The 124,638-nt window shown below is 44.4% G+C and overlaps 1 protein-coding gene across 2 annotated transcripts; it reads left to right on the forward strand.

Moving 5' to 3' along the window:
- Positions 1-13,449: 13,449 nt before the first annotated feature.
- LOC311104340 (transient receptor potential cation channel subfamily M member 4-like) lies at positions 13,450-116,036 on the forward strand. 2 transcript variants are annotated; one of them, XM_084146153.1, is made up of 28 exons: positions 13,450-13,667; positions 24,211-24,272; positions 24,409-24,586; positions 25,316-25,390; positions 36,926-37,109; positions 49,221-49,390; positions 49,821-49,998; positions 50,824-50,888; positions 51,030-51,269; positions 52,062-52,164; positions 52,285-52,403; positions 52,724-53,041; positions 55,560-55,661; positions 59,513-59,641; positions 64,466-64,595; positions 64,908-65,053; positions 65,404-65,516; positions 72,519-72,626; positions 72,700-72,979; positions 100,808-100,923; positions 101,728-101,860; positions 102,811-102,985; positions 104,941-105,109; positions 112,693-112,874; positions 113,722-113,854; positions 114,169-114,241; positions 114,543-114,636; positions 114,832-116,036. In XM_084146153.1, exons 1-28 carry the CDS (start codon positions 13,596-13,598, stop codon positions 114,858-114,860), a joined length of 3,876 nt encoding a protein of 1,291 aa, XP_084002279.1. In that variant the 5' UTR covers positions 13,450-13,595; the 3' UTR covers positions 114,861-116,036. The 2 variants fall into 2 exon arrangements, with proteins under 2 accessions (XP_084002279.1, XP_084002280.1); XM_084146154.1 differs by lacking the exon at positions 25,316-25,390.
- Positions 116,037-124,638: the final 8,602 nt, after the last annotated feature.

Genomic DNA, 124,638 nt, shown 5'->3' on the forward strand with positions numbered 1-124,638 from the left:
AGCCAGTCTCCAGATCTCAACCCCATAGAAAATCTTTGGAGGGAGTTGAAAGTCCGTGTTACCCAGCAACAGCCCCAAAACATCACAGCTCTACAGGAGATCTGCATGGAGGAATGGGCCAAAATACCAGCAACAGTGTGTGAAAACCTTGTGAAGACTTACAGAAAACGTTTGACCTGTGTCATTGCCAACAAAGGGTATATAACAAAACTTTTGTTATTGACCAAATACTTATTTTCCACCATAATTTGCAAATAAATTCATTAAAAATCCTACAATGTGATTTTCTGGAATTTTTTTCCTCATTTTGTCTGTCATAGTTGACATGTACCTATGATGAAAATTACAGGCCTCTCTCATCTTTTTAAGTGGGAGAACTTGCACAATTGGTGGCTGACTAAATACTTTTTTTCCCCACTGTATATTCAACAGGTAGTTGTAATTTATAACACACCTCGTTCAACCTTCTCAGGACTTTAAATGGCCCTACAAACCGCCGACCCAGTTTCCGACAGGGCAGGCGGAGGGGCAGGTTTCTGGTAGAGAGCCAGACTCGATCACCAGGTGCGTACACCGGTCCCTCACTGCGGTGGAGATCGGCGCTCGCCTTATGACGACGGAGGGCCCGCTGCAGGTGGACATGTGCCGCGTTCTATGTCTCCTCCGAGTGCCGCGCCCACTCATCCACTGCAGGAGCCTCGATCTGGCTCTGCTGCCAAGGTGCCAGAACCGGCTGGTAACCTAACACACATTGGAAAGGGGTTAGGTTAGTGGAGGAATGGCGTAGGGAATTCTGGGCCATCTCGGCCCAGGGAACGTACCTTGCCCACTCCTCCGGCCGGTCCTGGCAGTATGTTCTAAGAAACCTACCCACATCCTGGTTCACGCGTTCCACCTGCCCATTACTCTCCGGGTGGTAACCCGAGGTGAGGCTCACCGAGACCCCCAACCGCTCCATAAAGGCTCTCCAGACCCTGGAGGTAAATTGGGGACCTCGATCAGACACAATATCCTCGGGTACCCCGTAGTGCCGGAACACATGGGTGAATAGTGCTTCGGCAGTTTGCAGGGCAGTAGGAAGGCCCGGCATGGGGAGCAAACGACAGGCCTTAGAAAACCGGTCCACAACGACCAGTATAGTGGTATTCCCCTGTGAAGGAGGAAGGTCAGTAAGGAAATCCACCGAGAGGTGAGACCATGGTCGTTGTGGAACGGGCAGGGGTAGTAACTTACCCCTAGGCAGATGTCTAGGCGCCTTACACTGGGCGCACACCGAGCAGGAGGAAACATAAACCCTCACATCCCTTGCCAACGTGGGCCACCAGTACTTGGCACTAAGACAGTGCACTGTCCGGCCGATACCAGGGTGTCCAGAGGAGGGTGACGTGTGAGCCCAATAGATCAATCGATCCCGAACCTCGAGCGGAACGTACTTCCGACCCTCCGGGCATTGCGGTGGACTAGGGTCGGTGCGTAACGCCCGCTCGAGCTCAGCATCGACCTCCCACACTACCGGTGCCACCAGACACGACTCCGGCAGTATGGGAGTGGGCTCCACGGACCTCTCCTCCGTGTCATACCACCGAGACAGCGCATCTGCCTTACCGTTCTGTGACCCAGGGATGTACGTGATCTTAAATGTAAACCGGGTCAAAAACATATTCCATCTTGCCTGGCGAGGGTTCAGCCTCCTCGCTGCCCGGATGTACTCCAGGTTACGGTGGTCCGTCAAAATGAGGAAAGGGTGTTGAGCCCCCTCAAGCCAGTGCCTCCACACCTTTAGGGCCTGTACCACGGCTAACAGCTCCCTGTCCCCTACGTCATAGTTTCGCTCCGCCGGACTGAGCTTCTTGGAATAAAAAGCACAGGGGCGGAGTTTAGGTGGCGCGCCTGAGCGTTGTGAAAGCACGGCTCCTATACCGGCCTCTGACGCGTCCACCTCTACCTGAAATGGCAAAGAGGGATCCGGATGCGCCAGCACCGGGGCCGAGGTAAACAGGTCCTTCAGCCTCCCAAACGCCCTGTCCGCCTCAGCAGACCACTGCAGACGCACCGGACCCCCCTTCAAAAGAGACGTGATGGGAGCTGCCACCTGTCCAAAACCCCGGATAAACCTCCGGTAGTAATTCGCAAACCCCAAAAACTGCTGCACCTCCTTCACAGTGGTTGGTGTTTGCCAATTACGCACGGCTGACACCCGGTCTACCTCCATCTTCACCCCTGACGCAGACAACTGATACCCCAAAAAGGAGACCGACTCCTGGAAAAACAGACACTTCTCTGCCTTAACATACAGGTCGTGCTCCACCAGCCTCCACAACACTCTGCGCACCAGGGCCACATGCTCGACTCGGGTAGGCGAGTACACGAGAATGTCATCTATGTACACAACCACCCCCTGCCCCTGCATGTCCCTGAAGATCTCATCCACGAATGATTGGAAAACTGACGGAGCGTTCATCAACCCGTATGGCATGACAAGATACTCGTAATGGCCCGAGGTGGTACTAAAGGCTGTCTTCCATTCATCGCCCTCCCTGATGCGCACCAAGTTGTACGCGCTCCTGAGATCTAATTTAGTGAAGAAACGCGCCCCATGCAATGACTCAGTCATGGTCGCAATCAGCGGGAGTGGATAACTGTACTTCACCGTGATCTGATTGAGACCACGGTAATCGATGCACGGGCGTAAACCACCATCCTTTTTCTTCACAAAAAAGAAACTCGAGGACGCAGGGGAAGTGGAAGGCCGTATGTATCCTTGTCTCAGAGATTCGTCTATGTAAGTCTCCATAGCTTTCTTCTCCTCCTGAGACAGAGGATACACATGGCTCCGTGGGAGCGCAGCTCCTGCCTGGAGGTCTATCGCACAATCTCCCTGCCTATGGGGCGGCAACTGCGTTGCCCTCGACTTACTAAACGCAATAGCCAAATCCCCATACTCAGGGGGAACGTGCAATGCGGGCACCTGGTTTGGACTCTCCACCGAGGTAGCCCCTACGGAAACGCCCAAACATCGACCCACACACTGGGCAGACCACTCCATCAGAGCCCTCTCCTGCCACGAAATAGATGGGTTATGGGTACTCAACCAGGGCATGCCCAGAACCACCGGATACGCAGGCGAGTCGATCAGAAATAACTGAATAATCTCCTGATGACCCCCCTGCGCACACATCCTAAGTGGCGCAGTGACCTCCCTGATCAAGCCCGCACCCAACGGACGGCTATCTAGGGCATGAACGGGGAAAGGGACATCAACAGGGAGAAGGGGAATCCCTAAGGCTAAACAAAACTTCTTATCAACAAAATTCCCAGCCGCGCCTGAATCTACCAGCGCCTTATGCTGGGAATGAGGTGCTACCTGTGGAAAACGCACAGGTATACAGAAATGTGCAACAGAGAGCTCTGGGTGAGTGGGGCGCCTACTCACCTGGAAGGACTCCCCAGTGCGGGACCTGTCGTCCTCTCCCCTAGGAGGCCATCCCCAGCACCTAGCCGCGGTGTGTCCTCCCCGACCACAGTTGGTGCAGGAGATGGACCCCCTCGTAAGCCGACCCCTCCTCTCTCTAGCGCCAGCGCCCCCGAGCTCCATGGGGCACGGCTCGGAGGCGCTGGAGGGTGAAATGGACGGACCCCCCTCGGAACGTCCGCGGGTAGCTAGCAGGTTATCCAGCCTGATGGACATGTCGACCAACTGGTCGAACGTGAGGCTGGTGTCCCTACAGGCCAGCTCCCGACGGACGTCCTCGCGTAGACTACATCTGTAGTGATCGATGAGAGCCCGCTCATTCCACCCTGCATCCGCCGCTAGAGTACGGAATTCTAAGGCGAACTCCTGGGCACTCCTCTTCCCCTGCCGGAGGAAGACCAGACGCTCCCCCGCCGCTTTCCCCTCCGGGGGATGGTCAAACACCGCCCTGAAGCGGCGGGAGAACTCGTCGTAGGTGATGGTGTCCGCGTCGATCCTCCTCCACTCTGCGTTGGCCCATTCCAACGCCTTCCCGGAAAGGCAGGAGATCAGGGCGGACACGCTCTCATGTCCCGAGGGCGCCGGGTGCACGGTGGCCAGGTAAAGCTCCACCTGGAGAAGGAATCCCTGACACCCGGCCGCGGTCCCATCGTAGGCCCTCGGGAGCGAGAGTCGAACTCCTCTGGGTTCCGGAGCGGGAATGGGCTGACTTGCCGATGGTGCTGGCAGAGAGGATGGCGGTGGAGGAGTCCCCCAGCCTCGGATGGTGGTGATCACCTCCTGCAGTGCGGACCCCATCTGCAGGATCTGGTCACTCTGTTCACGGACCCTGTCCTCCAGCGTCGCCTGGGCTGCTGCGGCTCCTGCTGATTCCATTCTTGATGGTGTGTGATTTTGTCAGTAATGCTGTAGGTGGGTGTAGTGGTGGAATCAAGCGCAGGACACCGAAGTATAGTCCAAAAGACTTTAGTGCAATTTCCAACAAGGAAAAATCGAACAAACTCGCCCGAAGGCGAAACTACGCACGAAGACGACAAAACAAAAGGCGCACTACACAGGTGCGTAAAACGCTCCAACACAGTGGAGTAAAGGTCAACCGAGCGAATAAGTAAATCTACAAGCACAACACACGACAGAAATAAATCAATCACACACAACACTAGACAAACACAACGAGAAACTTATAGGACACTAATTACACTAAACGAGAACAGGTGTCACAACAAACAGACAAAAGCAAACGAACATAGAAACATGCAACGGTGGCAGCTAGTATTCCGGAGACAACGAACGCCGAAGCCTGCCCGAACAAGGAAGAGAAGCAGCCTCGGCCGAAACCGTGACCAATGATATAAAACTGAAGGACACACATTGAACTATTAAAAAATTATTTTAATAACCTTTGTTTTTATTGATCTATACAATATATTAAATAATTTTGTTCACTGTCTAGCATTCAAAATAATAGATAGACATCTCTAAATACCTAAAACATGTCACTAGAGCGCTACACATCACCAGTGGGACAAGCCAATTTCCCCAGTAGTTTCTACAATGTATACAAATAGATGTTTTGCAGTATAAAGGACATACATACACCATATATATACACAAAGGTATGTGGACACCCCTTCAAATGAGTGGATTTGGCTATTTCAACCACACCCGTTGCGGACAGGTGTATAAAATCGAGCACACAACCATGCAATCTCCATAACCAAATATTGGCAGTGGAATGGCCTTACTGAAGAGCTCAGTGACTTTCAACGTGGCACCGTCATAGGGTGCCACCTTTCCAACAAGTCAGTTCGTTAAATTTCTGCCCTGCTAGAGCTTCCCCGGTCAACTGTAAGTGCTGTTATTGTGAAGTGGAAACATCTAGGAGCAACAACAACTCAGCCACGAAGTGGTAGGCCACACAAGCTCACAGAACGGGACCACCGAGTGCTAAAGAGCATAAAAAATTGTCTGTCCTCGGTTGCAACACTCACCACCTCTGGAAGGAACGTCAGCACAAGAACGGTTTGTTGGGAGCTTCATGAAATAGGTTTCCATGGCCGAGCAGCCGCACACAAGCCTAAGATCACCATGCGCAATGCCAAGCGTCGGCTGGAGTGGTGTAAAGCTTGCCACAATTGGACTCTGGAAACGCGTTCTCTGGAGTGATGAATCATGCTCTGGGTTTGGCGGATGCCAGGAGAACGCTACCTGCCCCAATGCATAGTGCCAACTGTAAAGATTGGTGGAGGAGGAATAATGGTCTGGGGCTGTTTTTCATGGTTCGTGCTAGGCCCATTAGTTCCAGTGAAGGGAAATCTTAACGCTCAGCATACAATTACATTCTAGACGATTCTGTGCTTCCAACTTTGTGGCAACAGTTTGGGGAAGCCCCTTTCCTGTTTCAGCATGACAATGCACAAAGCGAGATCCATACAGAAATGGTTTGTTGAGATCAGTGTGGTAGAACATGACTGACCTACACAGAGCCCTGACCTCAACTCCATTGAACACCTTTGGGATGAATTGGCACACCGACTGTGAGCCAGGCCTAATCGCCCAGCATCAGTGCCCAACCTCACAAATGCTTGTGGCTGAATGGAAGTAAGTCCTCGCAGCAATGTTCCAACATCTAGTGGAAAGCCTTCCCAGGAGAGTGGAGGCTGTTATAGCAGCAAAGGGGGGACCAACTCCATATTAATGCCCATGAGGAGCAGGTGTCCACATACTTTTGGTTTTGTATTGTATGTTTACCTATTAAATAACAAAAATAAAATGTATGTCATTTTAAAGTGTTTTTCTTTGGTGCCAAAGTCAAGGGAGAGCATTTACTACCGCAATTCAAGAATTATCCTTCTGCTGAAGAACGTACTGTACATCTGTAGTGTATTAATCCAGCCTCCTGGAATAAAATGTATGCACTGTGTGCGGGTTTCTTGACACAATGGGTAGCCTAATTTCATTCAAAACTACTTGGCCAGTAGAACTATAAGAAAATGCAATCAAACGTCGAAAATGTCCTAAATGGTTGCTTTTATGCTGGGTGACGTTGGTGACACACTCTGTGACACTTTCGACACCAATTACCTTATAGATTACTTAGGGTTAGGGAGTAAAGTATTTATGGAAAAAAAGAGCCTTTACGCACGAAATACAGAATATTGGTGAATCAAAAATATAGTGGTTTGATTCATCCTGAAAGTTTTCATATTCAATTACTCAATCCATTAAATATTGGAAGGTGAGAATAGTGTACAATAAGTGTTGAACAGTAGTCATAACTCTACCCTTACTAATCATGGAACTGTGATGACAACGGTTAGTCATCGTGAACTGTGCACAGTGCTCCAGGTTAAACTGTTACATATGGTCTGTGTTCCATAATGATTCAAATAGGCTACGTCTCACATTATTACACAACTTTTAATACATTAGCATAATATGATCCACTATTGCTAGCAACCCTCGGGAACAACCACACGAAAGTGACAGGAAAGAAAGGTAAATTAACAATGTAATGGAATTATGCAAAATGTAAGGAAACACTCTAAAGTGACAGTTCTCAATGTATGTGGGTATTAATTAATGACGGTGGCTACCGATACACAAAATTGTTTTTCTACAAATAAATCACGTCCAGGCATATAATGAAAACATTCTATAGCGTATAAATGAACTCGTTAAGTTCAGCACTATACCGTCATTTCCACATGGCTACAGAAGCCAAGTGTGCGCACTTGAATAGGTTTCTATGATGGGTAACCTAATTTCATTCAAAACTACTTGTCCAGCAGAACTATGAGAAAATGCAATCAAACTTCAAAAAATGTCCTGGGCCTCATTTCCAAGAGTTAAGATCACCATTAGAACCTTCTTACAATGTATCTTTAGTAGCCAAGGTGTTTCTCAGAGCCTTCATTACACTGTTAAAATGAAGTGTTTTGTAACAAAAACTAGTGGCAACAGAGTCCACCAACATTAAGGAGACAAAACCTTAACTTTGCTGGAGTTTTGAAACACATGTATTGGTTATGAGACAGATTTCAGGTGTACTGAAACATGACAGGTTGTGTTATAACACCAGTTAAAGATGCACTATACAGAAATCGCTCTGCCATTTCCTGGTTGCTAAAATTCTAACAGTTCGCCTAATTTCAGTTTATGTGACAAAACAAGCAAGTATAGTGTAAGGAATCATTGAACCATCTAAACCGCAGTGAAATATATTTTCCATAATCCAAAATATTGTATTTTCAGCTGTTTGAACCTGGTGTACAAAAACAAAAAGTAAAAGACGAAAAACTAAACTTAAGCATGGGAAGCATAGAAATAGCACACATAGAACAGATCTACCGCTTCTTAGACTTGCTTTCAATGAGAATGACAGCTCTATAACTAACATTTCTATGTGAATTTGGTCAGGATGCCCAAAAAGTGACATATTGCTGCTTTAATCAAGAGTTGTGCAACACCTTGCAAGAGACTGGGAGCACTAAGCCCAAAAACACTTATGGTGTTTGGAGTCCTGTTTAATGCAGAATTTGATCACTTCGCTTTTGGTATTGTTTCCCCTCTCTAAAGCTCCTATACACTATTATGGTGTTTCGAATCCTGTCTAGAGCAGAATTAGATCGTCATTGTAATCCTTGGGTGGGCCCTCTAAGAGTTTTTTCAGGTCGCCTAAGTCCAAACAGTGTAAAAAATCCTAAACATTTTCGGGATAGAAAAAGAGTAAATCTTGTAAGATGTAAAGTCCACTGTTTAGAGGACCTGCGTGTTTCTGGTACATGTTCCGCCCAACATTTTCGCTTATAAATCGATCTGTGGACACCGTACAGTAGATCGAAATGGCTTGCACTGAGCGATAGACCTGGTTCTCAGGGACACAGCAGTAGATCTTTTCCGTCTGTTACCATTTGAAGCTGGAATGTCCCTCCTACCATTTCATTCGCTCTTCCGACTATCCATCAACTCCTGGCTGAACCCTACGTCACAGCCACAGACAAACCATACGCCTGCAATCCTTACATTTTAGAGCAGCAGGAGGAAGTAATTTCGTCCATCTATTCAGAGATCAATTCATAGCCAGTAATCTAAAATAATTCATAGATTTTAAACAGAAAACACTCAGACGGACAAGATTAGTATGAGATGAAAGGAGAGTTCCTACCGAGTTCAGGGAGTCAAGCTCACAAAGTGAAGTTCACAGCGGTGGAGGCAGATGTTTTGATCAAGAGACCTTTAGAAAATATGTACATTTTCTAACACTAAACATACAAATATGTATTTTACAGTTCTAAAGGTGAAATTGTATACACTGAATAAAAATATAAAAGCAACATGTAAAGTTGGTCCCATGTTTCATGAGCTGAACTAAAAGATCCCAGACATTTTCCATTCACACTAAAAGCTTCTCTCAAATTTTGTGCACAAATGTGTTTCCATCCCTGTTAGTGAGCATTTCTCCTTTGCCAAGATAATCCATCCACCTGACAGGTGTGGCATATCAAGAAGCTGATTAAACAGCATGATCATTACACAGGTGCACCTTGTGCTGGGGACAATAAAAGGCCACTAAAATTTGCAGTTTAGTCACAACACAATACCACAGATGTATCAGGTTTTGAGGGAGCATGCAGTTGGCATGCTGACTGCAGGAACGTCCACCAGAGCTGTTGCCAGATAATTGAAAGTGAAAGCTAAATGACTATCGCCCTCACCTCTGTCATCATGAAGTGCTTTGAGACCTGTCACCCTAGACCCACTTCAATTTGCTTACCGCCCCAATAGATCCACAGACGATGCAATCACCATCACACTGCACACTGCCCTATCCCATCTGGACATGAGGAATACCTATGTAAGAATGCTGTTCATTGACTATAGCTCAGCATTCAACACCGTAGTACCATCCAAGCTCATCATTAAGCTCAAGGCCCTGGGTCTGAACCCCGCCCTGTGCAACTGGGTCCTGGACTTCCTGACGGGCCGCCCCCAGGTGGTGAAGTTAGGAAACAACATCTCCACTTCGCTGATCCTTAACACTGGGGCCCCATAAGGGTGCATGCTCAGCCCCTTCCTGTACTCCCTGTTCACACATGACTGCGTGGCCAAGCACGCCTCCATCTCAATCATCAAGTTTGCAGACGACACATTAGTAGTAGGCTTGATTACCAACAATGACGAGACCGCCTACAGGGAGGAGGTGAGGGCTCTGGGAGTGTGGTGCCAGGAAAATAACCTCTCACTCAACGTCAACAAAACAAAGGAGATGATCGTGGACTTCAAGAAACAGCAGAGGGTGCACCCCCCTATCCACATCGACAGGACCGCAGTGGAGAAGGTGGAAAGCTTCAAGTTCCTTGGTGTACACATCACTGACAAACTGAAATGGTCCACCCACACAGACAGTGTGGTGAAGAAGACGCAACAGAGCCTCTTAAACCTCAGGAGGCTGAAGAAATTTGTCTTGGCACCTAAAACCCTCACAAACTTTTACAGATGCACAATTGAGAGCATCCTGTTGGGCTGTATCTCCGCCTGGTACGGCAACTGCACCGCCCGAAACCGCAGGGCTCTCCAGAGGGTGATGCGGTCTGCCGAACACATTACTACAGCACCCGATGTCACAGGAAGGCCAAAAAGATCATCAAGGACATCAACCACCCAAGCCACTGCCTGTTCACCCCGCTATCATCCAGAAGGCGAGGTCAGTACAGGTGCATCAAAGCTGGGACTGAGAGAATGAAAATCAGCTTCTATCTCAAGGCCATCAGACTGTTAAATATCTAAATTAAATATATTGCATAACTCATCTCATATGTATATACTGTATTCTCTTCTATAATATTCCACTGTATCTTAGTCCATGCCGTTCTGTCATTGCTTGTCCATATATGTATATATTCTTCAATTCCATTCCTTACTAGATTTGTGTGTATTGGGTACAGTTGAAGTCGGAAGTTTACATACACTTAGGTTGGAGTCATTAAAACTTGTTTTTCAACCACTCCACAAATTTCCTGTTAACAAACTATAGTTTTGGCAAGTCGGTTAGGACATCTACTTTGTGCATGACACAAGTAATTTATCCAACAATTGTTTACAGACAGATTATTTCACTTATAATTCACTGTATCACAATTCCTGTGGGTCAGAAGTTGACTGTGCCTTTAAACAGCTTGGAAAATTCCAGAAAATGATATCATGGCTTTAGAAGCTTCTGATAGGCTAATTGACATCATTTGAGTCAATTGGAGGTGTACCTGTGGATGTATTTCAAGGCCTACCTTCAAACTCAGTGCCTCTTTGCTTGACATAATGGGAAAATCAAAAGGAATCAGCCAAGACCTCAGAAAAAATATTGTAGACCTCCACAAGTCTGGTTCATCCTTGGGAGCAATTTCCAAACGCCTGAAGGTACCACGTTCATCTGTACAAACAATAGTATGCAAGTATAAACACCATGGGATCACGCAGCCGTCATACCGCTCAGGGAGGAGACTCGTTCTGTCTACTAGAGATGAATGTACTTTGGTGCGAAAAGTGCAAATCAATCCCAGAACAACAGCAAAGGACCTTGTGAAGATGCTGGAGGAAACAGGTACAAAAGTATCTATATCCACAGTAAAACTAGTCCTATATCGACTTAACCTAAAAGGCCGCTCAGCAAGGAAGAAGCCACTGCTCCAAAACCGCCACAAAAAAGCCAGACTACGGTTTGCACATGGGGACAAATATCGTACTTTTTGGAAAAATGTCCTCTGGTCTGATGAAACAAAAATAGAACTGTTTGGGCATAATGACCATTGTTATGTTTGGAGGAAAATTGGTGGATGCTTGCAAGCCAAAGAACACCATCCCAACCATGAAGCACGGGGGTGGCAGCATCATGCTGTGGGGGTGCTTTGCTGCAGGAGGGACTGGTGCACTTCACAAAATAGATGGCATCATGAGGAAGGAAAATTATGTGGATATATTGAAGCAACATCTCAAGACATCAGTCAGGAAGTTAAAGCTTGGTCGCAAATGGGTCTTCCAAATGGACAATGACCCCAAGCATACTTCCAAAGTTGTGGTAAAATGGCTTAAGGACAACAAAGTCAAGGTATTGGAGTGGCCATCACAAAGCCCTGACCTCAATCCTATAGAAAATGTGTGGGCAGAATTGAAAAAGCGTGTGCGATCAAGGGGGCCTACAAACCTGACTCAGTTACACCAGCTCTGTCAGGAGGAATGAGCCCAAATTCACCCAACTTATTGTGGGAAGCTTGTGGAAGGCTACCTAAAACGTTTGACCCAAGTTAAACAATTTAAAGGCAATGCTACCAAATACCAATTGAGTGTATGTAAACTTCTGACCCACTGGGAATGTGATGAAATAAATAAAAGCTGAAATAAATCATTCTCTCTACTATTATTCTGACATTTCACATTCTTAAAATAAAGTGGTGATCCTAACTGACCTAAGACAGGGAAGTTTTACTAGGATTAAATGTGAGCAGCTTTAATATTGCAGATAGATTGTGGCTTCTATCAATGTAGTTGTCTGCATAATTTCCAATCCCCCCAATTATATATTTTTGGTAAATATATATGTTTTTTAATAAATATATTTTCCTTCTTTATTATTTTCCCCTAACCCTACCACCCCTCCCCTAATTGTAGTAAACTAATGGACAACAATACTTTGAATTCTACTTCCAGCTTATACACACTATATACATTTTACGGCCACAGTATGTTTTACATTAGTTATATATTCTTTTTTTTTCAGCTACCCTCAACCCCTCCTATCTATCTCTGAAAAACATCCAGTTTTGATTTGTAATTGCCATACACATTGCATTTTTTTAACTGTGCTTTGATGTTTCACAAAAGTTCTGAACCTTTCTATTCTCATAAATTGTAAATTAAAGATAAACATTTTTGTTTGCTAAGAGTATTATTATATTATTGTTCAATTGACTATGACTTTTCAAATCACCCAGCAGTGCTATTTGCACAGTTAGCTATAAAGAACGGAAATACCTTATTTACATAAGTATTCAGCCTCTGCTATGAGACTTCGAAATTGAGCTCAGGTGCATCCTGTTTCCATTGATCATCCTTAAGATGTTTCTACAACTTGATTGGAGTCCACCTGTGGTAAATTCAATTGATTGGACATGATATGGAAAGGCACACACCTGTCTATATAAGGTCCCACAGTTGACAGTGCATGTCAGAGCAAAAACCAAGTCATGAGGTCAAAGGAATTGTCTGTAGAGCGCCGAGACAGGGTTGTGTCGAGGCACAGATCTGGGGAAGGGTACCAAAACATTTCTGCAGCGTTGAAGGTCCCCCAAGAACACAGTGGCCTCAATCATTCTTAAATGGAAGATGTTTGGAACCACCAAGTCTCTTCCTACAGCTGTCCGCCCGGCCAAACTGAGCAATCAGGGGAGAAGGGCCTTGGTCAGGGAGGTGACCAAGAACCCGATGGTCACTCTGACAGAGCTCTAGAGATCTTCTGTGGAGATGGGAGAACCTTCCAGAAGGACAACCATCTTTGCAGCACTCCACCAATTAGGCCTTTATGGTAGTGGCCAGACGGAAGCCACTCCTCAGTAAAAGGAACATGACAGCCCGCTTGGAGTTTGCCAAAAGGCACCTAAAGACTCTCAGACCATGAGAAACAAGATTCTCTGGTCTGATGAAACCAAGATTGAACTCTTTGACTTGAATGCCAAGCGTCAAGTCCGGAGGAAACCTGGCACCATCCCTAAGGTGAAGCATGGTGGTGGTGGCAGCATCATGCTGTGGGGATGTTTTTGAGTAGTAATCGCTGCCAAAGGTACTTAAACAAAGTGCTAAGTAAAGGGTCTGAATACTTATGTAAATGTAGATTTCAGTTTTTATTTTTAATAAATTTTTGTTGTGGGCGGAGTGACTGTGTGTTGGCGGAGCACAGCGCAGCGCAGCGCAGCGCAGGTCGAGGTGGCCATTCCGAATAATTTTACGTCGCGGTGTTTGCCTGCGTGCACTTCCAGCGGTGAACTTCAAACTATTTGTTTTTGGACCTATTCGATTTTTTTTGTAACCCCTTGCCGGAGAAGAGGCGATAGGGAGGGGTATAGAGTGCGTAATGAAGGATACAGATAAAGAGCATAAAGGAGGCGGAAGGAAAACGGGAACAGGAAAATCCGAGAAAGATCAGGTTTGGTTTACTATTATAAACTGAGCAATTTCGCACATTAAATAGCCCGTGTCTTTTTGGGTATACGCATGGCAAAATCGTGTCTTTTTGGGTATACGCATGGCAAAATCGTGCGCAAATTACGCTATAGTATGCTGAATGCAACAAGTTTAGCGTTAACAGATTTATCATAGAATAAATAAAAAGTTTATGCCAAACGAAACATTTTACTTGGATGGAATTTAGGGGTAGAATTGTAGTAGCCTATTCCAGGAGTTTGACCCAAGCAGCTTTATGTAAAAAGTTGACGCCCGTCAAATGTCAAAACAGACATGCAAAACATCATAGACTAACTGGGAGAGTGATATCATATCCTGTACTGCCCTACCAAGCAAAAGAGAAGTAGATGCACATTTGATCAAAATTGAGTTATTTACATTTTGTTATACATTAAATACATGCTTTATCATGTGGACAAATAGCCTGCCTCCATTGTGTTGTGTTATGGAGAAAATGGGGGTCATGTTTGCAGTAACTTCAAAAAGTTAGTGAACCCAAGAAAATCACGTAAGTTACTGCCTTTTACCTTGGTTTCACTGAGCTTTGGGCTACAGTGTCTACTGTTTTCCTTGGTATTATTTATTGTTCTTTGCGGATACAAGTATCAAACTATATGACACTGACAGCCACATACAAATAAATATATGAAAATAAGTTTGCAAAAAAAAAAAAATCGTAATGGAAACGTTTTCCAGTGGGTGTACGAAGCAAGAAGGCAGTAACTGCAGTCTAGGGTCAAAGGTCATGTCAGGGTCAATATGAATAAAAAATAACCTCATAGTAAGGCAACAGATAACCACATCTCCAGTGATAGGCCTACAATTCATTTGGCTGGACAGTTTCACTCTATGAGCAGGTACTGCTCTTTTGCTTGGTAGGGTAGTATAGTGTGCCTTAACTCTCCAACCAGAGGTAAATTGCGGTAAATAGTCTGTGACCACGTCACCTTAATGCGAGTTTAAACTTGTGGTTGTCATTTAAATATAATTCCCTCGACCCCTTTAACCAATTACTCTGTTTTTTAAGAGCTGAAATTCAGTAGGCTAGAAGTGCTTACATCACCACTAAACCTGTTGTAACCTAATCTTGATTTAGGCTACATTCAACTATGCCAGTATTCATTGTCAAAAATCTACCGACTCAGTGTTATAGCATAAGGCCATTGCGTTTGGCAATTTCTTTTTGTAAATCTGCACAACTGTAAATTGATCATAAATGGCACAGAATTCCTGTGGTGACATAGAGACAAGAATAACTGAATTATCAATCCTTGTGACAATTACTTATTGACAATGACTGTTCAGCAGGACTGTGGGGTGCTAAGAGGTATCTCAAAAATGAACATGTCTATAACAGAGAAGTACGTTATTTTTTACACTGAACAAAAATATAAATGCAACATGTAAAGTGTTGTTCCCATGTTTCATGAGCTTAAATAAAAGCTCCCAGAAATGTTCCATACGCACAAAAAGCTGATTTTTCTCAAATTTTGTGCACAAATGTTTACATCCCTGTCAGTGAGTATTTCCCTTTGCCAAGACAATCCATCCACCTGACAGGTGTGGCATATCAAGAAGCTGATTAAACAGCATGATCATTACACAGGTGCATCTTGTGCTAGGGACAATAAAAGGCCACTGAAACGTGCATTTTTGTCACACAACACAATGCCACAGATTTCTCAAGTTTTGAGTGTGCAATTGGCATGCTGACTGCAGGAATGTCCACCAGAGCTGTTGCCAGAGAATTTATTGTTTATGTCTCTACCATAAGCCGCCTCCAACGTCGTTTTGGAGCATTTGGCAGTACGTCCAACCAGCCTCACAACCGCAGACCACGTGTAACCACGCCAGCCCAGGACCTCCACATCCGGCTTCCTCACCTGCAGGATCGTCTGAGACCAGCCACCCAGACAGCTGATGAATTTCTGCACAAACTGTCAGAAACTGTCTCAGGGATGCTCATCTGCGTGCTTGTTGACTTGACTGCAGTTTGGCGTGGTAACTGACGGGCAAATGCTCACCTTTGAGGGCCACTGGCATGCTGGAGAAGTGTGCTCTACACTGATTAATCCCGGTTTCAACTGTACCGGGCAGATGGCAGACAGCGTGTATGGCGCCGTATGGGTGAGCGGTTTGCTGATGTCAACGTTGTGGCGGTGGGGTTATGGTATGGGCAGGCATAAGCTATGGACAACAAACACAGTTGCATTATCTCGATGGCAATTTGAATGCACAGAGATCTTGAGGCCCGTTGTCGTGCCATTCATCCGCCGCCATCACTTCATGTTTCAGCATGATAATGCAGGCCCCATGTCGCAAGGATCTGTACACAATTCCTGGATGCTGAAAATGTCCCAGTTTATATATATATATATATTATTTATTTTATATATTTATTTATATTCTTCCATGGCCTGCATACTCACCAGACATGTCACCCATTGAGCATGTTTGGGATGCTTGACGTGTACAACAGCATGTTCCAGTTTCCGCCAATATCCAGCAACTTCGCACAGTCATTGAAGAGGAGTGGAACAACATTCCACAGGCCACAATTAACAGCCTGATGTGAAGGAGAAGTGTTGCGTTGCATGAAGCAAATGGTGGTCAAACCAGATACTGACTGGTTTTCTGATCCACGCCTCTACTTTTTATTTTAAAGGTATCAGCAACCAACAGCATACAGTGGGGAAAGCGTTGCAAGCGCCATGCTCTACCAACTGAGCTACAGGAGGGCATCTATGGATTTCACATGACTGGGAATACAGATACAGTGGGGAAAAAAAGTATTTAGTCAGCCACCAATTGTGCAAGTTCTCCCACTTAAAAAGATGAGAGAGGCCTGTAATTTTCATCATAGGTACACATCAACTATGACAGACAAAATGAGAAGTTTTTTTCCTGAAAATCACATTGTAGGATTTTTAATTTTTTTACATTTACATTTTAGTCAGTTAGCAGACACTCTTATCCAGAGTGACTTACAGTTAGTGAGTGCATACATTATTTTTTAATACTGGCCCCTCGTGGGAATCAAACCCACAACCCTGGTGTTGCAAACGCCATGCTCTACCAACTGAGCTACACCCCTGCCGGCCATTCCCTCCCCTACCCTGGACGACACTGGGCCAATTGTGCGCCGCCTCATGGGTCTCCCGGTCGCGGCCGGTTACGACAGAGCCTGGATTCGAACCAGGATCTCTAGTGGCACAGCTAGCACTGCGCTGCCGTGCCTTAGACCACTGCAGCGCAAATTATGGTGGAAAATAAGTATTTGGTCAATAACAAAAGTTTCTCAATACTTTGTTATATACCCTTTGTTGGCAATGACACAGGTCAAACGTTTTCTGTAAGTCTTCACAAGGTTTTCACACACTGTTGCTGGTATTTTGGCCCATTCCTCCATGCAGATCTCCTCTAGAGCAGTGATGTTTTGGGGCTGTCGCTGGGCAACACAGACTTTCAACTCCCTCCAAAGATTTTCTATGGGGTTGAGATCTGGAGACTGGCTAGGCCACTCCAGGACCTTGAAATGCTTCTTACGAAGCCACTCCTTCGTTGCCCGGGCGGTGTGTTTGGGATCATTGTCATGCTGAAAGACCCAGCCACGTTTCATCTTCAATGCCCTTGCTGATGGAAGGAGGTTTTCACTCAAAATCTCACGATACATGGCCCCATTCATTCTTTCCTTTACACGGATCAGTCGTCCTGGTCCCTTTGCAGAAAAACAGCCCCAAAGCATGATGTTTCCACCCCCATGCTTCACAGTAGGTATGGTGTTCTTTGGATGCAACTCAGCATTCTTTGTCCTCCAAACACGACGAGTTGAGTTTTTACCAAAAAGTTATATTTTGGTTTCATCTGACCATATGACATTCTCCCAATCCTCTTCTGGATCATCCAAATGCACTCTAGCAAACTTCAGACGGGCCTGGACATGTACTGGCTTAAGCAGGGGGACACGTCTGGCACTGCAGGATTTGAGTCCCTGGCGGCGTAGTGTGTTACTGAGGGTAGGCTTTGTTACTTTGGTCCCAGCTCTCTGCAGGTCATTCACTAGGTCCCCCCGTGTGGTCTGGGATTTTTGCTCACAGTTCTTGTGATCATTTTGACCCCACGGGGTGAGATCTTGCGTGGAGCCCCAGATCGAGGGAGTTTATCAGTGGTCTTGTATGTCTTCCATTTCCAAATAATTGCTCCCACAGTTGATTTCTTCAAACCAAGCTGCTTACCTATAGCAGATTCAGTCTTCCCAGCCTGGTGCAGGTCTACAATTTTGTTTCTGGTGTCCTTTGACAGCTCTTTGGTCTTGGCCATAGTGGAGTTTGGAGTGTGACTGTTTGAGGTTGTGGACAGGTGTCTTTTATACTGATAACAAGTTCAAACAGGTGCCATTAATACAGGTAACGAGTGGAGGACAGAGGAGCCTCTTCAAGAAGAAGTTACAGGTCTGTGAGAGCCAGAAATCTTGCTTGTTTGTAGGTGACCAAATACTTATTTTCCACCATAATTTGCAAATAAATTCATTAAAAATCCTACAATGTGATTTTCTGGAAAAAAAATTCTCAATTTGTCTGTCATAGTTGACGTGTACCTATGATGAAAATTACAGGCCTCTCTCATCTTTTTAAGTGGGAGAACTTGCACAATTGGTGGCTGACTAAATACTTTTTTCCCCCCACTGTATCTGTATTCCCAGTCATGTAAAATCCATAGATGCCCTCCTGTAGCTCAGTTGGTAGAGCATGGCGCTTGCAACGGCAGGGTTGTGGGTTCGATTCCCACGGGGGGCCAGTATGAAAAATGTATGCACTAACTGTAAGTCGCTCTGGATAAGAGCGTCTGCTAAATGACTAAAAATGTAAAAAATTTAAATGTAAAATTAGGGCCTAATGAATTTATTTCAATTGACTGATTTCCTCAGTAAAATCTTAGAAATTGTTGCATGTTGCACATTTTTGTTCAGTGAAAGTATCCACAAGTTTGCACCTATACTGGCAATAACTGGGGACATGGGCTGGGAACCCTGTGAGGTGAGATGGAAGGCGTGTATGGTGAGACTTTGAAATAGACTGTTGGATATGCCAATTGCCAGAATAGCCAGCAAAGTTTTTCAATGGGATCTCTCCGTAGGGGGAGCCTGGGCAACTGAAATGTCAGACCTTTTCCAACAGTCGGACTATGAACAGTTGTATGAAAACCAAATTAAGAGAGACACAGATGCTATTTAAAAAAACAACTGATGATGCAATATGAAAATAAATGGGTGGATTAATCATAAACCCAAATTGAGAAGCTTTTGTTTGATTAAGTGTGAATTTGTGTGTGAGAGATATTATGTACAACCACCTAAAAGCAAGAGATTGCTATGTGCACAGGTAAGATCAGGGATATTGCCCCTACGTATTGAAACAGGTCGGTATAATGGTGAAATGGAATAGGAAAGACTGTAACTTTTGTGACCTCGAAGAAATAGAGAATTGACATTTATTTTATAATCTATTGCCCTTTCTACCACGATATCCTTATTCCAGAAAGCCCACCAGGTATACTCTGGCATTATGTGGCTGAGTGATGAGTAGAAACAGAAACGTTTCTTTGTCCTTTGTCTATTTCCGTTTGCGGAATTTTTAGATAAAGCCTGGAATAAATAAAAAAAGGGCAACCTATAATTAAATTATAAAAATAATTAGCTCCTATATAGCAAATGGCAGGTACGTATATAGATTGTGTGTAGGCCTGTCTCACACTTAAAGCTTCCCTTTGTGCTAGACTGGGTTTAAATGCCTTTTAAATGCCATTTTTGCTGTATTTATTTATCTGTATTTATCTTTGTAATTTTTTTACTGCCCTAGGGTTATAATTATTGCTCGGATAACCTTATTTACTATTATGTATTGATTTATTTTTCACTCTTTATGCGGTGCACACTGCACAGAACACCGGAAGAATTATCACTGAATTATCACTGTGAATCATTGAAATGTTTGTTTGTGTCAATTAATCCCGGAAGTGATGGGTTGCTAACTGGCGATTTGACACGAAAATAAAAAGTCCATTCATTCATTCATTCATTCATTCATTCACTTACAGACCATAAATGTAGGTTAGTCTTCTGCTGAAGTGCTAGCCCTAGGCATATGGTTTTGTTAATTTAAACAAGGTTCTGTATGACTTTATTGTATTTTCTTATCAATGTTCAACTAAACTCAGCAAAAAAAGAAACGTCCCTTTTTCAGAACCCTGACTTTCAAAGATAATTAGTAAAAATGCAAATAACTTCACATACCTTCATTGTAACGGGTTTAAACACTGTTTCCCATGCTTGTTCAATGAACCGTAAACAATTCATGAACATGCACCTGTGGAATGGTCATTAAGACACTAACAGCTTACAGACGGTAGGCAATTAAGGTCACAGTTATGAAAACTTAGGACACTAAAGAGGCCTTTCTACTCTACTTTCGACTCTGAAAAACACCAAAAGAAAGATGCCCAGGGTCCCTGCTCATCTGCGTGAACGTGCCTTAGGCATGCTGCAAGGAGGCATGAGGACTGCAGCTGTGGCCAGGGCAATAAATTGCAATGTCCGTACTGTGAGACGCCTAAGACAGCGCTACAGGGAGACAGGACGGACAGCTGATCGTCCTCGCAGTGGCAGACCACGTGTAACAACACCTGCACAGGATAGGTACATCCGAACATCACACCTGCGGGACAGGTACAGGATGGCAACAACAACTGCCCGAGTTACACCAGGAACGCACAATCCCTCCATTAGTGCTCAGACTGTCCGCAATAGGCTGAGAGAGGCTGAACTGAGGGCTTGTAGGCCTGTTGTAAGGCAGGTCCTCACCAGACATCACTGGCAACAACGTCGCCTATGGGCACAAACCCACCGTCGCTGGACCAGACAGGACTGGCAAAAAGTGCTCTTCACTGACGAGTCACGGTTTTGTCTCACCAGGGGTGATGGTCGGATTCGCATTTATCGCCGAAGGAATGAGCGTTACTCCGAGGCCTGTACTCTGGAGCGGGATCGATTTGGAGGTGGAGGGTCTGTCATGGTCTGGGGCGGTGTGTCACAGCATCATCGGACTGAGCTTGTCTGTTGAAGAAGAGAAAATGTTGCAGTTTTAAAGCACATTTCCTGCAATTCTACACTTTTGCTGTTCTATAGCGCCCCACTGGGCACAGACTTTAGTTCAACGTCTATTCCATGTTGGTTCAACGTAATTTCATTAAAATGACGGGGAAACAATGTTGATTCAACCAGTGTGTGCCCAGTGGACCATATCATGCTTTTGTTCACATTTTGCATTGAGGCTGAGAGAAAATGTTGCAGTTTTACAGCTAATTTCCTGCAATTCTACAAATGTTGCTATCATATGCCCCCGACCTGGGGGCCTCCATAATTATTAAATGGAAGAAGTTTGGAACCACCAAGACTCTTCCTTAAGCTGGCCGCCCGGCCAAACTGAGCAATCGGGGGAGAAGGGCCTTGGTCAGGGAGCTGACCAAGAACCCGATGGTTACTCTGACAGAGCTCCAGAGTTCCTCTGTTGAGATGGGAGAACCTTCCAGAAGGACAACCATCTCTGCAGCATTCCACCAATCAGGCCTTTATGGTAGAGTGGCCAGACGGAAGCAACTCCTCAGTAAAAGGCCCACATGGAGTTTGCTAAACGGCACCTAAAGGACTGTCAGACCATGGGAAACTAGATTCTCTAATCTGATGAAACCAAGATTGAACTCTTTGGCCTGAATGCCAAGCGTCACGTCTAGTGGAAACCTGCAGCATCATGCTGTGGGGATGTTTTTCAGCGGCAGGGACTGGGAGACTAGTCAGGATCAAAGGAAAGATGAACGGCGCAAAGTACAGAGAGATCCTTGATGAAAACCTGCTCCAGAGCGTTCAGGACCTCAGACTGGGGCGAAGGTTCACCTTCCAACAGGACAACGACCCCTAAGCACAAAGCTAAGACAACACAGGAGTGGCTTCGGGACAAGTCTCTGAATGTCCTTGAGTGGCCCAGCCAGAGCCTGGACTCGAACCCGATCGAACATCTCTGGAGAGACCTGAAAATAGCTTTGCAGCCACGCTCCCCATCCAACCTGCGAGAGCTTGAGAGGATCTGCAGAGAAGAATGGGAGAAACTCCCCAAATACAGGTGTGCCAAGCTTGTAGCGTCATACCCAAGAACGCTCAAGGCTGTAATCGTTGCCGATGGTACTGAGTAAAGGGTCTGAATACTTATGTAAATGTGATATCAGTTTGTTATTTTTGATACATTTGCCAAAATGTAAAAAAAAAACGGTTTTTGCTTTGTCATTATGGGGTATTGTATGTAGATTGATGAGGGGAAAAAAACAATTGGGGAAAAAGTCAAGGAGTCTGATTCCTTCCAAATGCACTGTAAATAGCGAATGGAGGATGCTTTTCCCGTGGTTAATTTTCATGCCAGCCAGGTAGGCTATACTCCTGTTGTAAAGGGAGACAATGTGCTTAATATGATGAAAGTTGAGAAATAAATATAATAGGCCTAGTGTATAGAAAACGTATGGGATTCTCCTCTTTTTAATAGAGGCCATCACTCTTTTTTCTGACACAGTTGCATAGCCTATAGAAATGTTGCACAACATGAGCTCTCGTGAAGTGTTTGATTTGATTTTTTTATCATATTTGCATTGGTTACAGAGTGATTAGAGGGTCAATAGAGTAGTGTGCTGAGTACCAGGCATTTAGCAAGTTTGGTAGGCTACTAATGACCATCAGCAGCATCAGAGCTTGGAGAAGCCTAATTACCGTGACTAAACGGTCACATGGAATTTGACTGCCTTCATGACTCGTGACCGGTGGTAATACGGTCACCATAACAGCCCTAGCTGTGATAGGAGAAAACTGAGGAAGGCCAACAGCATTGTAGTTACTCCACAATACCAACCTAATTAACAGTGTGAAAAGAAGGAATCCTGTACCAAATATTCCAAAACATCCTGTTTGCAACAAGGCACTAAAATAATATTGCAAAGCAATTCATTTTTGTCCTGAATACAAAGTGTTATGTTTGGGGCCAATCCAATACAACACATTACTGTTTTTCAGGATTAAAAATAAATGGAATGAAGCTAAGTACAGGCAAAATCCTAGAGGAAAACCTGGTTCAGTGTGCTTTCCACCTGACACTGGGAGATGAATTCACCTTTCAGCAGGACAATAACCTAAAATACAAGGCCAAATCTACACTGGAGTTGCTTACCAAGAAGACGGTAAATGTTCCTGAGTGGCTGAGTTACAGTTTTGACTTAAATCTGCACTTTGAAAAGAATAATGGTTAAATGTTGCACAATTCAGGTGTGGAACGCTCAGGGGGTTGAATACTTATCTAATGAAGATATATTTGTGTTGTATTTATTGTTATTTTTATGTACAAATGTTAGAATCTTTCTTACACTTTGACATTACAGAGTATTTTTGTTGACAAAAAAATAAATAATAAAGTACATTTTACATTTACCAGACGCTCTTATCCAGAGCGACTTACAGTTAGTGAGTACATACATATTTGTATTTATTTTTCATACTGGCCCCCCGCGTGAATCGAACCCACAACCCTGGCGTTGCAAACACCATGCTCTACCAACATCCCTGCCGGCCATTCCCTCCCCTACCCTGGACGAATTGTGCGCCGCTCCATGGGTCTCCCGGTCACGGCCGGCTACAACAGAGCCTGGATTCGAACCAGGATCTCTAGTGGCACAGCTAGCACTGCGATGCAGTGCCTTAGACCACTGCGCCACTCGGGAGACAGTCAAAAGTTTGGACACACCTACTCATTCAAGGGTTTTTCTTTATTTTTTACTATTTTCTACATTGCCACCCTTTGCCTTGGTGACAACTTTGCACATTCTTGGCATTCTCTCAATCAGCTTAATGAGGAATGCTTTTCCAACAGTCTTGAAGGAGTTCCCACAAATGCTGAGCACTTGTTGGCTGCTTTTCCTTCACTCTGCCGTCCGACTCATCCCAAACCAACTCAATTTGGTTGAGGTCGGGGGATTGTGGCCAGTATATTTTGATTTGTTTAACACTTTTTTGGTTACTACATGATTCCATATGTGTTATTTCATAGTTTTGATGTCTTCTCTATTATTGTACAATGTAGAAAATAGTAAAAAAGAAAGAAAGAAAAACCCTTGATTGAGTAGGTGTTCTAAAACTTTTGACTGGTAGTGTATATGACACCCTTTTTTCTGAGTCCACAGTACATTGCCCATAACAACAATCTTCATGCAAGTCCTAGTTGTAGCAAGCTAGAACAACAGTGCTTGTGCATACTGACACACACACACACACACACACACACACAGTGAATGTTGACTTGGCTATTTACTAATTGCTACCATACACCCTGTTTCATTTACAATTCAACATCTGTAGGCTGTTGCCTGTTATATAGAGTAAGATAATCTAATAGTGACTCAATCTCTTTCCCTCACAGAGCTGGATCCCCAAGGTCATCAAAAAGAGAGTTTGCACCACGTTCATAGAGGACTCCTTTAGGTACAATACAGTTAACCAATGCAAAATGTCCATGCAAAGCAAATGTTGTCAGTGTGTCTGTGTTGTCTGTTACGGCTGGTTGTGTGTGTGTCTGTGTGTATTCATGTGTATGTCTTTCTCTCGCTCTCCCTGTCAGCAATGGTGTGTTGTGTCAGTGTGGGGGTGTGCGGGAGACACACTGCTCCATAGCTACAGGAGACTATTTCGGGGTGGCCATCGCCAGCCAGTGGGACAGCTCTCAGCACTCCTCAGAGTACCCCACCAACGCCTTCGGAGAGTTGGAGTTCGCAGGGGCCGGGAGTAGGCACAGCCACGTGGGTAACACACACTCACACACGTATGCGCAAACAAACACAGGCGCTTACACACACACACACATCTCTGTCAATATGATGGCTGGGTGATGAATTAATTTGGTAGCTGGCTTAGTGCCTGGTGTCATGTTAAAAAGCTCACAGTGGGAAATTATTATGATCAACTATTATTGTGAGCATGTTTACGGTTATGATTGGCTCTGATTGTTACGTCAAAGTGTGAAAAAGCTCCCCCCTGGCAGGTATTAGACCAAAAGCAAAAATGTGCATAAACAATTCCCATGTCTCATAGCAGTTATGGATGACACTAGAGAGAGTCAGAGAGATACATTCTCATAAAATAATAACCTGATAAGGGGCTTGCCAAAAGACATGAATAATAATAATACAGTTCACAAGTTTTTCATTGACATCTGCTTTCCTTTTATGTCTTCAGACAAATGATTCAATCCCTTTGCTCATACTAAGACATATTAATCAGACTTAAAGCCATACAAGCCATGATTTCAAACAAATGTATTCAACTCCAACTTAGTTTTGCCTGATATATTCTTCACAAGCAATACAAACAGAATCAGTCCTTCAACCCATATATTGCTAATACAAGCAAGAGGTAGAATGTGGTTAGAGACATATGCTGAAAAAAGTATATACAACTGAAAAAGGGGGCAAAAGTATGATGAAAGTAATGGCAGTGAGGATGAATGAAGTGTAAGAACATGTTTGCAGAAGAAGGAGATGCCCGAGAAGAATACAGGACGCTGCCAGTGCTTGTGCTCGCTAGGGGAAACAACGCTACAAACTGTGAGTGGGATTCTATCACAATCACGTTTAAACACAACAAATACAAGTAAATTGCAGGGATGACATCAGGGCGACGTTGGAAATGATGGAAAAGAAGATCCCCTTTTGGGGAAAAGTCCATTTCAGCAACATAGTTACCCTACCATGGGCAACTGCCTGTGGAGGCTGGTGGGAGGAGCTATAGGAGGATGGGGTCATTGTGTGGTCCTCTGTAGCTCAGCTGGTAGAGCACGGCGCTTGTAATGCCAAGGTAGTGGGTTCGATCCCCGGGACCACCCATACACAAAAAATGTATGCACGCATGATTGTAAGTCGCTTTGGATAAAAGCGTCTGCTAAATGGCATATTATTATATTATTGTAATGGCTGGAATCGAATAAATGGAACAGTATCAAACCACGTTTGACTGTTCCATTCATTCCAATCCAGTCATTACAATGAGCCCATCCTCCTATAGCTCCTCTCACCAGCCTCCACTGGCCCCTGCCCATGATGGGCTACCACTTTATCTAAAGATACAACTGGAACGAAAAGGGCTATTATCATGAACTATTAAAGCCTATGTCAGTGGATGTCAGCTGTATTGAAAGTCCTTAACTGGTCTGCCACACCTGATTGAAAAGAGCGGAGCAAATGCCAGCTCGCCACACGTTTGCCGGTGGCCCTGGCTTCTACACTATTTTGCTAGCTACAGTAGCACTGCCTGGGCAACAACCCCTCTACAAAAATGATGAGGTGTCTCCAGGTGTGTTTTATATTTTACCATTGTGAAGCGCACCCATGCATATCCAATACATATTGAAATACACCCTATGTGCGCATCTACTCACAACCACTCATGCTGTAAACACAGTCCAGTTCAAAGTAAATGGCACAGATCCATATATGGCAATGGTCTATTTGCATATAGGCCTACTGCAGCTCTGATTGTTTATGCCGCACTGGTCTGTGTAGAGTACAGGCTGATTAGTGCATGTCAATGCAATAGAATCCTACTCCGATGCGTTATGGCTACAACAAAATCTCTTGCATAGTTAGTTTTGTTTCGGTATGTTGCATTGAAAGTGGCTAATATTGCGTTGATTCGATCACAATTGCCACAGTTGATAGTGTTAACAGGGAAAACTCTAGAACAGTGGTCACCAACCTTTTCTGAGTCAAGATCACTTTGAGTCAAAATGCAAGCCGAGATCTACCACTCAGATTTTTTTACATTACTTAAAAAATGTAAGCCTACGCAACATTAACCAATTAAAAACAGTACTGTAGCAATGAGGTTTGTGCAGTAAGCTATAGGCCCAATACATTATCACCGCATATTTGCTTTGCTTGAATTGCCCTGCCAATGCATTGTTGTTCGGGCAATTTTTAAAAATTATATTTCAACATTTGAGGTAGGCTATATGATCACACCGGTAATAGATCCGTTGTTGTATTACTTGTGAAGCACAGCTGAGTGAGCATACATTTCAATAATTCACTTTTTATTTTATTGGGCTGATGGTGCCTGCATCTGATGGTCAGTCTCAGCGGAGGGAGAGAGCAGCAGATTGAGGGTCCGCCTCTCAACATCCCTCCACTCTCCCTTTCCTCCACTGACACTGACCAAAAAGGGACACCGTCTTCCAGCTGATGGCGAAACTCCAATCGCACCGCATTATTTCTGCCTCATGCACAAATTTATGTTGTTACTCCTATGAACAGAGAAAGTGAAATATTCCTTGATATTAAAAAAGACCCAAGCCGCTAATAATACCAACGCAAAAGTAAATCATAATAATCGATTGTGAGATTTGTATTTGTATTTATTATGGATCCCCATTAGCTGCTGCCAAGGCAGCAGCTACTCTTCTTGGGGTCCGGCACAATTAAGGTAGTTATACAATTTTAAAAACATTACAATACATTAATAACAGATTTCACAGCACACTAAGTGTGTGCCCTCAGGCCCCTACTCCACTACCACATATCTATAACACAGAATCCAGGTGTGCGTATGTTATCATGTGTGTGTATGCATGTGTCTGCGCCTATGTTTGTGTTGCTTCACAGTCCCCGCTGTTCCATAAGGTATATTTTTATCAGTTTTTAAAAAATCTGATTCAACTGCTTGCATCAGTTACCTGATGTGGAATAGAGTTCCATGTAGTCATGGCTCTATGTAGTACTGTGTGCCTCCCATAGTCTGTTCTGGACTTGGGGACTGTGAAGAGACCGCTGGTGGAATGTCTTGTGGGGTATACATGGGTGTCTGAGCTGTGTGCTAGTTGTTTAAACAGACAGCTCAGTGCTTTCAACATGTCAATACCCCTCACATACACATAGTGATGAAGTCAATCTCTCCTCCACTTTGAGCCAGGAGAGATTGACATGCATATTATTAATGTTTGCTCTCTGTGTACATCCAAGGGCCAGCCGTGCTGCCCTGTTCTGAGCAAATTGCAATTTTCCTGTCCCTCTTTGTGGCACCTGACAACATGACTGAACAGTAATCCAGGTGCAACAAAACTAGAGCCTGTAGGACCTGCCTTGTTGATAGTGCTGTTAAGAAGGTAGAGCAGCGCTTTATTATGGACAGACTTCTCCCCATCTTAGCTACTGTTGTATCAAAATGTTTTGACCATGACAGTTTATAATCCAGGGTTACTCCAAGCAGTTTAGTCTCCTCAACTTGTTCAATTTCCACATTTATTACAAGATTTAGTTTAGGTTTAGGGTTTAGTGAATGATTTTTCCCAAATACAATGCTTTTAGTTTTTGAAATATTTAGGACTAACTTATTCCTTGCCACCCATTCTGAAACTAACTGCAGCTCTTTAAGTGTAGCTGTCATTTCAGTCACTGAAGTAGCTGACGTGTCTTGTGTTGAGTCATCCGCATACATAGACACACTGGCTTTACTCAAAGCCAGAGGCATGTTGTTAGTAAAGATTGAGAAAAGTAAGGGGCCTAGACAGCTGCCCTGGGGAATTCCTGATTCTACCTAGATTATGTTGGAGAGGCTTCCATTAAAGAACACCCTCTGTGTTCTTTTAGACAGGTAACTACAGTTAAAGTCGGAAGTTTACATACACCTTAGCCAAATACATTTAAACTCATTTTTTTCACAATTCCTGACATTAATCCTAGTAAAAAGTCCCTGTCTTAGGTCAGTTAGGATCACCACTTTATTTTAAGAATGTGAAATATCAGAATAATAGTAGAGAGAATAATTTATTTCAGATGTTATTTCTTTCATCACATTCCCAGTGGGTCAGAAGTTTACATACACTCAATTAGTATTTGGTAGCATTGCCTTTAAATTGTTTAACTTGGGTCAAACATTTCGGGTAGCCTTCCACAAGCTTCCCACAATAAATTGGGTGAATTTTGGCCCATTCCTCCTGACAGAGCTGGTGTAACTGAGTCAGGTTTGTAGGCCTCCTTGCTCGCACGCGCTTTTTCAGTTCTGCCCACACATTTTCTATAGGATTGAGGTCAGGGCTTTGTGATGGTCACTCCAATACCTTGACTTTGTTGTCCTTAAGCCATTTTGCCACAACTTTGGAAGTATGCTTGGGGTCATTGTCCATTTGGAAGACCCATTTGTGACCAAGCTTTAACTTCCTGACTGATGTCTTGAGATGTTGAGCAGTGCTAACTGTGCCACTAGAGATCCTGGTTCGAATCCAGGCTCTGTCGCAGCCGGCCGCGACCGGGAGACTCATGGGCGGCGCACAATTGGCCCAGCGTCGTCCAGGGTAGGGGAGGGAATGGCCGGCAGGGATGTAGCTCAGTTGATAGAGCATGGCGTTTGCAACGCCAGGGTTGTGGGTTCGATTCCCATGGGGGGCCAGTATAGAAAAAATAAAAAATAAAAAATGTATTCACTAACTGTAAGTCGCTCTGGATAAGAGCGTCTGCTAAATGACTAAAATGTAAATGTAAAATGTAATGTTGCTTCAATATATCCACATAATTTTCCTTCCTCAGGAGGCCATCTATTTTGTGAAGTGCACCAGTCCCTCCTGCAGCAAAGCACCCCCACAGCATGACGCTGCCACCCCCGTGCTTAACGGTTGGGATGGTGTTCTTCGGCTTGCAAGCCACCCCCCTTTTCTTCCAAACATAACAATGGTCATTATGGCCAAACAGTTCTATTTTTGTTTCATCAGACCAGAGGACATTTCTCCAAAAAGTACGATCTTTGTCCCCATGTGCAGTTGCAAACCGTAGTGGCGGTTTTGGAGCAGTGGCTTCTTCCTTGCTGAGCGGCCTTTCAGGTTATGTCGAAATAGGACTCGTTTTACTGTAGATACTTTTGTACCTGTTTCCCCCAGCATCTTCACAAGGTCCTTTGCTGTTGTTCTGGGATTGATTTGCACTTTTCGCACCACAGTACGTTCATCTCTAGGAGACAGAACGCGTCTCCTTCCTGAGCGGTATGACGGCTGCGTGGTCCCATGGTGTTTATACTTGCGTACTATTGTTTGTACAGATGAACTTGTTACCTTCAGGCATTTGCAAATTGCTCCCAAGGATGAACCAGACTTGTGGAGGTCTACCATTTTTTTCTGAGGTCTTGGCTGATTTCTTTTGATATTCCCATGATGTCAAGCAAAGAGGCACTGAGTTTGAAGGTAGGCCTTGAAATACATCCACAGGTACACCTCCAATTGACTCATATGATGTCAATTAGCCTATCAGAAGCTTCTAAAGCCATTACATCATTTTCTGGAATTTTCCAAGCTGTGTAAAGGCACAGTCAACTTAGTGTATGTAAACTTCTGACCCACTGGAATTGTGATACAGTGAATTATAAGTGAAATAATCTGTCTGTAAACAATTGTTGGAAAAATTACTTGTGTCATTCACAAAGTAGATGTCTTAACCGACTTGCCAAAACTATAGTTTGTTAACAAGAAATGTGTGGAGTGGTTGAAAAAAAAGTTTTAATGACTCCAACCTAAGTGTATGTAAACTTCCAACTTCAACTGTATTTATCCACAATATAGCAGGGGGTGTAAAACCATAACACATACGTTTTTCCATTAGCAGACTATGATCGATAGTGTCAAAAGCCGCACTGAAGTCTAGCAAAACAGCTCCCACAAAATAGGGGTAAACATAAAATTGTATCTGGTCAAATACAATTTTTTCCCAAACCTTACAAAGTGTTGGTAACAGGCTGATTTGTCGGCTATTTGAGCCAGTAAAGGGGGCTTTACTATTCTTAGGTAGCGGAATGACTTTTGCTTCCCTCCAAGTCTGAGGGCACACACTTTCTAGTGGGCTTAAATTGAAGATATGGCAAATAGGAGTGGCAATATCGTCCGCTATTATCCTCAGTAATTTTCCATCCATGTTGTCAGACCCCGGTGGCTTGTCATTGTTGATAGAAAACAATAATATTTTCACCTCTTCCACACTCACTTTATGGAATTCAAAATTAGATTTGTAGTGTCAGCGTTTGTTGCTGGCATGTCATGACTAAGTTTGCTAATCTTGCCAATGAAAAAATCCTTAAAGTAGTTGGCAATATCAATGGGTTTTGAGATGAATGAGCCATCTGATTCAATGAATGATTTAGCTGAGTTTGCCTTTTTTCCCAAAATGTAATTGAAGGTACAGTGGGGGAAAAAGGTATTTAGTCAGCCACCGATTGTGCAAGTTCTCCCACTTAAAAAGATGAGAGAGGCCTGTAATTTTCATCATAGGTACACGTCAACTATGACAGACAAATTGAGAAAATAAAATCCAGAAAATCACATTGTAGGATTCTTAATGAATTTATTTGCAAATTATGGTGGAAAATAAGTATTTGGTCACCTACAAACAAGCAAGATTTCTGGCTCTCACAGACCTGTAACTTCTTCTTTAAGAGGCTCCTCTGTCCTCCACTCGTTACCTGTATTAATGGCACCTGTTTGAACTTGTTATCAGTATAAAAGACACCTGTCCACAACCTCAAACAGTCACACTCCAAACTCCACAATGGCCAAGACCAAAGAGCTGTCAAAGGACACCAGAAACAAAATTGTAGACCTGCACCAGGCTGGGAAGACTGAATCTGCAATAGGTAAGCAGCTTGGTTTGAAGAAATCAACTGTGGGAGCAATTATTTGGAAATGGAAGACATACAAGACCACTGATAATCTCCCTCGATCTGGGGCTCCACGCAAGATCTCACCCCGTGGGGTCAAAATGATCACAAGAACGGTGAGCCCAGAACCACACGGGGGGACCTAGTGAATGACCTGCAGAGAGCTGGGACCAAAGTTACAAAGCCTACCATCAGTAACACACTACGCCGCCAGGGACTCAAATCCTGCAGTGCCAGACGTGTCCCCCTGCTTAAGCCAGTACATGTCCAGGCCCGTCTGAAGTTTGCTAGAGTGCATTTGGATGATCCAGAAGAGGATTGGGAGAATGTCATATGGTCAGATGAAACCAAAATATAACTTTTTGGTAAAAACTCAACTCGTCGTGTTTGGAGGACAATGTATGCTGAGTTGCATCCAAAGAACACCATACCTACTGTGAAGCATGGGGGTGGAAACATCATGCTTTGGAGCTGTTTTTCTGCAAAGGGACCAGGACGACTGATCCGTGTAAAGGAAAGAATGAATGGGGCCATGTATCGTGAGATTTTGAGTGAAAACCTCCTTCCATCAGCAAGGGCATTGAAGATGAAACGTGGCTGGGTCTTTCAGCATGACAATGATCCCAAACACACCGCCCGGGCAATGAAGGAGTGGCTTCGTAAGAAGCATTTCAAGGTCCTGGAGTGGCCTAGCCAGTCTCCAGACCTCAACCCCATAGGAAATCTTTGGAGGGAGTTGAAAGTCTGTGTTGCCCAGCGACAGCCCCAAAACATCACTGCTCTAGAGGAGATCTGCATAGAGGAATGGGCCAAAATACCAGCAACAATGTGTGAAAACCTTGTGAAGACTTACAGAAAACGTTTGACCTGTGTCATTGCCAACAAAGGGTATATAACAAAGTATTGAGAAACTTTTGTTATTGACCAAATACTTATTTTCCACCATAATTTGCAAATAAATTAATAAAAAATGCTACAATGTGATTTTCATGATTTTTTTTTTCTCATTTTGTCTGTCATAGTTGACGTGTACCTATGATGAAAATTACAGGCCTCTCTCATCTTTTTAAGTGGGAGAACTTGCACAATTGGTGGCTGACTAAATACTTTTTTCCCTCACTGTACTCCAAAGCTTTTTACTATCATTATTTTTGTCATTTATCATTTATCTTTGTTTCATGGTGTAGTTTGGAGATATAGTGTAGAGATATTTCACACTGTGAGCTTTTTTACATGACACCCGTCACGTCATAATCATAACCATCAACTAACCATCAGCTATGTTACCACATGACCCAACTGAGAGATTGAGTTAATGCTAATCACATGATGATATACGTTATGTAATGAATACGTCACACAACCATTCATTGACTCTTGTCGTGTATTAGGATTATGCCTTTGTTAAATGTTTTTATGAAGAAATGGAATGTTGTTTATCTTAGTTCAAATGTAGCCGTTTGGAGGGTGACGCCCCAGGGGAGACTGGTGATTGGCCAGAAGAGGGAGCAACCCATCTGGTTGCATTGTTTATAAGTATATGCAGGACGAAGTAGAAGTCAGAGCGGCCATTGCAATCTGAGGCGTCGCTCTCCGGGTGGGCATGTCACCTGTAACTTATGCTGAAAGCTTGTGATACGAATAAACCTTATGATCAAAGTTCAGTATGAGCCTACTCCTTTGTTTATCAGCAATAATTGCCAGCACTTACGCGATACGACACTCTAAATGACAAAAATGTGGATGTCATTTCAATCCTTTGCGTGTCTACATCAGGCCTGGTTGCTCCGTACATTACTAGTAGGGGTGTGAACGTTTAAACAAAACTGGGACGTTAACGTTAAGAAAAAATCCCTAACGGAAAAACTACACTGAACAAAAATATAAACGCAACATGCAACAATTTCAACAATGTTACTGAGTTACAGTTCATATAAGGAAATCAGTCAATTTAAATAAATAAATTAGTCCATAATCTATGGATTTCACATGACTGGGCAGGGCCGCAGCCATGGGTGGGCCTCGGAGGGCATAGGCCCACCCACTTGGGAGCCAGGCCCACCCACTGGGGGGCCCAGCCAATCAGAATGAGTTTTTCCCCATAAAAGGGCATTTTTACAGACAGAAATACTCCTCAGTTTCATCAGCTGTCTGGGTGGCTGGTCTCAGGTGAATTTGCAGGTGACGAAGCTGGAAGTGGAGGTCCTGGGCTGGCTTGGTTACATGTGGTCTGCAGTTGTGAGGCCTGTTGGACGTACTGCCAAATTCTCTAAAACGGCTTATGGTAGAGAAATGAACATTAAATTCTCTGATAACAGCTCTGGTGGATATTTCTGCAGTCAGCATGCCAATTGCACGCTCCCTCAAAACTTGAGATATCTGTGGCATTATGTTGTGACAAAACTGCACATTTTAGAGTGGCCTTTTATTGTCCCCAGCACAAGGTGGGGTGGCAGGTAGCTTAGTGGTTAAGAGCGTTGTACCAGTAACCGAAAGGTCGCTGGTTCTAATCCCCAAGCCGACTAGGTGAAAAATCTGTCGATGTGCCCTTGAGCAAGGCACTTAACCCTAATTGCTCCTGTAAGTCGCTCTGGATAAGAGCGTCTGCTAAATGACCAATTTATTTTTATTTTATTTATAAGGTGCACCTGTGTAATGGTCATGCTGTTTAATCAGTTTCTTGATATGCTACACCTGTCAGGTGGATGGATTATCTTGGCAAACGAGAAATGCTCACTAACAGGGAAGTATCCAAATTTGTGCCCAACTTTTTAGAGAAATAAGCTTTATGTAACATTTCTGGGATATATTTTTTTTCAGTTCATGGAACATGTGACCAACACTTTATATGTTGCATTTATATTTTGGTTCAGTATATGTTTAGTTTTTTTCATCACAAAATAAAAAACACTACGTATTTGTCACAAAACTGACACTAACAGGTCCCAATTATCATCATAAAGGAAAAAATACAAATTAAACAAATACCTAACGCAACAATGCTGTGACGTCAGTAGGAGATATGCATCTTTCTAAATATTTGCCTGTCACGAACGTTGAGAGACCAAGGAGCAGCATGAAAAGCGTACATGTTTATTAACTCAATAAACATACAAGAAACAACGTAACGTGAAGTCCTCCGGCTATACACATACAAGCCTAAACGGAACAAGATCCCACAACTAAGGTAGGCAACCAGGCTACAGAAGTATGAGCCCCAATCAGAGACAACGAGCGACAGCTGTCTCTGATTGGGAATCACACCCGGCCAAACATAGAAATACAACCTAGATCTACCACATAGAAATACACTAACATAGATCTCAACAGAAAACTCACACCCTGACCCAACCAACGAGAGTTCTCTCGATCAGGGCGTGACATTGCCACGGATATACACTAGCAGTCAAAAGTTTGGACACACCTACTCATTCAAGGATTTATTTTTTTTTAACTATTTTTTTTTACAAAACTATGAAATAACACATATGGATCATGTAGTAACCAAAAAAAAGGGGGGGGGGGGGTAAAAGACCAAGTCCATATTATGGCAAGAACAGCTCAAATAAGCAAAGAGAAACGACAGTCCATCATTACTTTAAGACATGAAGGTCAGTCAATATGGAAAATGTCAATAACTTTTAAAGTTTCTTCAAGTGCAGTCGCAAAAACCATCAAGCGCTATGATGAAACTGGCTCTCATGAGGACCGCCACAGGAATGGAAGACCCAGTGTTACCTCTGCTGCAGAGGATAAGTTCATTAGTGTTACCAGCCTCATAAATTGCAGCCCAAAGAAATACTTCACAGAGTTCAAGTAACAGACACATCTCAACATCAACTGTTCAGAGGAGCCTATGTGAATCAGGCCTTCATGATCGAATTGCTGCAAAGAAACCACTACTAAAGGACACCAATAAGAAGAAGAGACTTGCTTGGGCCAAGAAACACGAGCAATGGACATTAGACCAGTGGAAATTTGTCCTTTGGTCTGGAGTCCAAATTTGAGATTTTTCTGCCAACCGCCGTGTCTTTGTGAGACGCGGTGTGGGTGAACGGATGATCTCCCCATGTGTATTTCCCACCGTAAAGCATGGAGGAGGACGTGTTATGGTGTGGGGGTGCTTTGCTGGTGACACTCTGGGATTTATTTAGAATTCAAGGCACACTTAACCAGCATGGCTACCACAACATTCTGCAGTGATACGCCATCCCATCTGGTTTGGGCATAGTGGGACTATATGGCTATTTGACCAAGAAGGAGATGGAGTGCTGCATCAGATGACCTGGCCTACACAATCCCCCGACCTCAACCCAATTGAGAGGGTTTGGGATGAGTCGGACCACAGAGTGAAGGAAAAAAAGCCAACAAGTGCTCAGCATATGTGGGAACACCTTCAAGACTGTTGGAAAAGCATTCCAGGTGAAACTGGTTGAGAGAATGCCAAGAGTGTGTAAAGCTGTCATCAAGGCAAAGGGTGGCTACTTTGAAGAATCTCAAATACAAAATATATTTAGATTTGTTTAACACTTTTTTGGTTACTACATGATTCCATTTGTGATATTTAATAGTTTTGATATCTTCACTATTATTCTACAATGTAGAAAATAGTAAAAATAAAGAAAAACCCTTGAATGAGTAGGTGTGTCCAAACTTTTGACTGGTACTGTAAATCGCTTATCACGTCATTGTTGTTAACAGTTGTAAAAATGGCAGGGAAAGGCAGGCGACAGTGGCGAAGTCCTGTATGGCAGTACTTTGAGATGTTAAATGAGAAGGTGGTGAAATGCAAACTTTTCGAGGTGGAATTGAAATACAGTAATGGTTGTACAGGTGCAATGCTTAACCATCTGAAATAGATTCACCATGAGACCCAAACTGTTGCTGGCAGCAGCGCAGGCCCCCAACAACGGACATAATACAGCTTCACGTGGAATTAAATAAATGGTCACGGATCGGCTCTCCGAACAATGCGGGTGGATCGGGTTGTGGAGAAAAATCTGTCCTGATGTCGGATATCGGGGGGGGGAGCTCGTAGTTGATATTCTGCATGGGAAATTCATGCATTTTTCTTATAGTTTTAACGGTAAAAAAAAAGCAGTATAAATGTTAAGATTTTTTTTCCTGTGTCATCCCTTTCATTTAGCAGTGGTGAGATACTGTATGAGGCTGTCACAGCAGAACGTCTGTCTGGCATTCTATGGAACCATAGCAGAGAAGTCCGTGTTCTAGCAGTGCTGCCAGGCCTCACAACATTGTCAGATGGAATGTTCTCACCTGTAGCGATATCTCTTCGCCTTTGAAAAGCTACACCATAGGCAATACAAGCAACTAGCAAGGAGCACTTAATATAGCACCAGTATTCACGAACCACCACAGCCTCTTGATCATCATAACTTTGTGTGGCGATACTAATTGTCCCTTTCTTCCCCTCTTCTCTTCCTATTGGTCAGTTCCTGCGTCTGTCATGCGACACCCCACCTCATATCATGTACAGCCTGATGACGGCCCATTGGGGGGTGCCCTCCCCCAACCTGGTGGTTTCTGTGGTGGGGGGGGGGAGGGGTCACGAGAAGGTCAAGACCTGGGTCAGGGAGGTGCTGAGACAGGGGCTGGTCAGGGCAGCACAGAGCACAGGTGAGACACACACACACACACACACACACACACACACACACACTGGTGTCCTGGGTAAGAGGCTGGTGAGGACAGCGCCCACTGTTTCATCTATTTGTTTAAAATATCAATAATTCATATTGAGATGAATGGGTCCAGTCTCTTTCAACATACAGGAATAATGCATCATGATGTGATTTATAATGCATTATACGCATTGTCATAAGTATCTAAGAACCCCTTTTGATGTCTTGAGTTGTTTAGTATCTATTTGTGATGGGATTAAGGAAGCTGGGCCTTTGGCGCTAGTTCCTACTTCACAGTAGGGCCGTTTATTTTTATTATATATATATAACACTTTACTTGACACCCAGCGTCATAACACGTTATGACACGATCATAACCATGTCATAATATGTCATAACAGCTGACATAACCTGTCATAATATGGTCATAACACTGTCATAATTAGACCTGTCGTGACATATATTGCGTTAATTTATGGCTGGTTATGACACCTACGTAAGTGTCAAAACCTACCACACAAGGCAAAACATTCCATTACACCATAGCCTACTTATCAACAGTATTCTAAAATTAACTATAATACATTTTAATTGTAATTGCTGATGACTGGAATGAATGTAGGAGCAGGTTTCAGAAGAAGACACCCTCTTTTTCACTGATGACTATCATAAGGGCATGTACAGTTGAAGTCGGAAGTTTACAGACACTTAGGTTGGAGTCATTAAAACTCGTTTTTCAACCACTCCACACATTTCTTTTTAACAAACTATAGTTTTGGAAAGTCGGTTAGGACATCTACTTTGTGCATGACATAAGTAATTTTTCCAACAATTGTTTACAGACAGATTATTTCACTTATAATTCACTGTATCACAATTCCTGTGGGTCAGAAGTTGACTGTGCCTTTAAACAGCTTGGAAAATTCCAGAAAATGATATCATGGCTTTAGAAGCTTCTGATAGGCTAATTGACATCATTTGAGTCAATTGGAGGTGTACCTGTGGATGTATTTCAAGGCCTACCTTCAAACTCAGTGCCTCTTTGCTTGACATCATGGGAATATCAAAAGAAATCAGCCAAGACCTCAGAAAAAAATGGTAGACCTCCACAAGTCTGGTTCATCCTTGGGAGCAATTTGCAAATGCCTGAAGGTAACAAGTTCATCTGTACAAACAATAGTATGCAAGTATAAACACCATGGGACCACGCAGCCGTCATACCGCTCAGGAAGGAGACGCGTTCTGTCTCCTAGAGATGAACGTACTTTGGTGCGAAAAGTGCAAATCAATCCCAGAACAACAGCAAAGGACCTTGTGAAGATGCTGGGGGAAACAGGTACAAAGTATCTATATCCACAGTAAAACGTGTCCTATTTCGACATAACCTGAAAGGCCGCTCAGCAAGGAAGAAGCCACTGCTCCAAAACCGCCACAAAAATGCCAGGCTACGGTTTGCAACTGCACATGGGGACAAAGATGGTACTTTTTGGAGAAATGTCCTCTGGTCTGATGAAACAAAAATAGAACTGTTTGGCCATAATGACCATCGTTATGTTTGGAGGAAAAAGGGGGTAGCTTGCAAGCCGAAGAACACCATCCCAACCGTTAAGCACGGGGGTGGCAGCGTCATGCTGTGGGGGTGCTTTGCTGCAGGAGGGACTGGTGCACTTCACAAAATAGATGGCATCATGAGGAAGGAAAATTATGTGGATATATTGAAGCAACATCTCAAGACATCAGTCAGGAAGTTTGTCAGTCAGTCAAAAGCTTGGTCGCAAATTGGTCTTCCAAATGGACAATGATCCCAAGCATACTTCCAAAGTTGTGGCAAAATGGCTTAAGGACAACAAAGTCAAGGTATTGGAGTGGCCATCACAAAGCCCTGACCTCAATCCTATAGAACTGAAAAAGTGTGTGCGAGCAAGGAGGCCTACAAACCTGACTCAGTTACACCAGCTCTGTCAGGAGGAATGGGCCAAAATTCACCCAACTTATTGTGGGAAGCTTGTAGAAGGCTACCCGAAACGTTTGACCCAAGTTCAACAATTTAAAGGCAATGCTACCAAATACTAATTGAGTGTATGTAAACTTCTGACCCACTGGGAATGTTATGAAATAAATAAAAGCTTAAATAAATCATTCTCTCTACTATTATTCTGACATTTCACATTCTTAAAATAAAGTGGTGATCCTAACTGACCTCAGACAGCGAATTGTTACTAGGATTAAATGTCAGGAATTGTGAAAAACTGAGTTTAAATGTATTTGGCTAAGGTGTATGTAAACTTCCGACTTCAACTGTACGTGGTAGGCCTATCTGGCTTATGATTATGATATAAATATATATATCATAATGCCTCTTGACAGCGTTATGTATTTTCTTAGTCCAAGTAAAGTGACACAGGATGGTCATGAAGCTTCATGACAGTGTCATAAAGTGCATGTTCTACAAGTTATTTAAAATATGATGAAGGAAAAAAAAAACATGACTTTAAAGAATTCATTACAACAACAACAACAAAGGATTTAAGATACAAACTTTAAAACGAAAGGAAACTTCTTGGCAGGGAAAAAACACATTTGAATAAATGTGGGTTTTGACACTCTTATGTAGATAAAATAGCGAAATATATGTTACAACAGGTGTAAATATATGAGACATGACAGTATTATGACCATATTATGACAGGTTATGACAAGTTATGTCAGCTGTTATGACATATTATGACATGGTTATGAACGTGTCATAACTTGTTATGACGCTGGGTGTCAAGTAAAGTTTTACCGTCAATGGAAATAAATTCATTAGCAAGCAAGCTTATTTATATAGCACAATTCATACATCGAAGCAATTCAATGTGCTTTACAAAGATGTTTATCAAAAGTAATGAAAACATCATAATAATACAAATACAATAAAAAAATATTAAAATATTAAAAATAAAAAATGGGATAAAAACATAGGAAGCTATAAGTGTCACGCACGTTGACTGATGACTCGTGGAACCAAGGCGCAGCGTGATAAGCGTACATCTTTATTTAGTACACAACACACGAACAAAACAAAACAAAACGATACGTGAAGTCCTGAGGTTACACACACCAAACCTTTACGGATCAAGATCCCACAAACTAACTGGTGCCAACAGGCTGCCTAAGTATGGTCCCCAATCAGAGACAACGAGCTACAGCTGTCTCTGATTGGGAACCACCCTGGCCAACATAGATCAACACGATCTAGAACAAAAACATAGAAAACTAAACAATGAAAATCCACACCCTGGCTCAACATTTAAGAGTCCCCAGAGCCAGGGCGTGACAATAAGGCTAAACGGTGTGGTTAAGTTTAAGTGCTCAGTCGTAGGCACGTGAAAAGAGAAGTGTTTTTAACCTGAATTTAAAAATGGATACGTTTGTGGCACATCTAAGTTCTTCTGGTAGTTTATTGCAGTTGTGTACAGCATAAGTGCTAAACGCAGCTTCTCCATGTTTAGTTTGGGCTCTGTGCTCTACTAGCTGACATGTGTTCATGGATCTAAGAGCCCTGCTCGGTTTATATTCTTCAAACATATCAGACATGTACTCGGGTCCTAAACCATTCAAAGATTTATAAACTAAAAGCACCACTTTGAAATCAATTCTGTAACTGACTGGAAGCCAATGTAAAGATTTAAGAACCGGAGTGATGTGCTCCGTTCTCTTGGTCCTGGTTAACATTCTAGCAGCTGCATTGTAAAACAGCTGCAGCTCATTCAGAGTCTTTTTCGGGAGTCCTGTTAAGAGGCCATTACAGTAGTCAACCCTACTAGAGATACAAGCATGGATGAGCTTCTCTTGATCTTTTTGGGACACCAAGCCTTTGATTCTGGCTATATTTTTTAGATGATAGAATGCTGTTTTAGTGACCGCTTTGATATGACTGTTAAATGTGAGGTCTGAGTCTATCAGAACACCAAGATTATGCACTTGATCGCTGGTTTTAAGGACCCGAGAATCCAGCTCTTTACTAATAATTGTTCTTTTATTTTTGTTGCCAAACACAATAATCTCAGTTTTATCTTGGTTTAATTGTAGACAATTTTGGTTCATCCAGGTAGGCACTAATCTATGGAGTTCACATGACTGGGAATACAGATATGAATCTGTTGATCACAGTAGGGGCGTGGATCAGAAAACCAGTCAGTATCTGGTGTGACCACAATTTGCCTCATGCATCGCGACACATCTCCTTTGCATAGAGTTGATCAGGCTGTTGATTGTAGCCTGTAGAATGTTGTCCCACTCCTCTTCAATGGCTGTATGAAGTTGCTGGATATCGGCGGGAACTGGAACACGCTGTCATACATGTCGATCCAGAACATCCCAAATATGCTCAATGGGTGACATGTCTGGTGAGTGTACAGGCCATGGAAGAACTGGGACATGTTTAGCTTCCAGGAATTGTGTACAGATCCTTGTGACATGGGGCCGTGCATTGTCATGCTGAAACATGAGGTGATGGCGGCGGATGAATGGCACGACAATGAGCCTCAGGATCTCGTCACTGTAGCTCTGTGCATTGAAATTGCCATCGAGAAAATGCAATTGTTCGTTGTCCGTAGCTTATGCCTGCCCATAGCATAACCCCACCACCACCATTGGGTACTCTGTTCACAACATTGACATCAGCAAACCGCTCGCCAACATGACACCATACATGTGGTTTGCGGTTGTGAGGCCGGTTGGACGTACTGCCAAATTCTCTAAAACTACGTTGGAGGTGGCTTAATGGTAGGGAAATTAACATTAAATTATTTTGCAACTGCTCTGGTGGACATTCCTGCAGTCAGCATGACAATTACATTCTCCCTCAAAACTTTAGACATCTGTGGCATTGTGTTGTGTGACAAAACTGCACATTTTAGAGTGGCCATTTTTTGTCCCCAACACAAGGTGCACCTGTGTAATGATCATGCTGTTTAACCAGCGTCTTGATATGCCACTGTCACGCCCTGGCTCTGGGGACTCTTAAATGTTGAGCCAGGGTGTGGATTTTCATTGTTTAGTTTTCTATGTTTTTCGTTCTAGATCGTTTATATCTATGTTGGCCAGGGTGGTTCCCAATCAGAGACAGCTGTAGCTCGTTGTCTCTGATTGGGGACCATACTTAGGCAGCCTGTTTTCACTAGTTGATTGTGGGATCTTGTTCCGTAGGGTTTTGTGTATAACCTAGGACTTCACGTATCGTTTGGTTTATTGTTTTGATTCGTGTTGTGTACGCAATAAAGAATGTACGCTTATCACGCTGCGCCTTAGTCCGCTTCATCTGTCAGCGATCGTGACAGAAGATCCCACCACCAGAGGACCAAGCAGCGTGCCCAGGAGGAGAAGTTGGCGATGTCCAAGGTGGTCGACTGGTGGTCATGGGAGGACATATTCGCGGGCAGAGGGCCATGGGCAAAAGTAAATGCCCAGGCAGGAGAGGAGAAACGGCGCCAACCGTGCCGACGACGGACACGCGAGAGGCAACCCCAAGTAATTGTTTTGGGGGGGACACACGGCGTGGACGACGGGGCTGCTGGAGGCAGCTACAGGGCGAATCGGCGGACTAGGAGAGGAGGCCACCAGGTTTGGGGGGCTGGAAGGGTGGTTGGCGGAGCCTAGAGGTAGAGCAGAGCCAACTCTCCATACTCAGGCTAGGCAGCGTGAGACTGGGCAGGTTCCGTGTTATGCGGAGCCACGTACTGTGCCGCGAGTGTTCCGGCACAGTCCTGCACGTCCTGTGCTAGCACCACGCACGTGTCGTGCTAAGGTGGGCATGCAGCCAGGACGGAGTGTGCCGGCTCAACGCTCGTGGCCTCCAGTACCCCTCCTCGGTCCCGGATATCCTGCGCCAGTGCCACGTGATGTAGTGCCAGTACGAGTGCACTGCCCTGTACGTCCTGTGCTGATGCCTCACACAGATTGTGTGGAAATAGGCATTTAGCCAGGACGGGTTGTGTCAGCTCTCCGCTCCAGACCTCCAGTCCGTCTCCACAGTCCAGCCCGGCCTGTTCCTGTCCGGCCTTATCACGCTGCGCCTTGGTCCGCTTCATCTGTCAGCGATCGTGACAGCCACACCTGTCAAGTGGATGGATTATCTTGGCAAAGGAGAAATGCTCACTTAAAGGGATGTAAATAAATTTGTGCACAAAATTTGAGAGAAATACGCTTTTTGTGCATTTTCCCAGTCTGATGTTCCCACATGCTTCAAGATGGCCACCATTGTTCCTGTACCCATGAAAGCAAAGGTAACTGAACCAAATGACTATCGCCCCGTAGCACTCACCTCTGTCATCATGAAGTGCTTTGAGAGACTAGTCAAGGATCATATCACCTCTACCTTACCTGTCATCCTAGACCCACTTCAATTTGCTTACAGCCCCAATAGATCCACAGATGCTGCAATCGCCATCACACTGCACACTGCCCTATCCCATCTGGACAAGAGGAATACCTACAGTGAGGGAAAAAAGTATTTGATCCCCTGCTGATTTTGTACGTTTGCCCACTGACAAAGAAATGATCAGTCTATAATTTTTATGGTAGGTGTCACGTTCGCTGACTGAAGCGGACCAAGGCGCAGCGTGATAAGCGTACATTCTTTATTTGTGTACACACACGAACCAAAACAATAAACCAAACGATACGTGAAGTCCTAGGTTATACACAAAACCTTACGGAACAAGATCCCACAAAATACTAGTGCCAAACAGGCTGCCTAAGTATGGTCCCCAATCAGAGACAACGAGCTACAGCTGCCTCTGATTGGGAACCACCCTGGCCAACATAGATCAAAACGAACTAGAACCAAAAGCATAGAAAACAAAACATAGAAAATCCACACCCTGGCTCAACATATAAGAGTCCCCAGAGCCAGGGCGTGACAGTAGGTTTATTTTAACAGTGAGAGACAGAATAACAACAAAAAACTCCAGAAATACGCATGTCAAAAATGTTATGAATTGATTTGCATTTTAATGAGGTAAATAAGTATTTGACCCCCTCTCAATCAGAAAGATTTCTGGTTCCCAGGTGTCTTTTATACAGGTAACGAGCTGAGATTAGGAGCACACTCTTAAAGGGAGTGCTCCTAATCTCAGTTTGTTACCTGTTTAAAAGACACCTGTCCACAGAAGCAATCAATCAATCAGATTCCAAACTCTCCAACATGGCCAAGACCAAAGACCTCTCCAAGGATGTCAGGGACAAGATTGTAGACCTACACAAGGCTGGAATGGGCTACAAGACCATCACCAAGCAGCTTGGTGAGAAGGTGACAACAGTTGGTGCGATTATTCGCAAATGGAAGAAACACAACAGAACTGTCAATCTCCCTCGGCCTGGGGCTCCATGCAAGATCTCACCTCATGGAGTTGCAATGATCATGAGAACGGTGAAGAATCAGCCCAGAACTACATGCGAGGATCTTGTCAATGATCTCAAGGCAGCTGGGACCATAGTCACCAAGAAAACAATTGGTAACACACTACACCGTGAAGGACTGAAATCCTGCAGCGCCCACAAGGTCCCCCTGCTCAAGAAAGCACATATACAGTGGGGGAAAAAAGTATTTAGTCAGCCACCAATTGTGCAAGTTCTCCCACTTAAAAAGATGAGAGAGGCCTGTAATTTTCATCATAGGTACACGTCAACTATGACAGACAAATTGAGAAAAGAAAATCCAGAAAATCACATTGTAGGATTTTTTATGAATTTATTTGCAAATTATAGTGGAAAATAAGAATTTGGTCAATAACAAAAGTTTCTCAATACTTTGTTATATACCCTTTGTTGGCAATGACACAGGTCAAACGTTTTCTGTAAGTCTTCACAAGGTTTTCACACACTGTTGCTGGTATTTTGGCCCATTCCTCCATGCAGATCTCCTCTAGAGCAGTGATGTTTTGGGGCTGTCGCTGGGCAACACAGACTTTCAACTCCCTCCAAAGATTTTCTATGGGGTTGAGATCTGGAAACTGGCTAGGCCACTCCAGGACCTTGAAATGATTCTTACGAAGCCACTCCTTTGTTGCCCGGGCGGTGTGTTTGGGATCATTGTCATGCTGAAAGACCCAGCCACGTTTCATCTTCAATGCCCTTGCTGATGGAAGGAGGTTTTCACTCAAAATCTCACGATACATGGCCCCATTCATTCTTTCCTTTACACGGATCAGTCGTCCTGGTCCCTTTACAGCCCCAAAGCATGATGTTTCCACCTCCATGCTTCACAGTAGGTATGGTGTTCTTTGGATGCAACTCAGCATTCTTTGTCCTCCAAACACGACGAGTTGAGTTTTTACCAAAAAGTTATATTTTGGTTTCATCTGACCATATGACATTCTCCCAATCCTCTTCTGGATCATCCAAATGCACTCTAGTAAACTTCAGACGGGCCTGGACATGTACTGGCTTAAGCAGGGGGACACGTCTGGCACTGCAGGATTTGAGTCCCTGGCGTAGTGTGTTACTGATGGTAGGCTTTGTTACTTTGGTCCCAGCTCTCTGCAGGTCATTCACTAGGTCCCCCCGTGTGGTTCTGGGATTTTTGCTCACCGTTCTTGTGATCATTTTGACCCCACGGGGTGAGATCTTGCGTGGAGCCCCAGATCGAGGGAGATTATCAGTGGTCTTGTATGTCTTCCATTTCCTAATAATTGCTCCCACAGTTGATTTCTTCAAACCAAGCTGCTTACCTATTGCAGATTCAGTCTTCCCAGCCTGGTGCAGGTCTACAATTTTGTTTCTGGTGTCCTTTGACAGCTCTTTGGTCTTGGCCATAGTGGAGTTTGGAGTGTGACTGTTTGAGGTTGTGGACAGGTGTCTTTTATACTGATAACAAGTTCAAACAGGTGCCATTAATACAGGTAACGAGTGGAGGACAGAGGAGCCTCTTAAAGAAGAAGTTACAGGTCTGTGAGAGCCAGAGATCTTGCTTGTTTGTAGATGACCAAATACTTATTTTCCACCATAATTTGCAAATAAATTCATTAAAAATCCTACAATGTGATTTTCAGGATTTTTTTTTCTCAATTTTTCTCTCTCATCTTTTTAAGTGGGAGAACTTGCACAATTTGTGGCTGACTAAATACTTTTTTCCCCCACTGTATATGGGGCTTTGGTGACAAAACGGATGGCACTGTGATAGACTACATCCAATTTGCTGAGTAGAGTGTTGGAGGATATTTTGTAAATGACATCGCCGAAGTCAAGGATTGGTAGGATAGTCAGTTTTACGAGTGCATGTTTGGCAGCATGAGTGAAGGAGGCTTTGTTGCGAAATAGGAAGCCGATTCTAGATTTAACTTTGGATTGGAGATGCTTAATGTGAGTCTGGAAGGAGAGTTTACAGTCTAACCAGACACCTAGGTATTTGTAGTTGTCCACATACTCTAGGTCAGACCCGTCGAGAGTAGTGATTCTAGTCGGGTGGGCGGGTGCCAGCAGCGTTCGATTGAAGAGCATGCATTTAGTTTTACAAGTGTTTTAAGAGCAGTTGGAGGCAACGGAAGGAGTGTTGTATGGCATTGAAGCTCATTTGGAGGTTTGTTAACACAGTGTCCAATGAAGGGCCAGATGTATACAAAATGGTGTTGTCTGCGTAGAGGTAGATCTGAGAGTCACCAGCAGCAAGAGCGACATCATTGATATACACAGAGAAAAGAGTCGGCCCAAGAATTGAACCCTGTGGCACCCCCATAGAGACTGTCATAGGTCCAGACAACAGGCCCTCCGATTTGACACATTGAACTCTATCTGAGAAGTAGTTGGTGAACCAGGCGAGCTAGTCATTTGAGAAACCAAGGCTATTTAGTCTGGCAATAAGAATGCGGTGGTTGACAGATTCGAAAGCCTTGGCCAGGTCGATGAAGACGGCTGCACAGTACTGTCTGTTATTGATCGCGGTTATAATATCGTTTAGGACCTTGAGCGTGGTTGAGGTGCACCCATGACCAGCTCGGAAACCGGATTGCATTGCGGAGAAGGTACGGTGGGATTCGAAATGGTCGGTGATCTGTTTGTTAACTTGGCTTTCAAAAACTTTTGAAGGGCAGGATGGATATAGGTCTGTAACAGTTTGGATCTAGAGTGTCACCACCTTTGAAGAGGGGGATGACCGCGGCAGCTTTCCAATCTCTGGGGAACTCAGATGTTACGAAAGAGAGGTTAAACAGGCTAGTAATAGGGGTTGCGACAATTTCGGCAGCTAGTTTTAGAAAGAAATGGTCCAGATTGTCTAGCCCAGATGATTTGTAGGGGTCCAGATTTTGCAGCTCTTTCAGATCTGAATTTGTGTGAAGGAGAAGCGGGGGGGGGCATGGGCAAATTGCAGCGGAGGGTGCAGAGCTGGTGGCCGGGGTAGTGGTAGCCAGGTGGAAAGCATGGCCAGCCGTAGCAAAATGCTTGTTGAAATTCTCGATTATTGTAGATTTATCGGTGGTGATAGTGTTTCCTAGCCTCAGTGCAGTGGGCAGCTGGGAGGAGGTGCTCTTATTCTCCATGGACTTTACAGTGTCCCAAAACGTTTTGGAGTTAGTGCTACAGAATGCACTTTTCTGTTTGAAAAAGCTACCCTTTGCTTTCCTAACTGCTTGTGTATATTGGTTCCTTAACTTCCCTGAAAAGTTGCATATCGCGGGGGCTATTTGATGCTAATGCAGTACGCCACAGGATGTTTTTGTGCTGGTCAAGGGCAGTGAAGTCTGAGGAGAACCAGGGGCTATATCTGTTCTTAGTTCTGTATTTTTTGAATGGGGCATGTTTATTTAAGATTGAGAGGAAATTACTTTTAAAGAACAACCAGGCATCCTCTACTGACGGAATGAGATCGATATCCATCTTGCTTTTGAGATGTGCCTTTTGTTAAGTAAATCAGGTGATAAATGAGCTGAAAATGAGACTGGAGTAGGAACTGGAGAGGTTCGTTTCTGGAGGACATGATGACTTACATGCTGACTCTGGGTGGGGCTAAGGTGCGTGGGTGGGGTGGGGCTAAAGTGAACAATGCTGAATAGGCGTAAACAAAGAAGAGGCTTTCAAAGGCTTTTCTGCTACTTGTCTCCTAGTGGGTTTACAATTTTATCAACTTTCAAAGCAGCATAACTTTCCCATGTTTCCTACAACCACAGTGTATATACCATTTTGAAGCTCTGACAAAGATGGTGGATAAATGAAGATAGTTCACTCAGGCTGATTACCATTGAAAAAATTATCAATTCTGGTCTACTTAACTGGGTGTGTCACCCATATGTACCAGTGTAATAGCAGCTGAGTCTGGTCTACTTAGTTAATAAATTTTCATTGAACTAGAAAAAAAAGATAAATCCAGCGAGTGGGAAATCTTGTTTCCTCTTCCATCTCTGTCTCTGAGTCTCCTCCTTCTCCTCCTCTGGCAGTACTGGTTCGAAGTGCACAAAACAGTTGTTAATTAAAGCAAGGAAATAAGAAATTTCAGCCATAAAGCATAATAAAGTTTGCAGACACAGCAGTCATAAGAGCCAAACCAGTAGGTCAGATGAGCGCTGATTCAGAGAAGGAATAGAGTGAGTAAGCAATCAAATTGAGCATTTGAAAGAAAACCCTTTCTTGGCCTGATTCCAATACATAATGGCATCTTTCACTGCCATTAAATGGACAAAATTACTTTTGAAGGAAAGAGGGAGGGAGGAAAGTAATGTGGAGCACCTGTAAGTCGCTTTGGGTAAAAGTGTTAGCTAAATGGCATATTATATTTATATATTAGGAAAGGAAGGATGCGTAGAGTATGTATTTTCACAGTTCCTTTGACTCATAACCAACAAGCTCCTTATCTGTCTATTGTTTACTGGCCATTGTCTATGATCATGTGTTGCGCTGTTGGTAAGAAAGTGGTGCTTGCTATTCCAAGGTTTTGGGTTCAATTCCCGCAGGTGTCACATACACATAAAAACATGTATGCACTCACTGTACTGCAATTCGCTTGAAATAAAGGCGTCTGCTGGCATATTATTGTGTCAAACATTTCTCGCTTGCTTTCTCTCCCTTTCTCTCACTCTCCCCCTTCCCTCCCCACATCTCTCCCTCCTCTTCTCTTTCTCCTCTCTCCCAGGGGCGTGGATTGTGACAGGGGGGCTGAGGGAGGGGGTGGGCCGTTGTGTTGGGGAGGCAGTGAGGGATCATGTGGCGGCGGCCTCCTCCCTGTCCCAGAAGAAAGTGATCGCTGTGGGTGTGGCCCCCTGGGGCCTCGTGCACAACAGACAGTGTCTCGTCAACGCTGAGGTACACACCCACATAGGGTGCACGCGCTGACACACAAACACACACACAAATGCACGAATGCACGCACACAAGGTGTGACCACACACACATACACACACACGCACACACACACACACTGTTCAATATAATTAAACATGCACAGACACATACACACATATAGTAGCTCCCCTCTGCTTCTCACCCTCTCTCACTCAGCAAAGCAAAACCACAGGAATTCAAATTAATAATAATAATAAGGTAATTGTATTACACAAGGGATGGTAATCATAATGCTCTCTCTCTCTCTCTCTCTCTCGGTCTCTCTCTCTCGGTCTCTCTCTCTCGGTCTCTCTCTACCCTCCTTTCACTTCCCCGATCTCACTCTCCCCCTCTGCCTTTACCCTTCTCTACCCCTGCTCTCTCGCTCTCTCGCTCTCTCTTCCTCCCTCAGGGTAGTTTTCCAGCACGGTATTATGTCCAGAACACGTCCCATGATTCGTGCTCCCTGGATAGTAACTACCAGGCCTTCCTGCTGGTGGATGATGGGAGTGTAGGCCGGCGGGGAGGGGAGATGGCCTTCAGGGCCAAGATGGAGGACTACATCTCCCACCAACGCACAGGCATCTGGGGTGAGACTCAGTAGACACATAGGTTACATACGCGCATGCACGCATACATGTGCATAGACACACACACACACACACACACACACACACACTTGTAAGACAAGCCCCCAGGTGTACAGGTGATGTGCAGTATGTTTAAGCCACCCATTTAAGGTGTACTATGTTCAGATCAACAATATTACTTTTCTTATCAGCAATCATGTTTCCAGTTCACACATTTCAGCATGAAAGTGTGAAGTTAAGCCGTAATGAGTATTACAGGGGACCACTGAACGGTAACTCCTTGCTTGCGGTTGGAAAATGCGACTAGATGTAATTCAATCAGTAGAACCACAATAATGTTGATAGCTAGATGCTATAAAGCCCATATCCTATTGCCACGTATTTACAAAACTTGTATTGCTTATATTTGGTGGGTTATTTATATATTTCAGGAAGAAAGACTAACAAGTTCATCCAAAGTTGAACTCATCTGGCAAACAACCCATTGGAGTTTCTATTGGAGTTTCTATAGTTTCTATTGACATCATGACTACACAAGGCAATCTCCTCCTCTCTTTTGTGTAGTGTTCCATTTTTGTATTTGTATTTTATAAGGAAATACATTTAACTCACCGTTCCAAACCCATGATGCTTGTGGAAAAATACATATTCTTATAAATATTTGTATGAGTAGTAAATCATGAAACATTCACACATTGACATAAATATGATGGACATTCACTATGACATCTGATCAATGATTCATGACAAAAAACTTAACAATAATTTGATACATTCTCATTCTCCCCACACCCACACCCCTTCCCTGTACCTTTTGTTTTCCAGGTAGTGGCAGTATAGATGTCCCTGTATTGTGTATGCTCATCTCAGGGGAAGCTGCCATGCTGGAGGTAAGCTATGGCAACATCACTATCATCACTTTGACTTACTTTAATTTTCATGACCTCTCTACTGTCTCTCTCTCTCTTCTCTTTCTTTCTTTCGCTCTCTCTCTCTCTTTTCTGGTTCTCTCTCATACCTCTCTCCCTCAGAGGGTGGATCTCTCACTGAAGAAGGCTACTCCCTGGCTGGTGTTGAATGGTTCTGGTCCAGCGGCGGACCTTATCTGTGAGCTGCTGGATGCCCTGTCAGCCATGCCCATGAGCCCCACCTCTCCCCTGCAGGAGGGTGAGGGGAGCGAGAAGCCCAGTGCGGAGCTGCGTGACAGGGCCCGTGAGAGGGTCCGGAGATACTTCCCTGCCAAGGCAGACCTGGAGAAGCTTGTGGACAGGGTGAGTGAGTGTGGGTGTTTTTATTTTATTTGTCACGTGCACAGTTTACAGCAGGTATAAAAGGTACAGTGAAATGCTTGTTCGCTAGCTCCCACAACATTGCAGTACAATAATCAATAATAAGAAGTAAAAAAAAAAAAAAGTAATAGAAGAGGTAGTATGCATAGTAATGTTTGTGTGTGTGTATATTTAAGCAATAAAGCCCAAGGGGGTGTGGTATATGGCCAATAAACCACAGCTAAGGGATGTTCTTATGCACGACGCAACGCAGAGTGCCTGGAAACAGCCCTTAGCCGTGGTATATTGGCCATATACCACAAACCCCGAGGTGCCTTATTGCTATTATAAACTGGTTACCAACATAATTAGAGCAGTACAAATAAATGTTTTGTCATACCCATGGTATACGGTCTGATATACCACGGCTTTCAGCCAATCAGCATTCAGGGCTCGAACCGCCCAGTTTATAAAAAGTGTGTACGTGTACAAGCATCCACGCGTCTGTATATGGGTGTTGGTGTGTGAAAGTGAGTTCGAGTGAGTAAGCGAGTAAGTGTCCCGTGTGGCTCAGTTGGTAGAGCATGGCACTTGCAACGCCAGGGTTGTGGGTTCGATTCCCACGGGGGACCAGTACGAATGAAAATGTATGCACTCACTACTCTAAGTCGCTCTGGATAAGAGCGTCTGGTAAATGTAATATAAATGTAAGTGACTATCATACTGCTCATCTCTTTATTTTTCTCTCCCTCCCCCATCTGTCCCCCCCCCCCCCCCCCACCCACCCACCCAAAGGCTCTGAGTATCTATAAAAACAGAGATCTGATCACAGTGTTCCACGGGGAGCAGGAGAGTCCTGATGATTTTGACACGGTGCTACTGAAGGCTCTCGTCAGAGGTAGGTGCGTGTATGCATGTGTGAGTGTGTGTGGTGTGTGTGTGTTTGCTATCTATTGACAGATATGTTGAACCTGATCCTGGTCAAACTACTCATTCGCTCTATGTATTTTTCTGTCAGCTAGTAAACGTGTGTCAAGTGATGCCAGTGAGTACACAGAGGAGCTGAAGCTAGCAGTAGCCTGGAACAGGGTGGACATCGCTAAGAGTGAACTCTTCAACGGAGACATCCAATGGAGGGTGAGCTGCTCCTCACGATCACCACTATCACCACTGTTAAACAGCATTTATTTTCTTTGATGTTATTTAGCTGACAAGGTATTTATTATATTCAAAACAGGCAGGTAGAACAGACCGACAGGCAGACTATCTTTCCACTTCACAAATTGGAAATTGAACAATATAGAGAGGCTAGGGCGGTGGAGAAGGGAAGTTGGAAATCGATTCAATTCGTGAAGCGTTCCTTAATTTTCTCAATAGTATTGTTTCAACTTTGACAGACATATAGATTTACTGATCGATAGACATGTTTATAAAAACACCCTCCTATCCTCCCATAGTACGAGGACCTGGAGGACTCCATGACGGATGCGCTGATCAACGACAAGCCCCAGTTCATACGTCTCTTCAACGAGAACGGCCTCAACATCCTGGACTACCTAACTTACAGGCATCTGGAGGTCCTGTACCGCTCGCTGTCCGACAGTTCTCTGGCCTACACGCTGCTCCAGCGGCTTCTCACAGAGAGGCAGGGCCTGGCCGGATACCTGCCTACTGCTGCCTGCTCTCCGAAAGAGGCCTTAGCCCTCAAGAGCCCCCAGAGCCCCATGAGCCCCCTATCAGGACCCTCCTCTGCCAAAGAGCTCAGCTTGTATGAGGTGAGGAGGGTTTAGGGCTGTTGCGGTGACTGTATTACCGCCACACCGGCGGTCACGAGTCATTAAGGCAGTCAAATTCCACGTGACCGTTTAGTCACGGTAATTAGGCTTCTCCAAGCTCTGATGCTGCTGATGGTCATTAGCAGCCTACCAAACTGGCTAACTACCTGGTACTCAGCACTCTATTGTCCCTCTAATCACTCTGATGTCAATGCAAATGTGATCGAAAAAGGCAAGAAACAATGCCTTTTTTTGCGACTTTTCAAATCATAGTCGCACACCTCATGTAGCCTAGCCCATAGGCCTATATGTGGCCAAATAACTTCTTAAAATTAAGCACATTAATCCACTTTACAAGGGGTGTAGAGCCTAACTGGCATACATAAGCAGCACGTGAGTTTCAAGTTTGGGGAAGATCATTTTCACCATACAAATGCACCTTTTATAATAAAAGCAAACATGCATAATCACTTTTGATAATGGTTTCCCGCTAATGGAACATTCGCGCTTATAGCCTACTGCAGTGTGCGCATTGCTGCGCTTATAATGTGAAGAAATAGCCTGATAGTTTATCACATTTTAAGCTAAACGTTCTGATCTGTTGCGTCAGCCTCATTGCGTTAATCAAGTTGTTTTAATTCTAGAGGTTGTATTGATTTGGTTCTATCACATCCCACAACTGTCCCAGTCTATGTTTGGAATATTTATTTCTCGCACAGAATAGAATAGGTCGACTTTTGTACTATCGGGGATAGTAGATTGACATAGGCTAGTGCTTATGCTGTTCGTTAGGCCTTGTTGGATGACGAAAAGTAAATGTGGACAGTTTTTCTAATATCTTCAATATGCACCTCGGAATTGGATAAGGACGCGCGCAGTTGCATCCCCGAAGTGTCTGTCTTCACTTGTAGCCTGTGAGAAAGACCCGATCACGTGATGAAGAGCCATGTGGGTGAGAGGTGCTTCGGAGCACGCAGCACTCAGGGAGAAGGGAACAACGACCACTGGCCGCAAAAGGCATGGATTGTTTTAGGGTGCATTACTGCCATACAAAGGGGATGCAGCTGGGAAATTTGAGGCATTATCAAGTGGTTGTCAAAGTGTGTACAGCCTGCGCAAAAAACAAAGCAGAGCTCATGCCTTTTCAAGTGACTTTTTTCAAATCATCATTAGAGTCCCATCATGCAGCCTTAGAATGTATTACAAATCAAAACAACGTTTGTAGAACAACTAAAGTTACATTACTAACTCTAAATTAAGCATATAGGAGTACCTACAGTACCAGTCAAAAGTTTGGACACACCTACTCATTCAAGGGTTTTTCTTTATTTTTACTATTTTCTACATTGTAGAATGATAGTGAAGACATCAAAACTATGAAATAACACATATGGAATCATGTAGTAACCAAAAAAGTGTTAAACAAATCAAAATATATTTTATATTTGAGATTCTTCAAATAGCCACCCTTTGCCTTGATGACAGCTTTGCACACTCTTGTCATTGACTCGTAGTGTATTTCTTAATGTATGCACTCACTAACTGTAAGTCGCTCTGGATAAGAGCGTCTGCTAAATGACTAAAATGTCAATGTAAATGTTAACCGCTCAACACAGAATAGCCTCAGGTGTGCACTCCCTCAAATCCTTTGGAGAAAATATTATTTATATTTTATTCAGCTTTGTTCACTTGTATTCTTCATACAAATTTTTTTTATAAAATAATGCCATGGAATTCTAACCAAATCTTGTCTGCTAAATGAACTAGTGTAGCCCACAGCCATATGGCATAGCCAGATCAGGACCTAACATAAGTACAACTCAGAGTAAGCAATTCTGTTCTTCTGAAATAGACATTTTCTTACATTTACATTTTGCAGACGCTCTTATCCAGAGCGACTTACAGGAGCAATTAGGGTTAAGTGCCTATCGACAGATTTTTCACCTAGTCGGCTCGGGGATTAGAACCAGCGACCTTTCGGTTACTGGCACAACGCTCTTACCCACTAAGCTACCTGCCGACCCTTCTTCATATCATGTTTCTTTAGACCTGTCTAAAATAAATAATGGATTTATTGTGGAGGTGTAGCCTATATTAAATGGATTTATTATACTTTTTTAAATGTAGATGTTCCAAAGGTCAGCATCGGTGGCTTGTAGGCTATGTGTGGAAGCCAGGAGATGCTAAATGTGTTTGTTAATTAACGGTCAATTACCGTGAGACCGACAGTTATTTGCTTGACAATCACCGGCTGACAAAATTTTGTGACCGCCACAGCCCTAGGAGGGATTGCACTTTATTTTATGGTACAGAAATGACTAGGTATTTATTGAGAAATTATAAAATCAATTGATTGGTCAATTGATAAAATAGGAGGGGTCAAAGGGAAGGTATGGCGTAATTCGCTGTGCGTGGAGTTGTAACTCAGTTGATCGAATGTAGGTGTTTTGTTTGATAATCTGCTTTAACTATTTAATCATCTCAGTTCTATGTGACTTCCTCTCGCCTCTCGCTCAAGGTGTCACGGCTTCTATGGGACATCCTGGGAGATGTGTGTGAGCCCTTCTACTACAGCCTTCTGGGTTTGGACCAGAGCACCAGCACCAGGAGAGCAATGAAGGTAGTGGCTACCATAGCTGCACTCTTTCCACTATACCCCTCAAACTCAACTCTGGACCTTGAAGCTAGTTCCACTGCTTTTTAAATAAATGGTTCCCCTCTAATCAGGGACTGATTTAGACCTGGTGCAATTAATTATCAGGTAGAACCATTTTCTATTGGTAGAACAGAAAACCAACAGGCTCCGGACCTCGTAGGGTAAGCGTTGAATACCCCAACCCTATACACTTAGAAAAAAAGGTGCTAAGTAGAACCATATAGGGTTCTTCGGCTTGTCTCCATAAGGGAACACTTTTTGGTGCAAAGGTAGAACCCTCTATGAAGGGTTATTCCTAGAACTTATAAATGGTTCTACCGAGAACAGCGGTCGTCAGTTTCACCGTGTTTGCCTCCGAGACATTGGGGCGGCTGACATCCGGGTTAGCGAGCGTTGCGTATAAGAAGCAGCACTGCTTGGCAGAGCATGTCCTGATACTACCGAGCCATTGGGGAGTTGCCGCAATGAAACAAGGTCGTAAAGACACAATTGGATAGCACCAAATTGGGGAGAAAATGGGGTAAAATTGGATAAACAAATGTAAAAAATAAATTAAACTCTTTATGACAAGATATTGCATATATCATAAGACCTTTCTTTGATGGCCTAGTTATACCCTAATAAAGTGGTCTGAAGCTCCTGGTTTACAAGTCACATTATGCTGGCTTGCAAAGTGATGTGTAATTCTTATTGGAATTCAGCCAGAGCGAGGATATCCAGCAACTGGAATCACCCGCAACCTGCATTTAGGATGACTGCCATGGTAGGGAAGAATAATCAATGAGACTACCTAAATCATCTAAACTGGAACAGCCATCTCAGTAACAGGTGCAATAAGTCTTAACTACTAACAGATTGGACTAGTTTAGAAAAATGTGTGTTATTTATATTTGTGTAGCATAAGATTAACCAAGCAATCAATGGACATGCAAAAACACAGATACTGAAACAAACAATTCTGAAAATCAACCTGCCAAAGAGCGTGCTGGGAAATATGATAATGATGGTACTGGTTTTGAGTGTTTTACTCTACACAGAGTAAAAATGACACAATCACACTCAACTCTGGTTATTGACACCAATACTGGGGTTCTTTTACACCACTAAGTGTTAAGCTAATTTAACTCCTAAATCAACACAAGAAATGTTCAGGGGAGTTTCCAGGATTTGTTTTAATGGGAGCCAAGGGGGGACCAAGAACCACACAAAATTGGCTTAAAGTACGATGCATTGTATTGAGCAACTGTTTCAACTGTTAGTTTGTCCCTAATCTATTGGCATTAAATAATGATCAACCTTTGAAGGCAGCATTAATTATGAGATTTGTATCACTAATCTGATTCTGACATGGTTCGATTGGTGATAGCAATTAGGTGGGAACCTGGAAACCAAAACAATCACCTTTATAATAAAGCATAGCATGCATTTATCGCCTTTTATAAAACAATTTAATCAAAGTGTAATGGTCGCATACACGTTTAGCAGATATTATAGCGGGTGCAGTGAAATGCTCCTCAACAATGCAGTAAAATGTCACAATTTAAAATAAATAAATATCAGAACAAATACAAATTACAATACAAATAACACTAACAATAATCCAAGTTGGGAGGATGTGGCGTGTAGAGGCAGGCCGGGTGGACGTCATGGGGGTGGTCGGGGAGGTTGAGGGTGGAGGAGGTTCAGGAGTGGAGGCAGGCAGGCAAGGTAGAATTGTTGTGGAATTGGCTGTGTCCATAAAATGTGTGTAGTGTGTGTGGGCTGGAGGTGGAGGCCTGGGCGTTGTTGTTCACTGGTTTGCTCCAATTGGGGAAGGGGTAGTGGGGGTTGAAGGGTAGGAAAGGGAAATATATCCTATATAAAAAGGATATGTATATGTATTTATATGTATGTGTATGTGTGTATGTATGTGTATGTATGTACAGTGAGGGAAAAAAGTATTTGATCCCCTGCTGATTTTGTACGTTTGCCCACTGACAAAGAAATGATCAGTCTATAATTTTAATGGTAGGTTTATTTGAACAGTGAGAGACAGAATAACAACAACAAAAATCCTGAAAAAAAAACGCATGTCAAAAATGTTATAAATTGATTTGCATTTTTATGAGGGAAATAAGTATTTGACCCCTCTGCAAAACATGACTTAGTACTTGGTGGCAAAACCTTTGTTGGCAATCACAGAGGTCAGACGTTTCTTGTAGTTGGCCACCAGGTGTGCACACATCTCAGGAGGGATTTTGTCCCACACCTCTTTGCAGATCTTCTCCAAGTCGTTAAGGTTTCGAGGCTGACGTTTGGCAACTCGAACCTTCAGCTGCCTCCACAGATTTTCTATGGGATTAAGGTCTGGAGACTGGGTAGGCCACTCCAGGACCTTAATGTGCTTCTTCTTGAGCCACTCCTTTGTTGCCTTGGCCGTGTGTTTTGGGTCATTGTCATGCTGGAATACCCATCCACGACCCATTTTCAATGCCCTGGCTGAGGGAAGGAGGTTCTCACCCAAGATTTGACGGTACATGGCCCTGTCCATCGTCCCTTTGATGCCGTGAAGTTGTCCTGTCCCCTTAGCAGAAAAACACGCCCAAAGCATAATGTTTCCACCTCCATGTTTGACGGTGGGGATGGTGTTCTTGGGGTCATAGGCAGCATTCCTCCTCCTCCAAACACAGCGAGTTGAGTTGATGCCAAAGAGCTCCATTTTGGTCTCATATGACCACAACACTTTCACCCAGTTCTCCTCTGAATCATTCAGATGTTCATTGGCAAACTTCAGACGGGCATTTATATGTGCTTTCTTGAGCAGGGGGACCTTGCAGGCGCTGCAGGATTTCAGTCCTTCACGGCGTAGTGTGTTACCAATTGTTTTCTTGGTGACTATGGTCCCAGCTGCCTTGAGATCATTGACAAGATCCTCCCGTGTAGTTCTGGGCTGATTCCTCACCGTTCTCATGATCATTGCAACTCCACGAGGTGAGTTCTTGCATGGAGCCCCAGGCCGAGGGAGATTGACAGGTCTTTTGTGTTTCTTCCATTTGCGAATAATCACACCAACTGTTGTCACCTTCTCACCAAGCTGCTTGGCGATGGTCTTGTAGCCCATTCCAGCCTTGTGTAGGTCTACAATCTTGTCCCTGACATCCTTGGAGAGCTCTTTGGTCTTGGCCATGGTGGAGAGTTTGAAATCTGATTGATTGATTGCTTCTGTGGACAAGTGTCTTTTATACAGGTAACAAGCTGAGATTAGGAGCACTCCCTTTAAGAGTGTGCTCCTAATCTCAGCTCGTTACCTATATAAAAGACACCTGGGAGCCAGAAATCCTTCTGATTGAGAGGGGGTCAAATACTTATTTCCCTCATTAAAATGCAAATCAATTTATAACATTTTTGACATGCGTTTTTCTGGAATCATCAAAGAACCCTTTCTTCAAAAATAGGTTCTAGGTTGAAACCCTAGCCTCACAAAGAATCCTCCGTTTCCAAAAAGTGTTCTTAAAATGAAAACAGTTATTGGTAGAACCCTATCCCTCCGCAAATAACTATGTTAGAACCCTTTTTTCTAAGTGTGTAGTGCACTGCTTTTGACCAGGGTCCATGAATTACAAATGCATCTGTTCTCAATGCCAAGGTCCAGTGAACTAGGCCTACTTATTCATGTTATAGAGTAGACTCCACTCCACCAATATAGTTGAATTATCAACACTGCTTAGGTTATACAACTGCATTACTTGCCATAGAATGTAACTGTGACTGCTGTGCTAACCAAGCTGTATTCACTCTCTCGATCTCTCGCTCTATATATCTCTCTCCCCTCTCAGCAAGTGAATAAGTTGTTGCTGGGGGATTGTTCGTACAGGGAGCAGAGCTGTCTCTATCCGTGGGCCTCTCTGTTCATCTGGGCTGTGCTGCAGAACCGCAGCGAGATGGCTGTCTACTTCTGGGAGATGGTAATTTTTTTATTTAATTTTTTTATTTAAACTTAATATGAGCAGGTGAGTCAGTTAATAATGTATGGGAACAGGCAGCTGTAATGACAATGAGAACAATGACTCTCTAATGGGTGCTTCATTCTATAGCTAGAAGACTCCTGATATCTTAAAGTATAATTTGTGTCTATCTGTTGTCTAGTGCTGTCTTTTTGCTAGCTAGGGCTATCTACTTTAAGTGCTGCATGTCTTCCCAATAGCCTACTTGGTGTGTGAACTGCTGACTGCTATTAACATTTTCAAAGACTCCAGCCACCCTAATCATAGACTGTTCTCTCTGCAACCGCACAGCAAGCGGTACCGGAGTGCTAAGTCTAGGTCCAAAAGTCTTCTTAACAGCTTCTACCCCCAAGCCATAAGACTCCTGAACGCTGCTGCTACTCTCTGTTTATTATCTATGCATAGTCACTTTAATAACTCTACATGTATTACCTCGACTAACCGGTGCCCCCGCACATCGACTCAGTACCGGTACCCTCTGTATATAGCCTCGTTATTGTTATTTTTACTGCTGCTCTTTATGTCTCCTGAGTGGCGCAGTGGTCTAAGGCACTGCATCGCAGTGCTAGCTGTGCCACTAGCGATCCTGGTTCGAATCCAGGCTCTGTCGTAGCCGGCCGTGACCGGGAGACCCATGGGGCGGCGCGCAATTGGCCCAGCGTCGTCCAGGGTAGGGGAGGGAATGGCCGGCAGGGATGTAGCTCAGTTGATAGAGCATGGCGTTTGCAACGCCAGGGTTGTGGGTTCGATTCCCACAGGGGGTATGAAAAAAATAATAATAATGTAAGTCGCTCTGGATAAGAGCGTCTGCTAAATGACGTAAATGTAATTATTTGTTACTTTTATTTCTTATTATTTTATATTGTATTTTTTTTGGTGTAATTTTGGGGGTATTCTTTCTTAAAACTGCATTGTTGGTTAAGGGCTTGTAAGTAAGCATTTCACTGGCATTCGGCACATGTGACAAATAACATTTGATTTGATGATTGTTCAAATCAAATTTAATTGGTCACATACACATATTTAGCAGATGTTATTGCGGGTGTAGCGAAATGCTTGTGTTCCTAGCTCCAACAGTGCAGTAGTATCTAACAATTCACAACAATACACACAAATCTAAAAGTAAAAGAATATAAATATTAGGACGAGCAATGTCGGAGTGGCAATGACTAAAATACAGTAGAATAGAATACAGTATATACAGTACCACTCAAAAGTAATGTCATTTCTCTTTGCTTATTTGAGCTGTTCTTCCCATAATATGGACTTGGTTTTTTTCCAAATAGGGCTATCTTCTGTAGTAGTCAGTGGCTGTATTGGTTTCTCCTCTCCTAGGCAATCAGCAATTATTACCGGGAGATGTGCTCTTCACCTTTGCAATGCAATTAGAAAATATTATTAGTACTTCAGTCTCCCTTGTTCTTCTCAGCGGCGCCCGCGTTAGCGGCTGTCTCGTCGCAAAACTAAGACCATCGCCGAAACAAAGACGGTTCTGCAGAGTTGTTCTGTGGAATTATTTGAGGAAGGAAAGAGAGGAAGGCTCCACACCACTCTCTCACTTGAATATCTTACCTAGTTATTTTCAGATGATCTCATTTTGCTCTTTTGTAGCTTTGCCAACTATGTGTGTGTGTTTTCTATTCCAGTTCACTCCTCTCCCTGTAGGCTTTACAGACACTCCCCACCCCTTGGCTGCAACCCTTCTAATTTAGTGCTCACAACCCATGTGGAATTCCTTGTCTCTGGCAGTGTTTGGAACTGCCGATGGCGGTCAAGAACGCAGAGTTAATCTCAGCCTATGCTGCCCTTCAGTCCCTTGACTTTTTGGCCCTGACATGGATCACCCCAAGAACACTGCTACTCTCTCTTCATCTTACTACGTTTTGTCTCATAGTCCGAGAGCATCTGGTCGTCGTGGTGGTGGCACAGGGCTGCTCATTTCTCCTAAATGGAGATTTTCTATTTTCTCCCTCTCTCACCTGTCCATCTCCTCATTTGAATTCCATACTGTCACTTGTCCACTCAAGCTTAACATTGTTGTCATCTATTGACACCTTGATAAGCTCATTTCCTGACGATGGCTCTTCGAACTTCAACCTCCCGACGTCTGCCTTCGATTCATTCATTTCCAGCTGTCTCTTTCCCCTGCTTGCCTCTTTTAACCTCACCCTTTTCCAGTCCCCCCCACTCACAAGGCAGGCAATATGCTTGACCTCATCTTTACTAGAGACTGTTCACCTACTAATCTCACTGCAACCCCCTCCAGGTATCTGATCACTACTTTGTTTCCTTTTCTTTCTCCCTTTCCTCCAACCCTAGCCACTCAGCCCCTACCCAGATGGCCATGTGCCATCGCAATCTTCGCACTCTATCTCCCAATACTCTCTCCTCCTTTATCCTGTCATCTCTCCCTTCTGCTAAATCTCTTTTCCCTCCTGTCTCCTGATTCTGCCTCTTCAACCCTACTCTCCACCCTTTATGCATCCTATGACTCGCACTGTCCTCTTTCCTCCCGGCCAGCTTGGTCCTCCCCTCCTGCTCCGTGGCTAAGTGCCTCATTAAGAGCTTACAGAACAGGGCTGCGGGCAGCTGAGCAAAAATGGATCCAAACTAAACTTCTGGAGGACCTATCATCCTTTCACTCCTCCTTATCTACCTTCTCTTCCTCGGTATCCACTGCTAAAGCCACTTTCTATCACTCTAAATGTCAAGCTTCTGCCTCTAACCCTAGGAAACTATTCTCCACCTTTTCCTCCCTCCTTAATCCTCCACCCCCTCCCTCCTCCCTCTCTGCAGACGACTTTGTCAACCACTTTTAAAAGAAGGTTGAAGGCATCCACTCTTCATTCAATCAGCCTATTGAATCCACTGGTCCCACTCACACAGAACTACCCTATGCCTTGAGCTCTTTCTCCCCTCTCTCTCCAGATGAAATACTGCGACTAGTGGTGTCAGGCCGCCCGACAACCTGCCCGCTAGACCCCATCCCTTCCTCCCTTCTCCAGACCATCTCTGGAGACCTTCTCCCATTCCTCACTTCCCTCATCAACTCATCCTTGAACGCTGGCTGTGTCCACTCTGACTTCCAAATGGCCCAAGTCGCTACCCTCCTCAAGAAACCAACACCTCAACTCCTCTGGCGTCAAAAACTATAGACCGGTATCCGTTCTTTCTTTTCTTTCCAAAACACTTGAGCGTACTGTCTCTGAGCTATCTCTCTCAGAACGATCCTAACCAGTCAGGCTTCAAGACGGGTCACTCAACCGAGACTGCTCATCTCTGTGTCACGGAGGCTCTCTGCACTGCCAAAGCTGACTCTCTCTACTCTGTTCTCATCCTCCTAGATCTAGCCACTGCCTTCGACACTGTGAACCATCAGATCCTCCTCTCCACCCTCTCAGGGCTGGGTGTCTCTGCACACTCTTGGATTGCATCCTACCTGGCATGTGATGTGGAGAGTATCTGTGTCTACACCACGTACTCTCACTACTGGTGTCCCCCAGGTCTCAGTCCTTGGCCCGCTCCTCTTCTCTCTATACACCAAGTTACTCGGTTCTGTCATATCCTCACATGGTCTCTCCTATCATTGCTATGCGGCTGTCACTCATCTACTTTTCTCCTTCCCCCCTTCTGACACCCAGATGGCGACACGAATCTCTGAGTGCCTGGCAGATATCTCAGCTTGGATGTTGGCCCACCACCTCAAGCTCAACCTCGACAAGACAGAGTTGCTTTTCCTCCCAGGGAAGGCCTGCCTGCTCCAAGACCTCTCCATCACAGTTGACAACTCCACGGTGTCCCCCTCCCAGAGTGCAAAGAACCTTGGCGTGACACTGGACAACACCCTGTCGTTCTCTACAAACATAAAAGCAGTGACTCGCTCCTGCAGGTTAATGCTCTACAACATCCGTAGAGTACGAACCTACCTCACACAGGAAGCGGCACAGGTCCTAATCCAGGTGCTTGTCATCTCCCATCTGGATTACTGCAACTCGCTGTTGGCTGGGCTCCCAGCTTGTGCCATCAGACCCCTGCAACTTATCCAGAATGCTGCAGCCCGCCTGGTGTTCAACCTTCCCAAGTTCTCCCATGTCACCCCACTCCTCCACACACTCCACTGGCTTCCAGTTGAAGCCCACATCCACTACAAACCATGGTGCTTGCCTATGGAGCAGCAAAAGGAACTGCCCTTCCCTACCTTCAGGCTATGCTCAAACCCAACACCCCAACCCGAGCACTCCGTTCTGCCACCTCTGGTCACTTGACCCTCCCATCCCTATGGGAGGGCAGCTCCCGCTCAGCCCAGTCCAAGCTCTTCTCTGTCCTGGCACCCCAATGGTGAAACCCTGTCCATCTTCCGAAAACATATGAAACCCTACCTCTTCAAAGTGTATCTTAAATACACTTTGTCCCACCTATCTATCTTAAGATAAATGCACTAACTGTAAGTCGCTCTGGATCAGAGTGTCTGCTAAATGACTAAAATGTAAATGTACAGTGAGGGACAAAAGTATTTGATCCCCTGCTGATTTTGTACGTTTGCCCACTGACAAAAGAGTATCAGTCTATAATTTTAATGGTAGGTTTACTTTATAAATTGATTTGCATTTTAATGAGGGAAATACGTATTTTTTCCCTCACTGTAAATGCTTGAAGTTAAACTAATCTGTAGAAAAATTCATTAATTAACGAATGGACAGATGCATTTTAGCATTGATCTCTTCCCCTTTTATATCCCCTTCTGTCTTTCTCTCTCTCTCTCTCTCCTCTCCTTCTCTCCTCCAGGCAGGGGAGTCTGTCCACAGTGCTCTGACAGGCTGTAAGATTCTGAGAGAGCTGTCTAAACTGGAGAGTGAGACAGAGACCAAGCTCTCTATGAATGTGCTAGCCCAGAAGTTTGAGAACTTGGCCCATGGTGGGTTAGCCTTATTCTGGCTGTGTGTTTGTACTGTGAGGATGTCAATGTAGTGGTTATCAACTCTGTTATGCATACATGTGTGCAGCTTATATTTTGAGAGTGAAGTTAACCATAATACCTGGTAGCGGGTCCGCATCAGACCGTAAGGGACCACCTGTTCTGAAAGTCTGCTGGACGTCATCCCAGTCTGGGACCATTTGCAATGCTTTCACACTCAATGCCTTTAAGATTAGGACTGAAGCAAACCAATCCACACTCCTAATGGGAAACCTTATGTGAAAACCTGTGACCTGTTTCCTCTCTCTCTAGACGTGTTCAGTGAGTGCTACCAGAGCAGTGAGAGCCGCTCTTTCACCCTCCTTATAAGGAAGTCTCCGGTGTGGGGCGGAGCTACCTGTCTGCAGATGGCCACCTCAGCCGACGCACGCCACTTCTTCAGCCACGATGGCGTGCAGGTCTGTACTAAACTCAGGGGTCAGAGGTCAAGGTGTGTGTGTTTGTGTGTGCGTGTGTGCTTTGTGTGCGTGCAAACGTGTGTGTGAATCTTGAATCAAATCAAATGTGTCACATGCTTCGTAAACAACAGGTGTAGACTAACAGTGAAATGCTTACGGGTCCTTTTCCAACAATGCAGAGTTAAAGATACAACATTTAATAATCTGTGTGTGCGTGTGATCTGTGTTCACATTAATCTTTATAAAACTAACCAGCCCCTTAGATTTCCAGAGTGTGTGTGTTAGAACATGGAGGGTGGTTAATTGAAGTTTCTCAGGATCAACTCTGCTCCTACCTCTTCCTCTGGCAGTCTCTGCTGTCTCAGATCTGGTGGGGAGACATGAAGAGGAGCACGAAGGTCTGGAAACTGGTCCTCACCTTCTTCTTACCCCCCCTCATCTACACCAACCTTATCAGCTTCAGGTTAGTGTCTGTCTGTCTGTCTGAGAATTTCCAATCCATTAAAGGTGCAATATGCAGAAATCGCTCCTCCATTTCCTGGTTGAAAAAATTATAATACTTAGCCTAATTTCAGTTTATGTGACAAAACAAGCAATTTATAGTGTAGAGAATCATTGTACCATCTAAACTGCTGTGAAATATATTTTAATTATCCAAAAATATTGTATTTTCAGCTGTTTGAAACTGGTGTACAAAACCAAAAGTAAAATAAGAAAAAACAAAACTTAAGAACGGGAAGCATAGAAATAGTACACATAAAATCAGATCTACCGCTTCTTAGACTTGCTTTCAATGAGAATGACAGATCTATAATTCACATTTCTATGTGAATTTGGGCAGGTCGCCCAAAAAGTTACATATTATGCATAATAAGCATTAAAATACAGAGAAGATTGGCTGCCCACATGAAAAAATTATACAGTTTACTATAGAATTCTATATACAGTACTACACACTGTAGTATCCCTTGATCATGTGTAGTACTTACTATAGAATGTTGTAGTATAATGTAGACTACTATAGTAAATACTACAGTAATGTCCGCAACAACAAAAGCACAGTCTGCAAAAAAAAAGATATTAAACAAAAACACTACAGTAATTACTATAGTATATACAAAAAACATTTTACCACAGTATTTATACTATAGTAAACTGTAAATACTATAGTATACTACAGTCATATCTGCAAAAGCACTAGAGTAAATCGAGTCAGAGTCAAGGCAGAGACCGGAAAAATGCGAGTCTAATTCAAGACCATGATTGTAATTGTGTCAAATGTCACCATAATAACAGTTCAAAACATCCAGTATTTATGTGTTCATACACAATATATACAAAGTTGTGTGGACACCCCTTCAAATTAGTGGATTCGGCTCGTTCAGCCACACCCGTTCCTGAGAGGTGTATAAAATAAAGCACCGCCATGCAATCTCCATAGACAAACTTTGGCAGTAGAACCCGTTCCTGACGGGCTCAGTGACTTTCAACGTGGCACCGTCATAGGATGCCACCTTTCCAACAAGTCAGTGCATTACATTTCTGCCCTGCTACAGCTGCCCTAGTCAACTGTAAGAGCTGTTATTGTGAAGTGCAAACGTCTAGGAGCAACAAAGGCTCAGCTGCGAAGTGGTAGGCCACACAAGCTCACAGAATGGGACCGCTGAGTGCTGAAGCAGAGGAGGAATAATGGTCTGGGGCTGTTTTTCATGATTTGGGCTAGGCCCCTTAGTTCCAGTGAAGGGAAATCTTAATGCTACAGCATACAATGACATTCTAGACGATTCTGTGCTTCCAACTTTGTGGCAACAGTTTGGGGAAGGGCCTTTCCTGTTTCAGCATGACAATGGCCCGTGCACAAAGTGAGGTCCATACAGAAATGGTTTGTCAAGATCGGTGTGGAAGAACTTGACTGGCTTGCACAGAGCCATGACCTTAACCTCATCGAATACCTTTGGGATGAATTGGAACGCCGACTGCGAGCCAGGCCTAATCGCCCAACATCAGTGCCCGACCTCACTAATGCTCTTGTGGCTGAATGGAAGCAAGTCCCCACAGCAATGTTCCAACATCTAGCCTTCTCAGAAGAGTGGAGGCTGTTATAGCAGCAAAGGGGGGACCAACTCCCTATTAATGCCCATGATTTTGGAATGAGATGTTCGACGAGCAGGTGTCCACATACATTTGGATAAAAGCAGAGACTCAGAGCTACAAAATGGTATATCATACACTGCAGTTGAGGAACAATGGGATAGTAATTCTGCTTTGAAAGTTGATAAACTTGTAACCCCACTTTTGAGAAAATTGCCCTTGAATGTTTGGTACACCTACTGGAGAGCTCTTTGTCTACACCTATTCAGCATCTTTCACACCTTAAGTCTTAGCCCCACCCTTCTTTTTAAGGATTCACATGTGAGGCCATATGCTAAACAGAGTGAGTAAGGTAGTGTAGTAAGCAACCAAAGATTTCAAGACTAAAAGTGGTGAAAGTACACTACAATAAGGAAAAACAACAGGTAAAAATACCTATATCCTAATCTGACTTTGGTGCATGTCATGTTGTTCTTCACATTACTGTCTCTGGTAAACACACACTATATCAAATAAAATCAAAGTTTGTCACATGCACAGGATACAGAAGGTGTAAATGGTAAAGTGAAATGGTTACTTGCATATATGCATAGTAGCAATATCAAAAATAGAAAGTGTCCAGATAAAAATATTTTATAATTATTAGTTGATGCTTACCCAGACACACTTGTCTAAATGATAAATGATAACCACATCTAGCTAAGTGGATGGGTCACTATTGTCTAGACATGTACACATGTTCATGAAATACAATAGATGGCCGTAGTCACCCCCAGACACACCTGGCTAACTTGATTGGTCATGTAATCATCTGGCGAAGTGGAGTCTTTTGTTTAGACATGTAGCTAGCTAGCTAGCTAAACAATGAACCATCATCCCAACCCATACTACTAGCAATACAAACAGATTGTCATAGCTAGCCACCATGCATGAAATGCTGTAGTATGAATCGGCAGGGACAGTGAAGGAATAAAGTATTTGATCCCCTGCTGATTTTGTACGTTTGCCCACTGACAAAGAAATTATCAGTCTATAATTTTAATGGTAGGTTTATTTAAACAGTGAGAGACAGAATAACAACAACACAATCCAGAAAAACGCATGTCAAAAATGTTATAAATTGATTTGCATTTTAATGAGGGAAATAAGTATTTGACCCCCTCTCAATCAGAAAGATTTCTGGCTCCCAGGTGTCTTTTATACAGGTAGCGAGCTGAGATTAGGAGCACACTCTTAAAGGGAGTGCTCCTAATCTCAGCTTGTTACCTGTATAAAAGACACCTGTCCACAGAAGCAATCAATCAATCAGATTTCAAACTCTCCACCATGGCCAAGACCAAAGAGCTCAGGGACAAGATTGTAGACCTACACAAGGCTGGAATGGGCTACAAGACCATCGCCAAGCAGCTTGGTGAGAAGGTGACAACAGTTGGTGTGATTATTCGCAAATGGAAGAAACACAAAAGACCTGTCAATCTCCCTCGGCCTGGGGCTCCATGCAAGATCTCACCTTGTGGAGTTGCAATGATCATGAGAACGGTGAGGAATCAGCCCAGAATTACACGGGAGGATCTTGTCAATTATCTCAAGGCAGCTGGGACCATAGTCACCAAGAAAACAATTGGTAACACACTATGCCGTGAAGGACTGAAATCCTGTAGCGCCTGCAAGGTCCCCCTGCTCAAGAAAGCACACATACATGCCCGTCTGAAGTTTGCCAATGAAAATCTGAATGATTCAGAGGAGAACTGGGTGAAAGTGTTGTGGTCATATGAGACCAAAATGGAGCTCTTTGGCATCAACTCAACTCGCCGTGTTTGGAGGAGGAGGAATGCTGCCTATGACCCCAAGAACACCATCCCCACCGTCAAACATGGAGGTGGAAACATTATGCTTTGGGGGTGTTTTTCTGCTAAGGGGACAGGACAACTTCACGGCATCAAAGGGACGATGGACGGGGCCATGTACCGTCAAATCTTGGGTGAGAACCTCCTTCCCTCAGCCAGGGCATTGAAAATGGGTCGTGGATGGGTATTCCAGCATGACAATGACCCAAAACACACGGCCAAGGCAACAAAGCAGTGGCTCAAGAAGAAGCACATTAAGGTCCTGGAGTGGCCTAGCCAGTCTCCAGACCTTAATCCCATAGAAAATCTGTGGAGGGAGCTGAAGGTTCGAGTTGCCAAACGCCAGCCTCGAAACCTTAACGACTTGGAGAAGATCTGCAAAGAGGAGTGGAACAAAATCCCTCCTGAGATGTGTGCAAACCTGGTGGCCAACTACAAGAAACGTCTGACCTCTGTGATTGCCAACAAGGGTTTTGCCACCAAGTACTAAGTCATGTTTTGCAGAGCGGTCAAATATTAATTTCCCTCATTAAAAAGCAAATCAATTTATAACATTTTTGACATGCGTTTTTCTGGATTTTGTTGTTGTTATTCTGTCTCTCACTGTTCAAATAAACCTACCATTAAAATTATAGACGGATCATGTCTTTGTCAGTGGGCAAACGTACAAAATCAGCAGGGGATCAAATACTTTTTTCCCTCACTGTAGCTAAAGCTAACCAACTAGGTTCAATGTTAGGCTATAACTAGCAATGGAAATGTATTTTCTGAGATGCTAATAATATTACTACACAGATCATGCACGTACCATTAGCTAGCGAGACAGCAAGCTAACGTTTTCTAACTAGCTAACAGTATGCTTTAACTTGCAATGAAAATGACTTTGACAAAATTAGAAACGTATAATATCTTAAAATGTAGCTAGACTCTTACCCGTACACTGTACATGGATGAATGCTTCACTGCAAGTCGGAACCCCTGGTGTAATTTCCATTTTGTTTGGACAGCTTGTTTGGGCCGTGTTGTGTCAAGTCACTCCGGTTTACACTGACCGTGTGCAGAATGTAATCCATCACAACTTTTTCCCACTGATCTATGTCGATAGCGCCTACTAAATTCAGGGCAGCAATGTTGTTGAGAGCAGTAGCAACACTCTTGCAGTTCTCTATGGCTAACGTTATACAGTGGGGAGAACAAGTATTTGATACACTGCCGATTTTGCAGGTTTTCCTACTTACAAAGCATGTAGAGGTCTGTAATTTGTATCATAGGTACACTTCAATTGTGAGAGACGGAATCTAAAACAAAAATCCAGAAAATCACATTGTATGATTTTTAAGTAATTAATTTGCATTTTATTGCATGACATAAGTATTTGATACATCAGAAAAGCAGAACTTAATATTTGGTACAGAAACCTTTGTTTGCAATTACAGAGATCATACGTTTCCTGTAGGTCTTGACCAGGCCTGCACACACTGCAGCAGGGATTTTGGCCCACTCCTCCATACAGACCTTCTCCAGATCCTTCAGGTTTCGGGGCTGTCGCTGGGCAATACGGACTTTCAGCTCCCTCCAAAGATTTTCTATTGGGTTCAGGTCTGTAGACTGGCTAGGCCACTCCAGGACCTTGAGATGCTTCTTACGGAGCCACTCCTTAGTTGCCCTGACTGTGTGTTTCGGGTCGTTGTCATGCTGGAAGACCCAGCCACGACCCATCTTCAATGCTCTTACTGAGGGAAGGAGGTTGTTGGCCAAGATCTCGCGATACATGGCCCCATCCATCCTCCCCTCAATATGGTGCAATCGTCCTGTCCCCTTTGCAGAAAAGCATCCCCAAAGAATGATGTTTCCACCTCCATGCTTCTTGGTTGGGATGGTGTTCTTGGGGTTGTACTCATCCTTCTTCTTCCTCCAAACACGGCGAGTGGAGTTTAGACCAAAAAGCTCTATTTTTGTCTCATCAGACCACATGACCTTCTCCCATTCCTCCTCTGGATCATCCAGATGGTCATTGGCAAACTTCAGATGGGCCTGGACATGCGCTTGCTTGAGCAGGGGGACCTAGCGTGCGCTGCAGGATTTTAATCCATGACGACGTAGTGTGTTACTAATGGTTTTCTTTGAGACTGTGGTCCCAGCTCTCTTCAGGTCATTGACCAGGTCCTGCCGTGTAGTTCTGGGCTGATCCCTCACCTTCCTCATGATCATTGATGCCCCATGAGGTGAGATCTTGCATGGAGCCCCAGACCGAGGGTGATTGACCGTCATCTTGAACTTCTTCCATTTTCTAATAATTGCGCCAACAGTTGTTGCCTTCTCACCAAGCTGCTTGCCTATTGTCCTGTAGCCCATCCCAGCCTTGTGCAGGTCTACAATTTTATCCCTGATGTCCTTACACAGCTCTCTGGTCTTGGCCATTGTGGAGAGGTTGGAGTCTGTTTGATTGAGTGTGTGGACAGGTGTCTTTTATACAGGTAACGAGTTCAAACAGGTGCAGTTAATACAGGTAATGAGTGGAGAACAGGAGGGCTTCTTAAAGAAAAACTAACAGGTCTGTGAGAGCTGGAATTCTTACTGGTTGGTAGGTGATCAAATACTTATGTCATGCAATAAAATGCAAATGAATTACTTAAAAATCATACAATGTGATTTTCTGGATTTTTGTTTTAGATTCCGTTTCTCACAGTTGAAGTGTACCTATAACAAAAATTACAGACCACTACATGCTTTGTAAGTAGGAAAACCTGCAAAATTGGCAGTGTATCAAATACTTGTTCTCCCCACTGTATCTTTTAAAAAGCAGTTGTAGCTGGGATTATCTACACATACTGAGCAGCTCATGTTATAGTCTGAAGCATGCTACATGTCAGACCAAACCGAACTCATCTCTCGGCATGTCCAGCCCAGCCATTATCTCAGCCAATCATGGATAGCCGGAAAGTTCTTGTCTTTTTCTGTGGCTAAACCAATTAGGCTCGTTATTTTAACAATTTTATTCGTATTTACAGATGGCATAGAAGTTTGTTATTAAGGCACATGAAAGGCACATGTTCCAGAAGGAATTTTGATCAACAACAACAACAAAAATAAGTTCAAATGCCTCTCCTGTGAAGTAGTGATGTGCGACATATGCCTAGCGTCCTGAAACAGGTCACATATGTATATTTGGTGTATATTTGTGTTATATTGTGCAGGGCACATTTGAAAAAGAGACCTAGGTCTCAATATGTCTTCCATGGTAAAATTAAGGTAAAAAAAAGTAATACACTTTTCTTTCACCACCATCTTACAATATCGTTCAAATTTTCAATTCGAAATGCTGACTTATTTTCCTCTTTGCTTCCCCTTCACAGGCTATCTTCTCTCTATCACATTTTTTATATGTGGAGCGTTCCTTATTTTCCTCATACAGGGTGAATTTGAGAAATTGGAAGCTGGTGGTGAAACTGTCTGTCGGTCTTTAATTTATTTCTCAATCTCTCTCTCTCTCTCTCTCTCTCTCTCTCTCTCTCTCTCTCTCTCAGGGAACATGAGGAAGAGGTGAAGTCGGAGGAGGTGCCTCATGGTCGAGACACAGAGAGTCTGGACGGAGGAGATGCCACTATGTTCTCCCTCTCCGACATCATGCAAACGTAAACACACACGCACGCACATACTCATCCATGCACACACACTAAGTAATTATTCCCATTCTTGTCCTCTCAGGGAAAAGGATGTCGAGGAATATGCTGCTCTAAGGGCCAATCTGAAAAGTGCCCCCTCCTCCAATCCCAAGAGGCCCTTCGTACTGCTGCGCTGGCGGGAGTTTTGGTTTGCGCCCGTCACCTCGTTCCTAGGCAACGTGCTAATGTACTTCCTGTTCCTTGGCCTGTTTGCTTATATCCTATTGTTGGACTTCAAGCCCCCGCCCCCTCACGGCCCATCCACCTTAGAGTTTGTTCTCTACTTCTGGGTCTTCACCCTGGTCTGTGAGGAGTTTCGACAGGTAGGACGCATCACATGTAAACAAACACACGTGAACACACACTCAAAGACACACAGACAAATACAAAAAAATACAAAACAAGTACAGGCAAGAACCTATACAGTCACCTCTAAATGTATTAGTGATAAAGATGAGCAAAATAAATAATAGAAATACCAAGATATATTGGATGGTCAAAACATTTGAAAAATATCTAATTTTATACTAATACAATTTATCAGAAACATTAGATTTTGTTTAACAAGTAAAAAATAATCTAAAAAAAGATAGGTGTCAAAATTACTGGCACCACTAAAGATTCTTATGAATAAAATTAAACAAAATGTATTTACATTTACATTATATTTTAGTCATTTAGCAGACGCTCTTATCCAGAGCGACTTACAGGAGCAATTAGGGTTGCTCAAGGGCACTTCGGCAGATCTTTTGTTTCTAGCTTGTTAGTTAGCTAATGTTAAGGTCGCTGGCTAGTCAGTTCAAATAATGACCATATAGCTGATAACATCTTAACTTTAGCTAATTTGTATTCATTATTACAGAAAAATAAACTCACAACAAGAACATTATTTACAAGTTAAAGACGAGCTAATTACAGAACATAGCTTACAATTGTGAGTGTGATTAAATAAAAGCAGGGCATTCTACCGGAGAATTGTAGAACTTGGACACCGTCTTGGTGGCCTAACGTTATATCCTAATTTGACTTTGGTGCAGGTCATGTTGTTCTTCACATTACCGTCTTTCACGACTTCCTCCGAGGCTACCTCCTTTCCTTGTTCGGGCAGGCTTCGGCGTTCATCGTCACCGGCTTTCTAGCCACCGCCGCTCCTCATCTCATCATTCCATTTGTTTATTTTGTTTATTACACACACCTGGTTCATATCCCCTCATCAGTACCTGTATAAGTGTTCCCTCTGCCCCCTTGTCTTTGTGTGTGATTGTTTATTGTGGAGAAGAGAGAAGCTCGGTGGAGAACCGTGTATTTTGTATCGCCAGGAATATTTTCCTGTGTGCCTTGTATTTTCCAGTGCACCTGTTTTGCGCACTGGAGTGTTTTTACGCATTACTGCATAACTCTGTGGTTCAGAATAAATCCTGTTATTTTGGGATTTACCCTTCTGCGCCTGACTACTTCAAAATCACCTTATCACAGAATCACACACCCAAACTTGGAGTCAGCAGGAGAGGAGCACCTGCCTGGAGTCGTGCCACGGGTCCAGGAACATTCGACTATGCTAACCAGCTTGGGAGAAGCGTTGGATCGGGTTCTCCAGGTCATCCAATGCCTGGAGAGGAGAGGACCCTTTCGGGACCAGCTGAGCGACCGGATCCAGCCAACCACACCCCAGCACCCAGAGGGATTCATATATCTCGACCGCAGGATTTTGACGGGACAGCTGCCCTCTGCCAGCGATTCCTCCTACAAATGGATTTATACTTCTCGACCATCAGCCCGGCTCCATCGGAGCGGGAGAAGGTGTCCGCCCTCGTCTCCTGCCTCTCAGGGAAAGCCCTGGAGTGGGCCAACGTGGTCTGGAGTGAAGGAGGAGCCGCATTGGACAACTTCAGGGAGTTTGCTCGCCTCTTTCGGGCCGTCTTCGATCACCCGCCCCTAAGGTAGAGAGGCGGGCGAGCGACTGGTCCACCTGAGGCAGTGGACGAGGACCACGCAGGACTTCGCCCTGGAGTTTTGTACTCTAGTGGCTGGGTCTGGGTGGAACAAACAGGCCCTCATCGACCACTTCCGGTGCAATCTACGAGAGGACGTCCGAAGGGAGCTAGCCTACCGGGGCACCACGTTGTCGTTCGATCAACTGGTGGACATGGCCATCCGGTTGGACAACCTGCTGGCTTCTAGAGGACATCCTGGAAGGGGCCTGCTCGTCCTACCCCCCCGCTGTTGTCGGCGTTCTTTTGGGTCTGTAGGCGGCAGGCAGATATTTTTTTTTACTGTACTGATCTGTACTTCTACACAACTTTGTCCCTGACCTGTTTGGAGAGCTCCTTGGGTTCATGGTGCCGCTAGCTTGGTGGTGCCCCTTGCTTAGTGGTGTTGCAGACTCTGGGGCCTTTCAGAACAGGTGTAAATATACTGATATCATGTGACAGATCATGTGACACTTAGATTGCACACAGGTGGACTTTATTTAACTAATTATGTGACTTCTGAAGGTAATTGGTTGCACCAGATCTTATTTAGGGGCTTCATAGCAAAGGGGGTGAAAACATATGCACGCACCACTTTTCCGTTATTTATTTTTTAGAATTTTTTTAAACAACTTATTTTTTTCACTTCACCAATTTGGACTATTTGGTTTATGTCCATCACATGAAATCCAAATAAAAATCCATTTAAATTACAGGTTGTAATGCAACAAAATAGGAAAAACGTCAAGGGGGATGAATACTTTTGCAAGGCACTCTTTCCTGGTTAGCACTACACAACCCCACCTTTTCATGGCTGCAGAGGGTTCTCACGGGGTGGTCACGAGAGTGTCAGGGTAGGTGTCTAGATGTTTCCGTTGGTGCAACCATGGTGGAAAGTCCAGACACTACCTCCACCGTGCGCATTCCCCCCGAAACCTCGATTTGGCTCATGCGTTTTTCAAAACGCAGGCCACCAAATTACCACCTTATCGGGGCGGGGGATTGGGCGATAAACCTCCGGGTAGACGCTGTGCCTCCCAGGAGTCAAGTATATCCCCTGTCGCAGGCTGAAATGGAGGCCCCGGCACTGGCCCATCCCGATCCATCACTACCGTTCGTAGTGGAGGTGGATGCGTCTGAGGTAGGGATAGGCGTTGTCTTATCTCAACGCTCGGGCACGCCACCCAAGCTCTGCCCCTGTGCCTTCTTCTCCAAGAAGCTCAACCCGGCGGAGCAGAACTACGATGTTGGTGATCGGGAGCTGTTGGCTGTTGTCCGAGCCCTGACTGTGGCTCGAGGAGCGAAACACCTTTTCCTCGTCTGGACTGACCACTGTAACCTGGAGTACATCCGAGCAGCGAAGGAGGCTGAACCCTCGCCAGGCCAGGTGGGCCCTATTCTTCACCCGATTTGATTTGACACTATCTTACATCCCGGGTACGAAGAACGTGACGGCAGCCACACTGTCACGGCTGTACGACACAGAGGAGAGGCCCATAGACAACACCCCCATACTCCAGCCCTCCTGCATTGTGCATTGTCTCCTCCTGCTCGGTGTGCGCCCAGAGTAAGGCACCTAGGCACTTCCCAGCGTGTAAGTTACAGCCCTTACCAGTTCCACAATGGCCATGGTCCCACTTGTGTATTGACTTCCTTACTGATCTTCCCCTCTCTCAAGGTAACACCACCATCTTGGTCGTTGTGGACCGCTTTTCCAAAGCCTGCCGCCTCCTTCCTCTGCACCGGTCTCCCCACAGCCCTGCAGACTGCGGAGGCCCTGTTTACACATGTCTTTCGGCACTATGGGGTGCAAGAGGACATAGTGTCTGACTGGAGTCCCCAGTTCGCATCCAGGGTCTGGAAGGCGTTCATGGAACTTCTGGGGGTCTCGGTCAGACACTATTTCCTCTGGCACCCCGTAGTGCCAGAAGACGTGTGTAAACAGGGCCTCCGCAGTCTGCAGGGCCGTGGGGAGACCAGACAGAGGAAGGAGGCGGCAGGCTTTGGAAAAGCGGTCCACAACGACCAGCCTGACCTCTGGTTTTCACCCCGAGTCAAATGGGCAGGTGGAACGGGTGAATCAGGATGTGGGTAGGTTCCTGTGGTCCTACTGCCAAGACCGGCCAGGGGAGTGGTCAGTGTTCTTGCCATGGGCCGAATGTGCCCAGAACTCTCTCCGTCACTCCTCCACTAACCTAACGCCATTTCAATGTGTTTTAGGTTATCAGCCGTTCTGGCACCGAGGCTTCTGCGGTGGATGACAGTTTCATCTACTTCCAACTTTTGGTTTTGTGTGATGCGTTCATCCATCATAGCTCGTAGTGCATTCTTCAGGCTTTGTACGTCTGGCCACTTTGAACACGCGTCAACAATCACAACGAATGTTGTGCCCACGAAAGGTCCCGCAAAGGCTATGTGGATGCTTTGCCATGGCGATGCAGGCCATTCCTATGGGTGAAGCGTTGCTGCTTTTGGCATCTTCTTTACATGTTGACATCCAGAGCAACGCATGGCAAGCTGCTCAATCTGCTGATCTATTCCTGGCCACCATACAAAACTTCTGCGGATTGACTTCATCTTAACGACTCCGAAATGTCCTACATGGAGCTGTTCCAAGAACCTGGTTCGCAACTTGGGTGGTATGATCACTCTTAAGCCCCACATCATCCCGGTATTGATAGTACTGAGCAAACTGAAACTTCTGTTGTGTATTCTGGCCATATTGTGTTGCGGAGTACACCTGAGACAGAGTAGGGCCTTAGCCCCACCCATCTCTTTAAGGATTCACGTTAGGCCATGTGCTAAACAGAGAGTGTAGTTTAGTAAACAACCAAAGATTTCAAGACTTAAAGTGGTAAAAGTAGTTGCCTACAATAAGGAGAAACTCCAGGTAAAAATACACTTTATCTAATCCTTGGCCTATATCCTGATCTGACTTTGGTGCAGGTCGTGTTGTTCTTCACATTACCGTCTCTAGTAAACACACTATATCAAATAAAATCTAAGTTTATTTGTCACATGGACAAGATGCAGAAGGTGTGAACGGTACATTGAAATGGTTACTTGCATAGTAGCAATATCAAAAACAAAGTGACCAAATACAAATCTTTTATCATTATTAGATGACACTTACCTGTCACACTTATCTAAATTGATGGGTCATGTGAAGGAAATGCTATAACCACCCCCCAGCCACATCTAGCTATGTGGATGGGTCACTATTGTCTAGACTTGTACACATATTCATGAAATACAATAGACGTCCATAATCGCCCCCAGACACACGTGGCTAACTTGATGGGTCATGTAATCATCTGGCAAAGTGGAGTCTTTTGTTTAGACATGTAGCTAGCTATCTAGCTAAACAATGAACCAGCATAATCCCAACTCATACTACTACCAATATAAACGTTGTCATAGCTGTAGTATGAATCTCCATGTAGCAAAAGCTAACAACTAGGTTTAATGTTAGCTAGCTAACATTAGGCTATAAATAGCAATGCAAATGGATTTCTGATTCTAATAATATTACTACATAGATCATACACGTAACGTTAGCTAGCAAGCCAGCAAGCTAACGTTCGCTAGCTAACTAACAGTATGCTTTAACTTGCAGTGAAAATGAATTTCTGACCATTTTTTACGTATAATATCTGAAAATGAAGCTAGACTCTTACCCGTATACACGGATGAACACTTCACGGTAGACTGGAACCATTTAACTTAGTTTTGTTTGTAGCTACATCTTGGTTGGCCAGCGTTGTCAAGTCACTCCGGTTTACACTGACCGTGGCGTGTGCAGAAAGTAGCTCATCACTTTTTCCAACTGATCAGTCTATAGCGCCTGCTAAATTAAGGGCATCAATGTTGTATATACAGTGGGGAGAACAAGTATTTGATACACTGCCGATTTTGCAGGTTTTCCTACTTACAAAGCATGTAGAGGTCTGTAATTTTTATCATAGGTACACTTCAACTGTGAGAGACGGAATCTAAAACAAAAATCCAGAAAATCACATTGTATGATTTTTAAGTAATTCATTTGCATTTTATTGCATGACATAAGTATATCAGAAAAGCAGAACTTAAAATTTGGTACAGAAACCTTTGTTTGCAATTACAGAGATCATACGTTTCCTGTAGGTCTTGACCAGGTTTGCACACACTGCAGCAGGGATTTTGGCCCACTCCTCCATACAGACCTTCTCCAGATCCTTCAGGTTTCGGGGCTGTCGCTGGGCAATACGGACTTTCAGCTCCCTCCAAAGATTTTCTATTGGGTTCAGGTCTGGAGACTGGCTAGGCCACTCCAGGACCTTGAGATGCTTCTTACGGAGCCACTCCTTAGTTGCCCTGACTGTGTGTTTCGGGTCGTTGTCATGCTGGAAGACCCAGCCACGACCCATCTTCAATGTTCTTACTGAGGGAAGGAGGTTGTTGGCCAAGATCTCGTGATACATGGCCCCATCCATCCTCCCCTCAATACGGTACAGTCGTCCTGTCCCCTTTGCAGAAAAGCATCCCCAAAGAATGATGTTTCCACCTCCATGCTTCACGGTTGGGATGGTGTTCTTGGGGTTGTACTCATCCTTCTTCTTCCTCCAAACACGGCGAGTGGAGTTTAGACCAAAAAGCTCAATTTTTGTCTCATCAGACCACATGACCTTCTCCCATTCCTCCTCTGGATCATCCAGATGGTCATTGGCAAACTTCAGACGGGCCTGGACATGCGCTGGCTTGAGCAGGGGGACCTTGCGTGCGCTGCAGGATTTTAATCCATGACGGCGTAGTGTGTTACTAATGGTTTTCTTTGAGACTGTGGTCCCAGCTCTCTTCAGGTCATTGACCAGGTCCTGCCGTGTAGTTCTGGGCTGATCCCTCACCTTCCTCATGATCATTGATGCCCCACGAGGTGAGATCTTGCATGGAGCCCCAGACCGAGGGTGATTGACCGTCATCTTGAACTTCTTCCATTTTCTAATAATTGCGCCAACCATTGTTGCCTTCTCACCAAGCTGCTTGCCTATTGTCCTGTAGCCCATCCCAGCCTTGTGCAGGTCTACAATTTTATCCCTGATGTCCTTACGCAGCTCTCTGGTCTTGGCCATTGTGGAGAGGTTGGAGTCTGTTTGATTGAGTGTGTGGACAGGTGTCTTTTATACAGGTAACGAGTTCAAACAGGTGCAGTTAATACAGGTAATGAGTGGAGAACAGGAGGGCTCCTTAAAGAAAAACTTAACAGGTCTGTAAGAGCCGGAATTCTTACTGGTTGGTAGGTGATCAAATACTTATGTCATGCAATAAAATGCAAATTAATTACTTAAAAATCATACAATGTGATTTTCTGGATTTTTGTTTTAGATTCCGTCTCTCACAGTTGAAGTGTACATATGATAAAAATTACAGACCTCTACATGCTTTGTTAGTAGCAAAACCTGCAAAATCGGCAGTGTATGTCTCCTGAGTGGCGCAGTGGTCTAAGGCACTGCATCGCAGTGCTAACTGTGCCACTAGAGATCCTGGTTCGAATCCAGGCTCTGTCGCAGCCGGCCGCGACCAGGAGACTCATGGGCGGTGCACAATTGGCCCAGCGTCGTCTGGGGTAGGGGAGGGAATGGCCGGCAGGGATGTAGCTCAGTTGATAGAGCATGGCGTTTGCAATGCCAGGGTTATGGGTTCGATTCCCACGGGGGGCCAGTATAAAAATAAAATAAAAAATGTATTCACTAACTGTAAGTCGCTCTGGATAAGAGCGTCTGCTAAATGACGTAAATGTAAAATGTAATGTATCAAATACTTGTTCTCCCCACTGTATGTACATGTGGGTAGAGGTAAACTAATTATGCATAGATAATAAACAGAGAGTTATTATTATTATTAGCAGCAGTGTAAAAAGAGGGGGTGGGTTGGGGGGAAGGGAGGGAGGGACACAATGCAAATAGTCTGGGTAGCCATTTGATTAGCTCTTCAGGAGTCTTATGGCTTGGGGGTAGAAGCTGTTAAGAAGCCTTTTGGACCTAGACTTGGCGCTCCGGTACCACTTGCCATGCAGTAGCAGAGAGAACAGTCTATGACTAGGGTGGCTGGAGTCTTTGGCAATTTTTAGGGCATTCCTCTGACACCGCCTGGTATAGAGGTCTTGGTTGGTAGGAAGCTTGGCCCCAGTGATGTACTGGGCCGTACACACTACCCTCTCTATAATAATATAATAATATAATATGCCATTTAGCAGACGCTTTTATCCAAAGCGACTTACAGTCATGCGTGCATACATTTTTTTTTGTGTATGGGTGGTCCCGGGGATCGAACCCACTACCTTGGCGTTACAAGCGCCGTGCTCTACCAGCTGAGCTACAGAGGACCTCTCTAGTGCCTTGCGGTTGGAGGCGGAGCAGTTGCCATACCAGGCGGTGATACAACCAGTCAGGATGCTCTCGATCGTGCAACTATAGAACAATATTGGCTAGCGGGAAGGTTCCTGTCTTTTTCAGTGGCTAAACCAACTAGGCTCGTAATTTAACAATTTTATTTTTATTTACGGATGGAATATAAGTTTGTCATTAAGGCACATGAAAGTTTACATGTTCCAGAAGGTATTTCTGCCAAAAAATCCTAGAGGAAAACCTGGTTCAATCTGCTTTCCACCAGACACTTGTAGATGAATTCAACCTTTCAGCAGGACAATAACCTAAAACACAAGGTCAAATCTACACTGGAGTTTCTTACCAAGGAGACAGTGAAAGTTCCTGAGTTACAGTTTTGACTAAAATGTATGGCAAGACTTGAAAATGGTTATCTAGCAATGATCAACAACCAGTTTGACAGAGCTTGAAGAATTTTGAAAAGAATAATGGGCAAATGTTGCACAATCCAGGTGTGGAAAGCTCTTAGAGACTTACCCAGAAAGACTCACAGTTGTAATCGCTGCCAAAGGTGCTTCTACAAAGCATTGACTCAGTTGTGTGAATACTAATGTAAATATGTTTCTAAAAACATGTTTTCACTTTGTCATTATGGGGTATTGTGTGTAGAAGGGTGAGAAAATACATTGAATTCAGGCTGTAACAACAAAATGTGGAATAAGTCAAGGGGTATGAATATTTTCTGAATGCACTGTATAACTTGGAATAAAGTGACAGAAAGTAAACAGTAGCAGCATATTATTATGTATATTTTTATGTTTCAAAATCATAATGAATTCATGTATATGTATTTCCACTCATCTTCTGTGAAGTGTGTGTGTACCCCCTTCTACAGACTGAAAGGAAACCCATTAAAAGGCCTACAGTCTCCATGGCGAATGGTAGCCACTGCTTATCTTTTGACCAGGCTTAGGCATGCTAGACCATGCTTACCTAGCCCATGAATAGACGCTAACTACCTTTAGTGCCTATTGATGAAGACATCTTCTTCCCGGGGGACTTTTGTTAAGAACTCAGACGCTTGCTCTAAACGTTAACACATATTTTACATTTACATTTAGCAGATGCGCTTATCCAGAGTGACTTACAGTAGTGAGTTCATACATTTTAGTACTGGTCCCCCGTGGGATTTGAACCCACAACCCTGGTGTTGCAAACACCATGCTCTACCAACTGAGCCACATGGGACAAATCACTTGCAGTACGGTTTTGGAAAAAATAAAGCATTAATGTACAGTGCCTTAAGAAAGTATTCATACCCCTTGACTTATTCCCCATTTTGTTGTGTTACAGCCTTATTCTAAAATTGATTAAATAATTGTTTTCACTCATCAATCTACACACATAACCTGTTTTCGCTTTTTCATTATGGGGTTTCAGAAATCATTCCAAAATATTTTAAATATAAAAAACTGAAATACCTTATTTACGTAAGTATTCAGACCCTTTGCTATGAGACTCGAAATTGAGCTCAAGGTGCATCCTGTTTCCATTGATCATCCTTAAGCTGTTTCTACAACTTGATTAGAGTCCACCTGTGGTAAATTCAACTGATTGGACATGATTTGGAAAGGCACACACCTGTCTATATAAGGTCCCACAGTTGACAGTGCATGTCAGAGCAAAAACAAAGCCATGAGGTCGAAGGAATTGTCCGTAGAGCTCCGAGACAGGATTGTGTCGAGGCACAGATCTGGGGAAGGGTACCAAAAAATGTCTGCAGCATTGAAGGTCACCATGAACACAGTGGCCTCTATCATTCTTAAATGGAAGAAGTTTGGAACCACCAACCGCCCGGCCAAACTGAGCAATCGAGGGAGAAGGGCCTTGGTCAGGGAGGGGACCAAGAACCCGATGGTCACTCTGACAGAGCTCCAGAGTTCCTCTGTGGAGATGGAAGAACCTTCCAGAAGGACAACCATCTCTGCATCACTCCACCAATCAGACCTTTATGGTAGAGTGGCCAGACGGAAGCCACTCCTCAGTAAAAGGCACATGACAGCCCGCTTGGGCAACTAAAGGACTCTCAGACCATGAGAAACAAGATTATCTGGTCTGATGAAACCAAGATTGAACTATTTGGCCTGAATGCCAAGCGTCACGTCTGGAGGAAACATGGCACCATCCCTACGGTGAAGCATGGTGGTGGCAGCATCATGCTGTGTGGATGTTTTTCAGCGGCAGGGACTGGGAGACTAGTCAGGATCGAGGGAAAGATGAACGGAGCAAAGTACAGAGAGATCCTTGATTGAAAACCTGATCCAGAGCGCTCAGGACCTCAGACTGGGGCGAAGGTTAACCTTCCAACAGGACAACAACCCTAAGCACACAGCCAAGACAATGCAGTAGTGGCTTCGGGACAATTCTCTGAATGTCCTTGAGTGGCCCAGCCAGAGCCCGGACTTGAACCCGATCGAACATCTCTGGAGAGACCTGAAAATAGCTGTGCAGCAACGCTCCCCATCCAACCTGACAGAGCTTGAGAGGATCTGCAGAGAAGAATGGGAGAAACTCCCCAAATACAGGTGTGTCAAGCTTTTAGCGTCATACCCAAGAAGGCTTGAGGCTGTATTCGCTGTTTTTGCTTTGACATTATGGGGTGTTGTGTGTAGATTGATGAGGGGGAAAAAAACAATTTAATCCATTTTAGAATAAGGCTGTAACGTAACAAAATGTGGAAGGGGTCTGAATATAAGGTCCAACAGATGGCAGTGCGTGTCAGAGCAGAAACTATACCATGAAGTCTAAAGAACTGTCCGTAGATCTCTGAGATGTAATTGTTATGAGGCATATATCTGGGGAAGGGTATTAAACAATTTGTAGAGTGTTAAAACTTCCATAATTGGGAAATGGAAAATAAAACATGGAACTACCCGGCCTAGAGCTGGCCGTCCGACCAAACTGAGCAACCAGGCAAGAAGTACCTTGGTCAGGGAGGTGACCAAGAACACAATGAACACTCTGACAGAACTACAGAGTTCCTTGGCTGAGATGGGAGAACCTGCCAGAAGGACAACAGTCTCTACAGCACTTCAGCAATCTGGGCTTTATGGGAGAGTGGCCAGACGGAAACCACTCCTGAGAAAAAGGCACATGATAGCACGCCTGGAGTTTGCAAAAAGGCATGTGAGACTCTAAGATCATAAGGCAAAAGATTCTGTGGTCTGATGAGACAAAAAATCCACTCTTTGGCCTGAATGCAAAGCGCTATGTCGGGAGAAAACCAGGCACTGCTTATCACCCATCTAACATCATACCTACCGTGAAGCATGGTCGTGGCAGCATTATGTAATGGGATGCTTTTCAGCGGCAGGGACACTTCTAAGGATAGAAGGGAACAGGACCCAAATACAGGCAAATCCTTGATGAAAACCTGCTTCAGAGTGAAAACAAACTTCGACTGGGGCCAATATTTACGTTCCAACAGGACAATAACCCCAAGCATACAGCCAAAGCAAAGCTGGGATGTCTTCAGAACAAGAATGTGAAAGTCCTTGAGTGGCCAGCCAAAGCCCAGACTTGAATCCACTGCCAAAGGTGCTTCTACAAAATGGACTCGGGTGTGAATACTTATGTAAATTATATATTTCTGTATTTTATTTTCAATAACATGTTTTGACTTTGTCATTATGGGGTATTGTGTGTAGATGGGTGAGGAAAAAAATAAATATATAATCTATTTTGAATTCAGGCTGTAACAACAAAATGTGTAATAAGTCAAGGGGTATGAATACGTTGTTAAGGCACTGTATGTGTGTGATTGCCACTAATCTTCTGTGATGTATTCTGCCTACAGCAGAGGTTTGCAACAGGACAGGGTCCAAAAAGACTGTAAAATCACCAGGAATTCACCCAAAAATTATTAAAAGTATTCCCACCAAAAAAAAAATAATATATAGATATTATGGACATTGGATTTGTATGCGTCAAGACAAATATTTTACCAATCTCCATTGTGGCTGAAGGATTAGGATGAAAATTGTATTGGGACAATTATATTGGACAATTTAGTCACTACAGCCGTTATCCTTGCTAGTGGAGGGTGCACAAAGTATTGAAAACAGGGACCCGTGCCAATCATTTCACACCTAACTTTTTGAAAGTTTGTTGTATTACTTGTTAAACAAAATCTCTTTCTCTGAGGATACCAAAGAAATCCAATAGAAAATCCTATCAGATTTTGAAACCTATCCTATAGGATAAAACCCTATACGATATTCAACTCCTATAGGATTTTATCCTATAGAATCCGATAAGAGTCCAATAGGAATGGTTAAAAAATCTGATTGGATTTTTCTGTTGGTCATTCTGCAAATGAACATGCAGCCTTGAATCACTCCATATTGTGATGGTGTGTTGAAGAGGTTGAGAACCTCAGGGAATTATCAGTGGTGTAGGCAAAGATATGGAGATTGTGCTCTGGAGACATGGGAAAGAGGCTGTTTCTCAGTTTAATGGTCTTTAATCTTGATTGCGGTTTAACATATGTGTTCAGGTTTCTGTCCCATATTTAGCTTTGAGATGTCCAATAAAGCTGGGTTTATCCAATTGTATTGTCCAATAAAGTGGCGTGAAATAACAATGAATAGAATTATATCAATACTATGATTTGACAGGTTATAATAAGTAGGCAGGGCAAACAAACGGTCTGCTGCACAGTCCCTATAGAAGGTCTTTCTAGAGCGCCCGGTTAAATTGTGCAAAAGATAGTTGTTTTACTCTGTAAATGGTTAAACTAGTGAGATGTGTATACTATCAGCCTGAATTGAAATGTTGATTTATTTTTACATATTCGATTATTTTATATTGCGCTAATTTCCTGTATGTGGACAGTATGTGTTACTACATTACACAACCTCACGTTTTAACCACATCGAATTGAGGGTAATTGCACATCCTTTTTACCTCAGATTAGTGATGTTATTATAAACGTTTATAGTAATGACAATGACAACGATTAGTTACCGGAGTGTAACTCCAGTTCTATGAGTGGAGCGGAGCCCCATAGGGGAGCTCTGCTCCTATTGGTTTACCCACTGCCCTAAGGCAGTATCAGCCTGAGACAAAATTATGCACACACCTGCAGCCAATAGGATATATTTATCTTCAGCGAGACTAGAGAGGGTCGGCAGGGCCTTAAGTCCTATGGGGCTCCGCTCCACTCATAGAACTGGAGTTACACTCCGGTAACTAATCGTTCTATATCGTGGAGCTCCGCCCCATAGGGGAGCTCTGCTCCTATTGGTTTAAGGCGGAGCGTAGCGCTCCAAAATGTACTCCCTGCCGAGCCCAACACTTCCCATCAAAATGAAAAGGTCAGGCCTAGCAATGGCTGCAACCAATTCCCGCAGTACTGCAACCACTGTACCCATACGGGCGTCACAATATACCGCGTCATCGGTTGAAGACCCGCCCCACCTAGTCCAATGGCAATGCCAATGACTAGTGGGCAGATCACCAGAATAGAGGCCATACTAATCTGTACTAGCAGATAGATGTTGCCTCAATATCCTGTCAAAATACTACCTACCACTAATGGAATGACACAAAGTGTCACTCTACATTGTGTACCCAGTAGACCGCCTCACTCAATCAATGGAACCCCAGAGACTAGTAGGCAGAAAACAGAACATGGGTCATACTAATCTGAACAAGCAGATAGATGACCTCACATTCCATCACCTTGTCATGACAAGTCTAATAGTATCGTAACCAAGTTACTACTATTATCACCCATCATTCCGCCCCACTCCAGTGAACCACTGGTGGGCAGATCAATACATGTCCTCTACTGTACTGACCCTGTCAGTCAGGAGTCATGCCAAAAATATGTCTTTCTATCCAAAGCGGACCTGATGGAAACCTGTGTCCACAGTCCTGCTTTTCCTCTCCTTCTAGCTCAAGATCTCCCCTCAGCTACGCTGAGTACAGACCGAGCCAAAGAGTTAGAAGACATATCCAAGAGATAGAAACGGATAAATGGAGACGGCGTCGACCATGACGCTGTTCTACAAATATCCTCTACCCCTGTTCCTCTGAAAAGGGCAATAGAAGCTGCTACTCCACGAGTGGAGTGAGCTCTGATACCCTGAGGCAATTGTCGCCCCGCTGCCTCATAAGCTGTCTCAATGCCTTCACAAAGTCAATGAGACAAGCGCTGTTTTGAAAGTGGTCTACCTAGTGCAGCTGCACCGTGACACACAAACAGCTGAGGCGATGACCTAATCGCTGCTGTGCGCTCAACGTAACACGCCAAAGCGCGCACTGGGCACAAGCAATGAAGCCTTTCCTCACTCCTCTCCCTATGAGGAGGGGGAGAAAAAGCCCACAACTCCACGGTCTGTGACCTGTATGAGCTCTTAATAACGTTCGGCACAAAAGCCAGGTTAGGACGTAACACCGCTCTGCTCAGATCGCCATTAATGGCAAGGCAGTCGGGTCTCGTCGACAGAGCACACAAATCACTGACACGCTTAGCAGTAGTCAAAGCGAGCAACAGTGCCGTCTTCATAGACAGCATCTTGAGGGGTATTTGAAAAAACGTTCCATCTGCTGGCATACATCCTAGAAGTGGAACTGGCCCGTGCACCCTGTATGGTTCTGATCACTGCATCAGATAACCCACGGCGCCTCAGCCTGTCCCTCTCAGGAACCAAGCCTTCAGTGGTTGGCCGATTATGGGCAACTGCCCTATCGAGCCTCCCGCCTGAGTCAACGCGTCCCGTCGATGTGGAATTGGCCAAGGTGGCGCAATCAACATCTGACTCATCTCCGCAAACCACGGAGCCCCTGGTCGATCGGGGGCTATCAATATTATTGACAGCCCTCCTGATCTCACCCTGGCTAGCAGTGGGAGAATGCAAGACAGCGGAGGGAATGAATACAGAAGAACTCTCGGCCACGGGTAGTGCGCGAATGTGTCTCTGCCCAGTGGTGGTTCGTCCTGTTCCCTCAGAGAGAACCATAGGGGACATTGCGCGTTCACGCGTGACGCGAATAGATCCACCTCGGCTCTCCCGAACTGTTCCCAAATTTGGAGAACAATGTCCGGATGCAGACACCACTCGTCGTCTCGAGGACCCCCTCTTGACATGAGGTCTGCTCCTACGTTCAAGTAGCCCGGAATGTGTGCTGCTCTCAACGAGCGAAGGTGCTTGTGAGCCCACAGCCACAATTCCTCTGCTGCCCGGTGGAGAACAGGAGACCTGACTCCTCCCTGACGATTTATGTGAGCTACTGTGGTCCGGTTGTCTGACCAGACCAACACATCGCGACCCCGAAGGGTAGACGCGAAGTGGGTCAGAACCAGTCGAACCGTTTCCAACTCCAAGAGGTTGATGTGACGGCTCGAACGAGGCCACACACCTCCTATCGCTTGAGTCTGGCATGTCCCTCCCCATCCAGTCAGAGAGGCATCTGTAAACACTGGAATGTAGGATGACACCTTGCCTATCGGGACTCCGTGCGTGAGAACGCTCGGATTCCTGCAATAGTTCAAGTCTGCCCTTAGCGAGAGAGGAACCACCACCAACCGATGACGTTGACGCACTGGGTCTAGTCTTAGTTGGGCGAACCATCGCTGCATCCTGCGCATGTGCAGGAGCCCCAGCGGAACCACTGAGTGTGCTGACGACATGAGACCCAAAAGTGACATGATTGACAGCGCCGTCACAGTGTGATTCGGACGACACTTCCTCAGGGCTAGCAATAGAGCTTCCCTTCGAGGGTCCGAAAATTCGAGCCCTCATCATTACAGTGTCTAACTGTATTCCCAGATAGACAATCTGATGACTGGGCCAGGGCGCGCTCTTTTTCCAATTCACAGCAAACCCCAGACGCGTGAGGTGAATCACTGTCTGTGTCGTGTGAGTGAACGCCAGCTCTGCTGACGGGGCGAGAACCAGTAGGTCGTCTAGGTAGGCTAATAGCCGTATCCCCTGATGTCGCAACGGTTCCAATGCCGCCTCCACACATTTGGAAAACGTTCGAGGTGCCAGGGCGTACCCGAATGGCATCCTCGTGAACTCGTACGCCACCCCTTGAAAGGCGAATCGCAGAAACTTCCTGTGGCGCGATTGTATCGGCACATGAAAGTACGCGTCCTTTAGGTCTATGCTTGTACAAAAGTCTCCTTCCTGGACACATTCCAGTAGACGTTTTGTCGTCAGCATTCGGAAGGGCCGTTTGGTTACGCTCTCGTTGAGAGTGCGTAAATCCAATATCAGCCTCACTCCCCCCGTCTTTTTGGGCACTAGGAAATAGGGCGAATATAGCCCCTTGTTCCTTTGCTCCCGGGGAACTACTGTGACCGCCTCCTTCGCCAAAAGTTCCGTAATCTCTGACATCAGAGCGGCCACTTTTTCTGGCGTTTTCATCACCGTCTCCACCACTCCCCTGAACGGGGGTGGGGTTAGATGGAATTGGAGGGCATAACCCTTCTGCAACGTCTGTTCTAGCCAGCGTGAGAGGGTACAGCTTCGTTGCCACTGCCAGCAATGCAGAGAAAGCGGGCACGCGCGAAGCTGTGGTACATTCAGTAGGAAGGACCTGTATTCCTCTATGGCCCTTGCCGCCGCCATTCCCCAACACTGAGGTGGTGGAACAGCCCAAGGCGGGCCCCCCTCGAAAGGGAGAGGAAATATCAGCACGTTCTGAGAGAATCGGAGGCCCTAATACGTTGGTTACGTCTGTAACTCTAGTATTCCGGCCCTCCGTGAACGTAGCACGGGTTTGAACTGCACTGACTAAGGTATCAACCTGAGACAGAGCGCCTTCCCCCGGATAGCAATTGCGTCATCATGCCATTGTCTGGCCGAGACTGCTGCCTGCCATGAGAACCATCCACTACAGTACTCCTAAGAGTCTGCAAGGTGCGGTCTCTAACTGGTACCACAAGGTGGCGCCATGATACCTCTTTTTCACTAGTCACATGAGTCTGCTCAACTGCGCACTCTTGGTGTGGTGAGCTGTACTCGGAGTAGTGGGTATCATTGCGTTCTGTGTTAAACGGGGGTGCCGATACGTTGGTTACGCCTGTAACTCTAGTATTCCGGCCCTCCTTGAACGCAGTATGAGTCTGTACTACACTGACTAAGGCATTAGCCTGAGACAGAGCGACATCTCCATATTCCGATCGCGTCATCATGTCATATTCCGACCGAGACTGCAATCTGTCATGAGAGACTCTCTCTACAGAGCTCCTAGGAGTCTGTGACATGAGGTCTCTCCTTGGTAACATAGGGCTGTGCCCTGATACCTTCCTCACATTCGCCTCCTGTGTATGCTCCGTTACACACCTCTGGTGAGTCGGGCTGATGGTGAGAATGGTGAGAATCAATACGTTCTGTGAAAGTAGGGGGCGCCGATACGTTGGTTACACCCGTAACTCTAGTATTCCGGCCCTCCTTGAACGCAGCACGGTTCTGAGCCGCCCTGACTACGGCATTAGCCTGAGACAGACCGCCCTCTCCATGCATAGGTCGCGTCATCCTGTCATCTTCTGACTGGGACTGCAACCTGTTGTGAGAGACTCTCTTTACAGCACCCCTAAGAGTCTGTGACACGAGGTCTCTATTAGGTCATGCAAGGCAGCGCCTTGTAACCCTCTTTTCACTCGCCTCTAGTGTTTTCTCAGCTTCGCACCTCTGGTGGGCTGAACTACACTTGGAGTGGTGAATTTTAACGCGTTCTGTGGTGAGTGGGGGCGCCAATACGTTGGTTACTTCCGTAACTCTAGTATTCCGGCCCTCCGTGAACGCAGCACGGGTCTGAACTGCGCTGACTGAGGCATTAGCCTGAGACAAAGCGTCATTCCCAACTAGCGGCTGCGTCTTCATGTCATACTTAGACTGAGACAGCTGCCTGCTATGTGAGACCTTTACTACATTGCTCCTAGGAGTCTGTAGTGTAAGGTCTTTATAAGGTGAGCTAAGGCTGCGCCTTGCTACCTTTTTCTCCCTCTTCTCCTGTGTGTGTTCAACTACGCACCTTAGGTGGGTTGAGCTACACTCAGAATGATGGGAGAAACCCATAGGGCGTGAAGTACTCTGAACGTTCTCGAACATGTCATGGAAAGGGGCTCTCTTCTGACAATGTCAGTGGGAGCCAACTCTTTATTGTACACATGAAAACAAACATTTCCCTCCATGCCCCGAACAGAGGGGTGGGGGGGAACAGTGGGCTCAGTCGCGTCCAGCGCCGAGCCATCTCCCGTTCTCTCCCCCTTGTCCCGTCATTGTCGTCGCCTCTTCTGGTTCCCCTTGGGGTGCTGCCAGGGCGACTTGACTACGACCTCCCTCGCCGGCGGAATCGTCGTGACCACTGGTGCTGCTGGGGGGGCGGAGCCCGCTCTCCTGCTGCTGGTGGCCGACGTCTGGCGCCTGGCAAGCCGCCTCACCGTAGATGATCTACTGGGGGCGTTAGAAGTCGACGGTTTGGCTGGCGTGTGGCTGGACCTCCCTGCCAATGGCAGGTGTCTAGCCAGCTGCTTCCTGTCCTCGTCCAGCTTCGCGAAACGCTCCGTCGCCTCTTTGACGGCGACCCCGAAGAGCCCGTCGTCAGAAAGGGGGGCGTTGAGCAGCGACGCTCGGTCAGTCTCCTTCATGGCGGTCAGTGACAGCCAGAGGTGACGTTCGATGACCACCGAAGTGGCAATGGACCAACCCGCGCAGATAGCGGACGCCTGTGTCAGGTGTAGAATGGCGCCAGAAATCCTGGACACCTCTTCTACCTCCTCGCTCGTTAGCTCAGACCTTCCCGTTGTTAAACGGGTTAGGGAGGCCGCGAGGAGAGCAATATTATTTGCTGCTGACACAGCTTGGGCTCCCAACGTAAAATACTTCTCAGCCAGCTGTGCTGTGAGCCTGTCTTTTTGAGTTGGCAAAGTGGCTTTCTTGGAGGCCGCCCAGGGACTCGAACCCGGCACTAGATATGCCGCCATGGCGCTCTCGCGCCTAGGGATTCCCTTGGCAGCCTTCTCACGTCCTTCCACTCTTGTGAATGGGCAGTACATCCTGGCCGGCGAATGCGCCGCCAGGGGTGCCTCCCATGAGCCCTCGACATATTTGCTGAGGGAAGGCATAGCAGGAGCCAATGGCTCAGCCGCCTTCCTCGGCCGTGAGTAGGGACCGCCCTCCATCATATCCACCTCCGCAGCGGGGGGGAATAGGGGGCAGCGCTATCTCTAGTCGATTAGCGGCCCGCTCAATGAGCCCAGGAAAGTCTGAGCGCAGAGAGGCCGCTGCGAAGGACAGGGCTACTGACGTGTCAGAGCCCGTGGTCGTCATCGCCCAAGGAGCCATAAGACCTCTCGCTTCCCAATGGAAAGGGGGTCTTAAAGGTCTGAGTGTGAGGGTCGGATTGTTCCATAGGAATATCCGTCTCCTCTTCTCCCTCCTTGTCTTCCTCAGATTCTGCACCGTCCGACGACGCCTCTGAAGCAGAGGCTAGTATGGACAGTACGTCTTCCAAGGGAATGTCCTCCCTGAAAAATGCCCAATGCTGCTTCCTCTCCTTCATAGGAAGGAGGGCGCAGGAGGCGCAGTTAGGGGGAACGCCGGTTCCGTCCTTGGCATGCTGCGCACCCAAACACACGAAACACAAGTCGTGGGGGTCCGTAGGCGCCATGGCGGAGCATCGGCATTGAGCTCTGAAAATAGCTTTTGGGGGTGGAAAATCTCCAGGTGCGCTCATTTAGGACAAAGGCGAAAGAAACGTACACATATTTAGGCGAGGTGCTGGCTGACGGCGTAAAACACTTCAAAAAGAAAAGGAAAGCCGCACACTCTAGGACAGGGGTGTCAAACGTCCGGCCCGCGGGACGGATCAGGCCCGCAAACGGGTTTAATCCGGCCCGCGAGATGATTTGTAAAGTATAAAAATGCGCTGCAATTTTTCAATAAAATAAACTGCTGTTCCAATTGCGTCCACTGGATGGCGCAATAGCAATTGTGTTAAGCAAGCAAACTGTTTATACCGGGGCAGAGCAAGTAGGTCAAGTCTGTGTTTACTCACAGCCGAGACATCAGTGACGCTGCAGTGAAAGCTAGCTACCTCATTGCTAATGAAATCGCAGTGGCTTCAAAACCATTTAGTGAGGGTGAATTTGTAAAAACATGCATGATGAAGGCAGCTGAGATTGTGTGCCCTGAAAAGCGTCAGGCCTTTGTAAATATCAGCCTGACAAGAAACACAGTTGCAGACAGGATTTCCGATCTTTCAGTGGATTTGGACAGCCAGTTGAAGCAAAAAGTAAAGTCATTTATTGCGTTTTCGGTTGCAATTGATGAAAGCACGGACATTACAGATGTTGCACAACTGGCCATTTTCATCCGCGGAGTTGATGACACATTGACCGTCACCGAGGAGTTCGTGGAGTTGGTGCCGATGACAGATACAACGACAGCAGCTGATATTTTTACCGCACTCGTCGGCGCGCTGGACAGGGTCGGAGTGGACTGGTCCCGCGCTGTCAGCCTGGCTACAGATGGTGCGCCCTCAATGATCGGGAAAAAAGCAGCCGTTGTGACAAAGTTCAGAGAGAAAGTGCAATCTGCAAATGGAGGACGTGATTTTTGGACTTTTCACGGTATTTTGCACCAGGAGGCTTTGTGTTGCAAGTCATTAAAGTTGGATAACGTCATGAAGGTGGTCATCCAAACTGTTAATTTCATCCGATCCAGAAGCCTGAATCACCGTCAGTTTGACAGCCTTCTCAGAGAGAAAGACCACATCTATGGCCTGCCATACCACACTGAGGTAAGATGGTTAAACCGAGGTGCTGAGGCGTTTCTTTGATTTACGAGAAGAAATTGAACAGTGTTAGAATTCCATTCCGCAGAATGGATGCAGGACCTTGCATTTATGGTGGATGTTACAGAGCACCTGAATAACTTGAACAAACAGCTGCAAGGGCGCAACAAAGTTGTCACGCAGAATTATGACAGCATACGTTCTTTCAAGTTGAAGCTGTCATTGGAACCACATATCTTTGTGAGCAAGTTCTCTCTGTAATGAGCATAAATAAAACAAAGCTGCGCTCAAGGCTCACGCACAAGCACTTGAATCACATCCTGAAGTTGGCTGCCACTCAGGATGTGACGCCTGATATTGATGCGCTGGTGAAAGCTAAAAGATGCCAGGTATCAGGAGTCAAATAAACTATGCAACCCCACTTAAAGTGCTACATGAGACACCCTGATATAGTTCTGTGATCTGTGATATACTTCTGTGAATCACTGAGGCATTGTGTGTTTGTGTGTTCTTTGTCCTCAGAACTTTCAAATAACTTGAGGTGTTTTATGATTAATAGTGATGTTGTGCTTTTGGACACACTGTCCTCAGGCTCCAGCTTTATGTTTATATGTTTTTATGTTGATGTGCTATTGTTTTTAATAGATTTTATTTTATTTGTATATTTAACCTATTCTTGACTCTGTGGTTCTTGCACTTGTTTGGGGAACAGGATTTCATTCTTTTTATCTACATTTCTGCCTGAGAAATGACCCCCTGATATAGTTATGTGATCTGTGAAACAGTTCTGTTAATCACTGAGGCATTGTGTGTTTGTGTTCTTTTTCTTTAGAATTTTCAAATAAACCTGACGTGTTTTATGATTAATAGTGATGTTGTGCTTGTACTATTTTGGACACACTGTCCTCATGCTCCAGCTTTATGTTGTATGTTGATCGTATTAAAACAAAGAAAACAATCTGAAGTTGTTGTTTTTAAGTTATATATACCATGATTTTTCCGGTCCGGCCCACTTGGGAATAGATTTTCCTCCATGTGCCCCTGAGCTAAAATGAGTTTGACACCCCTGCTCTAGGAGCTCAGATGCAATAATGTAATATCTTAATAACCAACGTTTCGACAGACAAGCTGTCTTCATCAGGGTATAATGACAAACACTGCGGGTCACTGGTTTATATAGTGTGAAAGGACACACGCAGGTGTCTGTAATCATGGCCGGGTGTGGCCTAATAGCATTGGCCAATTCACAAATAAAAACATACAAAAAACATGGATAGCATATGATCATAGATACTTAGCTACATAGGCCCACAACATTTACAATGAATAGCAAAATCACAAGAATGGCTTTAAATCAAAGTCTACGTTGAGACCGAAGGGAGCAAGGGTCTTCAAATTAAAGATCCAGGCAGCCTCTCGCTTTAACAATAAGTTGTCGAGGTCACCCCCTCTCCTAGGGAGGGTGACATGTTCTATGCCGATATAACGTAGGGAAGAAATCGAGTCGTTCGATTCCAAAAAGTGGGCAGCGACTGGGTATGTCGAGTTTTGGCACCTAATGGTGCTACGATGTTCCGAGATTCATACTTTTAATTCGCGCTTTGTTTTACCCACATAATTTTTACCACAAGGACAAGTTATAAGATAAATAACTGCCTTAGTGGAGCACGTAATAACACCTTTGATTGGGATCTGTTTCCCTGTTTGGGGGTGTTTGAAGGATCTACATTTGTAAGTGCCATTGCATTGAGCGCAGCCGTTACACTTGTAGTTTCCATCCGGTAGCGGCGCAAATAGACGTTGTGCAGGGATATTTAGGGGTGGTAAATCAGAGTTTACCAATTGGTCTCTGAGATTTCTGCCCCGCGAGAATACAACCAAGGGAGGGTCTGAAAACACATTACCAATACTGTCATCGGATCTTAGAATGTGCCAATGTTTGTGAACGATTCCCTTAATTTGTTCAGAGCACTTTGAATAGCGTGTTGTTAGAACGCAAGAATGGTTCTTTTTAGGAGACTGTCCTTGAAAGAGATCAGGTCTCGATTTGTTTTGAATTTTCTCAATGGCAGTATTAATCTGACCATTTTTGTACCCCCTCTCCTTGAATTTTCTTTGCGTCTCAGCCATATTACGGTCGAAATCTGATTAGTTTTTTACAAATTCTTTTGATTCGACAGAATTGGCTGTAAGGCAAACTGTTTTTCAAGGGAAGTGGGTGACAGCTATCAGCCCTCAACAAACTATTACGATCAGTAGGTTTCCTGTAAAGCTCAGTGTATAGAACATTATCCTCACTCAAAATCAGAAGATCAAGGAAACTGATTTGACGTGTGTCAGATTGCATAGTAAATCTCAGGTGCTCAGAACAAGAGTTAAGAAAAGCATGGAATGCCTGGAGCTGTTTAGAATCACCCCTCCATAGAACAAAAATATCATCAATGTACCGTTTCCAAATAATAATGTTAGGCAAGAAAACATTTTTTAGAGGATTGAAAATTGACTGTTTCTCAATGTAACCCACATACAAATTAGCATAGTTAGGAGCCATAGGGGATCCCATAGCTGTACCCTTCGTCTGAATGAAGAAATCATTTAGAAACATAAAGTAATTGTGTGTGAGTACTATTTCAGCCAATGTTATAATGCATGCACTGGAAGGTAGTTCATTAGGGTCACGTTGCAGAAGAAAATGTTCCATGGCTTCAATACCGCCCTCGTGTGGAATATTCGTGTATAACGAAAGTAACTAACAAGGTATTATCAGGGAGAGGATCAAGAGATTCAACAATAGAGATCATACTGCTGGTGTCCTTTACAAAGGAGGGGAGCTGTTCTGCGAGAGGTCTAATAAAAAAGTCAACATAGGTCGATAAAGGGGCTGTTACTGCATCAATGCCTGCTACAATAGGGCGCCCTGGAGGTTTTGTAACATTCTTGTGTAATTTCGGCAAAGTATAAAAAGTAGCAATTTTAGGGTGTTGAATAGCAAAAAAATCGTGTTCTTTTTTGGTGATTTGACCAGAACTTAATTACCCATCTAGGACAGAACAGATAGTGTTCTGAAATTGGGAAGTGGGGTCACTTCTGAGTTTCTTGTAAAAGGTATTGTCAAGCAGTTGTCTGTGACACACATTTACATAAACTGTCCTATCCATGAGTACAACTGACCCACCCTTATCAGCAGGGCGGGTAAGAACTGACATATCGGATTGTAAATCAAGCAAAGCTTGTTTTTCATCCTTGGGTAAATTTTGAAAAGATATGTACTCCTGTTTGTTCTTAAGGAGATTACCAACATATTTTTCAACGAGTCTGCAATACGTCTCAATAGAGTGATTGCGATTGGCTGGAGGTACAAAATAACTCTTACTTCTGAAAGGAGTCGGAGTATGTGCAGGTGAGCCACCTACATGTTCAGTTGAAATATCACGATTAGGGGAGCTGAAGTATTCCTTTAAACGGATGTTTCTAAAAAACTTAAACATGTCTACATTACAGAGCATATGAGCGGAGTGGAGCGGGAGCGAGCGTGGAGCGTGAGCGGACGGATTTTGAACAGAGCGCAGAGCGGTATTTTTAAAAGGACGGAGCATCGCCCTATGTCCCGCTCCAATTTCGCTCGCTCACACCACGAGTCTGAAGCATGCTCAAGCCTGACCCAGAATCCATCTGTTTAATTTAATTTGTGTCGTCCATGAATTTGTATTTTATAGAGCGAGAGGAGCAGCAGCAGCAACAAGAGAAAAGGGTTGAGGAATTCAAAAGTTTATTCACTGCACGCAAAGGCCCAACCATAACAAGGGAGAGAAAAAGAGAGCTGGATGTAGCATTTTTCGAAATTATTTTCATGGACTATGAACCGCTGAGTAAAGGAGAACGCGAAGGGATGCAACACTTCGCCAGCGCAGCTCAACCGGGCTACACCCCCCCAAGAAACTATGATAAATCAGTACTTTACTTTGTCAAATTTACATCTGAGATGCCCCATTCACATGCTTCAGCTGGCGTTCAAAAACGCCTTTAACGAGCACGACAACATTAATAGGCTGTTAGTGAAAGTCGGGCACCTGGTGAAAAGTGTACGCAAGAGCACAGATGAAACCGACCAATTAGGTGTCCGCCCCACAAATGCCTGCGCCATTCGATGGAGCAGCCAGCTGCGGATGATTCGTTCATCCGGTTGTTCCAAAAAGACCCGTTATGGCAAAACAAACTCAAGTCTAATGTTGCTAACATCACCCTGAATCAAGTACGGCAGCTGACGCACCTTGTCAGTGTGCTGACACCACTAGCAGATCTCACAGACAAAATGCAGAAGGAGCTGGGGAACCTGGGGATGATCCTCCCTGCTGTCACAGAAATCAAATCCCTGCTCACCGATTACACTCACGCTGCACTTCCAATGTGCATCGCTGCTTTTGCAGAAACATTGGCAAACAACGTGTCAATTCGCTATGGAATATACTATACTGATTAACATCTCATTTTAGCGTCAGTGTTAGATCCCCGTTTCAAGACAGAATGGATAATCCGGGGAGATAAAGTAAGGCTGTGGTTTAAGCTAAAAGTGAAATACATGCAGATTTTGTTCCTTTTTTGGAGTGAGCGGGGGGCGATTTGAGTGGAGCGCGATGCAAACTGCGTTGAGCGCTGAGCGATAATGAGCGGACTGGCCTGATGTGGCTTTGAGCGGGGGGAGCGGAGGGGTGAACAGCTCCGTGAGCGAGGAGCTGAGATTCTCACCGCTCCACTCCGCTCATATGCTCTGCTACATTAACATCAAAATCGTTGCACTGAGTTGTAGGCACAAAAGATAACCCTTTATTAAGTAAGGAGACATGGGCAGGACTCAATATCTTGCTTGATAAATTAAAGACGCTCAGTCCCGTGGGTTCTGGGACCGTGTGAACGGCCCCCTCTGCCTCTGGTTGTCGTTTCTTCTTACCCCGTCGTGTACGGCATCTCGTCGGTGCACGTGACCGCGGCCAACTCCGCGCTTCCGTCGGCCCAGTCTCACGTTGGATAAAAAACTGGCACTGGAAGCAGATGAGGTGCTGGTTGTAGAGCGTTGGTCAGACGGGAGTGGATAGAAGTTAGCGGCCCCCCTCCTGTGTCTGTCATGGAGAGGAGGAGCAGGACTTCTTTTGTCAGGGTTTCTCCAAAAGTAGACTTTGTCCTCGGCCTTGTCATTTAGGACGACGTCGATGGCTGGAAAATCAACGGCGTACTTCGTCCTGAGTCTTCGTCTTCGTCTCTTCTTGGCTCTTCAGTCTAGTCCAGTCGCTGAAGATAAAGGGAGGCTGATTGAGGGGAGGCATACCCTCTTATAGGGACACCTGTACTCCTATTGGCTGCAGGTGTGTGCATAATTTTGTCTCAGGCTGATACTGCCTTAGGGCTGTGGGTAAACCAATAGGAGCAGAGCTCCCCTATGGGGCGGAGCTCCACGATATAGAACATCGATTGCTTAAAAACAGATCAATATCATTGGTTTTGTACCGTTGATTTTGTCATACGTGCTGGCGGTCTTACATGCTGACTAGACCGTCGCGCATGAGCGCCATCGCGCGCGTGTTGATTTTGTCCACCCACACCAGACGCGATCAGGACACGCAGGTTGAAATATCAAAACGAACTCTGAACGAACTATATTAATTTGGGGACAGGTTGAAAAGCATTAAACATTTATGACAATTTAGCTAGCTAGCTTGCTGTTGTTAGCTAATTTGTCCTGGGATATAAACATTGGGTTGTTATTTTACCTGAAATGCACAAGGTCCTCTACTCTGACAATTAATACACAGATAAAAGGGTAAACTGAGTTTGTTTCTAGTAATTTCTCCTCCTTCAGGCTTCTTCTTCTTCTTTGGACTTTATATGGCGGTGGGCAACCAACTTTAAGGTGCATTACCACCACCAACTGGACTGGAGTGTGGACCTCAGTTAATCTTTCAATCACCCACGTGGGTATATGCTCCTAAAAACCAATGAGGAGATGGGAGAGGCGGGACTTGCAGCGCATCAAGCGTCACAAATAGAACCAAGTTCTATTTTAGCGCCTGGCTACGCAGACGCGCACGAGCAGTGTGGTTGCAATGATTGAATAACATGTATGTGTACATTTATTTTGCAATACATTTGTGGTCAGCATGTTTAAGATTTAGAATTATACTATCATTTTCAAACTGAAATGGCAGGGAAAATTTGGGCCGCTCTCTGTATAAAATTGCTGTCCTTACACCTATACGTATATTTGAGAGTCAAACTATCACTCAAATAACAGCCAACCGTTGTCACTGTTGATATCCTATGGCGGGCCGTGATTTGTTGAAAATAAATAACAAAGCAACTGATTTGTTTCCTTCCCCGTTTCGGCAGCCTCCCAAAACTTCCATTCGACATTCTAGAATTTAGATTACTGTCTTCAGCAAATTCTCTTCTAACCAGTGATATGACAATTATTCTCAGATTCAGTGTTGCCTTTGAACAGTTCGTTTAAACAGTGCATACATCCCAAACGTTTCCATCACTCCAAAATGAAGCTGGTTGTCTTCAGCAGGTTGTCCTCTAACGAGTGTCCAATAGGATTCCAATAGGATAGAGGTGATTCTATTGGACTACTTTTTTAAACATATTGGATCCTATAAGATTCTCGCAGTCCTATAGGATTTTGTATCACCTCTATCAGAATCCTATTGGGCACATTTTTTCTCCTATTGTAAATAGAAAAGTTATCCGATTGGATCCTATAGGATTTTGTCACCCCAATCAGAATCCTATTATATTAACACCTTTGACTAGGGATTAGTATAATAAAATACAATTTTCCCATTTTTTGAGCATACAATATAGCTCAGTATTTGTATTATTTATTTTATACAGTCTTTTTTGCTCATCTTTATCAAGGGTACCAATCATTTTGTAGGTGACTGTAGATAATTCATGACCATCTTCTCTCTCTCACGCACACTTCCCCCCTCTCTCTCTCTCTCTCTCTCTTCATCAGACATTCTTCAGGGGCAGCACCACTTTATATCAGAGAATGAAGCTCTACATCGAGGACATGTGGAATAAGTGTGACATCACGGCAATCTCACTCTTTGCACTGGGAATGTGCTGCAGGTGTGTGTATTTAGATATACACTGAGTGTACAAAACATTAAGAACATTAAGCTCTTTCCATGACAGACTGATCAGGTGAATCCAGGTGAAAGCTATGATCCTTTATTGATGTCACTTGTTGAAAATCCACTTAAATCAGTATAGATGAAGGGGAGGAGACAGATTAAAGAAGGATTTTTAAATTATGAGAGAATTGAGACATGATTGTGTATGTGTGCCATTCAGAGGGTGAATGGGCAAGACAAAATATTTAAGTGCCTTTGAATGGGGTATGGTAGTAGGTGCCAGGCACACCGGTTTGAGTGTGTCAAGAACTGCAACGCTACTGGGTTTTTCACGCTCAACAGTTTCCTGTGTGTATCAAGAATGATTCACCACCCAAAGGACATCCAGCCAACTTGACACAACTGTGGGAAGCATTGGAGTCAACATGGGTCAGCATCCCTGTGGAATGCTTTCGACATGTTATAGAGTCCATGCCCCTACGAATTGAGGCTGTTCTGAGGGCAAAGGGGGGAGGGGTGTAACATGTGTTTATGTTTATGTGTGTCGATGTAAACAATACTTTTTATTTATATTATTATTTAAAATGTATGTACCGGTAGTTCTGTCCTTGAGCTGTTCTTGTCTATTAATGTTATGTATTATGTTATATTTTATGTTTTATGTTTTGTAAATGGACCCCAGGAAGAGTAGCAGCTGCATCAGCAACAGCTAATGGGGATCCTAATAAATAAATGAATATATGGATTGTGTGTGTGTGTGTCCCTGTGACTATAACCAGCTGTTTGTTGTGTGTTCTAGAATGTTCCCGTGGTCCTATGAGTTTGGCCGTGCTGTGTTGGCTGTGGACTACATGGTGTTTACCCTCCGTCTCATCCACATCTTCGCCATCCACAAACAGCTGGGACCCAAGATCATCATTGTTGAAAAAATGGTGAGGGCTTTCTAAAATAAAATAGAAAACCCTGTGCACTGCAGTGCGTCTAAATAATAGACTTAGACATTGCGTCGTTGTATCTGTCTCATTATGGCATCTGTGAGAGCATGGACAGCGCCATTGAGGCCATCTATATTTTAAAGTAGTCAATTTTCTTCTTCTACTTCTATGAGTTGGCAAATAAACTGAAAGGGTGCCAAAGATGGTGGATAAATTAAGATGAACGACTCCACCATTAAAAAACATTTTTTTTCAAGGTTCCTGTCTGTGTAAGTGGGTGTTCCCTCTCTCGCGTGAGAATGCTTTCCTGCGTGAGCTCACGGTTCCTCTATAATCTCTGGGATGCTCACACAAGAGAGGGAACAGCTGGATTTGGTCTACTTATTGTCCCCTCCCCTCCCCGCTCGGCTCGCCCCACCCGCCCTGCCCCGACATATGAGATGTCTCTTTTCTCTACCTCCGCGGGCCGGGGGCATTAAGTAGACCAAAGCTGCCCCGCCCCGTTCAGAAAAAATAAGGGAGTGGGATGTCTCGCTTTATCTACTGTCTCTGAAGGTGCATACTGCCACCTAGAGTGTGTTGTTAGAACAGGTATAAAGCCAATGTTTGCGATTTATTGCCACCTGCAGTTATGGAATGTTTGCTCATAAGTATAATTGGCTAGGCACTCCTGATGACCTGCATGGAATCATGTGATCCTTCCTAAACCCATAGGAAGTCCCACCCAGTTGACTACTTAAAAATTGTGAAAGTCCTTAATGGCGCTAGCCATGCTAAAATGGGCTTTTGGGCACTAAAGTAGTCTATCTATCGCTATGGTCTAGATTTAGGTGCTGGTTTTGGTAGTGACAACTAGTATCCAAAAGAAAGTGTCAAAACTGCACACTAGCAAAAACAGGTGATGCCATTTTCCCCGATGAATATTCTGTTCCCCTCCTGATTGGCAGATGAAAGACATCTTCTTCTTCCTGTTCTTCCTGGCGGTGTGGCTCCTGGCCTACGGCGTAGCCAATCAGGCGCTGCTCTACTCCTACGACCCCCGTCCCGGTTGGATATTTCGCAGAGTGTTCTACAGGCCGTACCTCCACATATTTGGACAGATCCCCATACACGAAATGGATGGTGCGTTGATGTTTGTGTACGAATGTGGTTTGCATGTGCATGTAACATAGTATATTCTCACCTAGATATCATAAAATGAATGCACTAACAGTAAATTGCTCTGGATTAGAGAGTCTGCAGAATTAATAAAAAAAATTATACAGTGGGGAAAAAAGGATTTAGTCAGCCACCAATTGTGCAAGTTCTCCCACTTAAAAAGATGAGAGAGGCCTGTAATTTTCATCATAGGTACACGTCAACTATGACAGACAAAATGAGAAAAAAAATCCAGAAAATCACATTGTAGGATTTTTAATGAATTTATTTACAAATTATGGTGGAAAATAAGTATTTGGTCAATAACAAAAGTTTCTCAGTACTTTGTTATATACCCTTTGTTGGCAATGACACAGGTCAAACGTTTTCTGTAATTCTTCACAAGGTTTTCACACACTGTTGCTGGTATTTTGGCCCATTCCTCCATGCAGATCTCCTCTAGAGCAGTGATGTTTTGGGGCTGTCGCTGGGCAACACAGACTTTCAACTCCCTCCAAAGATTTTCTATGGGGTTGAGATCTGGAAACTGGCTAGGCCACTCCAGGACCTTGAAATGCTTCTTACGAAGCCACTCCTTCGTTGCCCGGGCGGTGTGTTTGGGATCATTGTCATGCTGAAAGACCCAGCCATGTTTCATCTTCAATGCCCTTGCTGATGGAAGGAGGTTTTCACTCAAAATCTCACGATACATGGCCCCATTCATTCTTTCCTTTACACGGATCGTCCTGGTCCCTTTGCAGAAAAACAGCCCCAAAGCATGATGTTTCCACCCCCATGCTTCACAGTAGGTATGGTGTTCTTTGGATGCAACTCAGCATTCTTTGTCCTCCAAACACGACGAGTTGAGTTTTTACCAAAAAGTTCTATTTTGGTTTCATCTGACCATATGACATTCTCCCAATCCTCTTCTGGATCATCCAAATGCACTCTAGCAAACTTCAGACGGGCCTGGACATGTACTGGCTTAAGCAGGGGGACACGTCTGGCACTACAGGATTTGAGTCCCTGGCGGCGTAGTGTGTTACTGATGGTAGGCTTTGTTACTTTGGTCCCAGCTCTCTGCAGGTCATTCACTAGGTCCCCCCGTGTGGTTCTGGGATTTTTGCTCACCGTTCTTGTGATCATTTTGACCCCACGGGGTGAGATCTTGCGTGGAGCCCCAGATCGAGGGAGATTATCAGTGGTCTTGTATGTCTTCCATTTCCTAATAATTGCTCCCACAGTTGATTTCTTCAAACCAAGCTGCTTACCTATTGCATATTCAGTCTTCCCAGCCTGGTGCAGGTCTACAATTTTGTTTCTGGTGTCCTTTGACAGCTCGTTGGTCTTGGCCATAGTGGAGTTTGGAGTGTGACTGTTTGAGGTTGTGGACAGGTGTCTTTTATACTGATAACAAGTTCAAACAGGTGCCATTAATATAGGTAACGAGTGGAGGACAGAGGAGCCTCTTAAAGAAGAAGTTACAGGTCTGTGAGAGCCAGAAATCTTGCTTGTTTGTAGGTGACCAAATACTTATTTTCCACCATAATTTGCAAATAAATTCATAAAAAATCCTACAATGTGATTTTCTGGATTTTTTCCCCTCAATTTGTCTGTCATAGTTGACGTGTACCTATGATGAAAATTACAGGCCTCTCTCATCTTTTTAAGTGGGAGAACTTGCACAATTGGTGGCTGACTAAATACTTTTTTCCCCCACTGTATATTAATGGTTTCTCTCTCTCTTTCTCTTTCTCTGTTCTTTCACTCCTCTCTCTCCCTGTATCCCCTCTCAATCCCTTACTTCAACCACTACCCAATCTACCCTCTTTACCCTTTTAAATATGTATTTTCACACCCCTCCTCCTGCTTCTTCCCATCCTTTCAAACTCTCCCCTTCTCACTGTCTCCCGCCCTCCTCTCCCTATCTCTGTCCTTAGCTGATAAACTGGAGGAGGGGAGAGAGTGCACCAATAATGCCACCCTGGTCGAGGCGGGAGCAGAACCCTGCATGAGTACCGACCACAATTGGCTGGTGGTCATCTTATTGGTCATCTTCCTGCTGGTCACCAACATCCTCCTGGTCAACCTGCTCATTGCAATGTTCAGGTAATGTACCCTCTCTCTCTGTCCCTATTTCTCTCTCTGTCCCTATTTCACTCTCTGTCTCTCTTTCACTCTCTCTGTCTCTTTTCACTTTGATGAGTGTTGAGGAGATTATCGAGAGATACCTTAGAGATGTATTAATTCTCGAGACATTATTGTAATATTACTCTCAAGTAGCCATACCTCCAAATCACATTTGCTGTCACGCTTCCTGCAGAATTTTGTATAGCCAAAACAGTTTGAATCGTCTGCTGATTTTTATTAGATGTTACATTTCAAGAACCCTCGTAAAGCCTGGTTCTAGACGAGACTACTGTTTTGCAAATTCCTTACATCTAGAGCGCTACCTCCTGAGGTCACACACAACACTAGCCCGACAGTTGCCCCCTTCCAGACAGGGCAGTGTAAACAGAATTGTCTTGTTCTGACCAACACTCCTACAGTATAAATCGTAATAGCAGAGCATTTCTTCATGTAAGGATTTTCATGATATTGATTAAATGAAGCATGGTTTGTTCTAAGGTAGGCCGAAAACCAATCCAGTTATACCCTATGAAAGTCCTGCCTACTTCCCTTATATTCGTATTCCTGGATTAGTTGACTTCTTACCTGATGCCTTTAATGAAAGATTGTTTTCATAATCGAAAACCTTCATAAAATACATAATTTACATATTATGTACAGTGCCTTGCAAAAGTATTCATCCCCCTTGGCGTTTTTCCTATTTGTTCCATTACAACCTGTAATTTAAATATATTTTTATTTGGATTTCATGTAATGGACATACACAAAATAGTCCAAATTGATGAAGTGAAATTAAAAAAATTACTTGTTTCAAAACATTCTAAAAAATAAATAACGGAAAAGTGGTGCTTGCATATGTATTCAACCTCTTTGCTATGAAGCCCCTAAATAAGATCTGGTGCAACAATTACAGTGGGGAAAAAAAGTATTTAGTCAGTCACCAATTGTGCAAGTTCTCCCACTTAAAAAGATGAGAGAGGCCTTTAATTTTCATCATAGGTACACGTCAACTATGACAGACAAAATGAGGGAAAAAAATCCAGAAAATCACATTGTAGGATTTTTAATGAATTTATTAGCAAATTATGGTGGAAAATAAGTATTTGGTCAATAATAAAAGTTTCTCAATACTTTGTTATATACCCTTTGTTGGCAATGACACAGGTCAAACGTTTTCTGTAAGTCTTCACAAGGTTTTCACACACTGTTGCTGGTATTTTGGCCCATTCCTCCATGCAGATCTCCTCTAGAGCAGTGATGTTTTAGGGCTGTCGCTGGGCAACACGGACTTTCAACTCCCTCCAAAGATTTTCTATGGGGTTGAGATCTGGAGACTGGCTAGGCCACTCCAGGACCTTAAAATGCTTCTTACGAAGCCACTCCTTCGTTGCCCGGGCGGTGAGTTTGGGATCATTGTCATGCTGAAAGACCCAGCCACGTTTCATCTTCAATGCCCTTGCTGATGGAAGGAGGTTTTCACTCAAAATCTCACGATACATGGCCCCATTCATTCTTTCCTTTACACGGATCAGTTGTCCTGGTCCCTTTGCAGAAAAACAGCCCCAAAGCATGATGTTTCCACCCCCATGCTTCACAGTAGGTATGGTGTTCTTTGGATGCAACTCAGCATTCTTTGTCCTCCAAACACGACGAGTTGAGTTTTTACCAAAAAGTTCTATTTTGGTTTCATCTGACATTCTCCCAATCCTCTTCTGGATCATCCAAATGCACTCTAGCAAACTTCAGACGGGCCTGGACATGTACTGGCTTAAGCAGGGGGACTCGTCTTGCACTGCAGGATTTGAGTCCCTGGCGGCGTAGTGTGTTACTGATGGTAGGCTTTGTAACTTTGGTCCCAGCTCTCTGCAGGTCATTCACTAGGTCCCCCCGTGTGGTTCTGGGATTTTTGCTCACCGTTCTTGTGATCATTTTGACCCCACAGGGTGAGATCTTGCGTGGAGCCCCAGATCAAGGGAGATTATCAGTGGTCTTGTATGTCTTCCATTTCCTAATAATTGCTCCCACAGTTGATTTCTTCAAACCAAGCTGCTTACCTATTGCAGATTCAGTCTTCCCAGCCTGGTGCAGGTCTACAATTTTGTTTCTGGTGTCCTTTGACAGCTCTTTGGTCTTGGCCATAGTGGAGTTTGGAGTGTGACTGTTTGAGGTTGTGGACAGGTGTCTTTTATACTGATAACAAGTTCAAACAGGTGCCATTAATACAGGTAACGAGTGGAGGACAGGAGCCTCTTAAAGAAGAAGTTACAGGTCTGTGAGAGACAGAAATCTTGCTTGTTTGTAGGTGACCAAATACTTATTTTCCATCCTAATTTGCAAATAAATTCATTAAAAATCCTACAATGTGATTTTCTGGATTTTTTTTTCTCATATTGTCTGTCATAGTTGACGTGTACCTATGATGAAAATGACAGGCCTCTCTCATCTTTTTAAGTGGGAGAACTTGCACAGTTGGTGGCTGACTAAATACTTTTTTCCCCCACTGTACCTTCAAAAGTCACATAATTAGTTAAATAAAGTCCACCTGTGTGCAATCTAAGTGTCACATGATCTGTCACACGATCTCAGTATATATACACCTGTTCTGAAAGGCCCCAGAGTCTGCAACACCACTAAGCAAGGGGCACCACCAAGCAAGCAGCACCATGAAAACCAAGGAGCTCTCCAAACTGGTCAGAGACAAAGTTGTAGAGAAGTACAGTAAAAAAAAATCTGAAACTTTGAACATCCCACGGAGCACCATTAAATCCATTATAAAAAATTTGAAAGAATATGGCACCACAACAAGCCTCCCAAGAGAAGGCTGCCCACCAAAATTCACGGACCAGGTAAGGAGGGCATTAATCAGAGAGGCAACATACAGACCAAAGATAACCCTGAAGGAGCTGCAAAGCTCCACAGCGGAGATTGGAGTATCTGTCCATATGACCACTTTAAGCCATACAATCCACAGAGCTGGGCTTTACGGAAGAGTGGCCAGAAAAAGCCATTGCTTAAAGAAAAAAATAAGCAAACACGTTTGGTGTTCGCCAAAAGGCATGTGGGAGACTCCCCAAACATATGGAAGAAGGTACTCTGGTCAGATGAGACGAAAATTGAGCTTTTTGGCCATCAAGGAAAACGCTATGTCTTGCGCAAACCCAACACCTCTCTTCACCCCGAGAACACCATCCCCACAGTGAAGCATGGTGGGGGCAGAATCATTCTGTGGGGATGTTTTTCATCGGCAGGGACTGGGAAACTTGTCAGAATTGAAGGAATGATGAATGGCGCTAAATACAGGGAAGTTCTTGAGGGAAACCTGTTTCAGTCTTCCAGATATTTGAGACTGGTACGGAGGTTCATCTTCCAGCAGGACAATGACCCTAAGCATAGTGCTAAAGCAACACTCGAGTGGTTTAAGTGGAAACATTTAAATGTCTTGGAAAGGCCTAGTCAAAGCCCAGACCTCAATCCAATTGAGAATCTGTGATATGACTTAAAGATTGCTGTACACCAGCGGAACCCATCCAACTTGAAGGAGCTGGAGCAGTTTTGCCTTTAAGAATGGCCAAAAATCCCAGTGGCTAGATGTGCCAAGCTTATAGAGACCCCAAGAGACGTGCAGCTGTAATTGCTGCAAAAGGTGGCTCTACAAAGTACAGTGGGGGAAAAAGTATTTAGTCAGCCACCAATTGTGCAAGTTCTCCCACTTAAAAAGATGAGAGAGGCCTGTAATTTTCATCATAGGTACATGTCAACTATGACAGACAGATTGAGAAGAAAAAAATCCAGAAAATCACATTGTAGGATTTTTTATGAATTTATTTGCAAATTATGGTGGAAAATAAGTATTTGGTCACCTACAAACAAGCAAGATTTCTGGCTCTCACAGACCTGTAACTTCTTCTTTAAGAGGCTCCTCTGTCCTCCACTCGTTACCTATATTAATGGCACCTGTTTGAACTTGTTATCAGTATAAAAGACACCTGTCCACAACCTCAAACAGTCACACTCCAAACTCCACTATGACCAAGACCAAAGAGCTGTCAAAGGACACCAGAAACAAAATTGTAGACCTGCACCAGGCTGGGAAGACTGAATCTGCAATAGGTAAGCAGCTTGGTTTGAAGAAATCAACTGTGGGAGCAATTATTAGGAAATGGAAGACATACAAGACCACTGATAATCTCCCTCGATCTGGGGCTCCACGCAAGATCTCACCCCGTGGGGTCAAAATGATCACAAGAACGGTGAGCAAAAATCCCAGAACCACACGGGGGGACCTAGTGAATGACCTGCAGAGAGCTGGGACCAAAGTAACAAAGCCTACCATCAGTAACACACTACGCCGCCAGGGACTCAAATCCTGCAGTGCGAGACGTGTCCCCCTGCTTAAGCCAGTACATGTCCAGGCCCGTCTGAAGTTTGCTAGAGTGCATTTGGATGATCCAGAAGAGGATTGGGAGAATGTCATATGGTCAGATGAAACCAAAATATAACTTTTTGGTAAAAACTCAACTCGTCGTGTTTGGAGGACAAAAAATGCTGAGTTGCAGCCAAAGAACACCATACATTTTACATTTTACATCATTTAGCAGACGCTCTTATCCAGAGCGACTTACAGTTAGTGCATACATTATTCTTTTTTATTTTCATACTGGCCCCCCGTGGGAATCGAACCCACAACCCTGGCGTTGCAAACACCATGCTCTACCAACTGAGCTACCTCCCTGCCGGCCATTCCCTCCCCTACCCTGGACCAATTGTGCGCCACCCCATTGGTCTCCCGGTTGCGGCCGGCTACAGCAGAGCCTGGATTCGAACCAGGATCTCTAGTGGCACAGCTAGCACTGCGATGCAATGCCTTAGACCACTGCGCCACTCGGGAGGTTACTGTGAAGCATGGGGGTGGAAACATTATGCTTTTGGGCTGTTTTTCTGCAAAGGGACCAGGACGACTGATCCGTGTAAAGGAAAGAATGAATGGGGCCATGTATCTTGAGATTTTGAGTGAAAACCTCCTTCCATCAGCAAGGGCATTGAAGATGAAACATGGCTGGGTCTTTCAGCATGACAATGATCCCAAACACACCGCCCGGGCAACGAAGGAGTGGCTTCGTAAGAAGCATTTCAAGGTCCTGGAGTGGCCTAGCCAGATCTCAACCCCATAGAAAATCTTTGGAGGGAGTTGAAAGTCTGTGTTGCCCAGCGACAGCCCCAAAACATCACTGCTCTAGAGGAGATCTGCATGGAGGAATGGGCCAAAATACCAGCAACAGTGTGTGAAAACCTTGTGAAGACTTACAGAAAACGTTTGACCTGTGTCATTGCCAACAAAGCGTATACAGTGAGGGAATAAAGTATTTGATCCCCTGCTGATTTTGTACGTTTGCCCACTGACAATGAAATGATCAGTCTATAATTTTAATAGTAGGTTTATTTGAACAGTGAGAGACAGAATAACAACAAAAAAATCCAGAAAAACACAATGCAAAAATGTAATAAATTGATTTGCATTTTAATGAGGGAAATAAGTATTTGACCCCCTCTCAATCAGAAAGCTTTCTGGCTCCCACGTGTCTTTTATACAGGTAACGAGCTGAGATTAGGAGCACACTCTTAAAGGGAATGCTCCTAATCTCAGTTTGTTACTTGTATAAAAGACACCTGTCCACAGAAGCAATCAATCAATCAGATTCCAAACTCTCCACCATGGCCAAGACCAAAGAGCTCTCCAAGGATGTCAGGGACAAGATTGTAGACCTACACAAGGCTGGAATGGGCTACAAGACCATCGCCAAGCAGCTTGGTGAGAAGGTGACAACAGATGGTGCGATTTTTCGCAAATGGAAGAAACACAAAATACTGTCTATCTCCCTCGGCCTGGGGCTCCATGCAAGATCTCACCTCGTGGAGTTGCAGTGATCATGAGAACGGTGAAGAACCAGTCCAGAACTACACAGGAGGATCTTGTCAATGATCGCAAGGCAGCTGGGACCATAGTCACCAAGAAAACAATTGGTAACACACTACGCCGTGAAGGACTGAAATCCTGCAGCGCCCGCAAGGTCCCCCTGCTCAAGAAAGCACATATACAGGCCCGTCTGAAGTTTGCCAATGAACATCTGAATGATTCAGAGGAGAACTGGGTGAAAGGGTTGTGGTCAGATGAGACCAAAATGGAGCTCTTTGGCATCAACTCAACTCGCCGTGTTTGGAGGAGGAGGAATGCTGCTTATGACCCCAAGAACACCATCCCCACCGTCAAACATGGAGGTGGAAACATTATGCTTTGGGGGTGTTTTTCTGCTAAGGGGACAGGACAACTTCACCGCATCAAAGGGACGATGGACAGGGCCATGTACCGTCAAATCTTGGGTGAGAACCTCCTTCCCTCAGCCAGGGCATTGAAAATGGGTCGTGGATGGGTATTCCAGCATGACAATGACCCAAAACACACGGCCAAGGCAACAAAGGAGTGGCTCAAGAAGAAGCACATTAAGGTCCCGGAGTGGCCTAGCCAGTCTCCAGACCTTAATCCCATAGAAAATCTGTGGAGGGAGCTGAAGGTTCGAGTTGCCAAACGTCAGGCTCGAAACCTTAACGACTTGGAGAAGATCTGCAAAGAGGAGTGGGACAAAATCCCTCCTGAGATGTGTGCAAACCTGGTGGCCAACTACAAGAAACGTCTGACCTCTGTGATTGCCAACAAGGGTTTTGCCACCAAGTACTAAGTCATGTTTTGCAGAGGGGTCAAATATTTTATTTCCCTCATTAAAATGCTAATCAATTTATAACATTTTTGACATGCATTTTTCTGGATATTCTTGTTGTTATTCTGTCTCTCACTGTTCAAATAAACCTACCATTAAAATTATAGACTGATCATGTCTTTGTCAGTGGGCAAACGTACAAAATCAGCAGGGGATCAAATAATTTTTTCCCTCACTGTATAACAAAGTATTGAGAAACTTTTGTTATTGACCAAATACTTATTTTCCACCATAATTTGCAAATAAATTCATAAAAAATCCTTGACATAGTTGACATGTACCTATGATGAAAATTACAGGCCTCTCTCATCTTTTTAAGCGGGAGAACTTGCACAATTGGTGGCTGACTAAATACTTTTTTCCCCCACTGTATTTATTTTGGGGTGGGTGAATAGTTATGCACGCTCAAGTTCTGTTTTTTTGTCTTATTTATGTTTGTTTCACAATAAAAAATATTTTGCATCTTCAAAGTGGTAGCCATGTTGTGTAAATCAAATGATACAAACCCCCCAAAAATCTATTTTAATTCGAGGTTGTAAGGCAACAAAATAGGAAAAATGCAACACAATAGTGTTGTTGGATTTAATTTAATTTAATCACCTTGTTTTATTTGAGTGTTGTCCTAATGGCATATGTTTTTCTGGCTCTGCTTTCATGTGTGTCAATAGGGCCCAAAACGTCATGAACTAAAAAGTATAATAAAACCAATATTGTTTTATATGAGCGAGAGTCACCTATTCCCTGATATTCAGCCTTTTCACTGTCTCTCTCTCTCTGTCTTTCCTCCAGTCACACGTTCTCTGAAGTGCAGGAGCACAGCGACAACTACTGGAAGTTCCAGCGCTACAACCTGATCGTGGAGTACCATTCCAGACCCTGTCTGGCACCACCCTTCATCCTCATCTCCCACCTCCAAATCTTCATCAAGAGACACATCCGCAAGATCCCCTCCATGAAGATCAAACACTTTGGTGAGAGATGGAGGGAGGGAGAGGAAAGGGAGGGAGTGAGTAGGGGAGGGAGAAAGGGAGACAGAGGGAGGAAAACAGGGCCGGCGCCAGAACGAATCAGTTGGACAGGCATTTGATTTCAATAGGGTGGCACGTTTTTTCACCGGACATCCTATGTATAAAAAATAAAAATCTTTGGTTTTATAGTAATGACATGTAATTTAACTGTAAAAATGTATTACCTTTTAATGTGGCATGAACACAACCAGTTATGTTTTCATCTGGTTGTCAAACAAATCACTTCAAAAAGTAGGTTATCTTCCCAAAATTATTCCAGCATCTGAACAGTACAATGTGCACCCACCAACTTTCCTTCAATTCGCAAGTGGCTGGAACTATCTCACCGGAGAAAGCATCAGAGCGAGCGCCCCTCTGTCTGAATATAGCCCATATATCTGATGCTGTCTGGCCAAAAAGAGTATGAGAGTATGACATGTCATACTCTTTTTGGCCAGACAGCATCAGATACATGGGCTGCAAATACTGAGACAGAGGGGCGCTGTTTCGCTCACCCGGATGCTTTATCTGAGATTGATGCATCTTTCTGTCTTTGCGTGTCTCTGTCAAATAAATTATTCATATTTTAATATTTTGTTTGGACGGGCAAGGATATGCGGTAGGGACGGGCCACGCCCCCTAAGGGCCACCTATAACACCGGCCCTGGAGGAAGACCAATGATCAGATAATTCACTTAAGGTATTGAACGTCCAAGTATTTTAGAAGTCCACTTCCATTTTTCACATTTTCTCTTCTTCAAAATTTCTTTGTTCTTCCCTCTCTTCCCCTCCTCTTCTGTCCCTCCTTCAGTTCTGGAGATCCATGGTAGGGAGGCCAGTAGACTGAACACATGGGAGACCATCCAGAAGGAGAATATACTGTTTGCCCAGAACAAACGAGAGAGAGAGAGAGACTCAGAGAGACTCAAACGTACCTCCGTCAAGTGAGACATCTCTCCATCTCTCACCTAGACTAAATGCCAGATTCATTTAACAGCTTCAGTTAACAGCTCGGCTTCTATCTGGCCTATGAATAGAATGGTTGAAATGCTGTAGCTGATGGGACCTCCTGTGTTAGGGATCGGGTCAATAAAATGTTTAATTCATGAATCGAACTTCAATTCACTTCCTGTGTTAGGGATCGGGTCAATAACATTTTAAATTCATGAATCGTACATCAATTCACTTCCTGAATTGACTGAGAGGTGAATTGACCCCTAACCTGTGTTGTGGTCCTGTGTTGTGGTCGTGTTGGAAGGGTGGACAGTGTATTAAAGCAGATGGCAGAGATCCGGGACCACGACCGCAGGCTGAGAATGCTGGAGACCAAGGTCAGTGTCAGCCTGGGCCGCTGCCACTGGTCGCAGCTCACACACAGGCTGCAAACACCCTGCTTTATCTGCCCAGTGGCAACCAGACACACGTGCCAGAAGTTTCAGTGGTCCTAAATGGGCAGGATGGTTTAGTGGGTGTGTGTGTGGGTCTGTGTTCGTTAGTGTGTAATCATCAGTATGTGTGTCTGAATTTGGACTGCAGCTGTTGCATCTGCCTGCTCAGCACTGAACAGACCACATCCGTCATGGTTCTCTCTCTCGCTCTCTCTTTCTCTCTCCGTCTCTCTCACATTCCCAGTTGGAGTACTGTTCTAGTGCCCTCTCCTGGATGACGGAGGCTCTCTCTCAGAGTAACTTGATAAAGACCACACGTCCTCCGCCCTCTCTCAGAGGTAAGGTTGCATACAGATATTTGTAATACATACAGTATATATGATATAGGTTACATATATGATCTATTTCTATGCAAGGTGGCCTCCTACCTCTCCAGTCAATTAATATAAAATGTACATTAACTTTATTGATCCCCAGCACATTTTATTACTTGGTTTTATGTACTCCAGTTTATGTTGTGTTTTCTCTTTCAGATCTGACCCCTCTCTCTCCAACTAGCTGACCAATGTCTGATGGAGAACAGTGAAATCTAGACGTGCACACACACGCCTCTTAGCTGTCCATCAATGTTGATGATGACAAATGTTCCTCTTGTGGATCAGGGGTAGGTGTATGTTATCGCTTTAAACACACACACACACACACACACACACACACACACACACCTACAAACACTGTCACTCAGGGCCAAAGAATGTCAAGAAAGGCCAAACATGGACTCGATGCTCATTCAGCCATCCTTTCAATGTCGTTTTTAAGCGTTGATCATTTGAACTGCTGCCATTTTGTATGTGGACCATTGTTGCTCTTCTATGTTACACTTTGTTGTTCCTATGTTGGTCTAGAAATCTTGTTCCTGTGGGTTATAGAATGGATGGACAATCTGTTCTTAATGTAATATGTACAGTCCTTTTTAAAAGGTACAATTAAAATTACTCTACCCCCATAATGACATTAGCAAGTACAAACGCATTCAACCTGACACAATCACAAAAACCCACATTGTTTGTATGTTGCTTTTTGGTTTTGCACTCGAAAATACGCTCCAGTAGCTGTTTTCAGCAGTCAATGACCAAAAGCGACCTCTTTGGCCTCATGGGTGGAATGTTATTAATATTTTTCATAATTTCATAATTAATCAAGATAAAAAAATACAATAAAAATCCGGTGTTTCTATGTCAAACAATTTTGTTATATTTCAGTCTTCTGTGATGTATATAAACTGCAATATTGGACTGCAAACTCAAAATTGAATACATTTCTACTCTATATCTGACATGGTACAGGTGTCTCCTTTTTTTAAGCCCATAACCATGTGTGTGAGGTGTATACTTTTGTTTCAAAGTAGATATGTTTAAGACTACCAATAATCACTCTTGTGTGACCCTGATTTAGCCCACTGCAGTAAAAGGTTATGGGCTAGATTCAATCAGTTCTGCCTTAACCCGCGATAACCGGCAACTGCATAGTAGTTTCATTGTTTTTATTTAGGCGATGTCGGAGGTGTAACTCCGTTGGAGCTGTCAAATCAGCAAATGGCTCCCGGCATTATACCTATCGCGGACATTGCCATTGGATGTGCAGAGTCGCATTAGTAATAATCGCATGCAGCCTTGTTACAAGTTTGAACACTGGAATGTGTGTTGTAATCTACACCTTGGTAAATAAATATAAGACTAACAAAATATTGAGGATTTAAGTGTCATTATTTCTATGTAGCATACACTAGGGGTCTCCAACCTTTTTGCGAGCTACTCATTTTTTTCGAGCTTTCAAATAAGCACATTCTTCTCTTCTCCTCTCCCCTGCAACTCTTCCCCGGGTTCTTAGTGTACAAGATAACTGTTTTCTGTCAATATACCTGGTAAAATAATGGTTAAGAAACAACTCGAAGGGGGGCCTTCAGTTTCGTTTTTCCTGGTTTTAGATTTGTTTTGTTTTTCACTCTCAAAATTACAATTGTTCATAGAGAAACAACGAAATTGAAATGCTGACTCCGTGTCAATGATTAAACCACTTCAGAAGACACATTTGTTTTGGTCTGGAAGAAAACGAACACATAGATTTTTGATTGTAATCCTTTAATTGTGCATCTGGCCCTTTAATTGCTGAATCTAGCAAGTGAGGAATGTGCCATATAATGGGCCGGTCTTGCGATGGATCTGTAGGCTTACTGCTGCTGCTCATTTCATGGCAAAGTTAGCAAATAATAGATACAAATGATATACACTACCAGTCAAATGTTTTAGAACACCTACTCATTCACTCTGCATTTTTACTATTTTTTATATTGTAAAATAATAGTGAAGACATCAAAACTATGAAATAACACATATGGAATCATGTAGTAAGCAAAAAAGTGTTCAACAAATCAAAATATATTTTATATTTCAGATTCTTCAAATAGCCACCCTTTGCCTTGATGACAGCTTTGCACGCTCTTGGCATTCTCTCAATAAGCATCACCTGGAATGCTTTTCCAACAGTCTTGAAGGAGTTCCACATATGTTGAGCACTTGTTGGCTGCTTTTCCTTCACTCTGCGGTCCGACTCATCCCAAACCATCTCAATTTGGTTGAGATCGGGGGATTGTGGAGGCCAGGTCATCTGATGCAGCACTCCATCACTCTTCTTCTTGGTAAAATAGCCCTTACACAGCCTGGAGGTTTGTTGGGTCATTGTCCTGTTGAAAAACAAATGATAGTCCCACTAAGCCCAAACCAGATGTGATGGTGTATCGCTGCAGAATGCTGTGGTAGCCATGCTGGTTAAGTGTACCTTGAATTCTAAATAAATCACAGACAGTGTCACCAGCAAAGCACCCCCACACCATAACACCTCCTCCTCCATGCTTTACGGTGGGAAATACACATGGGAGATCATCCGTTCACCCACACCGTGTCTCACAAAGACATGGCGGTTGGAATCAAAAATCTCAAATTTGGACTCCAGACCAAAGGACAAATGTCCCCCGGTCTAATGTCCATTACTCGTGTTTCTTGGCCCAAGCAAGTCTCTTCTTATTGGTGTCCTTTAGTAGTGGTTTCTCTGCAGCAATTCGACCATGAAGGCCTGATTCACACAGTCTCCTCTGAACAGTTGATGTTGAGATGTGTCTGTTACTTACGTAACTCTAATGAACTTATCCTCTGCAGCAGAGGTAACTCTGGGTCTTCCATTCCTGTGGCGGTCCTCATGAGAGCCAGTTTCATCATAGCACTTGATGGGTTTTGCGACAGCGCTTGAGGAAACTTTCAAAGTTGTTGACATTTTCCATATTGACTGACCCCCCCCCCCCCCCCCCTTTGAATGAGTAGGTGTTCTAAAACTTTTGACTGGTAGTGTATAAGGGGGATAAACCCTCCTAGGCACACACTAATGCCTAGTCTAACCTATAAGGGGGCTAAACCCTCCTAGGCACACACTAGTGCCTAGTCTAACCTATAAGGGGGCTAAACCCTCCTAGGCACACACTAGTGCCTAGTCTAACCTATAAGGGGGATAAACCCTCCTAGGCACACACTAGTGCCTAGTCTAACCTATAAGGGGGATAAACCCTCCTAGGCACACACTAGTGCCTAGTCTAACCTATAAGGGGGCTAAACCCTCCTAGGCACACACTAGTGCCTAGTCTAACCTATAAGGGCGCTAAACCCTCCTAGGCACACACTAGTGCCTAGTCTAACCTATAAGGGCGCTAAACCCTCCTAGGCACACACTAGTGCCTAGTCTAACCTATAAGGGGGATAAACCCTCCTAGGCACACACTAGTGCCTAGTCTAACCTATAAGGGGGATAAACCCTCCTAGGCACACACTAGTGCCTAGTCTAACCTATAAGGGGGCTAAACCCTCCTAGGCACACACTAGTGCCTAGTCTAACCTATAAGGGGGCTAAACCCTCCTAGGCACACACTAGTGCCTAGTCTAACCTATAAGGGGGATAAATCCTCCTAGGCACACACTAGTGCCTAGTCTAACCTATAAGGGGGCTAAACCCTCCTAGGCACACACTAGTGCCTAGTCTAACCTATAAGGGGGCTAAACCCTCCTAGGCACACACTAGTGCCTAGTCTAACCTATAAGGGGGATAAACCCTCCTAGGCACACACTAGTGCCTAGTCTAACCTACAGTATAAGGGGGATAAACCCTCCTAGGCACACACTAGTGCCTAGTCTAACCTATAAGGGGGATAAACCCTCCTAGGCACACACTAGTGCCTAGTCTAACCTATAAGGGGGATAAACCCTCCTAGGCACACACTAGTGCCTAGTCTAACCTACAGTATAAGGGGGCTAAACCCTTTTAGATGTAATTTGCCATAGTCATCTAGGAGAGACCTCACAAATGACAATGATAACAACACGACGTCTACCTCACAAATGACGCTGTCATCTAGGACCAGTTGGACACCAAAGGAAGCTCGACTAGATTTATTACACCCAAACTGGATGCTACAGCTGCTTAGCACACAATTCATTCAATACAATTCACACAAGCATATATATACCTTCCGATTAGGCGGAGTCACCTCCTTGTATGTCTAGTATAAACAATCAGTCTCTGTTGCTGGGCAAGAAGTGAGTCTGTTCCTCCCATTGGTGTTATCGTAACCCAGCCGGAGTCCAGAACCTTCATTGTACACAGTACAAATATGATAAAAATATGAAAATATAAAATATCTTATCTGACGTATTTCCTATTCAACAAAACTGTATGAATAAGGCTTGAAATTACTTATATGCTTTCTAAATATAGTATAATCAAATTATAAAATGACTAACTATAAGATTTCACCTTCCTTATAACTGCAAAATACATATTTGATTTGTCCATATAAGGTCCCACGGTTGACAGTGCATGTCAGAGCAGAAACTACAGTGACTTCGGAAAGTATTCAGACCCCTTGACTTTTTCCACATTTTGTTACGTTACAGCCTTATTCTAAAATGGATGAAATCATTTTTTCCCTCATCAATCTACACACAATACCCCATAATGACAAAGCAATAACAGTTGTTGTTTTTTAGAATTTTTTGCTAATTTATAGAAATATCACATTTACATAAGTATTCAGACCCTTTACTCAGTACTTTGCTGAAGCACCTTTGGCAGCGATTACAGCCTTGAGTCTTCTTGGGTATGACGCTACAAGCTTGGCACACCTGTATTTGGGGAGTTTCTCCCATTATTCTGTGCAGATCCTCTCAAGCTCTGTCAGGTTGGATGGGGAGCATTGCTGCACAGCTATTTTCACCAGAGATGTTCGATCGGGTTTAATTCCGGGCTCTGGCTGGGCCACTCAAGGACATTCAGAGACTTGTCCCGAAGCCACTCCTGCGTTGTCTGGCCTGTGTGCTTAGGATCGTTGTCCTGTTGGAAGGTGAACCTTCTCCCCAGTCTGAGGTCCTGAGCGCTTTGGAGCAGAATTTCATCAAGGATCTCTCTGTACTTTGCTCTGTTCATCTTTCCCTTGATCCTGACTAGTCCCCCAGTCCCTGCTGCTGAAAAGCATCCCCACAGCATGATGCTGCCACCACCATGCTTCACCGTAGGGATGGTGCCAGGTTTACTCCAGACTTGACGCTTGGCATTCAGGCCAAAGAGTTCAATCTTGGTTTCATCCGACCAGAGAATCTTGTATCTCATGGTCTGAGAGTTCATTAGGTGACTTAATTAACAAAAATAAATAAAATAAAAGACTAAAATCACCAGGAATTAATCTAAAAATGAATTCCCAGCTATTCCCACAAATAAAACAATATATAACATTTTTCAACTTGAATCAAACTCTGGACATTGGATTTGTATGCGTCAAGACTAGGGGGCCCAAAACGTCATGAACTAAAAAGTATAATAAAACCAATATTGTTTTATATGAGCGAGAGTCACCTATTCCCTGATATTCAGCCTTTTCACTGTCTCTCTCTCTCTGTCTTTCCTCCAGTCACACGTTCTCTGAAGTGCAGGAGCACAGCGACAACTACTGGAAGTTCCAGCGCTACAACCTGATCGTGGAGTACCATTCCAGACCCTGTCTGGCACCACCCTTCATCCTCATCTCCCACCTCCACCTCTTCATCAAGAGACACATCCGCAAGATCCCCTCCATGAAGATCAAACACTTTGGTGAGAGAGGGAGGGAGATGGAGGGAGGGAGTGGAAAGGGAGGGAGGGAGAGAGTGAGTAGGGGAGGGAGAAAGGGAGACAGAGGGAGGAAAACAGGGCCGGCGCCAGAACGAATCAGTTGGACAGGCATTTGATTTCTATAGGGTGGCACGTTTTTTCACCGGACCTCCTATGTATTTATTTTAAAAAATGTATGGGGTTTATAGTAAAGACATGTAATTTAACTGTAAACATGTATTACATTTTAATGTGGCATGAACACAACCAGTCACAATGTTTTCATCAGATTGTCAAACAAATCAATTAAAAAGGTAGGTTAACTTCGCAGGTTCATCCCCAAAAATGTCCAGCATCTGAACAGTGCACTGTGCACCCGCCAACTTTCCTTCAATTCGCAAGTGGCTGGAACTATCTCACCGGAGAAAGCATCAGAGCGAGCGCCCCTCTGTCTGAATATAGCCCATATATCTGATGCTGTCTGGCCAAAAAGAGTATGAGATTATGACATGTCATACTCTTTTTGGCCAGACAGCATCAGATACATGGACTACACTTACTGAGACAGAGGGGCGCTGTTTCGCTCACTCAGATGCTTTATCTGAGATTGATGCACCTTTCTGTCTTTGCGTGTCTCCGTCAAATACATTATTAATATTTTAATATATTGTTTGGACGGGCAAGGATATGCGGTAGGGACGGGCCACGCCCCCTAAGGGCCACCTATAACACCGGCCCTGGAGGAAGACCAATGATCAGATAATTCACTTAAAGTATTGAACTTCCAAGTATTTTAGAAGTCCACTTCCATTTTTCACATTTTCTCTTCTTCACAATTTCTTTGTTCTTCCCTCTCTTCCCCTCCTCTTCTGTCCCTCCTTCAGTTCTGGAGATCCATGGTAGGGAGGCCAGTAGACTGAACACATGGGAGGCCATCCAGAAGGAGAATATAATGTTTGCCCAGAACAAACAAGAAAGAGAGACTCAGAGAGACTCAAACGCACCTCCGTCAAGTGAGACATCTCTCCATCTCTCACCTTCGAACTTCAATTCACTTCCTGAATTGACTGAGAAGTGAATTGACCTCTAACCTGTGTTGTGGTCCTGTGTTGTGGTCGTGTATGAAGGATGGATAGTGTCTTAAAGCAGACGGCAGAGATCTGGGTCCACGACCACAGGCTTAGAATGCTGCTCGCATCTCACACACACACACTGCACACACAGGCTGCAAACGCCTGCTTCATCTGCCCAGTGGCAATGAGACAAACGTGCCTGAAGTTTCAGTGGTCTTTAATAGACGGTATGGTTCAACTTTCAAGTTTTGTTAGTCGTATGTACGGTATACGCATGGCACACATCGTCCAACGAAATGCTTACTTGCAGGCTCCTTCTTGACAATGCAACAACAGTAAGAACGAGTACAAATAAAATAAGAGTCTGGTAGCAGCAGTTGTGATTTGTGCTAAGATGCGGAGAATCAGAGCAGGTCCATTTCGAGTGTTCAGTAGTCTGATGGTTTGTAGATAGAAACTCTCTCTGAGCCTGTTGGTATCAGACCTCATGCAGGTTTAGTGTATGTGTGTATGTGTGTGTGTCTGTGCACGCACGTGTGTATTCGTAAGTATGTGTGTGTGTGTTTGTGTGTGTGGGGGCATGTTTAACTATACTAGGTCAAATGCTATGTTTAGAGGATTTCGGGTTACGGTTAGAATTAATGTTAGGGTTAGAATTAGGGTTAGGGTTAGGAGCTAGGGTTAGTGTTAGGGTTAGAAGCTAGGGTTAGGTTTACAGTTAAGGTTAAGTTTTCGGGTTAAGGTTAGGTTTTCGGGTTAAGGTTAAGGTAAGGTAAGGGTTAGGTTTAGGGTTAGGGGTTAGAGAAAATAGGATTTTGAATGTGACTGAATTGTGTGTCCCCACAAGGTTAGTAATACAAGACTGTGTATGTGTGTGTGTGTGTGTGTGTGTGTGGGGGGGGGGGGGGGGGGGGGGGGGGTGTACACACATGATGGGGCCCCCTGGTTTCTCCCTCTGCATTTGGACTGCTGCTGTTGTATCTGCCTGCTCAGCACTGTACAGAGCCCATCCGTCATCGTCACCCCTCTCACCCCCCCCCCCCCCCCCCCTCTCTCTCTCTCTCGCTCTCTCTCTCTCTCTCTGTCCTTCTCCCTCCTTCTCTCCCCCCTCCACTCTCTCTCACATTCCCAGTTGGAGTACTGTTCTAGTGCCCTCTCCTGGATGACGGAGGCTCTGTATGTGTGTGTCTGAATTTGGACTGCAGCTGTTGCATCTGCCTGCTCAGCACTGAACAGACCACATCAGTCATGGTTCTCTCTCTCGCTCTCTCTTTCTCTCTCCGTCTCTCTCACATTCCCAGTTGGAGTACTGTTCTAGTGCCCTCTCCTGGATGACGGAGGCTCTCTCTCAGAGTAACTTGATAAAGACCACACGTCCTCCACCCACTCTCAGAGGTAAGGTTGCATGCAGATATTTGTAATACATACAGTATATATGATATAGGTTACATATATGATCTATTTCTATGTAAGGTTGCCTCCTACCTCCTACCTCCGAAAGACCTTTCCAGTCAAAATTGAAATGTACTGTATTCATCCCCAGTCAATTGTATTACTTGGTTTTATGTACTAATTTCAGTTTCTGTTGTGTTTTCTCTTTCAGATCTGACCCCTCTCTCTCCATTAGCTGACCAATGTCTGATGGAGAATAGTGAAATCTATACACACACGCACATATCCATATCGATGATGACGAATGTTCCTCTTGTGGATCGGGGGTAGGGGTGTGCTAGCGCTTTAAACACACTCACACACACACACCTACAATCACTGTCACTCAGGCCCAAATAATGTCAAGAAAGGCCAAAGACGGACTCGATGCTCATTCAGCCATCCTTTCAATGTTGTTTTTCAACTTTGATTATTTGAACTGCTGCCATTTTGTATGTGGACCATTGTTGCTCTTCTATGTTACACTTTGTTGTTCCTATGTTGGTCTATAACTCTTGTTCCTGTGGGTTATAGAGTGGATGGACAATCTGTTCTCAATGTAATATGTACTAACATTTTTAAGATGCAATTCAAATTTCTCTTACCCTATAATGACATGACCAAGTACAAACACATTCAACCTGACAAACATAGATTGTTTGAATGTTGCTTTTTGGTTTTACACAACAACAAAAAAATGCTCCACTAAGGGCTAGATTCAATCAGTTCTGGCTTAACCTGCGATAACCGACAACATTGTTTTTATTAAGGCGATGTCGGAGGTGTAACTGCGTTGGAGCTGTCAAATCAGCAAACGCCTCCCGGCATTATAGCTATCACGGACATTGCCATTGGATGTGCAGAGACACAGTAGTAATAATCGCATGCAGCCTTGATACGAGCCGTCAAATCGGTGAGCAGCTGCTCTTGCAATCATTGTCAAAAAGCCACACCTGCCCCACTCACGTTATAAGTTCAGAAGAAGAGCTGGTAGTGGTGGGCTGGTAGTAGTGAGAAATGGAGTGGGGACCATAAGGCCAGATTCAGTAATCATTGCAGAAAGTTTGCACCTTTTATTTTCCAATCTGAATATAACATAGAATGTTGAACAAAATATTTAATAAAGGGAGGTGCAACAAGTGCAAAAGCTTTCGGTAAATTTGTCCCTGATTGGTTAGGTTTGGCTTCATTTTGGAGGCTTTGCAGATATAGTTTGCAGAGGCTCCTCTCGCTCTCGCTGACCTCTCTCATGGGGAGCAGCTGGAGATGTGGACGAGAGTATTATGAAAGGAGGGAGATAGAGAAAGAGAGAGAGTGAAAAAGAGGGAGAGAGGGTAGTATAGAGTGTCGGGAGGGAGGGAGAGAGGGAGAGAGAGGGTGGGGGGGAGAGAGAGGGAGAGAGAGAGAGAGAGACTGTATATAAACATAATATGACATTTGAAACATCTTTATGCTTTAGGAACTTTTGTGAGTGTAATGTTTACTGTTAATATTTATTGCTTATTTCACTTTTCTTTACTATCTACTTCACTTGCTTTGGCAATGTTAACATACATTTCCCATGCCAATAAAGCCCTTAAATTGAAATTGAAATTGAATTGAGAGAGAGACAGACAGACAGACAGACAGACAGACATAGCTCCAGAGTGC

This window comes from Coregonus lavaretus, assembly GCF_964263955.1.
Source record: "Coregonus lavaretus genome assembly, chromosome: 28".
Classification (NCBI taxonomy): Eukaryota; Metazoa; Chordata; class Actinopteri; order Salmoniformes; family Salmonidae; genus Coregonus; species Coregonus lavaretus.

Coding starts and splice junctions, on each gene's coding strand:
- LOC311104340 (XM_084146153.1), top strand. CDS start 13,596: ATGAAGGATACAGATAAAGAGCATAAAGGAGGCGGAAGGAAAACGGGA. Junction 37,110..49,220: donor CAGGGCAGCACAGAGCACAG/GTGAGACACACA, acceptor CCTCTCTCCCAG/GGGCGTGGATTGTGACAGGG. Junction 65,054..65,403: donor TCAGCCACGATGGCGTGCAG/GTCTGTACTAAA, acceptor TTCCTCTGGCAG/TCTCTGCTGTCTCAGATCTG.